Source organism: Eucyclogobius newberryi, unplaced genomic scaffold (genome assembly GCF_026437365.1).
Source record: "Eucyclogobius newberryi isolate DKJ021-1_F unplaced genomic scaffold, fEucNew1.0.hap1 SCAF_5, whole genome shotgun sequence".
Classification (NCBI taxonomy): Eukaryota; Metazoa; Chordata; class Actinopteri; order Gobiiformes; family Gobiidae; genus Eucyclogobius; species Eucyclogobius newberryi.
Window position 1 is genome coordinate 17,528,962 of NW_027316167.1, and position 116,864 is coordinate 17,645,825.

The window sequence follows — 116,864 nt, forward strand, 5'->3', positions numbered from 1 at the left end:
GTCAGGCTTAGTAACTACTTAATTAAGACCCTAACTCCTAACCATTACCCCTTTAATTAAGTAGTTAATAAGCCTGAATCATTGTTAATAATTATATTAAGTAAGTTTATGTTCATTATTTTGACTAATTCAGGTGTAGTTATTATAAAGTGGTACCAACGTTTGTATAATTCATAGAAAAATAAGTTCAAGAACAATAATAAAGGTTAATAAATAAAATAAATATTATTATTACTATACACTGGCTTTAATATGTGTTTTTTGTGTTTGAGTAGACGTCATGAATTGTCATAGTTTAAATTGAGCTGCAGGGTCAAAATTATGGACAAATCGGTTGTAGGCATCAGCTGAGAAAAAAATCATATTGGACAGTCCCCAAAATGGTCCCATACAACACCAAATACATTTAGAAATGACATGTGCAACATGGCTGTTTATGTGAAATGATCATTTGTCATTTATCATTCATTTGTAGCTAAACCGCAGTTTAATCCAGGGTCACAGACAATCAGCTTCTCTCTTCATTTTAAATAAATAAAAGAAAGCCCCACTTTAAATATGTTCTTTTTTTTAATAAATTCAGAGACAAATGCCATTAAAGACATAGTCAATACTGTTTATAGAATGCTAGCATGTCCTTCACATCTGACAGGTTTGTGCCCTTGACGAAATCCCTTGGATCACTTCTTTCTCTTTCTCTCTCCCTCTCTCTCTCTCTTTCTCTCTCCCTCTCATCACCCTCCACACATGAATCAATACCATCACCACGTTTTAAAGTTAGTTTTATCAATGACTCAGGATTTAGGAGACGACACTTATTCATGAAATCTGGACAGTGAGACGCAGGCCGGGCTGTACACTTTGGCCATGCCACTCCAGTCAGTGTGCCACTCTCTGACTCATAGCTCCTAATCGGGAGGGGGAGGAGGGGGGAGGAGAGAGAGCGGGGGGAGACGCAAATAGAAGAGACGAGAAGAAGACGAAGAAGCTTGGACAAAGACGGAGACATGAAGTGTTTTCTCCCCCTACTGACTGAACAATGTCTGATGTTGACAAGGAGATGCATTATAAGATGCGAGTCTAAATGGGTTTGACTCATTGAACTAAAAGGAACAGGGTCTGGACCAGAGACTGAATCTGGTTTATCACATGTGCTTTAAAGAGGGTTCAAACCAGGACAAAGCTAATATTTAACGGTGCATTTTTGTAAATGTTGTATTATGTGAGTGTTCATTTATATGTACCTCACTGTTGTTGTTGTTGTTGTTGTTGTTGTTGTTGTTGTTGTTGTTGTTGTTGTTGTTGTTGTTGTTGTTGTTGTTGTTCTTCTTCTTCTTCTTCTTCTTCTTCTTCTTCTTCTTCTTCTTCTTCTTCTTCTTCTTCTTCTTCTTCTTCTTCTTCTTCTTCTTCTTCTTCTTCTTCTCCTTCTTCTCCTTCTCCTCCTCCTCCTCCTCCTCCTCCTCCTCCTCCTCCTCCTCCTCCTCCTCCTCCTCCTCCTCCACCTTCTTCTTCTTCTTCTTCTTCTTGCTGTTATTGTTCTTCTTCTTCTTCTTCTCCTCCTCTTCCTCCTCCTCCTTCTTCTTTTTCTTCTTCTTCTTGCTGTTGTTGCTGTTGTTGTTGTTGTTGTTATTGTTGTTCTTCTTTTTCTTTTTCTTCTTCTTCTTGTTGGCGGTGGTGTTGTTGTTTGTTTGTTTATGAAGAAATATATTTGTGCACTTTTCTGTAGAGTCCTTCATCTCCATGGAGATGTTGGGCTTTACCCGATATGCTATTAAACATATTGATCTTGACTTTTATTGCAAAACCAAACAAACATGGAGATAAGTCAATAATGTCATACTGTGGGACGTCACAAGAACATTAAATGGAGATGAGTAGTTTGTTGAAAATAATGACTATGACAAAAACTTTAGATTTTGACATTTAAAGAATGCATGGATTGGACATTATATTTGTGCACCTGGAGATGTATGGATCTTTTCTCTAACAGTTTGTAAAAGTTTTTATGTCAAAGGCCTGGGTTTTCTGCAGAAATCCAAAAGAGGTGTCAAAACCGAGACCATTGCCAAGGATCTGATGTCTCCTTTGACAACTCTCATCCTCTAAAACTGCTGGTACATTTATTAGGTCCAGGCTGACATAGTTTAAGAGTTTAAACATTTCCACCAGTGTTATATGTTGACAACCTTAAGTTGGTTTGTTGTGTGCTTTTCTGTGAACAGCATAAATACAAATAACAAAAGAATCATAATAATTGCTCGGTTTTATATGACACTCTCCCAAAACCGCAGTCTCACTCACACCGGTGTACAGTAGTATTCATAGTGTATACTCTGACCTCACAGCAAGAAGGTCCTGCGTTTCATTCCTGGGGGGCCTGTCTCTGGATTCCCCCATCAAACCTGATAATCCTCCTGCTAAAGTAGTCCTGACAATCAGAGATTTAAAAAAAGTTGATTGCCATTGTACATTTTCAGGACACCCAAAGACTCTTCACATTGTATTACATATTCTCTGGTGCCACCCCTGGTCTCTCCTTTGGTGTCTGTGTTTTTGGCTGCAGGCGACGCTTCTCCTGGTGCAAACGGCTCCTCAGATGGTGCTTCTCCAACTGGTTCACAGGTACTCGGGGTGTGTGTGTGTGAGCGTGTGGTTGGGCGGGAGGGCATAGCATGTTGGAATGTTTTAATGCACTGTAAAGATGCATTAAAACATTAAGATCAGTGACATACAAGACACACTGATCTTAGAATTGAACTACACCTGTCCAAAACAGTTTTGATATAAATCATTTGTTAATGTGTCTGAACTGGAGTCAGATTGATACTGCAGTATTCACTCAATTGCCCTTCTGTTTAAGCTCAATCTCCCCTCTGTGAGTGCGCTGTCTCTTTAAAACCATTGGCTATAAACACACGCGCAAACAACAGAGCTGATCGGCAGGTGTGAGTTTGCCTAATGTCTTCACTCTCTCACACACATGTCCATGCACGTGTACTCCACAGTGTCTGCCATTTTTTTCCTGGTGTATTTTGAACATGAAAAGGCACTTGCACACCCATATATTACCTGCTAAAAATAGTCATGACGTCAAACAAGTTATTTCAGTTGGTCAGCTTGCATATAGCCCCATCCCTTTAGGGAAACTCACTTCATAACATTGCAACTTTAAAATATGTTTTGAAGTAAACAGCCATCTTTCTGTATGTATCTTTAAGTGTGGCTTGCTTACCTTTGCCTTCTGCATATATGATGGTTGGATTTAGACATCAATTGGCATCCATAAAAATAGTCAACTTGCGTGTCTGAGCATAGTGACATATAACATAAATTCCATACTACAGTTCCCAAGAGCAAGTGCGAGTTTGGGATCATTGTCTTGATAAGTATTCGCATCACATCTCTGCAGTCAAGCTTAGATATGAGTCATAGTCTCGAACCGTAGGAGGGCACATTAACAGAACGACTTTTTCTTACCACCTGCTACAAACAAATATTTCCAACAACTGGATCCGAGTGACTGTATGTGAAAATATACAATATGAATAATGGCTTTGAGTTAATTGTAAAAGCAATATTTATCCATTTATCCATAAGCTGTGAGTCATGTGAAAGTAATTCATTATGCAACTGTAATAATTATGTGTGGAAAACAGGCCTAAGGTTGTGAGCACTGCATGCGACAATGGCTGCAATATTATTTGAAAATAGGATCCAACAATAGTGTAGAGACTGTCAAATAGAGCTTAGTGGCAGAGGTCATAGTCCATGGGACCAAAAGTTCTAGTTTCGGAAATATGTAAAATTCAAATATCTAGTCTATCTAGTCTAGTATATTAATCCAGCCAAATTCTTATCAGCTTTTTTAAATTCAAACTTTCTGAATTAAATAATAATTTGGTGCATGTGTGTCTTTTAGCTAAAAAACATTTCACTATGATTGTTGAAAAATTCTTCTTATAGAATTATCATGATGTCCTATTTATGTGAAGAAACAGTCCACAAACAATGGAACAACTGCTTTTAAGACCCAAACCTTGATGCTTCCTTCATTTGGGCAATTACAGGCTCTAAATATTTCGGATACCAGTGTCCGCACCGAGATATTTTAGTGATGACCAAATGGTTCCGACTGGAAAACAAGGCTATGGTAGGTATTTAGACTGGAACAAAAATGTAAACGGTAAATGTAGGTATGCATTAGAGTCCAGTTAAGAGATTTCTGTTTACATACCTCAAGTGCGTGACTGATATTTCTGAATGAGACTTGTTTAAATACCTAACATCATCCTGGACAAGAAACATATCACAGTGGACGAAGGACTAGCTATAAAAATGCCTAAGACGAAAGTCCAGAAGGTCTCTCAGTAAGTCCGACTCTTTTCCCAGAAGTTATCACACAAATCTCCAAACTATGAGTGTCGTCATCGTCTAGTGAACTAGACAGTTCACTAGGGTCTGGAAAAACACATCTTATGTGTTCAAAACAAGCTCTGCTCTCAATTTCCTCTGTCCTTAAAAAGCCAAAGTTGCTCCCACTTTGTACTATAGCATTTACATATAAATCAGTACAACTGTGCCAAATGTTCCAACTGCAATAGTATGTTTTGGGATAAAACACTGAATTGTAAACAAATGTATGAGACTGGTAAGTTGTATCAGCTATTCCAAAATACATGTTTTTCTTAATACATGTTGTCCAGGTGCTTGTCCCGCAGTTATGGATTTGAGGCTGGTGGGCTCAGGGCTTGTAAAAAGTAGTGCCAGGTAAAAGATTGATGCTGTCAAAAGATTTTTTTAGAGGTCACTAGTAACATTGCTCTACATGGTAAATTGCCAGGATTTTGCTGATTTAAATTACAACACTTCTAAATTGATAGCATTTGTTATCCTAAGCTATGTATGTAAAGAAGGACTCTCAGGTATTTTATATTTATTCATATGAACAGGACAGTGCCTGTTAATGAACATAAATGAAACACATGATGTAAACACACCAGATTAGCCGTGGGCTAATTTTCATCCGTTGTCCCACATTCACTCTCACAACACACTCTCATTCATACACATGTTTTTAGTGTAATTCCCATATTTTCCCACATTTGTCAAAAGCATTAACTACACCTATGATCGTGCAATCAGACCAGTGCAGCGTGTCACCTCTTTCCTCTGTTTGATTGGAGCTGCTGGGCCCTGATGGCGGCTGCAGGGGCTCGGTGCTTATGGGTACAGCAGCAGGGAGGAAGTAATAACTCTTAATGTTTGGCACTTGGGAGATGCACGGGCCTCGTTATCCTCCACCTAAACGCCTCTGGCTCCCCATTGTACACGCTCACACTGTGTATGTGTGTCACACACTGACCTATGACTCACCAAGCCCTCTTCCTCCAGTCACCCATTATTACATTGTCTTAATAGTGAGTGTTGTGTCAAAGGGTCGAGGGGAGCGTTTATCATGTAACCTGTTTGCCAAGAATGTACCAGTACATACACTTGCTGCTTATGCAAGGAGCATTTTTCTCCCATGATGCATCAAGAGTCAGTACTGAAACACATGCGTAGTCTGGGGCAGGCCGCCGTCCCTGCGCCACACAAAGTGCTGATTGACGTCAGTGCATTCAGATGGAAGATGAATTGACTTTTCCCCCCTCTCATCTGATCATGTTTTTTTCATTGACATTGCCTTGACCTACAAGATTGTTGACAAAAAATCATGAAGCAAAATAATTTGACTGTGATGATTTGCATGATTAGGCCATTATGTTTATTCACTCTTCTTTATCATAACTGGGTACGTTAGGTGTGATCATTTACACTCCAATACACTGCCTCAGCCTTTTTGGGTGGCATCTTCTCCTTAGAAACACTCTTTTTTATGGCAGATGCTCTTACAAACACACCATTTGGATTGGACTAACAAATATACTAGATTAAAGGTGCTCTATCCAACTGGTTTTCTTAAAATGTGAATGACAAAACAATTTTCTTTTTAAACACTTGGCAGTGGTTTACATGTATCTATCACTACCTAATGCCGTCCAAGCATCATAATTATTCACCGCGAATAGTTTATAAGCGTTTTTCACAATTCTCTTGAGTGAGTTTTCCATCACAGAAAAACTAACAAACATCAGCATGCTAATGGCACAAAACAGAGTTTACCTTGTCACATGAATCAGGTTTAAGAACTCATTAACTGTAAGCTGGGCTGGAAAAAGGGACATCTATTTGTTGACTTTATTGTCTCTGAAGGGAAATTTCTCCTGTGCATTTGACCCACCCCTAACAACTGTCCCTAGGAAACCTGTTAGGAGTATTGGGTGACCAGCCAAGGTTTGTGCTGATCCAGTTACTGTCACTTATTTTGTGTCTCAAAGAAGAGACTTCAGAAGTCTCCTGTGCGCTCTTTGACTCTTTTCTTTGGAACCATTCACCAGAGGCATGTGTTCTCGCCTAAAATAGTAATCCTAAAATGCCACTGATTATTTTTCAACTTTCAAACCACATGAGATTTGAGGGCTGCCACTGTAAGTCTGGATGAATGGAAGGTGTTCTGTGAGGAAGTAAAGTTGTTGTAATATTTAACACAGTAGTTTGCATACAGTGCTAGAGTCAGAAAGTCTGTCCTGTACACTGTGAATCAGGGTTTGCATATAACCCTACTTTCCCCATCAACCTTAAACATATGTTGTATTGGCTAATTTCTTTGCATCTCTGGGCAAGACTGGAAAGCACCAGGATGGATGTCCAAAAACGAAAGTTACGACTGTAACTACGGTTCTATGAATCCTGGATGACCGCCAGAGGCGGTGCATAAAGCACTGGATGATCATCCTTGCGCATACACAGGTCGAGAATTAATAACAAAAAAGTCACCTTTGACCCCCCTGGTGGCTCACGTGAGTCTATATAGTCATGTGACACCGGGAGCTCAGTCCCTGGAAACCTTCTCGCAAAGCACGAGAATTCCGAGGGACCGGATGCTCTGGCGGTCATCCGGTATTCATAGAACCATAGTTACAGTCGTAACTTTCGTTCTATTTCATCCCTACTGACCGCCAGAGGCGGTGCATAAAGCACTGGATGACGAATACCAGCAGGGTCCCGAGGAATAGACAAAACCATACCTCAATGGGACGCAGAAGAGTGTTGCCGGAGAACCTCTTCCAGCGGTTGTGGAGAAACCACATTCACTCTGTAGAATCTTAATAATAATAATAATAATAACTTTTATTTATATAGCGCTTTTCAGTGACCCAAAGACGCTGAACATATATAAAAAAGGGGGGGTATTTACAGACAGGGGGGGACAACACGTACAATACACATTAATATACAGATAAAATGAACAAGACAGAAGAAGTAGAGAGAAAAAGATGGGGATGTAACAGGGGGTAGAAGAGTAGGCAATGGGGTAGAGGAGGCCAGGGGTAGGGGAGGTCATAGGCTTGGGTGAAGAGGTATGTTTTTAGGCGGGATTTGAATGTTGTGAGTGAGGGAGAGTGGCGGACAGGTTGGGGGAGGGAGTTCCAGAGTCGGGGTGCTGTTCGGGAGAATGCTCTGTCGCCAAAAGTTTTGAGTCGGGATGTTGGTGCAGTCAGGGTGAGAGAGGAGGAGGATCGGAGAGCTCGGGAGGGGCGGTGGGGGATGAGGAGGTCAGACAGGTAGGGGGGGGCAAGGTGGTGAAGAGCTTTGAAGGTGAGGAGTATTTTAAAGTTTATGCGCTGCTTGATGGGGAGCCAGTGGAGAGAGCGGAGAACGGGAGTGATGTGATCACGGGACCGGGTGTGGGTGAGGAGGCGGGCAGCGGAGTTTTGGACCATTTGGAGTCTATGGAGGGAATGGGAGGAGATGCCAGTGAGGAGGGAGTTGCAGTAGTCAAGGCGGGAGGAGATGAAGGCATGGATGAGGGATTCAGCAGCGGGGAGGGTGAGGCAGTGTCGGATTTTGGCGATGCGGCGGAGGTGGAAGTATGAGGTCTTGCAAATGTATTCGGGGATGTCCAAGAGGCCGCCGCACAGATCACGTCCAAGGACACCCCGTTCATAGCGGCCCACGAAGTTGAGAGCCCCCTTGTGGAGTGGCACCTCACCCCGGACGGCAACGGTCGCCCTTGTCAAGTATAGGCTTCCGTGATTACATCAACAATCCAGCGCGCAAGACGCTGTTTGGACAGAGCCTGGCCCTTGCGCGGGCCGGCAAAACAAACAAACAGGCTCTCAGATTTGCGTATCAACGCTGTAGCACGCACATATGCCTCAAGCGCACGGACAGGACACAGCTGTTCGGCGGCAGATCCCGCACAAAAACGTGCAAGTTGTAGCGGCCGGTTGTGCCCTTCCGACAAAATCACCTTTGGAACAAAATCTATATTCGGCCAAAGGGAAACCCCAGAGTTGTCGGGGTGCCAACGAAAACAGGAGTCTGCCACGGACAAAGCCTGGAGCTCACTCACCCGCTTCGCAGAGGCCATCGCCAGAAGGAATGCCGTCTTCATTGACAGCCATTTAAGGTCAACCTGCGACAGAGGCTCAAATGGAGAGGATCGCAACGCCTCCAGCACCAGGGACATGTCCCACGCCGGGGCCACAGACCGGGCCGGCGGATGCAAACGCCGAGCACCCTTTAGAAAAAGGGAAATATCTTGGTTACGGCCAACCGAGAAACCATTCCACCCCACATGCCCACAAGAAATTGCGGCAATGTATACCTTCAGGGTAGATGGAGAGCGCCCCTGGCCAAGTAGCTCCTGCAGGAATGCGAGCACCGTTGACACAGCACAATGCACTGGATCCTCCCCGCTTTTGCGACACCAGGCGTCAAACAGTTTCCACTTGCAGGAATACAGAAGACGGGTAGACCGGGCACAAGCATTGCTTATTGTGTTCCCAATCTCCCCGGCGTACCTCGAGAAGGTCAGGCCGGGCCCTGCAGCGGCCATACCCAGAGCTTCAGGCGCTCGGGATTGGAGTGCAGAATCTGACCCCCTAGTTGAGAGAGGAGATCCCGCCTGGGGGGGAGACGTCTCGCTGTGCCGCAGCAGAGCCTGCGCAGCAAAGGCAACCATGTCCTCCCTGGCCAAAACGGGGCCACAAGCAGGAGACTGTGGCCCTCCTGAAAGACCCTGAGAAGCGTCTGATGAATCAGGGGGAATGGGGGAAATGCATAAAGCATCGTCCTCGGCCAGTCGTGAGCCAGTGCGTCCTGACCCAGTGGGCTGGCCCTGTCCGCCAGCGAGAACCACTGAGGGCAGTGTGTCGTGTCGCGTCGCGGGAGGCAAAAATATCCACCTGTGCCCTGCCGAAGGTCTTCCAAATGTCCCTCACCACCTCCGGGTGAAGCTGCCAGTCCCCCGGCAGCGGCCGATGGCGAGACAGGAAGTCCGCGGACACATTCCAAACCCCCGGAATGTGAACAGCGCTCAGACTGGCAAGGCGCGGGGTAGCCCAAGTCAGGACCCGTTGTACAATCCTGAACAGGGTCATCGACCCAGTGCCGCCCTGGTGATTTATGTGAAAAACCACACTGGTGTTGTCGGACCGTACCATGACATGACGGCCGCGCAGGTGTGGCAAGAAATGGCGCAGCGCTAGCTCGACAGCCAAGAACTCCAGCACATTGATGTGCAGCCTGCTCTGCCTCTGGGACCATGACCCTTGCACCATCCGTGCCTGCCATGTCGCACCCCAGCGTAGGAGGGATGCGTCGGTGTACACAACCTCCCGTCTGGAAGGAAGAGGCCCCAGCGGAACGCCCTGTGTCATAAAGGCCTCGTTCCGCCACCTGCATAGAGACACCCGGCATTGGGGAGATACGGGTAGCCGCTGCCGCCTGTGATCCTGACGTGTGGGGTCCAGATGTAGGCTGTTGAGCCAAATCTGAAGGGGGCGGAAAGACAGCAGCCCCAGAGGAACCACCGTTGCGGCCGCAGTCAGCTTGCCCAAGAGGCTTAGGAACAAGACGTAGGGAAGAGAACTTCCCTGTCGAAAGTCCCGCAACATTCCAAAATATCGTCTACCCGCTTGGGCGAAGGGCGTGCAGTCGCTGTATGGGAGTCGAGGACCATGCCGAGGAAAGTTGCTACCTGTGACGGCACAAGGCAGCTCTTTGCCAAGTTCACCCGCAGCCCCAAGTTGGCCACGTGCCTGAGCACAGTCTCTGTATCTTGAAGCGCCTGCTCGTGGCTGGGCGAACAAATGAGCCAGTCGTCCAGATAGGGCAGAATCCGCAACCCCTGGGCCTGCAAGGGGGACAAGGCTGCAGCGACGCACCTTGTAAACACTCGAGGGGACAGAGATAACCCGAATGGCAGGACCCTGAACTGGAAGTGTTCTCCCCGGAAAGCAAAGCGGAGAAACTTCCAATGTGGCGGTGCAATGGGGACATGGAAATATGCATCCTTCAGGTCTACTGTTGTGAACCAGTCGCCTGGGGAGATCGCCTGGAGCACTTGTCTGACCGCCAACATTCTGAAAGAGAGTACCTTTAAAAACATATTTAGACCCCTGAGGTCCAGAACTGGGCGTAAATCGCCCGTCTTCTTGGGTACTAAAAAATAACGGGAATAAAAGCCCCCTGGATCCAGCAGGGGGTCCACAGGAACTATCGCCCCCTTGTCCAGCAAGGTGCGAATCTCCTGAGAGAGCGCCTGCGCCTTGGCCGAATCCTGAATAACTGTCATTCGGATCCGACCAGGAACAGGAGGCCGGCGGCGGAACTGCAGACGATACCCTTCGGACAGCGTGGCCAGCACCCAAATATCTGGGGAGTGAGCCGTCCAGTACTCCAGCTGTCCTGGGGAAAAATGTCCTACCGCCGGCCCTGTGGCCTCATCTGGAGGCCCCTCGACCCCGCCCGGGTTTGTGGGGGCCACGGCCGGGCTGTGAGGAACGGGATGCACGGGACGGACGAAATCCAAATCTTTGGGCCTGTTGCAAGTCTGAGTCATGATGGGGCGGTGGTGTGTATCTCCGTGAAGAAACGGGAGGGGCGGCCTGAGCCGGTCGATGAGACCCCCGCCTATGAAGCCCCGCCAACTGTTGCCGTGTACGGCAAGCCTGGGCCGTGCGCTCTAGAGCCTCCAGGGCGGCCGGGCCAAATAGTTCTCCGGGAAGAACTGGAACACCCCTCAAGGTCTTCCTACTGGCCTCAGAGAGCGGAGACTGTGCCAGCCATACTTGGCGGCGAGCTTGCACTAATGTAGAGAGCAGTCGCCCTAGTTCCCTTGACATGAGGGCAAAAGCCTGCAAGGAGGCATCAACCAGCCCATGTGTTGGTTGGTCCACTGGCACCGTCTCAAGGGAAACCGACAGGCCAAGCATTAAATGAGACAATGAGTTCCCAATGCGACCCATACGAGCTCCCATGTCGTACGCCTTACACAGAAGGTCGTCTGTAACCCGGCACTGTGGTCGTGGACACCGGGCATAAGTCCGTAAAGTCTCCTCCGGGCGGACGATGAGGGAGGCAATAGCCGGCTCCACTGCCGGCATATGCTCCTCCGAGGGAGGAACTGCAAAGTGGGACGCTGCAGCCTGGCGCCGAAAGAAGGTGCTCGAGGGTGCCGCCTCATCCCGCGGAACATCCAGCTTTAAGCGGGAAAGTGCCGTCCGCAAAGCCGCTGTGACAGTGTCATCACTGTCGGCCTGAGAGCCGGCAGAGGCCAGTGAGCCAGATTCTGAAACTCTGGAGCTCAGAAGGTCAGACTCCAGCTGAAACTGCGTGTCTGAAGCAGCCACAGATATGACGTCATCATATACTGAGGCTGTGCCATGCCCCTCATGCCGTTGTGCCACCACACGACTGGCATCAGTCTGGAGAGTCTGGATAACTGCCCGCATTTGGGCCAGTTCAGATGTCAGCGTACTCACTTGAGCCGCTAACTTCCAGGGGCACTGGATGGCACTGGATGATCATCAAGGATGATCATCCAGTGCTTTATGCATCCCTACTGACCGCCTCTGGCGGTCAGTAGGGATGCATGAAATAGAACAAATGTCCATTTGTTCAGATCATTCAACAAGGAAAATCTGCAAGGACCCAATTGGACTTTTCTTGAATCGTTTTAGAATCGTCTTGATATTAGGTCTAGATCTTTCAAATCATACTCAGTGGTCAGATAGATAGATGGATAGATACATAGATAGATACATACATAAATAGGTGAATAGATACATAGAGAGATGGATAGAGAGATAAAGGGATAGATAGTGGTGACAGAAATTCTTCATTGACACAAATTTACAAAAGGAATGTCGTTGGGGTTTATTATTGTTTTGTCCTACTAACACTACACATGAACTTTAAACATAAAATTCGAATCCCTGGCGCTCAGAGAAGTGCACAGATCCGGGTTGCAGCAGGTACACAGCTGTGCTCGCGGTCACTGGTGCGGAGCGTCTGTTTTGTCTTTCTCTCAGATCCAAAGGTTTTCTTCGCAGCCAGAGGCCAGCGGCGCCACATTCCTGATTTCCAAGGCTCTGTTGAGCTGATGAGTCATCTCCCAGCCTTATTACAGGAGCAGCTCAGCCTCGCGCCGGTCCAATCTGCGCACACCTCATAATGGAACAAGGGGCCTATGCACAAGACACAGAAAGGCGACAAATTGATTGCAAACAGTCCTTGAGGATCAAATAGAAATATAATGATTTTAATGGTGCAGTATGAAACAAATGTGTTCATCTTTGATTCACACCAGATACATCGGCTGCCACCAGATCAGTGACAAAAAGTCAGATCCCTAAAGGCACATAATAAGTTGAGTTCACGCAACATTCCAATATTCTATAATCCCTTTTTTAAAGTTTAAAATTGAGCTGGAGACAGGTTAGAATTCAACGGTGAAATGCTGTTTATCCGTCTGACTGGAGATATTTTGACCTGGTTCATGGTTCAAATTTCTGTAATTACTTGGCCAATCCGCATAAACATTACATACATTTCAGCATATTCTCTGTCAAAATATAAAATACTGTCATCACAATAGTTTCCAAAAGTGGTGCAACTACTCAACCCCAAAGATGTGATTGTTGTCAGTTGAAAGGACTTAACGCATGCATCACTGGTGGTGCAGTGGTTAAACGTGATGCAGATTTGTGGTTGCTGACACTGTGGCGTTGTGGGTTTGATTTTTGGCCTCAACCATTTGCTGAATATCTCTCCATTCTTTCTCCCCATTGCACACTACAACTGTCTTTTCAAAGAATGCCTTCAGGCCAGAAACATCTTAAACAAATTAACAGAAAGAACTTTAAGCCATAGATTGATATTGTGAGTTTGTGGAGCCAGTCCCAAACAAATAAATCTAAGGTTCAATATTTGTGAATCAATCAAAAAAATTGCTTTAAATTATTTTTTTCCGATTTGTTTTCCTTTTTTTGTTATTTGTCCTACTGCCATACTGATTGAAGTATTGAGAAGAAAAGAAACAGGTCAAGCTTGTTAATAATATTATCTTATAATGTTATCTTGTTCAGTGATATTTTAATTTCCACACAAATACGTTTCAGCATAGCCACAACAACAAAAGTAGCCAGTATTAACTCACCATCATCTGGTGCTTCAGTCTAAACAACATTACAGGCCAAACAAATGTAGATGCAGTTTTAATGATGTCCTCTTCACTGGGCCTCTGCTGGATGCCAACACTTCACTAACACACTTATTATTTTAAGGCTGTGTGTTCATCTGCTTGTTTTGTCCTCCTGCCCTCTAGTGGACAGCCATCAGATAATGCACTTTTCAATGTAAGGTTAAAGTATGCATTGTGCAAGGATGTAAATATATGCACATTAACTTTATTGATTTGTGATTCATTTTCTATGCTTTTGTAAGTTTCTCTCATTCAAATTTGAATGTAGAGTAAAACGTGTGACAGTTTTTGTCTAAACTAACATGTACAATCATGTTATTGATAACAATTATTCCCTGTTAACTGAGAAATTTATCAAATCCACTGTATCATTTAAACTCTGATATTTCCCTTTTTCTTCATGATTAAACCAGTGAAGGCTCGAGTTTAATGGCAAGGTCAGCGATGAGTCAGCCAAGCTGCAGTTAGGGAGGGACACAGCAAAACGCAGCAAATCGAGACAGTGAAGGAATAGCTGAGAGGATTTGTGATATCCTTAAAGAAAATGACCAGTAAGCTTTGGAAATGAAAGGATGTGGTGCATTCAAAAATCCTACACTGAGCAGATGTATTCACTTACTCAGAAGCAGAGGTCCAATGGGGTGGAATCTATGACATACTTTTATTACAAATATTGAAGCATTCTCAAACACTTTTGTTTTTATGCTGCAGGATTACCTCTATATATAATCTAGTTGTAGGAAATGTAAGGCCTGGGGGCCAAACCAAGCCCGCGTACTATATCTTCAAGACACAAGCTCCTCCTCACCTGTTTAAGTGTTACATATTATATACATATATATGTAGCGCAAATGTAAATGTTGAAATGTTTTACTCTATGAGCATTCATAAATCTTTCGCCAGAGACTAACCAGTCACCAGTGTGAGTGTGTTTTCTCCATACATTACACTGAATGTTAACCACACACGGATTTAATAGTTCTCTACAAACCCTTCATCAAAGGACACTGCAACCAGTTTGGACAGTAAGGTATTTCCATTCATAACATTGCTGCTCTTCTCATCTCTAAAAATGCAAAATATGTTCCAATAAATGTTGTTGATAAAAGGCATATTTGTTTCTTGTACATTTGAGGAATGAGAGACATTCTTCATCACTGAATCATGAAAGTCTATTAAGTTATTTGTACAAGATTCAATATCATAATCTTTTCCCTAGTGTCACTGAATATTGTTTTTCCTTTAAATTAGATCGAATGTGATCATAGACTAAAACAGTTGCTGACATCATCTGCCTAGACCCAGTGATTCATGTCATCTTTGTGTTGAAAATTAGATTTGATCAAAAACAATATCACCGTCTGCTTGAATGAGTGATGAGTTTTTTATTGAAGTTCATTGCTTTAATCCCAGTAATCTCCTTTCATTAATGATACATTAAAGTATTTCTTATCACTAAGATTTTTTTTTGTGTAAAGGCTACTCTATTTACAATATATTGACAGGAGATGTTGGAGAGAGAGAATTGAGAAATCTGATTCTGGACAACAACAACAACAACAACAACAACAACAACAATTTTAAGCCCAACTATTTTTAAAAATTCTGTTTTGAGTTATGGGTTTTTAGTGTGATTAAAATCATTGTTCAAAATAAGATCAATCATGACATTAGCTGTGACAATAGTTTCAAAACGGTTCTTCTGCTCCCTGTAAAGTGTTATATTCAGAGGTTACATTTATTTACATTTACTTTTTACTTTTATTTGAGCAAACATTTTGGTTCTTCTTCCCACTGTAAGTAATTGTGTAGTGACAAAAGCTTTGTGTTGACAACTGAATTAAATGATTTGAACATTTGCGCTTACCTTAAGATATTACTTTTGTGTCAATATCAAAATCTGTGCATTGTTACCTTTTGTGTCTCTGTTTGTTTTTATATATATATGTTTGTCCAAAATGTTGCTAAGTCCTCAAGTACCGTAGTTTCTCTTTCTTTCTCTCTCTCTCTCTCTCTCTCTCCCTCTGGTTATATTTGTGTGTTACATGAGCTCTACTTGAGTGACCGCACAGAGGAGAAGGCCTCTGGTCGAAGGGCGCAGCAGATAAGACCAGGCTAGACGTCCAAGGCTGAGGTCACCGTCAGCTGTCAGACTGGCACAAGGTTTGGGGCAGAGGCCAATGTACAGGGGCTTTTCATAATAGGATACAATCTGTGAAAATCTATGAAAGAACCGCCACAGTAGTAATTTGATGCAAATCGATTGTAACTTTTTGATAAAAAGTGTGGTAAATTATTTTGGTTTTGTGGGCAAAAAAAGATGAACTCTATCTTTCTTTCTGATTGTACACAATATATAATAACGAGGGACACAAACTGAGACCAAAGAAAAATAAAAATACAAATGAGAATAATAATAATGGCACAATGAGGTTACAGCATAAACATCCCATCTCGCCTCAAGATTTTTCAAATAAAAAAAAAAGATATTTTCTATATGTCTGTTATAATAACAATCCAGTCCTCGATTGTCGGCGGGATTTGTGTCCCGCTGCCAAAATTATATTCCAAAGGTATTCATCTATTGTGTCCATGGAAGGGGTTCTGAGGCCTAAGTGCATAGTTCTGAAGTCTAATGGGATGGTAACGTCAAATACAGTCTGTAACTCCTTGTTGATTTCACAACAATAGTTTTTGAGCAACAGGACAGTCCCAGAACATGTGGTAGTGGTTTGCCTCCTGCCACAGTTTCTCCAACAGTCAGCATTTTCCTGTGAGTGATGGGCAGTTTGACATGGTGTTATGAAGAAACGTGACACATTTTTCCAACAAAATTCCCTCCAGACGTGTGATTTTGTGGTCCTCCACTGGGATATACACATATTTTCCCACTCCTCGTCCGTCAGAACAAGATTACCTTCTCTTTCCAGTTTTTACCATTATAATGGTAATGAATCCTATCTGATCATTGTGGATTAAGTTTGGGAGTATTTGTTCGATTCTTTTGGACATAATTGAGGTGATATACAGTATGAAAGTCCACAAGCAGAATAGAAATAGGTTTATATAAGGCACAATCAAATCAGTCCTTCCCATCTTTTGGCATCAAGGATATGATGGCCTCTTTCCAATTAGGATGGATCTGAGCTTTCTTAAGTGCCCAGTTAAAAGTTGCCAATAGGAAAGGAGTAAGTGTGTCTTTTAAAGAGTTGTACCACTGAGGTGAACCCAACTGTTACACTTTACATTTCTTTAATTGTTATTTCAGCTCCTAATTTTTTGTTTTGTTCTTCGGTTATGGCAGGGAAATTGTATTTCTTCTTTTTTGTTTCCTTATATTTTGGTGAAAAGTTTTTTGTAAAAGGATTCACATGCTGATTGTATTTGGTTGTGTTTAGTTCAAATTGTGTTATTCTGCCTATCTCGTATTTCAAAAAATGTTTCTCTCTGCCTGTTGTTTTCTAAACTTCTAAGCTAATAGTTTTGTGAATTTTGAACCGCTTTCATAGAATCTTTGTTTGGTGAAGAGCTTTTTTTTTATTTCCTGTGAGGTCAGGTCACTAACCCCATAGGTTTACCAGTACTTTGAGTCATCCAATGTCGGGTGAACATGTAAGTTTTAGTTGCCACCACAAACAAGGGTTCCCTCAGAGTGGTTTGCCAATTAGATCCACAACTTCAGTATAGAAGGTGAGGTCACTTCCTGGTGGAGAATATACGTTCATCAAAGTAAATACACTTCCATTAATAGTTCCTTTGACCAGTGCGAATCTGCCTTCTTTATCTTTGTGTTCAAAACTCGCTATTCTGCTTGAAATCAATATGGCCACTCCCTCTTATGTTTGCCCCAGTATGAAGAATAGTAAAGTCTATTATAACCAAATGTAGTCAGTTTTTGATGTTTTTTACAAGTCATTTAAGTGTGTTTCTTGTAGGTATATCATATCAATGTTCTCTTTTCTCAATATCTTTGGCCATTTAATTGGTCTCAATATGCCATTAACATTAAAAATATGTTATTCGTAACATTTCAGATGCCATTGTGTTAAACATGTTGAGATCATTCTTGTATCCATGCTCATTTTCCTACAAAACAATATAGACATACAAAAAAAGCAGTCCCGTCCCACAACCATTCCATGCTTATTTATACAAAATGTGTACCACCCTAACATTGTCCCGCTGGCTATGCTGTCCAGTTGATCCTCCTTTTGAGGAGCAACATGATGTAAACGCTGACTCATTGTTTAACTTCCCTCCCCCCAGGGCTCCTCTCAACACGTAGTATTGACAACAGGCTTACTTCGTTAATTAATTAAGAAATTAGAGAGAAGACAGGAACAAAAAATAAGCCGCTTTGTGTTCTATACTCGAGGCAAAAGCCATAATATTGCATACTGAATGCAAACACTGAAATATTATTCAAGCATCATTTGTAGATCATCACGGTTGAGAAGAACTTGGCGCAGCTTGTATCCCTCGAAGAAACTCCTCCGCTTCTTGTGGGGTTTTAAAGATTTTCTGTTGGCCATTGTGTGTAACCAAAAGCTTAGCTGGATACAATATTCCATAGCGGTCCCCCAACGCACGGGGCGAGCTTTTACTCCGACAAGTTGACCTTGCTGTTCTCAGGTTTCTGAAGACAAATCCGGGTAGAAGCTGACTTGATGGGATTCATATTTGACCTCTTCGAATCTAAGCACAGTGTTTAATATCTTGACTTGATCTTGATAATGTAGAAACTTCATCACGATGGCCCTTGGCCTGATGCCCTTGTGTCCATTGCGGTCATGGATCTATTGCAGGGTGCGGTGCACTCTCTCAATGGCAGAGTGGGAAGGCTGACTCCAAGACAACCACTTCTGTAGGAGCCCGCACATATCCGCAGTCTTCAAGCTGGCCAACCATCCTCACGATGGAGCGCCTTTCTCGGTCCTCTTAATATCGAAGCTTTAACTGAAATAAATCCACTGAGCTCTGCAGTTTTTCCACTGGCTGGCTGCAGAGCCGCGGCGCGGTCAAATGGCCCAGCAGTTTCAGGAACCGCGGCATTGCCATATAGCCTCATGGCTAACCGTAACCCTAACCTTAACCCTAACCTTAACCCTAACCCTGACCCTGACCCTAACCTTAACCCTAACCCTAACCCTAACCTTAACCCTAACCCTAACCCTGACCCTAACCTTAACCCTAACCCTGACCCTAACCCTAACCCTAAACTTAACCTTAACCCTGACCCTAACCTTAACCTTAACCCTGACCCTAACCTTAACCTTAACCCTGACCCTAACCTTAACCCTAACCTTAACCCTAACCTTAACCCTAACCCTAACCCTAACCCTAACCCTAACCCTAATCCTAACCCTGACCCTAACCTTAACCCGGCACGGTCTAAAACAGCGTGGTCAAATAGCGCAGCAGTTTCAGGAGCCGCGGCACAAAATAAGATGGCAGTTTCGGCCGCACGCCGCGGCTCTGTAGACACTCCCTTTATTTTAAGAGTTAACACATCGTCTTCGGTTTTGCTTATTCTCGCTTCTGCCTCCTCCACTTGGTGCATTTAGGTCTGATTTTAGATGCTTAATTACCAGCAGTGTATCATTGGAGCGTGAGTTCATTTCTTGTTGTGACACTTTTAAAACTCCCATTAGATTCCTGTTGCAGGGCATTTCACTAGAAGTTGAGCGTTCCTCCTCGTGGCCTTCGTCAGTCCCATTATCAGCAGCTGCCGATGATCGTGTAGTCATGATGTCACTTTGAGTTTTAGTCTTCTTTTTTTTAAAGCTTTTATGTGGCATTGAGGCTAACTCTTTTATTTCAAAAATGAGAAATGCCTTACTTTATCTATCAGATCTTATGATAATCGTAGTTTCGATGGGATTTTTGGAGGAGCCCTCAGGAACAACCTCTCGTCAGCAGCACTGCATAACCTGAAGTCGCCACCTCATCATCAACATCTTCTATCTAATAGATAAGCCCACCTCGTATGTGCACTTGAAATGGAATATGATGCAAACTTGATATTGGCCTGAACTATGTACCATCACCATATTAAGCAGCTAAAACTCTGTTTGGCTCCTTGCTGCTCATTTTGAAGGTTGCTCTGCTCCTCTTTGTGCCTCTTGGAGCTCACGACTCCTTTATTAACAGCGTCTCATCAAACACACAAATGCCTGGAGGTCTGTGGGAAAGCCTGGCCTAACAGAGCTGGCAGCAGCCAGAGCTCCACTGAGACGCAGTGACGTGCTTCAGCGTCTGATGTCTCTCATGGAGGACATGGGCTGAGAAATTATTAATTAGTTTAGCTCAGAAGCAGTGCACTGAAGATACTGTCGGCTATACTTAGAGCTGTAAACTTCACAGAAAGACAACACACTGCACGTGTCCTTGGCATTCTGTTTAGTGGCAATCAGACAGATGTTCTTTATATAATTATCTTCTTTTCCATTTATTTGTTTGTGTCTCAACTAACTCTGGCTCATGGTAAGAGTACTCGTTCACAACCACATTTATACATTTCTCTTCTGTGGGAAATGTATTTGTAAAATGCATGTCTGTTTCACTCATACCCTAGGAAAGAGGAGTGAGACTCATTCAGTAATGTGTATCTAAGTCAAACTCTGATTGCACTTGTGTAATCCTGTTTTCTTTATTTCTGTGTGTAAATACATGTACTTCACTGTAATAAGAGTTAAAGAGCATCTGATAAGTTTCACTTTTTTTTAACCTATTTCCCCCAGTCCTTTTAATAATGTTACTTCCTGGTTGGACATGAGCAGTAGATTCCACAACTGTTACCAAGCAACCAGACTGTAAACAAGAGACAAAATCCATATAAATTACACAATAGTTATGATTTGACAAATACCGGTAATAATACCTAATAAAGGCTTTATTTTATTGGATTATGGATTGTCGCTTTTTGATGACATCACAGAAGGATTCTGTTTTAGAACTCAGCTTTACTGGCTGTAATTTAAATATTTTATTTTCAAAATTGTCTTTACAAACTACATCTTGATTTATATATAACTATGATAAATATTTACCACAGGTTCTATCCCACCAAGCAAAGCAGTAATTCGAAAAGCACGAATACTATACTATAAATGTATATGTAAACCGTGCATTTTATGTAACCAACTTATCACTATAACAGTTTTTGAATATTATGTCTGATCTTGAAATGTTTGATGAAATGTTTCCCACTGATCAAATTTCGGCACTATTTGGGTTTACTTCAAAAAAGCTTTGCATGTACTTTGCATGTTAGAGTAGATCATGCTGACGTAGACATATACTGTATGATACTTTTTTAAAGGTAGTTTTCACTGTTGAATAGTTGGTATATTTTTATTCACCTTTTTTCAGATAGCAGTCAATTTAGCTTGGAATAAGAGCGCCATGCAATAATTTCATTGTGGGACCTTGGTGCACGAAGTGAAAGAAACAAGATACGTACATTAAGACCTTGAATGACATCACTGTAACAAAATGACAAACTAATGCAAACACAACTTTCTGATGTAGAGGCATTGAGGCCGAGAGCTGACTATCATATGAAGCAGCAGTGACACATGCTTAGGAAGAAATGCAAATGAAGCCAGACTGGAAGCTTCGTCAACAGCGCAAATGCTATTATACAGTAACTGGTGAGCTATTAGCAGATGAATAATATCTAATTACGCACTTCAAACACAGTTAATGCTCTTGATTAAACCCAATTGAATTAGGCCTGGCCCATTATTGCCTCTTGCTTGTCGCTAGACGCTCAACAATGTGTACGCGCCACATTCAGATTGCAGTCTCACAATGCATAGTAGCATGTTTCACTGATTGTCTACACGTTTTCAGAGGGTGTGGTGACTCATATTGCGTTTGATATAGGGACCAAAATAGCAGGCAAATGGACGAGAACATTGAGTGTACCCTTGAGACTTAGCAGAAGAAAAAGGTAGAAAAAGAGCAAATGAAAGAAGTGACAGAAGGAGAGGAGCGTACGAAGGTGTGTGTTGTGTAAGCCATCGGTGAGTCACTCGCTCTGTTTGAATCTTGACAACGAATAGAAAATTGTTTGTTTTCTCTCACTAGGGAGTGGGTTAACTCTGCAAGGACAAAAAAGGAAGTAGGCCGATTTGGGAAACAAACAAGGATTGTTTTATGTAACACATGTCAGGGTCGACACGCTGTGACATTACGCAAAAGATGAACTTGCACTAGGTCAGGAGACATGATGAAAATACTACTCCAAAGTAGAATTTGCCACCGAATTTCACTCTCAGTTTCATCAACTATCAATATATGATGATCCTTCATGTCTTCCATAAGAGGCTGTGGATGCTTGAAGCCAACTATGGGCCTAAGAAGGGTTAACATCTTTCAAACAAGGTCCTGGGTTTTGATTCCCTGATCCCTTTCAACTAGGTTATCCTTGCTCAGATGAACACCATTAATCCAAAAATCGATATTGACATTGATATTTTTTGTAGTATAGCCAGAAAATTTGTTGAGGTTTGATAATAAGACAAATCTAAAATATTTGTAAAATGTATCACAAGTTCAAAAATGTCTACTTATGTCATATTTCAAAATTCTGATATATTGCCCATGTCTACTTGAGCAAAACATTAAGCCACAGCAAAGACTACTCCAGGGCTCAGCTTGGCCCTTGGCGTGTCGTTAATCGTTCCCTGCCGGGGTCTAAGTGCCAAGCCTAATATCTATATCACTATATATATATAATTCATCATTATTGTATATCTTTCATTATCCGCTAACACATGTTGTCTCTGTCTCAGTGTCGCCAGGTTGAACACAAACCTGGATCATGAGCTGGTGATGATGGGAATCTGATTAAAAGTGCCATAGTAACTTCTCTGGTGCAGCACCTACTTGTCTCCATGGAGATCTTGATTGTTCTACAGTATGGCATTAAGTGTATTATATTCAAACAAGAGCGTTTTTACGGCATTCATTCACTAGCAGGGACCACGCCACAACAGTGGAGTATGAAAGAATATTTATTGATAATAACGACGATGGATCGACGATGGAGATTGACGATGGAGCCACGATGGAGCCACGATGGAGCCACAATCAGCCCAGCCGATTCAGAACCCCCCCTCCGTAGATGGTGATGTATTAAGGTGAAATGATAGAGACATGGGGTGGGAGGGCAGAGACTACAAGATATGCTGTGAATAGGCCTTATAAATAGGGCTTCTGGGTAATTAGGGGTGTGGTTAAAGAGTGGGGCGTGTTTACTGGTGGAGTAGAGGTTGAGGCATGGTCCCGCTCCTAAACCCCCGTTGGCAATTAACATCTCCAACCCCACTTATTGTTTTGATCCTCTCCACATATCTGACTGTTCATTTTCCCTGATGTGAGACAGGTTTCTACTCTACACTGTCCAAATGCCACCAAAAACTTTTTATTAAATGAATGATGTTTTTATTTGTTTGTACATATTGTGCTCTACAAATAGATATTACCTTGTCTTGGTGTCACTTGCTTGTCTCCATGGTGAAGGTAAGTTTATGGCCATACTGTGGAACATTCCAGTCAAAGCTTAAGAAAGCGCAGACCCTCCACAGTGCACCTTTGAATAGCATAATTCTGTGATAAAACAAAACGTATTAACTCATTTCCTCTTCATGAACCACAACGCTGCCCAACGTTGACACTTCTTAGATACTTCTCAATCACCTTTCCCCCAAATGAAAGCAGTTGGACCCCAATTGAGGCTTCAGATTTGCAGAGACAGAGCCAGCAGAGCCATCAGAGACAGATAATTAATCTGACAAAGTTCATGTATTGATGGTGTCTCTGCAACATTTAGTTATCAGTTTGATAGTTTAAATGAAAAAGGCTTTGGTTCTGTGAAGGTGCAGGTGCTAACTTGTGCTACCTGGCCAAAATCTATTATAAGATAATCCTTTATTGTCCACACATGGGGAAATTTCATTTTTGCAACGCAGGTAGATACAGAGGAAAAGGACAGATAACTTATAGGAAGTTTAAAAAACACTCTTAATAGAAGAACTCTTATAAACAAAACTCTTATAAACAAAAACACCTATAGACAGAACCTCTCATTTCTTAATAAGGAATAGAGGGGGAAAATAAAGATAAAAATAAAATAATAATAATAATAACGGTCAAATAAACACTCTATTTACATCAGTTATATGCACATGAATGTGACATTATTGCGTGTGAGTACAACAGTAATTGCACATGAAAATGGTGGTTAAGTCAGTATTGATGTGTTCAGGACTAATAGTGTTTGTTATAAAGTCTGACAGCAGCAGGAAGGAAAGACCTGCAAAACCTCTCCTTCACACAGCGAGGGTGGATCAGTCTCTCACTGAAGCTGCTCTTCAGAGCGGACAGAGTGTCCTGCAGGGGGCGACACTCATGGTCCAGCATAGATGTGAATTTAGCCAGGACCCTTCTGTCCCCCACCTCCTGCACCGAGTCCAGAGCACAGCCCAGGACGGAGCTAGACTTCTTAAGGACTTTGTCCAGCTTCCTCCTCTCCCTCTCTGTGATCCTGCTGCTCCAGCAGGCCACACCGTACAGGAGGGCTGATGCCACCACAGAGTCGTAGAAGGTCTTCAGGAGTGGCCCTGTCACTCCAAAAGACCTGAGTCTCCTCAGGAGGTAGACAGTGCGTCTGTGTTGTGAGTCCAGTCCAGTTTGTGGTTCAGATGAACACCCAGGTACTTGTATGAGTCCACTCTCTCAATGTCCCTTCCCTGAATGTTCACTGGCGAGGGGGCAGTGGAGTGGCGTCTGCAGAAGTACACCACCATCTCCTTGGTCTTCCCCGCGTTGATGAGGAGGTGGTTCCTCTGACACCAGTCCACAAAGTCCTGCACCAGTCCTCTGTACTCCGCATCATCATCGTCCGTGATGAGTCCAATGATGGCAGAGTCGTCAGAGAACTTCTGCAGGACACAGCTGTCTGTGTCATGTCTGAAGTCTGCAGTGTAAAGGGTGAAGAGAAAGGGCCCGAGGACGGTGCTCTGGGGCGCCCCCACACTGCAGGTCCGAGTGTCAGACACACAGTCCCGGGCTCTCACAAACTGGGGTCGGTCTGTGAGGTAGTCCAGGATCCACTCTGCCAGGTCATACTCCACACCAGCCGTCTCCAGCTTGTCCCTCAGGAGCAGCGGCTGGATGGTGTTGAAGGCGCTGGAGAGATCAAAGAACAGGATCCTCACAGAGCTGCCAGGCTTTTCCAGGTGAGAGAGAGAGCGGTGCAGCAGGGAGATGACGGCGTCCTCCACTCCGATGCCAGGCCGGTATGCAAACTGCAGCGAGTCCATAGCTGAGCTCACGGTGGAGCGGAGATGGTCCAGGACCAGCCGCTCCGGTGTCTTCATCAGGTGGGACGTGAGAGCCACCGGCCTGAAACTGTTGAGGTCTTTGGCGCGCGGTGTCTTGGGCACAGGTACCAGACAGGAGGTCTTCCAGACCTGTGGTACCATCCTCAGCTTCAGGCTCATGTTGAAGACATGCTCCATAACTCCACACAGTTCATCTGTGCAGGACTTGAGGAGCCTCGGGCTGATGCCGTCAAGTCCTGCTGCCTTCCTCACTTTAATCCTCTTCAGCTCACTCCTCACCTGTGCTGCTGTGACAGTCAGTGGTTGGCAGGGGGACTGTGTGCTGGGGGGATGGGTGAGGCCAGGCAAAGTGGGGAGCTGATGGTCCGGGGCGCAGAAGTGAAGAGGAACGGATGCAGGGCATTGTCCAGCTGTGGAAGAGGGAGCATGCAGCTGTGCAGGGGGAGGGGTGGGCGATTGATCAAATCTCAGAAAGTGAAAATTAAGCTCATTCACCCACTGTAGGTCCCCCTCCGTCTGGGCAGGGGGGATTTTGATGCCCGAGAGATGGTTTTCAGGCTCCTCCACTCTCCCTGAATGTTCTTCTGGTGCAGCTGCTCCTCCATCTTCCTCTTGTAGCCGGCTTCCGCCTGCCTGATCTTCCTCCTTAGCTCCTTTTGCACAGTCCTCAGCTCCTCCTTATTCCCTGACCTGAAAGCTCTCTTCTTCTCCTTCAGCAGAGCCTTCGGTTTACGGTTAATCCATGGCTTGTTGTTTGGAAAACACCTCACCGTCCGGGAGGGAACAGTGTTCTCAACAGAAGTTGATGTAGTCCGTGATGCACTCAGTGATAGTGATGATGTCCTCCCCATGTGGATCATAGAGCTCAGTCCAGACAGTGGTGCTGAAGCAGTCCCTCAGAGCCTCCTCACTCTCAGCAGACCACATCCTCACCTCACGGGACACCACAGGCTGCCTGCGCACGATGGGTTCATACACAGGCCTCAGATGTACAAGGTTGTGGTCTGAGCTGCCCAGGGGAGGGAGGGGGGAAGAAGAATAAGCCTCTTTGGTGTTGGCAAAAAACAAGTCTAATGTTCTATTGTTTCTGGTGGGGCAGGTGACATACTGGGTGTATGTTGGTGGAACAGAAGAGGGAGAAGCGTGGTTAAAGTCACCCGAGACGAGGAAGAGAGCCTGTGGATGATGTGTTTGCAGCCTACAAGTGCAGGAGAGCAGTGCCTCACATGTATATTCAGCATTGGCAGACGGGGCCACATAGACTGCGATCAAATCACATGTGAGAACTCTCGGGGCAGATAATATGGCCTCATGCCAATAGCCAACAGTTCAATGTCTTTGTTACATAGCTGTTCCTTCGACATGCAATGTGTAGGTTTACACCAGCTCGTGTATACATACACAGCTACACCACCTCCTCTCTTCTTCCCGCATTCTCTCGTTCTGTCCGCCCGCAGCAGATGAAAATTGTCCGAACCGACAATAGAGTCCGGCATTTCTGCTGTTAACCAGGTCTCTGTGAAAAGCAAGACACTGCTGTCCCTATAAATCCTCTGGGACCGCATGAGGCTCGGTAGTTCCGTCATTTTATTTTGAAGGGTCCTCATGTCACCCATGATGATGGCGGGAACCTGTGGCACCCTCGCCTTTCCCGGAGTTTGCGTCCCGCTCTCCGGCTCCTCGATGTTTTCCTTAGAATGTCCGCTGGGATAACGTGACGATCACCGGGTAAGACGACAGCTTTCCGCAGCTTCATGAGTTCCTCCCTTATGTAAACACGCACCGGCCGTGGGGGCGCGGGGGGGCTCGGAGCAGAGCCAGCGCACATCACGACGACATGACAAAACACGCAATAATCCAGCCGAACAAAGTCGAAACAAGTTGAATTAAAGCGGTTCCAGCGCGTGTCTTGATCGTACAAGTAAAATAGAAAAAAATATTTACAAAAATACAATAGATAAAGCACAAAAAGTGTGAAAAAAGTGTGAGAAAAGAGCGAAGCGTTGCAGCAGGCTGCCAGCGGGGCCAGCACCTTAATGATGTAAAAAATGAAAAATGACAATAAAATAAAATGTATTATCTGCTGCAATAAAAGAATCCAATGTCAACACTAACATAATTTGAATTACTTAAATTACCCTGTGTAACTTTTCTGTTGGCTGGCTCCACCACCTGCTTGTCTTGACGACTTAGTTACTTTGTCTGGAATGTTCCGCTGTCAAGTTTTAAATACATGTAGTAGAGGGTATAAGGTGATTGATTTTACAGACATCTCACATTTGTCTGATAAATAAATCTCAACTAATACATTTAACTGTTGGATTGACAAAAAAACAGAGCCAGGCTTGACCAGAGAGAACACAAGATAAGTAAAGAATAAGTAAAGAAAATTAGAAAATAAGGGTGTGGCATCCAAAGAAAAGAAGGGTTAAAGCATATTAAATCCAAAATAAAAGTCCCATTTTGTCCATTATATTTAGATTTTTTTCTATTTTTCATATCGAGTCCAGATTTTTTTTTGCCATTGTGCGTTTCTCGGTTTAACATGATGTCGATCCGGTCCTTAATCGTCAGAGCAATTTGTGTCCAGAAGAATGTTCCAAAGATATCCTTCCATTATGGCCATGGCGGTTTTTCAAAATTGAGGGGGAATGGTGGTATCAAAACCTACCGCCCCTCCCTGTGAATAATGAGCTCCACTGTAAAGTACATATATTTTCCCATTCTTTGTCTGTCAAAACAAAATTGACAAAACAAACCCACTTTTCACATTTAATTGTAATATATTTAGTAGATTGGCTGTCCAAGTCATTAATGCATTCAGTTACTTAAGATATGATTTCCCTTGAAATTTCTGATTTAAATAGACATACTATTCTCATTTGAATATTGTTGATAAATTGTGCATTTATTCAATCACAAGTGCATTTATTGCTCAAACACCCCTTGAAAAAGAATTGTGGGTCATATTTCATTCAGCCAAAGGGCAGCAGATCTGTAATATTTTATTGCACTTTGAACATTTTATATCAGAGCCGATACAGAGCATAGTTTGTTCATCTGTCAAGAAGAAATTTGTCATCAACAACAGTGAACAGTGCGCTGATGTTGCTGCCTCTGCCACATGAAAAAGGCTGCAGGCAAATGTATCACAATGATCACTTATCCTGACGACAACATCGAGTGGGTCACACAAGTGCAGTGCGCAGACATGCATTTTTCATAATTTCAAAGGGTGACATCAGGATGTTTGGAAGATCATTTGTTCCATTGGACTTTGAATTTCAAATGCTGGAGAATTTCACAGTTTACATTTTCATTCTTCCATATGGATGTCGTTCAAGAGAAAGCAACAATGAAAATGTCTGAATACTTTTTTCTTCAATTTATTGATTTTATATTGAATCAAAGAGTTATTTTAAAGTCAAGTCTGTCCTCTGTAACTCGCCTTTTATTCTGGAAACTGTTCAATAGTTCTAGTTCTAGTCTCCACTGTCAGAGTCAGAACAATGTGACCTTAATCATTTAAATATAGCAATAATAAAATACAGTGGATTTTCTCTGTGCACATCTGGGATATATTAGCAGCGTGAGTCATACTTCTGAGTCACGTCTTGTTCATAGATTTTCCTGGTGCAAGATTTGTTTGAGAAATGAAGGATTTTCAGTTTGACGTTAAATTTATTGGAGTGAATTGTGGTTATTGACAGGTTAGTGACAGCAACAACTCTTGCTTTATGACAAAAGGGTTTGTTATTCAGCCCTTTCTGTGTTGAGTTTGCAAGTTCTGTGTGTCTGTGGGTCAGGTGTGGGTGGGTTGACTATCCCAATACTTTTTTGGGATCATATTGACAACTGTAATTCAACAATTTCGCATTCTGTCCAAATATTGGTTAATCTGCTTCTATTGACCAAAGACTGTTCTATTGTTTGAGTTCCTAACTTTCTGTTGGCAAGATTAATCCTTTTAGAAAGCCTTCCGAGGCGACTGGTGTTGTGATTTTGGGCTTTTCAAAAATAAATTGAATTGAAATGTGCTCAAATATTTTAAATGTGGTTGTTGAGGTTCAAGTATCAATCTTAAAGTGAATGAACCAGTTCAGACATATCGCTTCACAGCTTCACTTTGTTTGAAAAACGTCAGCCTTTTTTCAGTAGTATTATTATTATAATTATTTAATGTATTTATTTAATTTATTAATCGTTCATTTATAAAGGGAAAACCCAATGAGATAAACTTTTTTTCGTGGGTACCCTGTTAAAAACAAAATACATATAAAACAAACAAGCGGGATATCTACATACAATTCCAATAAAACATTCAATTAAACAATCAATAAAATTAACAAATACATAAGAAGACATAAACAAGAGCACAGGCATTGTGGGTAGTCCATGACCAGTTAAAATCTTTGATTGGCATAAAATAATTGAATTTACCGTCTCTGTGTTTTGTTCCACAGAAAGGGAGCAAAGTTGATGAAGGCCTTTTCCCCTGTCCCTGTGATGACTGTGTGGCTGTAAAATAAAAATGTCCAATGATCTCAATCTGTGAATATTTGATCTGATGCTCAGCAAACAAAGACAGTGTTGTTTTCTTATTGCATCCAGTGATTCCCGTCCTTAGTATAATTCACAGTGTTCTATATCCTTCTCCTGTAATAAACCTTAATGCTGAACAAAAAACTGAGTTCAGAGGTTTATCATTGTTATTATATGCTCAATATTAACCATTTGCAAAACAACCATATCCATGGGTTTCAGAGTGATAAGAAAAGTGATAACAATTCATAACAAAATATATCTATTAAATGGTGACGCTTGTATCTGTTTCTTTCATATCCAATACAAAGCATTTTTTGGCACTATAAATATTTAATTTTTTGGGGGTATTTTTTAAATGGCTGTTCAAATAAGGAGTGTCTACAGAGCCAAACTGCTAGATCATCTATTTGTAAAAAGATGATCAAAAGTAGGTTTTCAATTCATGAAAATGGTGCTTCTTAACAAGAGAAAACTGTTCTGTCAATTTGAGGTGAAAGGAGTAGCAAAGACAAAAACCCAAGGCACTCTGTCTTTGGGAATATTTAACATCAATGTTGTGACACATTTCCCCATTGTGGGACAAATGAACGTACTCTTATCTTTACTGATGAATGTGTTTTTATAGTTTTCTACTTATTGAGCAATGTTTTCCGACTCCAATGGCAACCATTTCCAGCGTTAAAGCTCCCTGAAAGCACAACAGCGTCCCAAGGTTGTATTCACATAATACTGTCTGCAGAAAATGACATGTGTTTCATTTACCTTCTGCTTCTTTCAACAGTTCATTTCACAGCCATCTCTGCCGCTCCGGACCTCAAATGCCGCCTTGTCCCTGTGGTGTGTGTAGTCACCGGACAAAAGGCGCTTTATTACAGCCTGGAAATGACAAATTCTGAGCAGAAGAAGATGATCATTGTGACCACGGATACCGCTATGAAGACAGATAAACAGTGGCATCTTGCGTCACGGTCACACTATCCCTTCAGCACTAATAACTGTCCAAGCCCCAGTATTGAGCCGGACTCACGACTGGCCTTTTCCTTTGAGTGTCAGGACTGCGGAGGAGACAGCTGATGCAGGCACTCACAAACACCACACTGACTAATACTTCTTACATCTACAGTAAAAGCATTTGGGCAAAAAAGAGCCACACGACCTCCAGAAACGAGAGGGGAAGGCAGGTCTGGAACAAGACATGTAAGAAACACACAAACGCAGTGGTGGGTAGAGTGGTCGAAATAATTAAGCGTACCGTTGCGTTACCGTTGCCTAAAAATAATGTGTCAAGTAAAAGTACAAAACAAAAAAGTATTTCAGTAAGCTACAACTCCAGTAATTGTAAGAGTAACATGGGATTCATAATTAGAAGTTAATGCAGTTGGATGGACACAAAATAATGCCTTTACAAATCATATCTGAAAGAGCGGGGTAAAAACGCAAATGTTCAAATCATTGCATGTTGTCCAAAAACAAAGCTTTTACTCAATCACTGTTACAATGTGAAATATATCACTCAAGTACTATATCATGTAAGCCTGTCATGATGCCAAATTTAATATTACAATTATAGTGAGAAGAAACCTCGCGTGTTTACACCTATGCACAATTATTAGCAGCATTAATGACCACAACAACAGTGACATTTTTAGTCACCATTAGCAAATGTGTTGGATTGTACATTTTAAAACATTTTGCAAAACAATCATGACATAAATAATCCCGATTGTCAATAAATTGATTCATTCTGACATTCCTTCTTGTAAAAATATGTCTTAAAACTAACGTGAAATGTAAAACTTGTCATTTCAACCATTAAGTAAATTCAACAAGTTTTCTTTTTATATACTTTTTTTCATTTTTAAGACAAAGTTGTTTCTGACTCTTCTCAGGAAGGAAGCTGCTCATCGAAACACGTCAAGGTAAAAACAAACTTTGTCTAAAAAACGAACAAACAAACAAACGTATTCTCATTTCAACAGTGTTTACTTGTTTCACTTTGGTGAGTAAACTGAAATATTGAATTTAAATGTATTTGTTGGCTGATCCCTGCTTTTGAGTGCCGTCTGTGCTGAGGACATTGTGCCCTCCGCAGGGACTGACGCATGAGTCTGCAGCACTGAGAAAGTCCAACCACTGTGGGGTACTGTTTCCCTTCTGAACATACTCTGTTCATGCAAGGAAAAGTGCGTCACTTAATCACAAAAGTACTTTTGTATGTCAAATAAATTGGACACAATCTATGTCAAAGCCACTCAAGGATATTCAGCGGAGCATTGCTTTATCTGGACTTCACCTGGTATTGCAGCACTTCTTTAGTTTGACGATCAATTGCCACAATAACTACTGCAAATGTAAAATCATGTGTGTCTACAGTCTACAGTGAGCTCCTCAGTACCCCTCGCTCTCCATGTCAGTACCAGTACTTTAGTTTTTATGTTCCTGAATCAATCATTATCTAAATATTAATGTTCATATACACTGAATTAATTATTATTGGGGAAAATAATACCAATGAAGATAAGTTCTTAAGTTAGGGCACAGGACCACACCTCATCTACGCTCCATAGGCTACACTATTTAATCACCCACGTCACACACGTCAGTGTTCTTTGTGCCCCTTCCAACCTTTTCTAATTATTCAGTTTCATCATTCACTGAGGTTGTAGTCTTCACTAGAGAATCGTGAGGGAAAAAAAAAAAAAATCACCATTCATTTTAATGAATTGAAAAAAGTTTCCAAGGTAAACGTTTCTATCCGGAATTCATTTTCAATCAGAAGTGACAGGGAATGGCAGTTGAAACGTTTCGATTAGAATAAATAAATTGTCCTTTGAGACAGGAAGAGGACCACTCCTGGACAAATGAGCATTTACACTGTATGGTATTCATTTTAACACTCCAAAATAATGTTATGATTCACTCTCAGGACACAATAGACATCAAAACTTTTTTAGTGGTACATTTTTAACAGTACACCCACTGAGGTTGCTCCAAAACATTATGAACCAAGCGAGTGAGCGAGACTCTATTAAGTTTGCTAACATTTTATGAAAAAAAAAAAAATAGAGAAGAAACATTTATTGTAATTTTAGCGATATGTTTAGTTATTTATAGTTATAATTTTTAAATAATATGAAAATCACTTGTATGATGCAGTTTATGTCTGATTTATTAGATTTGTTGAACTGTAGCTTTATTGGACTAGAACATAAACAGTTTAATATAAGTATGAAGAAGGGGGAGAGACATTAAGGTTTACTTTATTAATCAGAAGATTTTCGGTGCCGATAATCAATCTCACAGGTTTAGTTTTTTTAAAGAAATATTAAAAAAGAATAAATAGTAGAAAAAGAATAGTATTCTCTGTTTTAAAGTGTTAATGCCCCATGTTGATGCTTAACTGTACTGCCTAATAGACAGCGAAACAGTTACTGATGAGAGCAGAACACTTTATTTCACAATTGTACATAATCTCTTAAAACGTGTCTGTATAATTAAGAACAATAGTTAACGAAAGAGATTCTTGGTCGACTAAAAACATGCCCTTTGCATCGATTAGTCGACTAAAGGGAGCAAGACGTAGTCCAGGAAGAGCGCTTTTTTATTTTCATTTTTACAATTTAACACATAAAACACAAAACAAAGAAAACAAAAAAATACTCCAATCTAGTCCAGAGTCTGTCAAAAAGTTTTTTTTTGTTTTTTTTTTAAACAAATGTAATTTCTAATGTCAGTCCAGTCCTGTTGAGTCCATCCATTGTATTTGTAATTTCTGTATTTTCTGCTGCCAGGAGTATGCTCCAAAGGTATCTATTTATTGTGTCCATGGCAGGAGTTTTCAGACCCAAATGCATAGTTCTGAAATCAGGTGGAATGGTGGTGTCAAAGACAGTCTGTAGCTTTATTGATCTCTGTTAAATATTATTGATCAACAGGACAGTCCCAAAAAACATGGTAATGGTTTGCCTCCTGGCTGCCAGTTTCTCCAGCAGTTCAGTGTTCTCGCTGAGGGGTTTTGGCATGGCATCCCGCCATGCTGCGGCGGGCCCCCGCCATGCCCAAAATATGCCACCATGCTCCGGCGGGCCCACGCCATGCTGAAAAGATACCGCCAGGTATTAAGATAACTGCCTGTGAAAAGCACCACGGCACTGTCCGTGCGAGCGGCGTAGTACTTTTCGCTCGCGCCGCCTACGGCTCGATATGGAAAGCCATTATGATCACACTCTACCACTTAGGATTGGCTTTTGGCGTAAATTAAGAGAACGTCGAGCGCCGTCTGGCGTAAATTACGGCGCTCGTTTACGGCGCACGGCGTAACGTCAGACGGCGCATTGCGTTAAAAGCGCTGCTTTATTTTGTAAAAGCGTCGGAAAATACGCTGCGATTTGCCGCTCCTAAGTGGCGGAGTGTGATCATATTGGCTTTCCATATCGAGCAAAAAGTACTTTTTTCTAGCGCAGCCTACGGCCCCCCATCCTCCAACCTCAGCCCAGCGAGAACACTGCATTTTAAAATGGTGTTTTGAAGAAATGTTTTACATTTTTCAAACAAAATTCCCTCCAAACATGATTTTGTGGTTCTCCATTGACATGTACACACACTTTCCCACTCTTTGTTTGTCAAAACAAAATTACCTTCTCTTTCCTTTTTATATTTAGTACATAGTAGATTGGCTGCCCCTGTCTTTGATCTGTAGACTGTCACTGAATATACAGACTGTGTGTGGTCAGACGGTTTACTGGAGTAATGAGACAAAAATCAGAGTTCACTGTGAAAGTCACTATGTTTACATGCACAGATAAATCTGACAGCGCTAAAAAACAGACTCAAAAAGGCGAGCGCAACAACTCCTGGCCGAACACGGGTGGGGTGCGTTGAGCGGGGTGCCTTGAGCGGGTGCCTTGATGTGATAAAATGTGAATATATGATTATATTTCTGTGATGTATTTTATCTGCATAATAGTGATATTTTATCTGCATCATTAGTCTAAGAGAAGAACGGGTGTGTGACAAGCTGCATTTGTGAAGGGGTCGTAAAGATGGGCCAAAGGATGTTTACCCGAGGGGGGGTGACAGCCCAGAGGAGTTTGGGTAATGTTTACCCAAGGCTTGATCTCTACGGAAAAATACCAAGTGCCTTGATGTGAAGCTGACCAATGAGAAATGTGACCCGCCTATTCCAGAATATCTAATAAAACCAACCAGCATGGGAAAATACGGGGTGAGACGCAGGAGGATCACGCAGGCTGCGTACAACAGCTTGCGTGATCAGTCCCCGCGTTTTCTCCCAAGCTTGCCATACAAATGTCTGATATTTCTGTGTCGTTTCATATTCTAAGTTGAATTGTGTTCTCTATGTGTTAAGGAATAGCATCGGTGTATGTCTCCATCCAAGGACATTTTCTGGTCCTAATGAGCCGGACGACAAGCAGCCCCTTCGCGGAGATTGACGGGTGAATCAGTGAAGTCTGTGCACAGCTAAAGGAAGTCCACTTTTCCCATGGCCGCCCATCGCACCTCATTCTCCGCGAGGAGAGCGCGTCGTTTCGTAGCAGCAGGAGAACACAGGCGACAAAGAAGGTCAGACAAAACTTTGTGTGTGAAAAAGAGTTAGCCATAAAACGTTTTGTGCATTAGTTTGATATTTATTTATATATGCCCAGTTAGGTATTACTGAGGAAATTCCCAGTTTGATATTACTGAGGAAATATTATAGGCTTTTATGCCCATTTAGGTATTACTGAGGAAATGCCCAGTTAGGTATTACTGAGGAAATGCCCAGTTTGATGTTACTGAGTAAATATTTTGGGGGTTGGCTTTGTGTAGATAAGTTCTCACATAAAGGAGTTAAATTGCTCACCACGAGTTAAGTTTCTCACCGAAAGCAAGTCATGAAGCCTTATGCCGAGTTGTTACTGACATAAAGATGTGTGAATGTAAGCGCTGTGCACGAGCGAAGTAAGTAAGAGAGAAGTGTGAATGTGTGGATGAGGATTAATAGTGATTAACTAACAAGTGTGAATCACAATTAATCATACAAGGGTCACAAGGCGTTATTCTGAGAGATCTAAAATTTGCAGTCACGGGTGAATCTTAAACACCACGTTTATGTCCGGAGGAATCTAATAAGGAATTTTCTCTAGAAGCTTGACATTGACCGTGACTGTAAAGCAAGTAGCATTTCTCTCAGACGACCGAGACCACATAATGCCAAAATTATCACCCCAAACTGTAAAAAGACAAAGGAAAAGTCATTAAAGGATTTTGAGGGAGACTTCCAGCGTGCTCAGATGACGTGGCAGAGAGGGGGAGATAAGGGGGGTCAACAAGACAGGAGAGGAGAAAGCAGTTCAGAGGACGCTCTGAACTGATGAAATAAGTAAAACTAAACTCAGCTGGTTTTAAATTTTAGTATTTGAAAGCTCTGTAGACAAATGTTAAGGGTTTTGTTTTGATTGACAACAATCAATTATAATGATTTTATTAAACTTGATAAGAGATGAAGATTAATTCAGATTTTCATAGATGGCCAACATTTTGGGGAATGTGATCACAGACAGGACACTTCCTGTCCCCGACATAGAAGACAAAAGTCGTGTTTTTTGTGTGCACCAAACAAAGCTATGTTTTGTTTCGTTTTATTTTTGGACTTGACGAAAATTACCTTTTTGGACTTAATGCATGACTAGATGAAAGTACAGGACGAAAAGACAGAAGTGTTTTTAAATTTAGAATCAAATACAGGCACAGGCCTGGGAAGTGATAATATGGGTAAATGGGTGACTACTGATGTTTTTGGACATAGGAGTAGAACGGGCAGTAAGTAAAGTGATAGTAAAAGTTATATCAGTAACTTATTTATTTGTATTATCATGAGGAAACCTCGTATTGCGATGTAGACGTAAGTGAGGGAATAAGTTAAATAGTGACGTCCAATGCCCTCCCAGGAAAGACATGAATGGGTCATTAACTAGGGCAATTGACACAGAAGTGGGGGGACATGGGACATACATGTGTGTATTAACTAAAGACATCAGGACACCAAGTCATAAAAGATAGTCAGAGATAAGGGGCTATTGACTGGCAAAGAATCTGGAGGATTCTGGATGGAGCAGATGTTGTTATCTTTACGGATCACAGGGACACCAAGAGCAACACCTCAGGGGGGGTTGAATGATGAGTAATAGGAAAAGTTAACATTAACAGGGAAATAATTTGACATTCTAAAGTAAATACCTGAAGGATTGTTGAGATTCAATCAAGAATTGAATAGATTTAAATTAGACAATATCATCTAAATTTAGACGTTATAGAAGTTATGAAACCAGTGATAGCAGAATGACAGAGATATTTAAACAGTGGAATCCCAGGGGATACAGCGTCTGTTGTTATATCAGTAGCAATGAGAAAGGAAAAGCAGGTTACAAGTGAGGGTAAGAGTAAGTGAAAAGAGAGAAAGAAAAAGCAGGTTTAGAAATTTGGAAATGGGTGTTTCCTCCGTTACAAGAGGAAGACAGAGGGAAACAGAGGGGAAGACAGAGAGGAAGATGTGATGAGAGACAAAGGAAAGACAAAGAAAGTAGGCAACAAGGGGAAAACAGGTTAATACAAGAGATGTGCCTTATGGACAAGGGGAAGGTTTAGAATAATTTTGATTTTTAATACACATATAGACTTGTTAGAACAAACTAATACACAATGTTGTAAAGCATCACATGAGCAGGTGTGAGAGATTGAGTTTGAAACTCACCTGAAGCACATATAGAAGATTAGCACATATTACATTAGATGTGTGACGTTATTCAGGCCACACAAACAGAGGAGATGTGAAACTTGATGTTAATATTCTAAGTTGTGAACTGACCCTTATGGCCAGCTCAACAGGGAATTATTGAGATAATTATTATTGTTTGATGTATTTGTATTTCACTTGCACACACACACACACACACACACACATACACACACATACGCGCGCACACGTGGACACCAGACATTTAGAGTTTGAAACACGTAGAGTTTGAGACATTTATAGTTTGAAACATTTAGAGTTTGAAACATTTACAGTTTGAAACATTTGGAGTTTGAAACAAATGGTGGTAAAACAGATTTACAAGTTACAGATTTGGGCAGTGTAAGATTACACACAGACTGATAGACCCACACAGGGTGGGGGCCCAGCACTGTGGAAGGAGGGGCTCAGCCAGGGATGTGAGCACTGAACTGTGAAAGGTCAAGAGGTGACATTGCGGAGTTGGAGTGACAGACACAATTCCATCTCTTCCTTGATTACATCCTGGATTAGTGAATGTTGTAAACTATCTGGATTATTGAATTTTGTTTAAATGTAGAATTGTGTAGAAGTTTGAGAAATGGGCAAGGCCATATCTCAAAAAGGAGGGATATGTACGTGTAAACAAATATTCCGAATCAATAATTACAAAAAAAAAAAAAAAAAAAAAATTGTAAACAAGAAAACTGTTTGAAATACACTGAACTGTCGAAAAGACTTTGTTCATCACCGCAGCAAAACGTGTTGGAGATGTGGTGTTTACAGAGACGAGCCAAGTGGACGAGCCAAGTGGACGGAGCCACACCGTGTCGTCCTCACACCGACCATTGGAAGGACGAGAACATGGGTGCTCTCATGGGAAAGTGAGAGAAATGTCTGGACAACACAGCGGCAGATCCATAACATTGCAGACGCAGGACTTTGTTTGTATGAGTTTTGTCCAGAGTCTACGGTAGAGTACGATACTTTGCTACAATGGATGAGGAGACAGATTCTACAGTACGCAAAGTACCATACTCTGCTACGATGAACGAGAGCCAGAGGCTACGGTGCGCAGAGTACCATACTCTGTGAAAAGAATCAACAGTTATCATCATCACAGCGATGACGATAATATGGGTGCTGAACACCTGTATTATGCGCCGGACAATCGGTAACATGTGAAAAAAGAGACAGCAGAGAGGCGAAGGTAAACTCGCACAATCGGGACAATCGGGACAATCGATCAACATACACAACTGTGTATACCGGGAAATGAAACATACACAGACATGGAAAATAAAGGGAAGAACATAAGTGATCAACTTGATGGAAGGTTACGAAATGCATAATGTGTAATGTGAAATGTATAATGTACAATTGACATGACAGTAGCTGAAGAAACACAATGGCATATTACACCACAGCCACTGTTGTTTGCACTACCTAAGAGAGCGTTTTTTATCTGCTACAACATAACTACATGCAATGTTAATGAGATTATGAATTGAGATGGGAAATGTACCAGTTCATATGTGTCATAGGTGTGACCGAAGCGAGCAGCGGAAGAAGGTCTCTTAAGAAACCAAGCGAGGACGTATGGTGGTGTGGGGACACAGTGCTGAGAAGGCAAAGGGTGTAGGACGATGTGCCTATGTATCCCTTTTGTGGCCAGCCATGGTCATAACAAAGACCAGCATCACCCAGAACCATACCGCAGGGTCAAGATCGAGAGGTTAGTGGACAATCTGGTTCCAGTAGCACCTGATACTACGTATTTGATTCTATTGGGGTGTCCAGAGAGGTCCCTGACGAGTCAAACTGACTGACCAGAGAGCAGCGGGTTTAAGGGCTTTCCGCTTGTACTTCTATATTTCCCATCACACCACAAAATTATGGACAGTATAAATTGTCTGTTTGTCAAATTACAGAGAGTGACCAATCTGACTCAAAATGTAGGACAGTAATGAAGTAGACATGTAGACATGTTGTGGGCCAAGAGAAAAGGAGTGTGTTCAATGTTGAGAAATGTGCATTACTTTTTGAGTGTAAAAGTGTCATTTTAACACCTATATGAAAGACATGTTGAAAACTGAAAAGAGTAATGTGTTTGGCATATGAGACAGTAGACTAATGCTTTGATAAACAGGAGGGAAATGTGATAAAATGTGAATATATGATTATATTTCTGTGATGTATTTTATCTGCATAATAATGATATTTTATCTGCATCATTAGTCTAAGAGAAGAACGGGTGTGTGACAAACTGCATTTGTGAAGGGGTCGTAAAGATGGGCCAAAGGATGTTTACCCGAGGGGGGGTGACAGCCCAGAGGAGTTTGGGTAATGTTTACCCAAGGCTTGAGCTCTACGGAAAAATACCAAGTGCCTTGATGTGAAGCTGACCAATGAGAAATGTGACCCGCCTATTCCAGAATATCTAATAAAACCAACCAGCATGGGAAAGAACGAGGTGAGACGCAGGAGGATCACGCAGGGTGCGTACAACAGCTTGCGTGATCAGTCCCCGCGTTTTCTCCCAAGCTTGCCATAGAAATGTCTGATATTTCTGTGTCGTTTCATATTCTAAGTTGAATTGTGTTCTCTATGTGTTAAGGAATAGCATCAGTGTTTGTCTGATTCCATGACACTTGAGCGGGTGCGTTGAGCGGGTGCGTTGTGTACAATCCGTTCACTGTGGATGCAGTCAATGTGCGTCAATCCCATTTCCATTGTTTTGCACAGCTCACTGCACAGAATGCAGAGTTGTTTCTAACCAGTTCAGGGTTCACAAGTCAACTGTTCTACACTTCATGCGTGTGTTCTGCAATAGCATGTTGCCGTCGGTATAACACGAGCTGCAGGGGCCGTACGAGCACGCACAGACGTTTGTCCAGGTGCAGTACAACTGATCATTTACATGACATCTGAATACGAACTAGAAAAGGTTGGAGTCATTTGCACCCCGTGGATTTGGAAGACCTTCAATCGACGTGCCCAGTTAACATGCACTTTGAACATTCAAATTAAACCTTCTTTCCTGTGTTCATGTAAACGCAGCGACTAGTGACTGAAAGGTGCAGAGGGAGACTTTTTGCAATTGATAAGCCTATCCACAAGATTAAATAGAAAACCAGTATTCAGATTGAGTACAATCTGGTAAAATGTTTAAATTGGTGCATCTTTAGATATTCTTGGACAGCCTGAAATGGTCAGATATTTGTGTAATACAGTTTTCTGGTGCTTGTTTATGAAGCCACCTAAGGAACAGACACAGTGAGCAGTTTTAACACATTAGTCAGTCTGATATTGTCAATGATATGCTTGGGGTTTTGAATTGAGAGGTCCATGCCAATCCTCTAAAAGCATGTGGTTTGGAGCAGAGTTCACAGTTTGGAAGAAGAAATGCACTTATCTTTTGTGTGTTAAGTGTTTCACGGTTCAAAGGTGCAGCGACTAGCCATGGCTGCTGCAGCCACGGCTCACTGTGCTGAGTTTTGAATCGGATTCAAGGTTATTTTTCTTACCATATATCTTGAGATTGTTTTATTCCACTCATTGAACAGCCTGCTGGGGATAAAACAAGGAATAGTCTGGAAAAGATGGATGAATCTGGGCAAAAGCATTCATTTTTATAGTTTAAATCCTTTGACTTAGACTTAAGTATGGGATCAGAGTCAGTTTTTCAAGGTCTTTCTTTATAGTGGAAAAAGGATGGGCATAGTTTATGTCCAAGATTGTTGACAATTCTTTATGGAGGACTACACCTTAATATTTAAGGGATTCTGTTTGCTATTTAAATTGGAGAGAATTTTTGTACATTCAGTTTGTATCCAGACATTAGACCAATATCATGAAGGAAATGCATCACACTAGGTACGTACATTTCTGGTTTGGTCAAATATAATAGGATATCATCTGCGTAGCAGTTCATTTTATGCTCTGCACCATCAATTGTAACACCATAATAGTTTTTACTTGTCTAATATGTTGGGCAATAGTTCCAAGAACAAAGCAAACAAAAGGGGGGACTGACTCACCCCTCTTCCCAGAGTCAGTGGATGTGTCAGGTGACCATTGATTTTAATTCTTAATGTTAGACCATTGTAATTTTGTATTATTAAGTCATCTATTTGAAATGTGTTCAGCACTTTGAATAAATAAGACCTGCCAACAGACTCAAAAGCTTTCTCAGCGTCCAAAGTTATTATTACACATAATTTAGCTGTTTTTGTATTTGATTTATTATGTATGAGGATTGTCTTATGTTATCTTGTGTTTGTCTGATCTGTGTGAATTAAATTTGGGAGTATTTGTTCAATTCTTTTGGACATAGTTGAGGTGTAGACACGATAATCCACATTAAGAATAGAAATGGGTCTATATTGAGGCACAGTCAAATCTGCCCTTCCCTTCTATAGGTATTAGTGATACGATGGCTTCTTTCCAACTCAGAGGAATCTGAGGTTTTCTAAGTACCCAGTTAAAAGTAGTTAAAAGCAAAGATATAAGTGTTTCTTTTAAAGCTTTATACCACGCTGAGGTGAAACCATCTCTCCCCAGAAACGTATTGCTCTTTGAAATGGTGTAACATCTCATTCGTCCAGGAGTGTTCCATTATAGAAAAAAGATTTAGTTGTGGTCATCTGGACACTGGTCGTAAAATTATCATAACCCTTTGACTGAAATCTTTATCAAGGCATATCAATCAGTACTTTCAAGGAGAATAATATCTTAAGTATAGACAGTAAATGCCTTAAAGAACTGGACAACCAATCTACTAAATACATCAAAATTGAATTGGAAAAAGAGAGTCCTTTTGTTTTGACGGATGAGGAGTGGGAAAACGTGAATCACAAAGTCAGGTTTGGAGAAAGTTCTGTTGGAAGAATGTGACTCGCTTTTTTATAACCCAATGAAAAAGTGAATGTGAGTTGCCAGGAGCCTCACCACTATCATGTGTTCTGAGACTGTCCTGTTGCACTACAAATTTGGACAGAATTTAACAAGGCATTGCAGACTATTTTTGACATCACCATCCCACCCCACAATTTCAGAACAATGCACTTGAGCCTCAAGACCCCTGGCATGGACACAATAAATGTATGTGTTTTGAACATACTTTTGGCGGAAGGAAAAAAAAGCCATCACAAAAAAATGACTGACACCAACTGCACTGATTTAGGACTGGACCAACTATAATTGACGTATGGACTCAACTTGGAAATGGACAAATTTCACATAAATTGGACAAAATGGGACCTAGTAGGCCTTAAAACCCTTTAAAAAAATTTTTTTTGTGTCTCCAAAAAACGTTTTTAATGTCGGCTTGACTGGATGAATGTTTCCTGCACCTTTTTTCCCCCCACTGTATTTTAAAATGGCAAATAAACTCAAACTGAATAAAAATGTCAACTATACCATTGACCGTTTAATCAATGAAGCAACCAAACTCTTCCAGCCCTATAACTCACTGACTTGCACATAATGGCTTTCTGCTTATTACTGACGGACAAACTAGCAGCCACTTAACCTGGGCGGGACAGAGACAGTACTGTCCTTCCTAACTCTCACAAAAGATCAGTGATGAATAGACATCATGGGGACCTGTGATGTCCGATACCCCACGCACCCCTCCTCGAGTCATGGTTTGTAATCCAACTCCTGCTCCCTGGTCTCCATATGTGCTGCAGCTGCATTGTATGTCTGGCTAATATAGACTGGATGTACATTTGCATCTTGAGCCTGTTTGCCTCACTGCTCTTTCACCTGCCGCTCCACTGATCACCGCAGACAGCTGAAGACTCAAACATTAAAGCTAAGAGTGTTAGAAATGTGCGAGGAGGAATTTAATTAGGTTTTAGAGTCTCGCTCTAAAACCTACAAACCAAATTAGAAATCTGGGGGTAATAATGGACTCAGACTTGAACTTTAATAGCCACGTCAAATCAATAACATCAGCAGCTTTTTACCATCTAAAAAACATTGCCAAAATCAAAAATATAGTGTCAAAACCAGATTTAGAGAGACTTATCCATGCGTTTGTCTCCAGTAGATTAGACTACTGTAACGGCCTGCTCACTGGCCTCTCCAAACCAGCTGTAAAACAGCTGCAGTACATCCAGAACGCTGCTGCTCGGGTCCTGACTAGAACCAGGAAGTATGATCACATTAGTCCTGTTCTCAGGTCTCTGCACTGGCTCCTGTGGCTCAGAGAATAGACTTTAAAGCAGCTCTTCTTGTGTACAAGTCTCTCCATGGCCTAGCACCAAAGTACATCTTGGATATGTTAGTGCCATATGAACCATCTCGGACACTGAGGATCTCAGGGACCGACCTGCTGCTGGTGCCCAGAGTCAGGACAAAACATGGGGAATCTGCGTTTCAGTTTCATGCAGTTAAAATCTGGAACAGTCTTCCTGAAGATGTGAGACAGGCTTCTACTCTGACACTGTTCAAATCTAAGCTAAAAACAGTTTTGTTTAGCTGCGCATATGACTGAAAGGATTTTTTCTTTGCACTCTTCTCTTTTGTTTGTGATTTTATTAGTTTAAACAATCAGTTGGATTGATAATTTTTAATTTAGTCAATTTTATTGTATTTCTGTTTCTGTAATTTCTTTGTGATTTGAATGCATTTTTCCTGCTGTGTGAAGCACTTTGAATTGCCTTGTGTATGATATGTGCTCTACAAATAAACTTGCCTTGCCTTGCTTTAAAATGTCCAGAGCTCATGTGATTGATTTGACAGAGATGTGGAATGACTAAATAATTTGCATGTGTCAATCTTCTTTACATCAAAACATCTTCAAAGGAGCCAAACAGAAGGAGGATTATGAAGAGAAAAACAAGAGCGATGTTATTGCCTTGTTTGGGATGGTCCACAGTGTGGTATTAAACTGATTAAATCTCTGAGACAAATCAGGTTACAGGAACAGAAATATTTATATTATTGGAAATGTTGTTTGGAAGCTATGTAACATTTTAATAAAATTGTTTTGAATTAAATAATGCTGGAAAAAGAGCTGAAAGAAAATTAAAACACTTGTAAACTTTACATGCATAAAGTGATATTTCTGCACTTATTGAACTTTAAACCTCAACTAATAAATTTACAGACCTTTTTGCATATTTATTTTGTATTGACATATTATATTTTGATTAGAGATTAATTATTTTTTGTCAATTATTGCCCATGAACTGCTGTCTTAATGTTTTTCAATGTTTTTTTAGTCATACAAAACACTTGGAATTTAATAAATGCATGAACAGTAAGTGTCATGCTACACCGGAACTTTCTTGGCAAAACAGAAACGATGCTCAACAACCACATTTGATGTTTAGGGTATTTTGAGTTAAATGTGTTTTGTGTGATCCTGCAAGAATTCATTTTGTGAGAATAAATAAGCTATTATAATACAATAAAGCTACATGTATGTATACAGCTCACAGACAGTTACTACGTGTTATTACTATCCAATAATATTGCACTCTTCGTAGAAGTAGAACACAATTGGCTGCACTGGGAAAGGATAAAGATGTGCACATAATGGTTCCACTATGAGTTTTCTTTTTAGTAATTCAGCGAATTTCAGTAATTTGTGCTACTGTGAAGATCGTAATTGCATGTTTTGTTTATGACAAAAATAAAATAAAAAATATAGCCGCAAGCGGCAATGATCGGCCCTCGCCACGCCGCCGCCACGCCGCCGCCACACCGCCGCCACACCGCAAGAGGAGGGGGCGCTAACGCGCCCCAATTGTCCTTTTATTACGCCTACTGCTGAATCTGTGACGCTGTCACATCTTCTCCCCTTTGTTTTACCATCAAAAAGCTATTTTATTTTGAATTCTTGGCAAAATGTGCGGCTTTGCCGCACAGACACCGTGACTCTTTGAATGAAAATGTGGATAACTTTTGATGGTCCTGAAGATGAGTCTCACCAAATTTCAGGTTAATAGGGCTGACGCCCTGGGAGGAGTTTGTGAAAGTCTAAAGTGTAAACATGTTCTGGCGATTTCCCCATTGGAATAACATGAAAGGTTTCGGTCATCGTTACGGCAACGCCATAACAATTATGACATGGGTCTCATTGACTTTTTTGATGGGGATGCTAAAATTGAGTTGTGTGTCAAATTTCATATAATTTCGCAAAACTAAACATTTAACCTCCATATAAAATCTGTAGGGGGCGCTGTGGCGCCAAATGAATTTATTTCACTTCAAGTAGGTTTAGGGCAAAGAGTTTAACAACTGATTCTAATTTGACGCAATTCGGACTTTATCCGCGCAAACGGCAGAAATTTTAAATATGGGAGATTTCTGAAATTCTAGCTACAGTTTGCGGCTTCGCCGCACAGAGACCGTGAGAGGTATCAATGTAATTTGGATAACTTTTGATGTCCCACTCCTCAGTAGCATTTTTACCAAATTTCAGCTTTTTAGGGCTAACGCCCTGGGAGGAGTTCGTAAAAGTACGACGTTTGGAAAAACTCCGAAGTCATGTTTAGCCATTTTTGAAGCAATATGGCCGACATTTGGTTGGGCGGACGGCGTTGCCGTAATAATATTTTTTACTTCTCTTGTCACCATCTACCTCTGCGCCAAATTTCATGATTCTACGATCAGATTTTTTTTGGGTCATTTCCCATCTCTCAATGCATTTTTGGTACATTTGGGGGCGCTGACGCGCCAATTTTTTTTATTTTAGAAAAGGGAAATAGCCAGAATGTAGAGAGGCACGATTTTTAGAGGTGTGAACATTTTTGTGACTTTTCGTCAATGTTCACTGGGTGACAAATAGGGGGGTTGGTCCCGAGAAGAAGAAGAAGAAAGAAAGAATAATATTCCGATGCGAAAACAATGTTTCCCATTTTTCAAATATCATAAACTATACATTTTCGGAAAGCGCTCGCGCTTTCCTACCTCATGGTGTGGGTCCCTGGTCACTGACGGGTACTTTCGTTAATTTTGAGTGGGCTCCGCCCACTTTGTGTTTTTGGCCCTCTATACAGTAATAATGTTCAATTTTTGCATTACATGCTTATATGCACGGAACATGCAAGAGATGGGGAACGTATTTGTGAGCTACTTAGCGCAAATGAGTGCTTTATATGGGGATGACGACCGCTTCGCGGTCGTCATCTCAATGTAAAGTGCTCGTTTAGTGCGCACTTTTGCACGGGCTTCGCCCGTTTACAACGGTAATGTTCCATTTTCCTACTACTAATTAGTATGCACGGGACGTGCATGAGTGAAGGAGTGCGTTAGTGAGTGTTTGGAAGTGGGCGAGCGCTTCGCGCTCGATTTCGTGCGCACTACGTGCGCACTTTCGCAGCCGTGCTTCGCACGGCCTTACAAGATTAATAGGCCTCTCGCCAGCTTGTGGCGCTCGGGCCTAATAATAAACTACCCAACATTTAGCATACATGTGATATTAAACAATACACAATAGTCTACAATTAGGCTTATTAAAGGCTATAGTCATCAAGGGTATGAAACTACACGTCTCAGTCTTTGGCTTGTGGACTTTATGGAATCAGCCTATGACCGATAGACTACGAAAATATACAGAGGCCTGCCATGATCACTTAGTTTGTGTACTCATTGACACACAAATTAGGCCTTTAGGGTCAACTTTTTAATAAGTCAACGAGTGTCAACATTAGTTGGCCTGTAATGCACACACATTCACACTTAAGTACTTTCTATGAGGCTGAGTACAGTTGAACCAGTTAAGAAAGCGCCATCAGAGGAGCCATCTGCGCCAGGAGCAGAGTCATCCATAGTCACAGGACACAGGGCCCAGAGATGAGATGAGACACCAAACCTCCACCAGGGGCCCATGAGGGACAGACGCCTCTATAGTAATATGCTGGGTAAGAACCTTTGTGACGGTGTGGTCAGAGGAAACACAAGAGAGCTTAAAAATGATCAAATGAAAATAATTCTAAACTAACAATATATGTTAAAGCTAAGGCCTAGAATTTAAAATAAATACAAATAAACGACAGCATGAGAAGAGTAAACCGAAAATAAGTACATAGTAAGTAAGTAAGTCAATTTTATTTGTATAGCACCTTTCACAGACAGAGTCACAAAGTGCTTCACAAAACACAGAATAAAACAATAAAAACACAAAAAACTTACAGTGAGCAACAACAATATACAGTAAAACACATACAAAAACATACAATAAATCAATATAGTAAAACATGCTAAGATATACATAGGTGGGTTTTGGGCCTATACACACACACACACTTTTCAACAGAAAATAAAAACAGATAAGTGAATGGACTTGGAACGTCTCATGCATGTGTTTATGTCTGTGTTTACCTGCAGAGTGCTCGGTGCAGGCGCGGGTCGGGCGCTGCAGGCCGGGCCCATGCCGCACGTGTCCGGCAGGGTGCACGCTGCTCATGTCAGGCGCGAGGAGGGGGCGAGAGGAGGAATGGCTGAAAGCTGACGGCGCTCGCCCTCCTCCCGTGTAGGACACAGACCAGGACGAACCCCCTCCACGGGCGCTATCACCGCAGACTCCGCGGTGCACGGAGACTTTTTTAGCCTGTTACCGACTCCTCGTTAGCCGCGGCCGCCTTTGATGGGAAAGCGCCAAAAAAAAAAAAACCGCAAGGTATCGGCTCCTGTCGCACGCGCTGCTACTTTCTTTTCACGGACTAAACGGGGCTGAGAAATGTTCCCAAACGAGGTGACTCTGCATCGCGCCTGGAAACGGCTGTGACTTTCTAGCGGCCGCTCGTGGATCCGTTCCGTTGACGACCCCGCGTGAAGCAGAAGTGTGCATGCGTGTTTGTGAGACGAGTGTTGTGGAAAGCGGCGGCCGGGGCTTCACCTCTCCGTGCCCCGCACCGAGTCCTGAGTGTGGCTTCGACCGCGCACAAAGGCCCCCTCATTTCGCTGGCAGCTGATCAACCGCGCGCCGGGGGTGAAACAAAACAATGCGTGTGGATTTGTTCTGGTTGTGTTTCTGCGGGTTTCTCCGGTTGGGGGCCACCGGTCAGGGACAGCCGAGCGCCGCCGTGTGCTCGCCCGCGTGCAGCTGCGATGAAGATGGGGGCGCAGACTGCTCCGGTAAAGGGCTGACCGCCGTGCCCACCGGACTCCGCGCGTTCACCTACTACCTGTAAGTAGTGCACACGTCCCGGACACACCGCGGGGCTACACGGGGCGGGGGGGGTCTCTCCGCGCGCGGCACGTGGATGGGACGGATGGGTCACCGCGCGTTGGGGGGCCACACACTTTACGCACATGGCTCCAGTGTTTGGACTTTAATGAAGATGTCAGAGAGGAGACTGTCCACTTTGTTCACGTTGGGACGCTAAAAAAAAGGACTGTTACCGTGGGATAATGTGCTTTTCTCCCACAGATAGAGGCTATTTGAGTTTAATGGAGTTAGTCTAATAACTTGAGTAAAGCGTGGTCATTGTGTTACCCGGGGCCACATGGGGCCAGTGACTGCTCCTGTCCTAAGAAACTCAGAGGAAATGAAGATTTAAATGCAGAATGTTATAGACAAAGTGCTTTATGTTCATATTGTGCAGAGAGTTTATATTATGACAACAAATAGCCTTTACACTTAAGTCTCCTGGATGTAACCGAGCTGTTTACAATGTTGGGACGTTAACAAGCCTCTAACTGACCATGTAATTGTTAACTTTCACTTTGGGGACACTGAATGAGCACTGAGAGAGTGCCTTATAACAAGTGTACTACATGTTTTTCGAGAGTTTTGAAGTACTAAGCTTGTAATAAAGTTTTTTTCTGAACAATTAGCAAATGGAGCCCATACATTATGTCTACCAAAGGGCCATCATGCAAGTTTTGAGAAGGTTTAGTGTAAGATTAAGTTTATTTAAGACATTTAGCTTCATTCAAATCTTGCTTTTAGCCACCATGTCACTCTGTTCACTGTCTTTCGATATTGTTTATACTTTTTCAATAGTACGATTTAATTCGGGTTCAATATTTTTCATACTTAATAATCAAAGTTCACACTTGGTCCTGGTTTGAGTCCAGTTTAGCCCTGATGTAGACTTGGTTTGGTCCTGTTCTTGTTCGGGTTTAGTTCTTGTCCAATCCAGGCCCAGTTCCCCATTTAGTCCCATTTTAATCCCAGTTTGTAAATCCCAGTTTGTGAAAATGTGAACAGCACAGTCTAAATAACAATTGAACCACATTATTTTTCCATATGCTTTTATTGAATGCAAAGAAGTGACGCCATCAATATCATTATGTCACCAAATATTGCATTATACACTGACAAAGTTTCAAAATTATAGGCAACACATTGTTTTGACTTTGTGTGAATGTTCTGTCATTTTTTCAGCCAAGCGCTTCATAAATGTGACAAGTTTTCACATACCCTCACTAATACTAATCACACTAACTAGTTTATTATAATCTTATTCATAATCCTTCCTTAGACCTGAAAAAGACGTATTTTTAACGATTCGAGAAATCCACAAATGCACTTGTGATCCCTCCAAATCATTTAGTAACTTAGTCTTGTCTGTCTTTGCCATTACAAAGGTCTATTTCACCACAGCTTCAATCGTACAGCCAATACTCAGTGTGTGTAGAAAGTTGGCACATGTTACACTACAGGAGTGGTACCGAGTTGATGATTGCCCCGGGAAGAAACTATTCAGGTGGATTTCACAACTCTCAGGTTAATCATAAACCACACATGCCAGTCACCTCACAGTGAGCAAAGAACCAAAATATATCGAGGTCTATTGTAATTACTGTTTCTCTGTGTGTTTGAGCAAACAGATAAGTGAGACTGTAATGCATGTTTGTGAAGTTACATTTGAGAAGGTTTAAGCTCAAACTATTTTCCTCGTGACATATTGTGGTTTATTGTTTTGTTACAGTTTTAAAGCTTGCATATACACCACATCAAAATTGGGACTTTACTGGGACTAAATCCAGAAGTAAAGACTTGAACTGGACTTCAGAACTAAACTGTGATAAAAATCAGAACCAAACTGAACCCAGTGAGGAAAAGGAAAGGACATTGATTGAACATTTTTTGTTTTCATAGAAGTCTATAAAATATTATTATAATAATAATCTTTGTTGCTCTTGTTTTATGGCTAAACTCACATGCCTGTTTTGCAATACCGCCCTTGGTAATTATGTTTTTTTAAGAAATCATTACACTGAATTAGGTCTACAAAGGGAAAATATAAAGGAACATAGAACATTATAAACAATACTGTTCCATTTTTATTTTGTTTGGAACTTCAAATCCTTTATCCTGCTCCAGTCAATTTATCACATGTACAGTTTATGAAGTGCAAATACCCCTCCTTAGTTCGTGTTATTAGAGATCTCCATTGTTAATAAAGTGTTAGGTAATGTAAACAGAGGAAGTAGATGCACTTTGTCACGACATGCCTTGCCAGGCTAAACTGCTCACGCAATCCTTTACTCAGAAACTGAATCGATACATTATGGGCTCCGTGACATTTTCACTTAAGCAATGTTTTGACAAAGTGATAGTGTGTGCCCCTCGATGCCACAAACAATGTGTTGTTTTTTTCTAGATTGTATCTCGCTCTGTGCTTCGTTATTCAAAGACTGTAGCATGTTTTAAGGCCGTGAATGCCACCAGTGTTTTCCAGCTTATACGACTGCAGAATTAGAAAAAAAGGGTATAATTAGAGCTGTGGACTCAGATTTGATTGAGTCAGGTCTTAACCAGGCGAGCTCTAAACTGGGACTAAAGATACGTTCATATTTGCACAGATTATATCAAAATTGGGACCTAACTGGGACAAAAACTGGAGCCAAACCTGGACAAGAACAGGATTTAACGAGACTGCAACGATACCAAACTGGGCATGAACCAGGATGCCCACCTCAAGACTAGTTTATCAACCCTTTTATGCACAATTACTCTTAATTAGACTTAATTAGACTCACTTATCTCAACTGTTTTCCAATACGGCAGCTACATTTGTCAATTCTCAATAAAACTCTCAACAGTAACTTGGCGCCATATTGTGCAGTCGTAATTTGAAGTATGCGAAGTGTCTTGACCCTGTTGTCTCATTTGTCCCTCTGGCCTCTTGCACTGTGGTTGTCCCTGGGTGTTTTGTGTGTGGTGCCGGGGTTAGGGATCAGGATGGATTAGTGAGACGTTCTGCAGCTGCACAGGCTCCTGCTCCTAAGCCACACTCGAGTTAGATGTAAACACTTCAGTCTTATCAGAGGGTTTGTCGCTATTTTTATGGTTTATTTTATATGGACTCAGATGCCACTCATAGATACACTGATAACTGACGGCCAATAGTGTTTTCGTTGGTTTATGGCATAATTAAGTCCAACAACACTCTTAAGTCATCAAGATGAAATTCTAACTATAATTGAGGCATAGTTATTCTTTCGTAACATTATTTCCACTGTGCATTTAGAGTTATAGTGGATTACCTGTTATGCATTTTCCCTATACTCTGTAAGTAGGCTATAATATATCCTACCTTTTGTTCATTCTAAACTGCAAAACTGATCTAAAACAGCTTGGTAAAAGAAATGATAAGCCCCGCCTCTTCATAGTGTCATTTGACTGTAGCAAGCAGCGGATTTTCATTTTCTTGGTTTTATTGTTTAAAACAATGTCTACCCGGGGGTTCCTCAACCTTATGTGTTTGACCCTGAGTCTAAATTTTGTAAATTAACGCTAGTTAGCAAACTGAAATGGGCGGGGATAAGGGGTCGGTGAAAACAGATTTTCGGAGCAACTCATGCAGGTGCAGGACATTACAGGTTTACTCAAATATGCAGGAATCAATCAAATTACAACTCTGAGTCCAATAATGACAAAGGAACACGTTATAACATGTCTAAATTTAGTTTAGCTCATAAATGTTGATTTAGCAAAATATGTCCCCTTTAATAACCAACGAGTTGTAATTCTCCATTTTGTTTGTTTGAGATTTTATTTTAGTTCCTCTTTAGAAGTGTGTGAAGGTTCTTCCAAATGTATTTTATGATGTAATAGTTGCTCAAACATCCCTCTGGCTTATTCCAAGAAACACTACATGTATAAAGTCTAAAAGACATATTGATTATGTGGCTGTATATTTCAGGGCAAATGTTACAGAGGTTAAACACATCCTCTCTATCGACTTGGCTCCGGGCAGCTGTACTTTTGCTCCATTATTCACGGCTTGATGACTTTTTCTTCAGGAAGGACTCTTGGAAGTGGAGGAGCTGACATGTCTCTATAAATCAGATGACATTGTTGGAGTGGACTCTTACCTACAGCCCACAGGGGCCTGGGCTTTGGCCTGTGTTTTGGAAACAGACCTGTCATAGGAAAGCAGATGAGAACCTGAGAGGCCCTTGGTAACAACGCAAACACTCCTAAGAAAGTATGAGCATAATATCTGCAACTGTCGCTTCTGCAGACCAGGGATTTCTCCCCTACAGTTTGAACAAAAACATGAGAACACATCTGCACTGTACACATACAAAACCACAAGGCAGAATAATTTACACTTAAGTCTATATCAAATTAGATATTTGTTCATAGTAGAAAACAAAACATGTTCTGTGCATCCATTAATCAATTGTAAATGGCAATAGCTCTCAAACTGATTAAGATCCTGTGCAAAAACAACCATATACAGACAAGTACTTGTAGAAAACATCCTTGTAAGTGAAAAGGCTGATGAAATTCCCTTTCACATTTCTGTATTTCATAATAGCTTTAAATACTAATACAATTTTTGGTTGACTAAAAAAACTTGTGTTTGAATTTGACAGCTTTGATCACCTGAAACATGAGCTATAAAAGCCCAAAGTTGTTTTATAATCAGTATCACATCTTTTCCTTAGTAACAAAGTCACTAAAAGATTATTCCTGTTGGTTATATATAATGTAATATTTGAAGAGCTTAAACCAGGAAAAAGACTTTGGGTAAACAAAGTCAAAACCAGACCTTTTTTGGATACAGTAAAGTGAAACTACAAGAATGAACCATCAACTGTCGGCTCTGAGGAGCTGCGGCTTCACCGCTGGAGCCCTCACTCCATTTTAAACTCAATGATACTTTTGTTCTCGGTCAGCAGAGGTGAAAGGAGCCAGTCAGAACTTCCCGCTCTAAACAGGACAACTTGTGGCCAGAGAATACTTATGGGACTGCAGTGCGATGCCTAATCAAAAATCATTCTGAATTTAGCCCATTTTTACTGAGAGGACTGATATTTAGTGAATATAACATACACATTAAACAGAGTTTCCTATCAACTACATTTGATATTTTTGTTGATTGAATATATTTGTATCCGGACCAGTGCTAATACAATACAAAAGTTCCAACTCAGTTTTGATACTGAGGCTCAATACAAATTTCGATAATGATCCAGGGAATGGTGCATTGTTGACTTGTTGGTCACATGAATGTTTGATATTTTACACAAATAAATCTACTCTAGCATGTTTTAGGAGCAAGATTTTTCCCTCGTTCTCCATTTAAACCAACGAAGTTCCCGCTGGACCGAAAGTGCGATTACAACAAAAGTGCTGATACTGGGAGAAAGAGGAAAAAGTGTGCGGGACAGAACAAGGTCGATAGATAATATATGACTAAAATTTGCCTCCACACTTTTCCATTGTGTAAATTCCCTGTTTTATTTAGATCATTTCTCAGACCAAAGTGTCTCTTTGAACCTCATCACTGCTGCTGCTGCGGTTACTGCAGCTCCTCCTCAGTTTCTTGTCCTCCGTTTCTCCTCGGTCTCTCCTCCTCAGTCTCTCCTCCTTGGTCTCTTCTCCTCAGTCTCTCCTCCTCTGTCTCTCCTCCACAGTCTTTCCTCCACAGTCTCTCCTCCTCGGTCTCTCCTCCTCGGTCTCTTCTCCACAGTCTCTCCTTTTCGGTCTCTCCTCCTCGGTCTCTTCTCCACAGTCTCTCCTCCTCTGTCTCTCCTCCTCGGTCTCTTCTCCACGGTCTCTCCACCTCGGTCTCTTCTCCACAGTCTCTCCTCCTCAGTCTCTCCTCCTCGGTCTCTTCTCAGTCTCTCCTCGGTCTCTTCTCCACAGTCTCTCCTCCACAGTCTCTTCTCCACAGTCTCTCCTCCTCAGTCTCTCCTCCTCCGTTTCTCCTCCTCAGTCTCTCCTCCTCCGTCTCTCCTCCTCAGTCTCTCCTCCTCAGTCTCTCCTCCTCGGTTTTTCTCCACAGTCTTTCCTCCACAGTCTCTCCTCCACAGTCTTTCCTCCACAGTCTCTCCTCAGTCTCTCCTCCTCAGTCTATCCTCCTCGGTCTCTTCTCCACAGTCTCTTCTCCACAGTCTTTTCTCCACAGTCTCTCCTCCTCAGTCTCTCGTCCTCGGTCTCTCCTCCTCAGTCTCTCCTCCTCGGTCTCTTCTCCATAGTCTCTTCTCCACAGTCTTTTCTCCACAGTCTCTCCTCCTCAGTCTCTCCTCCTCAGTCTATCCTCCTCGGTCTCTTCTCCACAGTCTCTTCTCCACAGTCTTTTCTCCACAGTCTCTCCTCCTCAGTCTCTCGTCCTCGGTCTCTCCTCCTCAGTCTCTCCTCCTCGGTCTCTTCTCCATAGTCTCTTCTCCACAGTCTTTTCTCCACAGTCTCTCCTCCTCAGTCTCTCCTCCTCAGTCTCTCCTCCTTGGTTTCTTCTGCTCAGACTCTGTCTCTCACACTAAAATTATCTGTGTGAGAAGTTTTACTCCTAAACTGATTGTTTAGGAGTAAAACTAGTCAAACGATGTCTGAAAAAAACATTGTGTTTTTCGTGAATTTGTGGCACATTTATTTACCGGTAATGAGAAGTTTAGTCTAAAGCTTTTCTAGAACTTTTAAAAGTCTGTAACTTTGTCACTTTTGTCTTTTTGGCTCAGAATAAAGACTTGAATAAAATGTATATTCGTTGCATACTATGGCATAAACTAAATATTCTTGTCTATGATGATTATTGCACCAGTTGTCTAACATGGCACTGTCATGACTGGATTTCTCCCACAGTAAGTCTGTAGGTCTCTGATTTTGCAACAGGAAGCTATTATTATCATTACCTCAACATTAAACGGGTTGGTCCTGTGTGTATTGTCCTAGACACTCAAAGTTGTTTTTAAGGAATTAGTCACGCACTGCTGGTCAAACTCAATGGGGCTTATAACCTCCGCCAAGGAGAGTATGTTCTCAACAACACTGGACAGTTACATTGTTTGGCATTTCTGTTTTCTTTGCTCAAACTCAAAATCTGACTCAGATCCTCATGTTATTCCCCAAACTATATTGCCATAAAATTATATCAGAGATCACAACTTTATCCCAGCATTTTATCAATTACGGTACTCTTGTGCCACTGCAAGATCAAGTCCAGTTTGAAACATTTTGAAACTGCAGAGAAGCATGAGATGGCAGAGATAAGAGCGGGACATTATAGCATGCACAAATATGCAGACTGATAAGAGCCGTTGTGGTAGGAAGTTATGGACTTTCAATGTTTACTATTTATTGCTTGATACAATGTTAAGAGTTGTCATGGTTGCGAAATAGTTTTTTGTATTTAAAAAATAAATACAAATGGCTCTCAGTATAAATTCCTCATTTTAGGCTGACCTGAACATCAACAAACAAATGATTTCATTCATTGACATTCGACCTCACCCAAAAATCTAATTATAACATTTCTGAATTCTGCTCCAAAACCCATGTTTTTTGATGGGTGATTGTGAACCTCTCGATTTAAAATTAAACATTACATTGATGATTAGAAATGACTGAATCTTAAGCTTGATTCATTTTTTTTTACTGATTGCCGCCCTACCTTTCTGTGTGGGAGGGCATGGACTGTGAAGACATAGTTCCTTGTGTGGATAGAAGTAATCAAAAACTACAATGTCTTAAATTACAGTAACATTAGTAGACAGAGGTTAAAACTGTCAATTTTATTTTAGTTAGTCAAACATGCAGTGGCATTGTGGGTAAATAGGAAAGTCTCTTTTGGGCTGTGCAATAAATCAAATTGAAAATTGTGCTTGAAATTATTGTGCTGTTTATTCAGTTGCAAAATGCAAAGCAAAAGCAAAGCAAAATGCTGTAATTGAAAATACAGTGTCAAAAAACATCACTAATTTAACAAAATGTTAATTTTGATAGTATAGAAGTGATTGTGTGGAAATAACTTTAGATTATGTGATGAAAAAGGTACTATTACTGTGCAGCCCTAGTCCTGGATGCGCACCACACTACATCCAATAAGAGACACAAAATAATATTCACAACCTTTTGTCAAATCAATCAAGTCTCTGAAATGATCACACTTTAGTTGAATTTAATTGTATCAGCGGTAAGTCCCTAGAGTTGTCAGTTTTAGATCTTTATTCAAAGCGGGAAACACAATACTGGAAATGCGTTCGTTTACAGTTTATTTTATTAGTTTTGTCAGATGTTTTTACTCTTATTTCTGTTCTTCTTAATGCAGACAAGCAGGAAACATTGTACTATTGCCTGTTGGCACTTTATAAAGGGCAATTTTCAATTTTAATAGTTTTATTGTGCAGGGAACGAGCACTGCGATGTGTGTTATCAGTTAAAATGGTTGATTGTTTCTGTATTCACTATTCTTATCAGGTCGTCCAGTCATTAGTTTGTGTAAGGTGGGGCTCTCCAATGAATCAAATCTATAATTGTTATTTTAATTTAGAGGCCAATGCATCGGTTGGCTGATTTATGGGACTGATACTCTTTTAGCTTTCACACTGAAGGCCCTAAATCTCTAGCACAGGCCCATATGTAGTTTGGGCCACTAATTTCTTAAAGGAAAGACTTTATTTTAATACTTTATTGCAAAGAGAGCACTTCACAAAATGTGATTACACTGCTCCATTATGAGTTAGTAGTAAAACAAGGTTGTGGATGTCTGAAGCAGTTTGCAGTGATTTCCAAATCATATATTTTTGGGAAAACTGAAAAAAAATCTACCCTACAGATTTGATTAATCAGTCGACCAAATCTTTATTAGTCTACAAATAGTTTTTGCTGGGATTATGAGGATTTGGGAGTAAATTGGGAGTTTTAACTGCCTCTTTTGCACATGAATGAATTCCTGTGATCTTGTGAGTACAGTTTAGGTCAGATATTTGGTCAGATCATAGAGATACTTTATAGTTATAATGGTTCTGCCCCTCAAAACCTGAAGCCAAGACACTGCACAGGCTTCTATCCAAACAAAAGTGTCACAAAACATTACTAATACAATGTATTAGTTCTTTCGCTACAGTCTGATTTTGACACTAGATGTAATCGTTGGAAATCATCGCATTTTGAACAACGAACCAAATAACCGTGACTATAATGTCTTCAGTCAAGCTAGTGCAAGGTGTGCTGCCATGTTTTTCTTGTTTCAACAGCACAGCCAACGAAGGCACCTGGAATAGACATTTTGCGATACCCGTTTGTCGAAGTGCTTAGACCTGTCACCATTTATCACCTCTGCATTTTTAGCATCCTGTGTAATCTGTCATAGCGTGAACAGACCGAGCCCGTAATGAGTCTAGCAGCCAGATTCACAGGAAGGCGAAAAACATGACCCCCCCCTCAAAAAGAAAAAAAACTTCTGTATGTGGTTTAGCCCGGGGAAGATTTAGTCAAATGTTTCAAAATGTGGTCTGCGATGTACGCGTCTGACCACCTGCGGTTGTCCTACGTCGCCACGGATGTTGAAAAAAAGCCAAAAAATAAAAAGCACCATAGTGTGGGTGCGTGTTGATGGAAGGTGGATGGTGCAGTCTGTAAGGTAATTGGATAAGCAGGTAAGTGGAGATGGGACAGGGTCATTGGGATGGGAAGGGTCTGTCAGGGCCCGCCTTTTAGGGGGTTAGGCCTGCGTGTGTGTGTGTGTGTGTGCGTTCATGCGTGTGTGTGTTTGTGTGTGTGAGGGGGACTGCAGAGGAAGGGCAATATGATCCCGACTGGATTCAGGGGCCCACACTTTAGGTCCTAGAGCGATCTGGCAGTGAAACTCAAGATGCGGCGTTCAGTGGGGTGCAGGGCGGCGGACGACTTATTTGTGATGTTTGTTCAGGCCTGAAGTTGCCATTGCTTTAGGTAGATGTAAAAACTGCTTATGGCTAGAGGTGGGTTATATATGAAAAAATTGCAATATAATTACAATTAGAAGTTTGAGTGGATCGTCTATAATTCAAACTATTAAAACGGCCACAAAAAGGGTTAGGGTTAACGAGTATAAAGTGATATTTCTGCGCTTGTGTGGTTCATTTTATGGTCCATTAGTGTTTTGTGCGACACTTGAACCCGAACCAAGATTTACATGCACATTTCAGCACATTTCTGATGCATTGTTAAGCTATTGTTGTAATTAAAACTAGTAAAATAACCTCGGAAAGAGACAGAAAAGTGATATTTCTGCAGTTTTGTGGATCATTTTATGGTTTATTAATTTTTTTGTGCGATACATTAATCTCAAGCAAGGCATTTACAGGCACATTTTATTTCTGATTCATTTTTTTTCTGATTTTTATGATTATCATCGAAATAATGCAAAAAATCTGGAGGTATTCATTTTTGTCAGTATCGCCCACCCCTACATGTGACAGGTTTTTCACGTATTTGTAATTATTTGATGGAACAGAATCTGTGGTAGATATTTATCATAGTTTTGCACCAGTCAATTGTCCTTTGTGAAGAAAAATCTAAAGAAAAAAGTTTCAGGAAGTAGTAATGAATCCTCCTCCTGGAGAAAAGTCAATAAGTAATAGGTTACAACTATTGTATATATTGGTTGTTTTCAGATGTTAGAATGCACTTATGTCCCTGTTTTAAATAAGAACTAAAGCCATTGTTAGCCTTGATTAAATAAAACCTTCAGATATTGAACTGGACCGTCTTTATCCTGTCCCAATGTCCACGATCCTGCTGTGTTTAACCTGTCCTGTATTACCTTCTCCCAGGGCCAGAGTGGTATTGTCCTTATTCAGTGGAGAGTTTTGGACGAAAGGCTGAATGTTATTTAAGTTTCGTAAGTTGAACCAGCAGACTATAAAATCTACACTCCTATTAGCTGCGGTGGGGAAGCAGATCAAGTCCTGTGAGCATATTTTTCATGCTGCTACACGCCTATCTTTACTTCAAGTTGAAAAATGAAGATCCCTTGGGCTAAACAAGGCCTTTTAGAGGGTTCTTGTTGAGGTTACAGTTATGCAGGCACAATCAAAGTGTCTGATACGAAGCATGGGTGACACGACAACTGTCCCTTTTGCAAGCACAATGTAGATGTTTCATGCATTACGGCTTGAGATTCTGACTTTAAACATACCTACCAGTATTTTCATTCAATTAACAGATGTTACTGCTGAAAAATACCTTGAAAAACATGTATGCTTACTGTGAGCCAGGTCGCCTCTCCACAGATCAGACCTGTAACTCTGGCCCGGTGGTTCCACGTGCAATTGTCAGCAAAAAAGTTACATTTCAAGTCCTTTTAGTAATAGTATGTTTGTTAAGTGCTGATTATGACCATGCATTGTTGAAGAAACTGTGTCAATAAGTGTGTTTGTGTGTTTCTTTCCACAGTGACCTGAGCATGAACAACATCACTGAACTGCCAGCCTTCGTCTTCAAGAACCTGCCCTATTTAGAGGAACTGTGAGTACATGTCCCCCGGGTTAATGCCCCCCCAGGTTAATGGTGTATTTATTCCGTCCCCGTGTTGAGATAAGAGTTTTAGCTGCGAGATATGCACCTGGCAGCTTGAGTTATTCCTAAATCAACACATACACAAGGCACAGAGTCTGCCCTTCCTCTGCGCTGTAGGTCGCTTACTGAGAACTGCATTTGGCAACAGTCACTCACCATTCATGAAATCAGGCAGTTATAAAGACGCACTTAAGCTCCATCAAAAAAGGTGAGACAACGTGCTTTTTCTGTCACGTGACATCCTGATGTGTGCTTTTAAGGGATTAAAGGTGGCAACAGCACTGTGGGGCCTTGGAGAGCGGCACCCATCTAATCTCGCTGTGTGGTTGTTATTTCTCTTTAAATGATCCGCTGTCTGGCGCAGAGGGCATGATAAAATCAGTCTGCCTGATATCAGGTAACACACGCAGCCCTGTCTGTGAATGACCAGCAGCTCGTTGTGCCAGGGGTTTTCAAAGCCCATGTGCATCTTTCAGTCTCCGAGTCTTCCCCCTCTTCGTGTTCATGCGCAATCTGCTTTGTCAAAAGGCAATTTACTTTTCAGCGCATTGTGTGGAGGAATGCAGGGCAGGAAGGAAGAAGGCAAAACAATGGTTACTGTGGCAACAGGGCAAAAAGACTAAACCCACCCAGTTTCTCCCAGGCCTTTTAGCGCACACATGTCCAACTGAGGCTCAGGGCACAAAAATATACCCATGACTCACTATTTTTTGGCCCCATTGAAATTTGAGACATATTTTTGCAGCTAATACTTGCCAAAGTAAACAAAGGTGTGATATACAGCATCCCTGCCTTTCTGGTCTTTATGTGTCCAAAATAGTGGGTACTATATTATAAAACAGATCTGTATCTTTAATTTGATGTTGGGTGTTACTCTTAATACTGATCTTTATCCAATCCTTTATCATGAGCACAATAAACTTATTATAGCAGTAACAAGTGGGGTGCAGTTAATGTTATTTGAATGAGAATGAGATCCAGATTTTGAATCGACAGGTTTACAGTCAATCCTGTGGCTGTAGAAGAGTTTGGAGTAGTGTTTGGACTTTGTTTTTAGTGAAATTTCCCGTTTTATGTTATGTTTATGTTCATGAAATAACTGTATTTATGGCAGGACAAAATCAACCCGCATGAACACAATAAAAACAATATTAAAAAAGTACATAAATTATATTGACAATAATAGCATGAGCAACAAACATGAGTAAATGTTACTGGCAAACTAAAAATTGCATCCGTAACACTGCACGGTAGTCTTAGTTGAAGCTCTGTTGTCTTTGATCTCGATTATCACTTAACTGTCACTGGAAATTGTTGATTGACAGACCATTTCTGATCCTCTTTCTCTTTTTTCTGTGAATTGCACATTGGTCTTTGTGAACTCTGGTAGATGAGTTTTTTTGCTCCAGAGCTACAGCAGTGTCAGTGAACTGGAGCACGAGGCCTCGGGGCAGAAGGAGACGAGAGAGATGACAGAGATAGATCAGGCGGCTAAGAGCGAGCGGACGTTTTTCTTATAAGACACAACTCAAGCAGGAATAATATCGCCTGCTTCGTAGTCACGCAACTCCCCTCTGGCCTCAGTAATCCCAGCCAAAGGCACAACAAAGCTCTGCAGACGTGATGACAGCTCCTCAGCAGTTTGTTGATATTCCTGAAACTTACCTGTGACCAATAAATCAGTCGACTGAAAGCGTGACATCTGGGCTATGGCTTTGGCTTTAGAGTTGGGAGGCGCCGAGCGTTTGCAGTCGTTTATATATAATGCAGTGGAAATAACTCAATGGTTTGATTCCCACTTGATTGGGGAACAGATATGGGACAAGAGCTCGTGCCACAAGATCTGGCAAGATGAAATTGTCAAAAGATTGTGCACACATGAAATGAAGGAAAATTATTATTGTTATATTATTATCTTTTATGTTTTTTGGGGGTGGGTTTTCATCTGTTTACATTGCTTTGGACAAAATTGTGAACCGGACAATGCAATTTATGTCAGAATCTTGTCTTGTCTCGTTCTCGTGGACCAGTCTCGCATTTGTTATTGTTTTGTTGAATTAGCTTATGATCTGTAGTGTGTTAAGTTTGAGCTTGATCTATAATTTTACTCCTCGACGTTGTAATAATGCACCAGGCGACATTAACTTTAACTAATTTGACATATAGTACAACTTTTTGAGTTTTGTGTGTCAGGAAATGGTTCAGTGATACAAACTGAGTGACTCTTCTATTTCCTTTTTGCTCATTTTACCTCATACTTTCTTGAGTGTTTTGTAATGTACTTTTTTTTTTATACTAGTTTTTTTCATTTAAAGCGCTTTTCAAAGGGGCACTGGTTAACTTTTCTGGTGGAAGTTACACTACCTTCTTTCCTCCATAGTCATGTGGCATTAAACTCACCTGTCATCATGGAAAGGGGCAGGTGGCATCATCACGCCAAGTTACAGGTCAGATCTATGAAGAGGCGACCCTGCTGACAGTATGATTGATTGATTTTCAAGATAATTTTGAAGAATAAAAAAGACCTGTCATGGAATAAATGATGGATATGTTTAATGCGATACTGTGGAGCATTCTAGGCAAAGCAATATCATCGCCACGGAGACTTGCAGGTGGCAAATTCCCCGACAGGAAAGTTATGCAGTGAGTGCACCTTTAAGCAGTTTGAGTCTGCATTAGGAGGTTCTTTGTGCGTTGCCTCCTGACAAAGGTAGACGTGTGGGAGTGATGTTGCACAAGGAGAGGATTTAGCCTTTTCTCCTTCCTGAGATTTAGCACATTCTTGCGTCTCGTCGGTCCCTGAGGCGACACGTCCTGAGTGTGCTGAAAGATGCATGAGGTGAGAGCATCTTTACGCGGGGAAACTTACAGGCCTGATCATGATTTAAATCACAACCTCTATCAATGAAAACAATGCAAACCAATTAAACATTTTGTTCACAGAATTAACATTTGTACCCAATTTGTGCCATAATTTCCAGTTAATTTTCTGGATCTGAAGTGGGGATGTCACGGTATCAAATTTGAGAGTCACGAATATCGACGGGAGAAATATCGTGATTTTACAATTAATCACAATTATCGGCAAAAAGAAAGGAAACATTTATATAGTATTTTTTTTATAGTATAACTTTTTTTTTATAACAATTAACCTGCTATATAGCCCCTTTAATACAGCAGATCAAATATAATGGCCTCAAATTGATGAACAGCTTATTGGCACCTCATTGTAGCTCTTTAAGTATTATATCATTTATTAGTGAGATAAGCTCCATGGTAATGCTCAGGGGGCGGGACTTGAAACTTTGAGAAAGTCACACACGTGTGCACACACCGCCCGTGACTCGCACTCGAGTAGACCTCCGTGTGTAACGGACCGGTCATTCAGCGCCTTTGTCCAGTCTTGTTGACACGCTGGACTTTGTCCGACCCACACACAAACATACATGCTTGAATCGATCAATCTGAATTTGCAATTTTATTCTTCGTATGGCTTTCAACCTAAATAAAAGGCCTAAAAAAAACATATTGTGTTAATCAGTGCCAGTTCATGTGCAATCCATGTGCCATCGTGACACATATTCATGTGCAATTACTGTCGTGATCACATGCAATGGTATTTATGTATTTATTTTTATCTTTATTATTTTTCCCCTCCATCCCTTGTTGGGAAATGGGAGGTTTTGTCTATGGGAGTTTTTGTTTATAGGTCTTCTACTGAAAGTGTTTTTCAAACTTCCTATAAGTGATCTGTTCTTTTCTTCTGTATCTACCTCTGTATCTACCTGCGTTGCATCAATGAAATTTCCCCATGTGGGATGATAAAGGAATGTCTTATCTTATCTTATCTTCACACAAAATAATTCAGTTCATTCTTCCAAAGCTTAAACTCTGCTTTAATCACATGCTTTTACTGGCACAGGTTTAAAAGCTGATCATTGAAAAAGATTGTATCTTCAGGGAGGGCATCTGGCGCTATAAAAAAACCTTGCTCGTCCGACTGCTTCGACCTATTGAATTGTGGTGTTGCTTCGTTGGTAGCGTGTGACAGCGGCTTCGGTCTGTGGGTTATTTAAGTTCTCAAACTCTGAGGTCATATCAACAGTGCGACGTTATTGGCTGCTGAAAAACAAACATGATTCAACAGCTCCAGGCAAGATTTATGTCACTCTGGACTCGACAGTATGATTTATGCCTCTTATTTAGATGTCACTATAGAACTACTCCTAGAGAGGCCTCATGCAGCAACAACAGCAGCAACAGCAATCACACATTAATCATGTTTTATATATTGTTTAAATGTTGTAAGATATTGTTTTATTTGATAGTTTTGCACAGTTGTTTTTGCATATTTTTCTCATGCAAATACAATGGCAACAGGTATCTAATGAGGTTAGGCACATACTAACGCTGTTCCCTTCACGGATTAGTAAGTAATGATGAAGAACGACATATTTACAAACAGTATTACGGGCGTGTCAGTCTGCATCGCTGCATCGCTGCATCACATACCAATGTCGAGGTTTGTCTTTAAATGTAAAATCCTTAAGTATCTTAGAATATCTTTCTATAACATGCTATGTTTTATCTGTAGTTGTCGGCTTTCAGTAGGGCTGTATGTTGAGTTGATTCATTGGTCGATGGAGTCTTGGTGGACTAGTTTTAATAGGCAATTAATAATTTTATTAGTATAATTAGAATTTATACTGACTGCAGCAAAAATGAGAAAGCATAGAGCGAGTTAGCTGGAGTTTTAGGAGTGACTGAATAGTTTAGTCTGCCATTTCTCTTATGAAGATGCTGTTTACCAGTTCTTTTCAACTCTTTTACATAGTTGTTTTTGCGTGCGATCAAACAATTTTAAAAGCTTTAGCCAGCGCCATGTCACGCCCCCTTTTAGTCATATTTAGATTTATATGCACAGCAGTATAAAGGAGAGGTTATGGAGTGAGCTATATAAAGGATATGATTTATCTATAATTACACTGTTTCTTAATACTTTTTTGTATTTATAATGTTTTTTGCATGACCTCCTGCGCGGTAAAGTCTTGTGAGTGCAGTTTTGTTCAGCTCAAAGAGATGCTGAAAAGTTTTGAAAGCTTTCATGTTGCTAATTGATCTCAAGAAGCAGGGCATGTCTGTAGTCGACCAATCATTTCTTAAGTCGATTAGAACCAGTAGAGATTACGGAGCGCGATATTCAGACTGTATCAAAACTAAATGGAACGAGAAAAAAATATGTTTATCTGCGCTAAATAAACAACGTTTGGCTCTGCCCTTGAATAAAAAACAGCAGAGTCTGATCTCTGCAGTAAGAATGAACAGACCACTGCCTGACCACTGCCTGAACAGCATACAGCGTGAAATCAACGACTCTGGAAACAGTCTGTAGTTTTGGAGAGAGAAGTTCTACATCCTATAAGCATTCAGCCTATTTTGGGTCAATCCGTCTTTTATTCACGGCGTTACGAGCACAAACAGCTGATGAACTAATTACCGTGGCATATTTCACTCCACATTTCTGTTGAATTATTTTAGAAGCAACATAAAACATGAGGCCAGATGTTTGCCAGACAAATGTTTCAGGCTTTAGTTTTTGTCCACAGTCTAGTGTCCAGTACAACTCACAGACAGGGGGCGCTGGAGAACAGAACTGAGAGCACTGAGAGGCTCCAGTGACAAACACGCAGGCTTTTAGACCCGTCTTCCCGTATTTTGGACGGGGTATTTTAAAATGTGGACGGGCATTTTCCAGTGCAGTGACGGCCATTTTATTAATACATCTTAGAAAAAAAGGGAATATTATCATTAAATCAGGCCGGGAAGCATTTGACAATAGTCCGCCATTACAGTTTAATGCCGCGTGCTGATTGGTCTACAAAATTTGTGTGCTTGGCTCTGATTGGCTGTGGTCCGGACAATGCTGAAGCTACTCGTTTTTTCGCCTAGTCGCCCCCCCCGTACCCTCGGACAAAATGATTTGCGGGGTGTTTTCAAATCCTATCTAAAAGGCTGCAAACACGGCCACAGGATTTGGACCTAAGTCATCAGCAGCATGTGAACAACAGGTTAAACACAACTGTGACATGAACGTAAAGTTGCACATTGTAACTTTAGTGTGGAGGGTGGAGGCTGGACAGACTAGTGTACTACATATCTGCCCCAACATACAGTAACGGTTACAGTAAGCTGTATTGTTATTATGGCATTGGAAAATAATTGTTTATGCCCATATTATACAAAATCAATAATAGTAAGTAGGATATATAAAAAATGCCTGCAAAACTCACCAAAATCCAGGATATTACTACTGTTTCATAGGAAAACGTCCCCCAAACCGCCCTCTCAACCCCTCATCCACCTTGTCAAAGAAAAAAATGCCCACTGACTACAAGCCTACATAACTGTACCATCATTGTAGTGCACGCTAAGGAGAACTATTACCTGACAAACTGCAGCGACCAGGCTTTTCTTAACTGACTGACGTACTTCTTAACTTATACTGACTCGATCTTGATATCAGTTCATCTTTACTGCTGAATATTCTTGTAGTGACACTTGGCAATACAGCTAACCTGTATTTGTAAGTGTGAGTGCATGAGTGACGTATTTGGAGGGGCCATGGCGCTTCTGTCATTTTTAACTCATGTTATGCAGTTTTGTAGTTTATGAATGACACGTTTATTTACTTACAGTACTTTGTGCTCTATACCTGCACAGACCAACCCCCCTCTTTGCTTGTCTGCTTGAGGGGCATCTGGACTCCAAATGCTGTGGGTCCTGGTTCACACCCAGAGGCTCTCGTTGCAGGGAATTCAGCCTGGACTCAAGTTGCAGAGTGATAAATCTGCTGCTAATCTCCCAGGCCAGATAATATACTGGGGATATGTGCTCCGCTCAGCCTGGCCCTCCTTATTTACAGCCCTGTTTCCTTTGCACTTCCTCTGCACCCTCCAGGAAAGGGCGGGGTGCACCTCCTTTAAACGTCCACTGTGCTGACTGAGTAGATGCATTGTCGGTATTAGAAAACGTTATTAAAATAATATCCGCTATAGACACGTGGTTTATGTGGCCCCTGGGATCTGAATTGTGAGTGTGAGAAGGTCAGAAGGCGATACGAGCAAGGGATATCCAGGACCAGCCTAATCTGCCAGAGGTGACTGACGAAGTGACAACAGGCCGTGGCAAACACACATGTCTTTGACGTCTCACACCTGTGCAGCCGAGAGAAGCAAACAGAGTCTCTAGTGATGGGACAAACTTGACTTCAACCATTGATGACCTAGTAATTACAAGTAATGACAAATATGCCATTTCAATCAATAAACCTTTATTTATTTAGCTAGGTCAATATGGATTAAAATAAAACTATTGGTTGCATGGTTGCACAATTTTTATTTTTACTCATAAGATTGCACACATACACACACTCACACACATGCACACACACGCACACATGCACGCGCACATGCACGTGCACTTGCATGCGCACACACACACATACACACACTCACACATGCACACACATGCACGCACGCGCACATGCACGCGCGCACACACACACACACTCACACATGCACACACATGCACGCGCACATGCACACACACACGCGCGCACACATGCACACACATACACACACTCGCACATGCACACACACACACGTTCACACACACACACACACTCACTTTAAGGTTATTGTATCAGTGGAATGTAGTAGTTTCAATATGATAATTTATCATGACATTTTCCTCTTGTAATATATTACAGTCTGAAGTTTGTTATGGTGACGCGGCCTATATAAAGTCCTTTACAACACTCATGGAGGGCAAAGTGCTTTCCAATAAAAAGCAATACAAAACAAAAGCATAAAACCATAACACATTTACATTGCACACCCAATATAACAAACAGTACAACATAAAGTGTCACTACACTACTGAGCCTGTCTGAATAAATATTACATTTGAGCCTAAATAATAAATGCCAGGAATAGTGGAATTACCAAAATGTAAAGATATACGTCTACTTGAAGTAAATGAATACATGTATTTAGACAAATCATACTGTCTAAACGTTGTCAATTTTTACAAGTTGTTTTCTGTGTCAAAGTACATTTTGGGGCAAATTTCTTCTATCTGCCTGTACGTAAACATCCTAAGTGTATCTTATAATTTGATGTTTGTCTTCCAGGCGTTTGGCGGGAAACGACTTGTCATTCATCCACCCTGACGCTCTGTCTGGACTCCATCAGCTCAAAGTCCTGTGAGTGTCGCCTCCTTCGCCTTAAACCTGCACAAAGACCCTCACTTACACCAGGCCTGTGAAATGTTCCACTCGGATCAGAGAGCAAATATTAGCTTTTGACTGAGTAACGCTTGGGGCCTTTGGGTAGACGGCTACACAACTATATCTACCAATGACTGATTGTTAAATTATTCTTCTTTACGTTCTTGGTTGTTAATGTTAGTTAATAAAATTTTTGGGCTTATGATTGACACTAAAAATACAAAGCTTCATGTTGACTTGGTGTGATTGTGTGCTGTGTGCTATTGACGTGCAGTTTAAACATTTTGCAAGAAGCACAATCACTTTTTCATAACCAAATCTTGCAACTACATAAGTGAGAACAATTGCAACTAATGATAAGCAAAGCTGGAACAAGCATTTTGTAACTTCCGAGGTCCAGATACAAGGAATCCATTGTATTTTGTTTCTCGGATGACGTCTTTCAACAACATTTATTCATACAAATTAATAATACCTTTATCTTTGAAGGACACAAATCATGCAAAATGTTCTTGTTTAACCATATTATAACATTGTTTCATTCCAGCTTGTTTGTTTTATCTCATTCCGTAAACCCTCTCCCCTTTGAACATCACAAAAATACTTTGTTCAATATTTTCCAGGTTTGTGACGTCAAAGGTTGAGCTCAGAGATCTCCCACGCTTTTTTAAAGGCCATAAATCCTCGTCAGACTCGTTCTGAGCATTTCTACAGTCAAACGGCGCTCATTAAAACTCCATGCTTCCATTAGCATTAGCCTGCTTTAGTTTAATTCCCCATGGTAATTCTTCTGCTGCCAGTAGATGGAGTGTTAATTCTTATGAAGGAACACCTCATAGATATGTAGGGTAAGATAAGATATTCCTTTATTGTCCACACATGGGGAAATTTATTGTTGCAACGCAGGTAGATACAGAGGAAAAGGACAGATAACTTATAGGAAGTTTAAAAATTAAAAAAAAAAATATATAGTCATACATAGGAAGGATTTCAGTAGATATTATTTTAAGTTCTAAAACTTGAGATGCCAGAGCAGAGGTTCTCAAGAGCATGTTAACGGACAATAACAGTACAAATAGTGCATATTGAGGTGTCCTTGGCCTGATAATAATAATGCATAATAAATAATACATAAATATACTATGTGTCCTTGTCATGAAAAAACGCATGTTTAGTTGTGCTGTTTTTGTTTGTGGTCCTCATTGATGTTCGTCTGAAGGATGCTTCAAAACAACCAGTTGAGGACCGTCCCGAGTGCGTCCCTGAAGAACCTCCACTCGCTCCAGTCTCTGTGAGTCATGTGATAAGCCACTATTGCACATTTTACACACAAAAGTTGTTTTCAAAGTGCTGTCTTTGGTGAATTTAAAAATATACTAATCGACTACAAAAAATAATTCAATAAGTCATATTTTGATAATTTATAGTTTTCTGGACAGTACAGACTATAAAACACATACAAAAACAGCTTTGTGACAAAGACAGTGATATTATTATATCAAAACAGCCAAAAGGATGAACAGAAAAAACTGATCCGAGACACTTATTATGTGAAAACAGGGAAAATAAATGAGTCGCCTAAAAGCTAAACAAATTAGTTGCAGTCACAGGTGAATAAAATCAATTAAAACAAATCTATAAAAGATGCAGTGTGGTCGTTTGGTTTTAGTGGCTTTTCCTTCATGGCGCCAATGTAGCCAACACTCTTAATATTAGTAGTGCTTATTTTTATAGGTGTTTTTTTCTTTTGCTCAAAAATACCTGATCCTCTCCACAGACATGACCTGTAACTTGGCCTGGTGGTGTCACCTACTTGTCTCCATAGAAATAGATATGTTTAATGCCATACAGTGGAACATTCCAGACAAAGCAATGACATCTCTTTGGAGTAAACCCAGTGGCAGGAACTCCACCAAACAAATTTGTCATTTCACTAAAAGAAGGGTCAGCACTAGATCATATATGGAAGTTACTAAATCCAACATGGCAGCGACAAGATGGCGGCGATCGAGACCGGTCCCGCTGATACAGCTCAGGCAATAATTTTCTCTCTTGGGTCTGGGTGGCCACGAGGGCCGCCATATTTGATTCTGTAACTTCCGATAACTTCCATCCTGATTCCGTATATGATCTAGTACTGACCCTAAAAGAAGCGTCACGTTCTGATTTGCATATAGCGTTATTAAAAACAAATATGCCTTCAGGGATCGAGTATTTCCTTAACAAATGTATGCAAACAAGCATTAAGTAAAACTGGTTTTAGAGTAAAGTCAATAGAGACGTTTTGAAAGACAGTGTTTTTAGATCTGTCGACATGAGTGAAAAGTATGTATCCTGAAGGTCATCTCCCCCGCCCAACATTAGAGCAAGTGCGGAATGATGCGGAATGACTAACACGAAGTAAAAACGCACACTTTTGTCTTAAGTCACTGTGGTGATGTCATAGTGAAATTGCAGTATTCCAAAAGAGTTGGGTTATCTAAAGAAAAAAAAACAATACCCAGATACTCATCGACACTGGAAAATAACATAAATAGGACTACATTTGAGCTTTTCTTAAAACTTTCAGGCTTTCCTCTTTAGCAGAACTAGCAAAAGAAAACATGGTCATATTAAAAAAATAAAAGCATTATTCTGTATTTAAAATTGTGTTTGAAATATCTATCGAGTATTATTCTTAAGATAAGACAAGCCTTTATTTGTTCACACAATGGGGAAATGTTGGTGTTGCAACGCAAGTAGGTACAGAAGTAAACGAACAGATACCTTATAGAAAGCTTTAAGAAAAAACACTCTTAATAGAAACGCTCTCTAAGTTTTGTCTGTAACAAAATCTCTTATATTCTTAATAATAGGAAAATGAAAAAATAAATAAAAATAAATAAATAATAATAGTAGCAAAAGTAACCCTCTTATTTACAGCAGTTATATGGACGGAGAATATTGCACCAATATGATTGACATTATGTCAGAGTATTCTTAATATCAAGTTTGAAAATATGTAAAAAATATGAAATCCTCAGCTGACCGTGATAAAGCAGTTCAAATAATATTTTACAAAAAACCCAAGGGAGTTCCAAAAGAGTAGCAGATTGAAAACAAATAATTTAATACGATGCAAAGGTTTTTGGATTCTCACACAAGAGCACAAAATAATTATAAAAAAAATAAGGACAATGTTGGTGTTGCTGGGTTTGTTTAGTGCCATACTTGTTTATTTATTCTGGATTTCCATTCGTTATTACCATAGCAATAACTAAATTAATCTACATTAGTCTATTTCTATTCACTATTAAACTCATAATAACAGCAACTGGAGAAACTCTCTGGGCCATTACACAGAACATAGATATCGCTTTAACTTCCTCTGCGTTTAACAGATGGCTGAAGTAATATTCATCGGAAAAATGTTTATAAAAAAGTAAAAGTGAAGGCTTCATGTCAATCAAGAGTGTTTTTCTTCCAGCCCAGACACTTGTGGAATTTTGAGGGAGTGTGAGAAGAAGAATTTGAACTAATGCTACCGCGGTGAATAGTTCAAAAACAGTGAAAATGTTGTTACATTTTGAAGTTACATGTGGTAGTGTGGTAGACACGGGAGTGTAATGGACCATTGTGAGCACAGTGAAAAGAGCTTTCACCACTAAACAAAAAGATATCTTCACTTTGCAGAGATTGACCCTCTCAAATACAAAACAAATACAGTACATAAAGATACGCATAATAATTGGTGTAATTCCTTGTCCAGAGGGCTACATTTCAAACTTGTTATATGATACAATCTTACGATAATAGATACTAATACTGATACTAGATACTCTACAAAAAAATCCAATTATGACAAAAATCTGACCTTTCTTGAATGGTTTTAGAATTGTTTTGATCTGACAATAACTATTATGATATAATGTAATATATTGTAGAGACTACTATTATTTTATGTTGTAAATGATCATTGTTTCGTCCCAAAAAAAAAAAAAACTAGGGTTACTCGATGCACCTTTCTTTATTATAAGTCTTTGTAGACTCTTGCTCTGCACACAATGCAGAAAATATTAAAATACTGTAAGTTCCTGCACAGTGTTTACTGTGGGAATCCAAGGACAAACACGAGACAGCTCCATTGTAATTATACGTATTACAGACTACTGGAAATGGGCCAACTATGTGAACCAGTGTCCTGAGCTCATAATTGTATGTAACTATTCAACTAGTTTTCTCATAAATGTGGCTAACAATAGACATTACAGTTAACAACTTTTGCAACTTTATAATAAAGTTTTATCATCTTAAGAGTGTAAAATCAGCCATAACTACAGTATGTTGACAATGATAATGAGTAACCCCCCATCAAAAAATAAATAAAAAGACGATTGTGTATATTAATTATTTGATAATATTACTGCACATTATGTACTTTGGTTGAATGTATAAATATATAAAATCTCATACAGACAGAAGGCATCATTACAGGTAGAAGTGGGCACTATATAAACATGTTAATGTGGAGTCTATTGTTTGTAGTAAAAATGCTACAAATGTTATGTATTTCAAATAAAGATATATGGTGACATTTCTACATTTTGTGATTTATTTAACATACGTTTCACATTTGTTTGATATTTAAACCTCATCTAAAACATTTAAAGACATGTTTGAACATGTTTCTGTTGGATTGACATAATATTGTCTGAATTGTTATTGGGGCACGCAAAAAAACTATTGAGACATTGATTTTTGTCCCCCACCCCTAAATGACACTGCGTTTAGTTTTACAGACTCTGCATTCACATTTGCCCTCCTTTGTCGCACAGGCGTCTGGATGCCAACCACATCACCACTGTCCCGGGCGACAGCTTCGAAGGGCTGCAGCAGCTCCGCCATCTTTGGTTGGACGACAATAATCTGACGGAGGTCCCGGCCGGCTCGCTCAGACACCAGGCCAATCTGCAGGCTCTGACGCTGGCGCTGAACCGCATCTTGCACATACCAGACAACGCCTTCGCCAACCTGACCAGTCTCGTTGTGCTGTAAGTCTCATCCAGCTCCTGTTTTTATGGCTCTGGTGGAATGAGCGTTTGAGTCACAACTGTCAGTGCCGTGTAACATCATTTCTGAATCAGAGGCATCCACCATTAATCACTTGTGGCGTTTCCAAATACGCTGCTGCTTGTCTGCACGAGCTATGCTAATGTTTTCTGTGATTATTGTCAATCAGACAAGCTTTGATAGAGAGCACACTTAAATTATATTGTAACATTGCTCCTTATAACAAGGAGCAATATTACAACAATAATATTAAAAACAAGATATTAGACCTAAAATAACCTTTTGAATTTAAACAAAATAGTACTATATATATATATAATAATAATTTAATTTCATGTAATTTGTGAAGAGTACCGTAAATGGGACTTGCTGCCTTTTTGCTTACTTACTTTTATAGTTTTAGAATTTTGTTTTGCCAGCGTATAGTCCAGGTTATTTTTATGGGAGTGTCTACAGAGCCGCGGTGCGCGGCCAAAACTGCATGGTTTTTTTGTGCCGCGGCTCCTGAAACTGCTGGGCTATTTGACCGCGCCGGGTTAGGGTTAAGGTTAGGGTTAAGGTTAAGGTTAAGGTTAAGGTTAGGGTTAAGGTTAAGGTTAGGGTTAAGGTTAGGGTTAGCCATGAGGCTATATGGCCGTGCCGCAGCTCCTGAAACTGCTGGGTTATTTGACCGCGCCGCGGCTCTGCAGCCACGGCCTATTTTTATACTATAGGGGACCACCCTTGTCTCCTGTAGTAATTGTAAAAACTTTAGTCTGAGATTAGTACTAGTTAAATACTGGTATTTAGACATTGCATTGTATCATACTTTTCATATCTGGTTTAATCCCGCTCCTGGTTTAAAGTCCCATTTCCACCCAATTTGTAAACTTTCCATAATTAACATTTAGGTAATTCAGTTTTTACAAAATACCTGAAAAGCCAAATCCATTCAGAGATGGAAAATGGGTTGAACAGTTTCAGAATCACATCTGTTTTGTGTTTTCTTTTAGATTTGTGCTGAGGAGTTATCAGTTGAGATATGTAGTTTTTAAACAGAGTCACGTGCACCGTCTTTCAGCATTTCAGTGTCTTATCAGCACAGTGTCGGTGCCAGTCCTTGGACATGAGCAGTTATTCTTTTTCAATGTCATGGAGGGATTTTAAACATGTTTGGTTTTACTTGATTATTTTGGATCCCCATTAGTTATTAACGCAGCAGTAACTATTCTTCCTGGGGTCCACAGTTGCAGTTGTGCTACATTTTATCATAAATGCCACAGCCAATTTGAACTGTTGCCTTCCCCTTTGCAGCATTCACAGTCATGTTACTTTGTGAGGTTTAGCCTGGTTGACATAAAGGTCAACTACATCATATTTTGTCATTGGCATATGCAAATTTTAGGTAAAAATGAACAACAAACAGTGTTGAAATGTGTGTATGTCCTGGTCCTCTTGAAGTACAGGCTTTTAGTAGAACGCTGGGTGATTAATTAAAGTGAACATCTTCCACAACAGCTAAGATAGTGCCCCTTATAACCAATATCCTACATAACTCAGCAGGACTAACCTGCTGCTAGTGTTTCTAGGCTTAATTAAAGAGGCGCACTGTTAGAACATTTCATGTTTACAAAAATGACTTAAGGGAGAAGTTGGAGTTGAAGTCATCGAGCACTAAGTATTTCTCCAGTTAAGACCTACATAAACTCCACCACAGCTGTGTTATCACAGAGAGAATTTGTGTGTGTCGGATTTACGGGCATTTCTGGTATAAACTTTGACCCACTTTAGGATATTTATAACATCACATTTAAGACACAAGAGTCACCAGTACCTGTTGAGTCTGTCCAAGTCCCATGTCTGGATAAAAGGAGAGGCAGTGTCCGGGAGGTCATCTGGTGTACAGCAGATGACATATCAATATTATTTAATAAACTGCAAGTCAGGACCGGACAAGGATCCAGTTGATTTGACGTTGCAACTTAGAAAGCCAAAATACCTTGCTACTTATTGACTTGCTCTTTTCAATAGGATCATATAATTTCCCCAAATAGCATCCAATGATACATTCAATTAGTCCAGTCATATGTTGCATACTGCCACGGAAAATACCACAAGCACTAATATTCACAGGCACTTCATGCTTCTGACACAATAATAATCCTAAAGCAGGATAATCACAATAAACCCTTACAAATGAACCATTGTAAATACAAATCTCTGCTAACTGCAGCATGGTGACGATAAGTAAATAAATAAATGAGTATTTTACATGTAGTTATCTGTTGTCTTAAAATCGTGTTGGATAATGGCACAAGTTCTTCTTTATACATCCACGTAAACAGAGGTGGTTTTGCCAGAGGCGCAGTGTAAACTCATCAGGATAAACAGGAAGAAAAGCCGTGGATCTATTAGACTCTGCGCTCTGTTCAAGTACACACTCAGACACACCTGAGTCACAAACCACTGCTCCTCTGAAATGAACTTTGTCCTGTAAGCACCAAACCACAACTGATCTTTACTTTGTATGTATATCATTTTACTTGACACTCGTAATTATAATTGCAATGATTTTGTTGAGTTACTTTTTGAAGGATTTTGTTCTTCTATAAGAGTTTTATCAGAACATATTCTTGAACTTTTTTTTTTCTTTTCTTTTTTCAAATATACTACTAGTACTACTACTACTACTACTGTTATTTCCTCTCACGAAAAATATAATAATATGCACATTAGGCAGGCAGACTAGGGTAGTTGTCGACTAAAGAAATTCTTGGTTGACCAATACATGCGATGAAGTGTAAAACTTTATCTGACAAGAAACACTTGCAAAACAACTATTTATACAGAAAAGTAAATTGTGTATTAACCAGAAACTCACTCCATGTCTTCAAGTGTCTTTCTGCTGTTGTCCCATATAAATCCAAATAAAACATGTAGTAGACTATACATATTTTGGATGACTAAAACACCATTGGCCAACTGTGTGGCTAAACGACTAAAAAGATACAGCACTCAGATACAAACTGAAGGATAAAGTATACATTAAAACATGTTTATATGACCAAATCTAGATATAGAATATATAGTACAATAGATGACCTAATGCTCTGTGCTTGAGTCAATTCTGATGCTTTGAATCTTTCTGTGTTTTTCCAGGCATCTTCATAACAACCGTATTAAAGCCATAGGGGAGAATTGTTTTGCTGGTCTGGTGAATTTGGAGACTCTGTAAGTAATGTTTGTAATAGCAGTGTGTTTGTGTACATTAACAGCTCCCTGCCCTCCGCTGCTCCACTCCTCCAGACATCATTGTGTCCACTTCCGTCTTTAATTGCTCCAGGATAAATAGAGCAAAGTACACGATGCTTATCGACTCTGCCCTCCCACTGTTCACTTCCTCCGGCTGGAAAAAGTCTGTTGCGCCTCAACCAATGTCACTCTTCCTCAAAAAAGGACATTTCAGTCATTTTAGGAGGTATTATATTGGTCGGTGTAATCAGAGTCCAAACGTCTCAAACAACTATACTACAAGTATGAATTAACTGTCTCCATCAATGATCACTGTAGTAATAATGATACTGCCGTGTAGAAATAAAGAATACAAAATGACAGAATCTTCCTCTGCCGACTCCAGCTTTTTCTGTTTGACTTATAAAAAGTTTAATAAGTTGATGAGTCCCAATGAACATGAGAGCAAATCAAATCAAATCAATTTATTTTTGTAAGGCCCAAAATCACAACAACAGTTGCCTCTGAGGGCCACAGGGAGAAATGAATCAACAATGTCTGTGGTGGCGATGAAGTCAGACAATGTCTGTGGTGGCGAGGGACGATGTCCCAGGGTCCTCTGTCCTTAGACTCTCCTTCTCGGCCAGGAAAAACTACAAAAAAAAACCTCTTTGGGAAAAAAGCGTAGAAACCTGGAGGAGTTCCAGTGAAGGAGAGATCCGACTCTCACAGACGGACAGACGGACACGAGGGAGACTGGAGCTGGACCCACTCTTCAGGCAGATGAGGGACCGACTGAGGCGAGCTGGACCCACTCTTCAGGCAGATGAGGGACCGTCTGAGGCGAGCTGGACCCACTCTTCAGGCAGATGAGGGACCGTCGGAGGCAAACTGGACCCACTCTTCAGGCAGATGAGGGACCGTCTGAGTCGAGCTGGACCCACTCTTCAGGCAGATGAGGGACCGTCAGAGGCGAACTGGACCCACTCTTCAGGCAGATGAGGGACCGTCCACACAGGGCAGGGACCACTTCACCAGGAGAGGGACATCTGGGTCCACAGGTCCTCAGGAGTGAGCGAAAGAAAAAGAAGGCGGTGAACAGTTTGCAAGTGCAATTAAAAAATAAATATTGTTTGATAGCATAAGTAGTCAGAAGAAGAGGATAGTGCTCAAGCTGTCATACTTCCCCCAGCATAGTTACTCCTAGGGCAGCGTAGCTGAAGCTGTGGGTTTATGTTTCTGTTCCTAACTAGTCTGACCATAAGCGATTTCGAAGAGGAACGTTTTAAGCCTGGACTTAGATGAAGAGACTGTGTCAGCGTATTTAACATGGGTCGGGAGCTGATTCCATAACACAGGAGCTTGGGAGCTAAACGCTCTACCTCCTACAGTACTTTTAGAGACTCTTGGCACCACCAGAAGGCCAGCATTCTGAGAGCGAAGAGCTCTGTTTGGATGATATGGTTCTATAGCATCTTTGAGGTAGGATGGGGCCATGTCATTTATGGCTTTGTAGGTCAAGAGTAGAATTTTAAATTTGATTCTAAACTCGACCGGAGCCAGTGAAGAGACTTCAGCACTGGCGTAATGTGCTCTCTTCTTTTTGTTCCTGTTAGTAATCTTGCTGCTGCATTTTGAACCAGTTGAAAGCTTTTTCTGGAGCTTTTAGGACACGCTGCAAGCTGGAGTTACAGTAGTCTAATCTAGTCGTTACAAATGCATGGATAAGTTTTTCAGCATCGCTTTTAGGCAGGATTCTTCTGATTTTGGCTTTATTGTGCAAATGGAAATAGGCTGTTTTACAGACTTGATTTATATGAGCTTTAAATGAGAGCTCCTGGTCGAATAAGACTCCAAGGTTTCTTACAGTAGAACTGGAGGCTACACTGACATTGTCCAGTGTGGCTATCTGCTCAGATAGAGAGTCTCGTAGATGCTTAGGGCCAAGCACAATGACCTCGGTTTTTTCAGGGTTAAGAAGCAGGTAGTTTAGTGTCATCCAGGTTTTTATCTCCTTCACACAAGTACTAAGTCTGTCTACTTGATCGCTCTGATTTCATTGATAAATACAGCTGAGTGTCGTCTGCATAGCAGTGGAAGTTAATGCCATGCTTTCTGATAATGTTGCCTAATAGGAGATCTTCTACTGAAAGTGTTTTTCAGACTTCCTATAAGTGATCTGTTCTTCTGTATCTACCTCTGTATCTACCTGCGTTGGACCAATGAAATTCCCCCATGTGGGACAATAAAGGAATATCTTATCTTATCTTATCTAATGGCAGCATATAAAGAGTAAACAGAATTGGACCGAGTACCGAACCCTGTGGCACACCGTAAATTACTTTAGAGCTTGGTGAGGAGCTCTGGTTTACATTAACAAATTGGAACCTATCAGATAAATAGGATTTAAACCAGCTGAGGGCTGTTCCTCCAACACCTACATCACATTCTAACCTCTGCAGTAGAATGTTGTGGTCAATGGTGTCAAACGCTGCGCTCAGGTCCAACAGAACCAGGATTGAGACCAGTCCATCGTCAGCGGCTAATAACAAATCATTTGTGACTTTAACTAGTGCAGTTTCAGTGCTGTGGTGGGCTCTGAACCCTGACTGGAAAACTTCAAATAAGTTATTGTCCTGCAGGTGGTGAAAAAGCTGTTTTACTACAACTTTTTCAAGGATTTTAGAGACGAAGGGAAGATTTGAAATAGGTCTGTAGTTTACCAATAGGTCGGGATCTAGATTAGGCTTTTTCAGAAGAGGTTTAATGACTGCATGTTTGAAGGACTGTGGAACATAGCCACTTTGGAGTGAAGTATTTATTATATTAAGAATAGGGTCTATAATTAGGGGGAGAATGTCTTTGAGGAGTCTGCTTGAGATTTTAGAGGACATAATGGCTGAAGTTATCTCTGCTTGATCAACAGCTGTGAACCTTTCTAAGTTTAGCAAATGTTTGTTAAGTGCTGGGGTGGGTGATATTTACACAAATCAATATCATTTTTAGATTATAACAATGATATCGATACAATATTATGGCAGTCACTCTGATATGTGCTAAAAAGTGTCTGTTAATGTCCGTTAATGCTCAAATATGATACAAAATGTGAATGGACTGTAAAATTGACTCCTAATCTGCTAAACTAAATTAGTTTGGAAGATTACTCTGCAGATGATTTACTCAATATTCGATTTAGCTCAGCTCCAAAACAACTGTTGCAATGTATTATTATTTTTAAATATATCGTCCACATCTAGTCTTTGTCAACGTTGCAAAAAACTGCGTGGAACCACATAGAAGAAAACTCTGAATTATTTACTTCCAGCAATTAGACTGCATAAATTGTAAATATGCTACAATTTTGTGACTTCCTGTTCCTATCATTTGTGTTGCAGAGATCTTAACTTCAATAACTTGATGACTTTTCCCAAAGCGATTGAGGCCCTGCCCAAACTTAAAGAGCTGTGAGTATGTGGTCCTGGTGGAGCTGCCTGAGGGGGATGAGGGGCATCGCCTCCACATAAAGAGTCCTGTCACAGCATCAAGGGACTCAGACTTAGTGGCGAACTGGAGCATGCAGTCAAATTAGCCAAACAATTCTTTCATTATGTGGAACTGAGTCTCATTCTAGATGTCCTCGCTTAAATGTGACACAGTAAAAATATTTCATATAATTTAATGTCGTATGACGCAAAGCAAGACAAGTGACACATATGTTTATAGACGTTTACACATTATTTAAGGTATTGCATTTTCACATGACCCACATGACGTTTTGTCTAGAGTTTCTGCGTTCCAGTTGGAAAGTTGGAAAAACTATAAGCAATTAATTACAGTTTATGTGCTGTAATCACTTAAATGAAATAATATAAACCAGGAAAGTGCTCCAATCAGCCAAAATGTCGATCCAATTAAGGAAATGTATCAACCAGGACAGTTTTATTACATTTGTAATAGTTATAGATCAATATTTGAAAGGCAATTTTGGACATTAGTTCAGTGTAGACATTAGCAAAATTAGCACAACAGTGAATTCCTAACTACAGAAGCTCAACGATAGCACAGGAGCAGGTTCACAGACAGTAGGGGGTGGTAGCAATATTTCTTATGTTTGGTAAATTAGCTTCAGAACACTGGAAGTGGTGATATATCAGTAGTTATAATTAAATTAGTCTTTGACCTGCTCCTGTTACTTTCACATCTTTTTGCCTGTCATTTGTCCCGTTGTCAGTCTCACACCGGAGTTTGTTTTGATCTTGAGCCTCACGTGTGGCCCACTTCATGGCTTCGTGGCTCACTTCATGGTCATTTCTTGGTTTTATTGTGCTCTCTGGTTCATTTGTGTTCAGATGAATCGCACCAGAGTTCAATTCAGTCAGACCGACCCTTTGAGTCAGAGTTCGATTGCACGTTCACAATTACCCAAACAAACCAAACCAGCCAGAAAAACGAATCCTGACTCAAATCAAAAGTGTATTATGAATGCACCTTAAATGTTGCCAGAACTGCCTGTTTTTCCAAAATATTGTACAGCAGTTAGCACAAGAATTCTCACTGTTTGAGGTGTAAATGTATGTGATAACGTTTACTGCCGTATGTTCAGGTTCTGCCAAAAGTCTTGACTGTCTCTTTGACCTTCTTTCTGCAGTGGCTTTCACAGTAACGACATTGCTTCCATACCTGAAGGGGCCTTCCATAACAACCCCCTGCTACGAACCATGTAAGGTCACTCTCTGATCCCATAATACTGCACTCAAATACACGTCGAGGCACTAATGAATGGGACAAATACCAGCACCATCTCAGTGTGGGCCTCATGTAGGACACTGCGTTTAAGAGTTTGGTACAACAATAAAACACAGACCATTCTTTTTAATATATCTTCAGAGACTAAATATGTCTTGCCACAACGCAACAAGACTCACTGATAATCAAAGTACATTGAGTGGAAGTGCCTGACACATGATTATCCTTCTAACACATGACCTGCTTCTTCATCAAATATTTATTATTCATCATCAGTCATGATTTTGTGTGGAAAAGAATATATTTGCCTGTCAGCAGATGTTCTTGTGAAGTTCACTCATTCTCCAAAAGTTACTGCTTCAGACTTGTTCAAACAGAAGCGTGGCCAGTGTCCAGAAGATGGTGCCATTTTTGCATTGTAACGACAGCAGTTTGACCTTTCATTCTCGTTGTGTGACAGACATTTGTACGACAACCCTCTGTCCTCTGTCGGGGCCTCTGCATTTCAGAACCTCTCCGACCTGCACTCGCTGTAAGTCCCACTGCGCTGACACCCCAAAACAAGCTTACACAAAACACACCGAGCTGAAATGAACAATATACAACTTTTAAAAGGTTTGGTTCGTCTAGAAATGACTTATGTCCAAATTTCACATGAAGAGCAGGGGACAATATTAATCTATGGAGGAAATACTGCTGAATATTGCTAGTTATTGATGCTGTATTGTCAAAAATCTCTGTGTGAACTCTGCAACGAGCTGTCCAGGGTGTATGTGGACAAGCAAGTAAATACCAGTAAGTTTTAGGGCTGCAACTAACAATTATTTTTGGTTTATCTGTGGGTTTTAGTGAATGAAGTGTAGTGAATATGAGACTTACTAAATTTGACTGAGATGAAGCTAGAGAGATGCCTCTTTAGAATATCTTAGAGTTTATTTGCTGATATATATATACATACATATATACATATATATATACATATACATATATATATATATATATATACATATATACATATATATATATATATATATATATATATACATATATATATATATATATATATATACATATATATATATATATATATATATATATATATATATATATATATATATATATGTATATATATATATGTATATAATTAAAACACACATTTTACTTATTTCATTCTTTCATATATCTGTCAATTTGGGGTTTATTGTTTGTCTGAGTCACAAAACCTATTATAGTTATAGTTCAGAAAGCAATGATCGATTACCAAATTATTTCAATATTCAATTAGTTGCGGTTTATCAATTAACTTCTGAAACAATTTAACTTCGAGAAAACAAGTTAATCGAAGTTCTACCACAGAATAGTTTTCCCCATCACAATCTGAACCTCACATTAACGTGTTGATAATTCAGTTTGACTCTTTTCTTCAGGATGCTTCGTGGTGCCGGCAAAATGGAGAACTTTCCCATTCTCACGAACACTAACAACCTGGAGAGTCTGTGAGTATCAGACACACAAGTTTGTTTTTTTTGTTCATTTATTAAAGAATGACTCATTGTGTGTTTGTATTCTCAGGACGCTGTCAGGTACAAAAATATCCACACTCCCCGCGGATCTGTGTGATGACCTCAAGCTTCTGAGGACGCTGTAAGAAACAGTTCCCCGTGCATTAGTTTAGATGTACACAATAGGCCTATACTTCTCATAACAGTAATTCATCGATCGATTGATAGTTGATTTTGTGTCCACATGTTTTCAATTCTTGCTTGTGAACATAATAAATTGTTAGCTTCAGTCGAAAAACAAAAGCAAACTTCTTTTTTAATTTCAAAGGCATCGCATAATATTTGTAATCCCATTATATAAAGTCAGGTCACTTCAAGCTATTAACCACCATTCGAGATTAGTTTGTACTTTGCTCCCAGTGTAGGACATTAAACATAATTTACAGGTCAGATCTGTGGAGGGTAATAATATTTATTGTGAGAAAAAAACACCACCACAATAATAATAAGATGGTTATTCAGTGACACATTGAATTCTTTCATTCCTACTGTTTGACACATTCCTTAAGTTTGTGACCACTTTTTAAATAGTTTTAACTCAAAATAAAATAATAGTGATCTAATAAAATAAAGTTAATGTGATAAAAACAGCCTGACAAAAAGTCTTTTAAATGTTTAGATGTATTTTTTGGACAATAGATTTAACTGAAAAGACTCGATTTTGCTTTCACACTTGTCACGAATAATGGTTTTTAGTTGTTACGTTTATATTGTGACCAGAATAACCACGATTATTGATAAAAAACAGGCGACACACACACACACACACACACAGTAAAGCATGAACAATTTGCAAGCAATTTTTGAGCAATTAAAACACCTGCAATTGCAAATAGATATATTTAATGCCGGTCTCTGGAACATTCTGGTGCGTATCCTTCTCCATATAAGGTTAAATGTTTAATTGCAGGCTTAATATGGACACACAATGTTTCTTCATGTAAATCCATTGACCTGAACCATGCTGGGCACAATTATAAAATAAACAATACACTTTATATTTTGTTCAACAGAGACCTCTCCTACAACAACATCGAGGAGCTGCCTTCTCTCCAGGGCTGTGTCCGCCTCCAGGAAATGTAAGAAATTATAATAATAACTAAAGATACAACAAAATAAAACTTAGAAATACTTTATTGGTTTCGCTTTCCAATTTGCAGAAGCTTTCAGCACAACTCCATCCATCAGATCAACCGCGACACTTTCCGGGGCCTGACTTCTCTGCGTTTGCTGTGAGTCGACTGTCACACAACGCACACCGTCCCCAATGTGTACAAGTCGCAGTCTAAACCGCATCGTGTCGTTGTTGTTTTTACAGAGACCTGAGTAGAAATGAAATCCAAGTCATTCACAAAGACGCGTTCCTCACACTGCCCGCGCTCACCAACCTGTGAGTATTACAGATAAATAACAACCGTACGGACGGGCTAAATGTGCGGAAGCTGTTGTTTTTGTTTTTCTTTTGGAGCAGTAGTAGTAGTAGTAGTAGAGTAGTAGTTTAGTAGTAGTAGTGTAGAGTAGTAGTAGTAGTAGTAGTAGTAGTAGTAGTAGTAGTAGTAGTAGTAGTAGTAGTAGTAGTTTAGTAGTAGTAGGAGTAGGAGTAGTAGTAGTAGTTTAGTAGTAGTAGTAGTAGTTTAGTAGTAGTGGTAGTAGTAGTAGTTTAGTAGTAGTAGTAGTAGTAGTAGTAGTAGTTTAGTAGTAGTAGTAGTAGTAGTTTAGTAGTAGTAGTAGTAGTTTAGTAGTAGTAGTAGTAATATTAGTAGTAGTAGTTTAGTAGGAGTAGGAGTAGTAGTAGTAGTTTAGTAGTAGTAGTAGTAGTTTAGTAGTAGTGGTAGTAGTAGTAGTTTAGTAGTAGTAGTAGTAGTAGTAGTAGTAGTTTAGTAGTAGTGGTAGTAGTAGTAGTGTAGTAGTAGTAGTAGTTTAGTAGTAGTAGTAGTAGTTTAGTAGTAGTAGTAGTAGTAGTAGTTTAGTAGTAGTAGTAGTAGTTTAGTAGTAGTGTAGTAGTAGTAGTAGTAGTAGTTTAGTAGTAGTAGTAGTAGTAGTAGTAGTTTAGTAGTAGTTTAGTAGTAGTAGTGTAGTAGTAGTAGTAGTAGTAGTAGTAGTAGTAGTAGTTTAGTAGTAGTAGGAGTAGTAGTAGTAGTTTAGTAGTAGTAGTAGTAGTTTAGTAGTAGTGGTAGTAGTAGTAGTTTAGTAGTAGTAGTAGTAGTAGTTTAGTAGTAGTAGTAGTTTAGTAGTAGTAGTAGTAGTTTAGTAGTAGTAGTAGTAGTAGTAGTAGTAGTAGTAGTTTAGTAGTAGTAGTAGTAATATTAGTAGTAGTAGTTTAGTAGGAGTAGGAGTAGTAGTAGTAGTAGTAGTTTAGTAGTAGTGGTAGTAGTAGTAGTTTAGTAGTAGTAGTAGTAGTAGTAGTAGTAGTTTAGTAGTAGTGGTAGTAGTAGTAGTGTAGTAGTAGTAGTAGTAGTAGTAGTTTAGTAGTAGTAGTAGTAGTTTAGTAGTAGTAGTAGTAGTTTAGTAGTAGTAGTAGTAGTTTAGTAGTAGTGGTAGTAGTAGTAGTGTAGTAGTAGTAGTAGTAGTAGTTTAGTAGTAGTAGTAGTAGTAGTAGTAGTTTAGTAGTAGTAGTAGTAGTTTAGTAGTAGTAGTAGTAATATTAGTAGTAGCAGCAGCAGAAGTATTTCCTTATATAATTGGCAATGTGCATAGTAAATGTTGTATGTAATGTGGTAGTGATGAAATAATTGTAAATAGCTGTGTATATAGTAGTAGTTGTATATTAATGTACTACAGAAAATACTTTTGTACCGTTATTTTCAGTAGTACAAATTTTAGTACACAATCGAGCTGTACAATTTGGATCTAATCTAATTGTGATTTCTCCGCAGTTGCGTTTAAATTTGCGATTTATGTTTCGATAATAGGATTCTGTGGAACATTTCAAACGTGTTTAAATGAAGTAAAGAATCACATGTATTTCAGAAGATGTTTGTACAGAAACTACAGGGTAAGAGTTTTTATGCGGAGTCAGAAAGGATATTTTGTTGTTTTTGGAGGAAATTACGGCACTTCAACAATTGTAGTCTTTCCAATTTCAATTCAGTTGTGATTAATCTTGCTTTCTACTCATTAACTTCATTCAAAACACTATAAATGTGCATAATTCCTCCACGTCCTTCAGCATGTTGAATTAATCTGTCATTTGGAAGAATGAAGTAACTAGCTGAGCAGTTAAATTGTATTATTTTTGAGTGGACAGTAAAATAGCTTGTGTGTGTGTGTTTTTTTAATTAATTTTGCAGAGATCTGAGCATGAACTCCCTGACCCTGATTCCCACGAGTGGACTGAGTTCACTGAGTCAACTCAAACTCTCCGGAAACCCACAGATGAAAAATGTGCTGCCTGCAAAAACACTGCCCAAACTCAGGTGGGGGACAAGTGCGCCTTCTATATAATTGTAATGTGTAACCATACTAGGGCTCCTTTAGTCCTGTAGTTCATTTCATGTCTTAGTTGACTGCATTTTTTTTACTAATATTATACATTTTTTAGGATTAAATGTATAATAGCAGAAAGAAGAAAGCATATAATGACTTATCTGTAGTTTTGGGAGTAACTGGACAGTTTAATCTGCCTTTTCACCCATGAAGATGCTTTTTACTCGTACTTTGTTTACTCGTATTTCTTTTATCGTTTTTACAAGATACCACACATGTTGAGAGTTTTAGTTGATCAGTAGTTGTACAGGGCCAAGAATGTATTATATCAAAACCAATATGTGAAATATCCTAAACCAATATATGTGAAATAAAGTTGTAATATTAATAACTAGGTTGTAATTGTAAAGGGTGTAATTCCACAATGTACAATTCACACTGTCACATTTTGAGTGCATGACGTCCTGAACATTTATGAAAAGGCAAATAATCATCATATTTGATTTCTTCACATATGCGTCACTGAAATGGAGCAAAATAAAAAAAATATATTTTTATATATAATTTTGATATATAAAAATATATAATTTAATTGAAGTAATTGTAACTTGTATTTTTAATGAGAATTACAGGTTAATGACTTAAGCTCCTCCACCAACGGAAACATTCAAATGACTAAATGTCTGTGGCAAACTCATTATTTTCATGTTTCCTTGATGATGGACACTCTGAAATGTGGACTCTGTTGCACAGTAGGAAGTTTGTGCTCTGTTGAATAATCACTGTGTTTGTGTAGGTCCATCTCGGTGCCCTACGCCTATCAATGCTGCGCCTTTGTCGGATGTGACCAGCCCAGTGTAGATGAGAACGATGCAAGGAAATCAGGTGGCAAAGTCGAACACACTTGTGCATTTTTATTTTTTATTTGAATATAATGATAATTTAAACAATTTCTCTGTTGTTTGAGTATTGTGAGTAATCCATAAATAAACTGAATATTTATTGCAGGTGGAGAAGAGGTAGAAAGAATCTCGATGTTAATGCATTGCTCCCCTTCGCCAGGTAAACATTTCAAGTCTATGATTATTTATTTTTCATTTTTTTGTCTTCAATAAGTGTTTTGCTCATTTTAGGTGCATTTAAACCCTGTGAGCACTTGTTGGGAAACTGGATGATTCGTCTGACAGTGTGGTTCATTTGTCTGGTGGCTCTGGTCTTCAACTGTCTTGTTCTTGTTGCAACATTTGGGCCCACTCACCAAACAGTGAGAAACCCCTACTCTCTAGCCGGCAGCCTGCCCCCGGCCCAGCTGCTCATGGGGCTGCTGGCGCTGGCGAACCTCCTGACCGGTCTGTACGTGGGGGTCCTGACCGGGCTGGACCTTGCCACCTGGGGCTCATTTGCTGAGTTTGGTGTGTGGTGGGAGATGGGCCCTGGCTGTCAGATCACTGGGGTGCTGGCAGTGTTCTCCTCAGAGTGGTCCATTCTGTTGCTAGCGCTGGCTGCAGTGGAGCGGAGTGTGGCTGTTCGTGTGATCCTGGGGAAGGTCATGCTGTCCCCCCGCAGGAGCAGCTCTCATGGGGGGTGTTGGAGAGGCAGTCGGCGCTTCAGTGTGGCCGCGGGGCTCCTGGCTGTGCTGGCTGCTGCTGGGGCCTGCCTGCCGCTCCTGACCTCCAGCGACCAGGCCTCGCCCCTCTGTCTGCCCTTCGCTGGGATCGACAGCCCGGCTCTGAGCGTCACCGTGGTGCTGGTGCTGCTTAACGCTCTGGCGTACCTCTTCACGGCTGCGGTCTACACGCAGCTGTACTGCCACCTTGGCCGAGTGGAGCTGGCCGACCAGGAGCAGTCTGGGGCCCTGCGGCACGTGGCCTGGCTCATCTTTACCAACTGTATCTTCTTCTGCCCTGTCGCCGCCTTCTCGTTCGCCCCTCTCCTCACAGGATCTGCTGGGGGTCCGGAGATTGCCAAGTCTGTCACACTGATTTTCTTCCCTCTGCCCGCCTGTTTGAACCCTGTGCTGTACGTGTTCTTCAGCCCAGCCTTCAGGGAGGACTGGTCCAGGCTGCGTGGCCTCAGAGGGGCGTCCCGAGAGGTCAAAGGTGAGGGTCAGTGTGACGATGGGGGCGGGAGCTCAGAGCTGACGGACAGAGGATCGTCTACACTGGGCTCAGAGTGTGGCCTGTACTCTGAGCTCTGTGCAGAGGTGTGTGAGCGCTGTGAGGCGGCGCTGCACGCCCGGACCTGCCCCTCAAGCGATTCTGTGTGCAGACACTTTGTGAAGGCGCACAGCTGTCCCACCCTCTCGGGAGCGGCTGTGTGCACAGAGGGCTTTTGGGCCGACAGCGACACGCCTCTAGCCCAGTCAGAGTACGCAGACGAGGGCGACTCTTTTGTGTCGGACAGTTCAGACCAGGTGCAGGCCTGTGGCAGGGCCTGCTTCTGTCAGAGCAGAGGACTGCCGCTGGTACACTACTCATACAACATACCTTGAGTCAAGGACTGACAGGTCCTGAGCACTATCACAACAGAGACGCTTACAAACTCAATGTGCCAACTACCGTTCAAAAAGACTGCAAAAGCACTTAGGTATGTACTTACTGTGTCAACAGAAATGCAACCATTTATTTAAAGGGAACTCAAAGAGTAGCAGTTCTGAGACATGTTTTTGACACACACTGAGCACATCACGTTACAGACTTTTCGAATAGCAGTGAATCTGTTGCCACCGTGCCTGCCTCTGGATCTCATGTCATCAGTCTTTGTCAAAGACTAAGCTTTTAAAACGTTTTATTTGTATGCTTCTTGTTGATTCCTAAGCTTCTTCACCCAAAAATACATTTTATTTGGATGTGTGATTTTTGTAGGCGAAATGTAGCACATGTATCATGTTCCTTGGTTTCTGTGTGAATGTAATTCGAGGTGGTCTCCTTTGCCCTTTGGTGAAGGATACTGTAACTTCAGCAATAACTTCTGTATGTCTGTGATCGTAATCAGCAAAAGAATGATTTATCTCTCACCTTGCCCATGAATAAACACTTTAAGTTTGGTGTAGACAAGACTAAGAATGTGATTAAAGTAGCAGATTTCACTGTTTGGGCCACAGCTCCTTTTCTCCACAGGATATTATTTATTGTTGCAACAGCAGAAATCCTGGGAGTTTTCAGCTCTGGAAAGGTGGCCTTTACAACTCTAGTACACACTATCCAAAGGCTTTATTATAGCTGATTACATGCAAAATATACTTTTGTCCAATCCAATAAATACTATTTGTAATATATATAGATCAAGAATTACACAGCACATAAATCAATTTAAAAATAAAACATAAATTAGAAATTACAGGTAACCTTTTATTGAGTGTACACAACCAGGAATGTTACAGTTTCACATGTAATCCAGTCCCAGTTTTCCCAGTTTGTTTTTGCTTGATTTACATCAGACAGGCAGCTGAGTCAACACTAAACATTATCTAATGAACTTAAACAACCAAAATGTCAATCTTCAATCACGGATAAAAGTACAACCAGTATGAGAAAGTGAAAGATGCATTAGTTTGCAAAAGGCTTTCGTTTTCTCAGCTGTAATTTGAATCTTCTCTTGATTGGGCCTGGCTGCAGGTTTAATGCAGAGCTGGGCTGCAGCGTGACAGGGTTTGGCTGGTGTTTGGAGCATGACTGTACACATAAAGCTGGGTCCGCCCTTGGAGCATGTATCCACAAGTGAACGTCATGTGAACGCTCAGGAATTTAGGCAATGTGCATTTGTAGTTCCTTCAATTCAAACTTTTTACAATCTGTTTAGGCCTTGCATAATGTTTCCTGTTTTCCTGCGGGTCTAAATTCAAATGGATGTGTGATGACAATAACATGTGGAGTGCTTGTAAATCGAGTAAAAACTTTTGACAGAATAAATGTAATCAAGAATGGGATGCTAAGTTACAGAAGCTACCTCCATAAATGCATAGGCTGCGCTTTGTTTCATGGCCGGTTTGCTTTATGTTGATACATGTGTTTGTTCCATATTGTTTTTGATTAAAAATGTGGCTGTGTACTGTATACTGTGATCATTTTGTTAGCCAATACATAAACTATGAATTATATTTTTTTCTTTTGTAGATGGGATTGAACGTTTCACAGAAATTCAGTCTAAATGAATGTTTTCTTCATTGGCCCCAGTTTGTTTTAATACAATGATTTGTTCTAATTGTGAATAAAAATAATTGCATCATTTGTGTATTTTATATGTACTATTGTTGTACTCTAGCCATTGGCTCATGTGGAAAAACAAATATCTGGTTGGCTCTGATAAGACCACAGAGACCACCCTCTGCTCACGCATCACATCTCGGTCCTGTTCTTACACAGGCCACAGCAGGAACAGAAGACCCTCAGCTTTGGGGACCTGCTTTCCCTCTGTAAAGGTTTTACTGCTATTTAATTTAGCAGGGACAATGCACATGAATGAAGATCTGGATTGAACGAGACAGATATAGATGCCGGGTTATAACTACAAAACTAATTTACAAGCAAAACAATACAACACACAAAGAGTAGAGTAGAACAATACAAGGGAGTGTTAAAAAGGCCTTTGTTTAAATCATTTAATCAAGTTGATTCAAGACTTTGAAGACATTATCAAGTGGACTATGTTACGTTTCTGATGAAGGGTCCTCCACCTGCTTGTTTCTATGGAGCTGTTACTGCTCTGGCTGGTTTTTCCTCAATATGGTATTACATTATCTATCTTTATTCAGTTACAGCTGTTTTATTGCTAAAATTTTACATTTAAAAACATGCATTCTTACAGTGAGCAGGGTCACCTCTCCACAGATCTGGTCCGTAATCTGCAACCATGGAGGGGCATCCGTGTATTGTCTTACTGGGGACAATACTACCAGAAATGTCCACTGTTATTACCAACTTTATAATGACATCACTGGCTACAACATAGACAGTGCAGTGGCTATTATCACTTTTTTGTTGTTGACCTAATTATCTTTTTTCTGAAATATTTCACCACTTAGTATGTGTTTGGAGTGCATAAAGGAGCACTGAGACACTTGATGAGGCAATGAACCTTGTAGTCTTGTAGATTTCTGCAATAGTCTGTTTCAAAACACCTGTAAACATAGACACGGTGGCTATGTGTGTTACTAACAGCCGTCTGACATGTCCAAGGCCCAAGCACGGATCCTTTGCAGCTGCATGTGGAGCAGCTATGGGAAATATTTACATTTGCGCCATCAAAGGAGGCCGTGCTGAGTGATAGCGAAGCTTCTGCTTGATGAAACGCATGTGGTTCTCCTCCCGGCTATTTAGACCCCTGTTCTCACATCACACATTCCTCACACATTGGGCTCTGTTCAGGCTTTGTTCAATAAAACTAAAGTCCTCGGCAAATCCATCAGACTTCTGAGTATCAGGAATATGCACTGGGAGGTTTCTGTCTACCCTGTGTGAAGTAGGTATTTTAGTGACATGAAAACAGTATCATAACCTTATCAGTCTTACATTTAGTGCTGAGTGAAAGCAAAAGTACTTTTATAATAAAGGTGCACTATGTCACTTTACTGGTGAGGGTCCAGCATGTGTTTGTTTTCATAGTGATGCTTTGGCTGGAACATTCCACAGTATGATATTCTAGCAGTTAGCAGGCTCATCTCTCCATATCTGACCCATAAGACCTCACCTGGCTAAATACCATACTGGTTTGCAGCCGCAGTGTTGTGATTTCGAATCCAGACTCCGACAATTTACTGCATGTCCTCCCTCGCTCTCATCCCCCATTTCACACTCTCCTCTCCTGTCTAATAAAGCCTACGGGCCACAAAAATCTTTTAAGAAATAACAAGCAATAACGACTTCACCAAAAAAGTAATAGTGTGCATGTTGAAACAAAACTGTTTAGTAGTTAGCACATAGCAGCTTCCATTATTAAACCCATTTATAAAGAATGTTAAGACAAATAACAAAATCACTTTTTTTGTGCTGAAGATATTACATCCCCATTTATTACACATGCTGAGAGCAAAAACATTTTCCATTTTATACGTTATAACATTGTACAAGCTTCCTTTACAGAGTGATGTGATTGATGACGAATCACAGAAAAGCAGCAGAATATTGCACTCAAATCTCAAGCTGAAGAAATCACAGAAGAGTCCATATTGACGGCATGCAGAGGACGGCTCTCTTACTTCTGAGTCTTACTCTCTTCTTTGACGATTTGAGCTGTAAACAGTCAACAAAGAATGTGGTTAATTTTAGATTTAAACTTTGAGAATAATGTTGTCCATTAATGTGTGTGAGAACAGGAGGGGCTGATATGCTCTTGATGGATTGTAATCACATTTTTACACATTTTGCCTATTTTTCGGCACTTTGGGCTGTAGTGACTTTTAAGTGCTCAATAAATAAGATGTGAATAGATTGCTTCCATGTTTGATGAAGATGGACTGGAGTGTAACTCAGGAAGGCCAAATTCAACACATTTAAACCAACAACATTTTATTTGTTTGTTTTAGCAGTTTTGCAGTTGTATTGATTTACTTTTTACTTTCATTTGATATAAAACATTTATCATAGTTTGACATCAGTCAAGTCAAGTTACTGCCTGTGAAAGGAGTTGAGAAAAAAGTTTAAATCTCTGCATCTATGTCATCAAAATACAAAATTTTATCTAAAAGTGCAGGGAAAATGTACTTGCAAAGAACACGAGTTAAAGGTTGAATGGACGATTTTTTGGCCCAAATCCGAGTCTTATTTCCTCGTGGCGTGGACTGCCGATTAGTCCTGCCACGTATCAATCATAAAACACTCCTATCGCTCACCTGCAGCCGCGTGTGGCTCGTCCCACGTTTCCGCGTGTCTAAGCGCATTGATCTATCATAATATAGTTCCCTCAGTGTACGGGACAAAATGAAGACGGAGAAAGACTGTTCGAGCTGACGCAGAAGAAGAGGGAAATCTACATGAGACGAGAGATGCGATGCGATCCCTTGTGCTAATAAACAAACGCACGTGTGTGTTGTATCAGTCCGCACGGGGGAGTGCGCACTTCCACCTGCGTTCTCAAATCGCCGAAAAATCGTCCATTGCGCCTTTAATGTTGAACAAAAATGTCAAACTAGGGAAACCTAAATACAATCATGTTAACTACATTTGAGTGAAATTAAGTGTAACCTGTCATTTTGCTTTACTCACAGCGCACTTCCAGTTTGCACTCCACAATGTCCTCCCCACACTCGTTGACTGCTTTGCACATGTAAACTCCTCCGTCGAAGGTGCAGGGCTTTCGGATCTCCAGAGTTAACACGCCTTGTCTACTGAGCATCCTGTATTTGGCTTCATGCGAGATGTCCATCTTGTTCTTGTACCAGGTGACTTTAGGCTGACAAGGGAGGACACACACGTCAAAGATAATAGGCTGGACCTAAAGCAAAACCTTTTGGTATTTACAATCCTTCAAGGCCCAGTTTAAGTACTCGATAATGCTTTGTGTTAATGAGAGCATAGACAGTTGATTTACAAACCCTTAAGTGGTGACAACAATCTAAACTTGTAATGTGGCTCTAAAGCATTGGAAGTGTAAATCATTATTTCAAATCCCTAATCCTTAACAAATATTGTGGTTACCTTTTACACACTGTTGACACCCCTATGATGTCAATAAAGTGGGGATTGTTGAGTTCTATAACATTGCAATACTCAAGGTTCTGGATGTGGAGCTCATTCGGGTAATGGATGATTATGTCACTATAACTGTAACTTTACTTTATAACTCATAAAAGTGGTCACATTCCATAGCAATAGTAATAATAAAGAAATAAAGTAATAATAAAGATTTCACTGTTTAGTTTTGGTGTCAATAACCATGAATATCTTTCTTTTTGTAACACTTAACATTTTATATAGTGACATCCTGCTAAAGGCCTCGGATGTTGATTGAGATAAGGAAATACTAAGAACATGGCCCAAAGTACTCATATAAAGGGTCTGTTTTTACAGAGGGTCATTTTGTTCTGTCTGGTGAAGAATGGGAAAGTATGTACATCTCTGTGGCGAACCTCAGGATCACATATTTGGAGGGATTTTCTGTTGGAAAAGTGTGTCTCAATTCTTTATAAGCCCATGTCAAAGTGCCCATTATGCACAGGGAAATGCAGACTGTTGGAGAGTATGTGGCAGCCAGGAGGAAAAGCACTATCATGTGTTTTGGGATTGTCCTGTTGTTCACAGATACTGGACTGAGATCAACAAAGTCTTACAGACAATTTATGACATCACCATCTCAATGGATTTCAGGACTCTGTGGACACAACCAGCAGCTCTCTCTGGAGCATCCTCCCGACTGCAGCAAAAAAGGCCCTCACAAAAAATGGATGACACAAAATGCTCCTATGATCAAGGACTGGACTAACATTATACTGGACATTTGACAGATGGAAAAAAATCACATTTGGACTCAAATTAAGACACATTTGACCGACTGTGGGCAAAGTGGGACATTTGTTTGGGTTCAGTTGTTTTAGTTGTTATTGATTTGTGGGATGTCTTTTGATTTATGTTTGTTTTTCTTTCTGTTTTGTTTGTGTTTTCATGTTTGTATATATTTTAGGAGTTGAAAAATAAAAAAATCTTCTCAGGTGAAGGGTCCTGCCCCTCTCACAGTAAGAAAGCAGAGTTTCACTGTCTGTCCCCCCAAAAAAGTAGCTACCAAAAAAGGGTCACACCCACTAATATTTCACAGGACCGCTTTTAGCTTTGATTACACCACACATTCACTGTGGCACTGTTTCAATAAGCCTCTGTTGCAATATTTCCATCCAGTGTTGCATTGACTTTCACACTGATCTTGTATTGATGCTGTGAGAGAGTGACCGCTGCACAAAGCCTCCTCCAGCTCGTCCAAACACTCTCACCGGGGTTCAAATCTGGACTTTCTGCTTCTCCTTAGATTTGTTTGTTGCTTGATGCTAATGACTTGACCCTTCTCAAACATACTGTCATCTTTTCCATGACCACGGGATTTGTCTTTCCACATTGGGTGTTTCAGAAATGAGAATCCACTCACTGCATCAGTTGGGTTTGAATACAGTGTTGCAGCTGAAAGATAACCACCCATGCAGCAGTTATCCAGCAGGAGGAGAGGACCTACTGTATTTGCTTAGTTGAATCCAAAGGTGACTTTTTCTTGGATAGGCAACGTATTTCTTAGCAATTAAAAAAATCCTATAATTGAGTAAATGAAATATACTGTAGCAAGGTTTATTAATGCCACGCAAAGCAATTTACATTTATTTTTAAATTTTTTTGCTAACTGCATGTACTCAGCCAGTCAGGTGAAAAAATAGTGACAATCATAAATGCAAGACTATTTAGAGTAGCACCTGACCCACCTTTGGTATCCCTCTTACTGCGCAGCTGAGCGTGGTGTTGTATCCCGCAATCACAGACCGGTTCACTAAAGGACGAGTGAACTTCGGGGCCTCAGAGAAGTCATGGTCCTTGTAGCTGGGCGGCTTGTACTCAATACCTGAGGAGACAGAGAGTCGGGGTCAAGCTGACATTAAAGTGGGATTAAACTTCCGAAACTCAAGCCACAACCCCAGTCAAAATAAGCTGTTAAAGCGGGCAATGCCTCGAGGACAAAAGGGGTGTAATTTGGACCAGAACAGCTCGACTTGTACTTCAAACTCATTCAGATCAGATCTTAAAATGCTCCGGCAAAGTTTAACACTATTTGGCAGTTGCCTGTTTTAGACCAGAAAGCTGCAAAGTAACCTGGATTGCACTACAATTGTGGTATGATAGCAAAAAGTTGATTTAGTGCTTAGTCCCACTTTAAATGCCTTGAAAAAACTCATTTCAAACCTGTTTTCTGGATGTAAGCGCTGTCCTTTGTGTTGCAGGGTTCAGGACTGAGGCCCACGAGGTTTGCGGCATAAACACGGAAGATGTATTCATTTCCCATTATAAGGTCTGACGCCACACAGTGAGTCCGTCTGTACTGCTCGTACACAGTGAACCACTCCTGCAGAAGGACATTGTTTCAAATAATAACCTTTTTAACTTTTGTATTCATAGGATGTATTCGACAAAACATAACACAAAGCCACAAGGTCAGATACAAACTTTAAATGAAATAAATACATGCTGCTGCACGGCCTATTTACTGTTCTTGTCCAGAGAATATGTTGATATAAATGTTTGGCACTAGTGTTGTATAATGATGCTAAAGTTTCTCAATTAACTTAAAAACCATTATACTGATTTTTACACCATAGTTAGGGTAAACCCGGAAGGCAATTTTTAAACACAAAATAATCATTGTTTCTTAATATCTGGTCTTACACTAGTTCTGATGTAGATTAGGACCAGTCTAAAACAATCCAGGAAAGATAACAAAGGCCTGTCGTGTCAGTAGAAGTAAAAGAATGAGCTGAGAAGATGGACAGGCTTCCACACACACTGACATCTCCTTTTAAATTGGTAACTTGATCGTATTTGTGCGTGTGAAATTAATGGGCTGTAATGACGAGCCCGGTGGAACATGAGCAGGAGTCGTGCTGGGCGGTGGAACAATGGCCGACGTCAAAGTGCTCTAAGTCGGGACGCGGCCAAGGCCCAGGATAAGATTAGCACATTCTTGGCGGCTTCGGCCCTGGCAGCTCGAGGTGCTGCATAGTGTCACTGCTGCACATGTGATAAAAGGACGCCAAGCGGCCATTGTCAATGTGAGAAACGGTCTTACTTTCCTTTTGCATTTTGATACACTAATATGTAACTTGTCTAGAGGGGGTTTGCCGCCTGAGTCGCCAAGTTCATTTCTTTACTGCAACTTTGGGCATCTATTTTTGCGTTATAAAAACATGTTTTTATAATTCATGTTTGTTTCATAATAATACCTCCAGTAATGACTGAAGTACAAGCTGTTAATGTATTAAAGTCCTTGTTGATGTACAATATTCCATACAAAAATATGTGCATCTCATTAGCGCTCATTCAGAGGCGACACAACATTGAACATTTTTGGGCTGGGGTCGCATATTTTGTTCTCCTCCTAAAGTCTGGCATTATCGTATTAGTATAGCATTAAAGTTCCAGGCAATAACAAAAAGGTTAAAAAAGAAGGACTGTACATTGCACTTAATTAAATACAATAATCGTTGCAGGTACACAATGCGCTATATTGCACTTAATGAGGTACAAATGCAGTATTAAATCGTTTGAAAGAAAGACGGTGTTCTTTATGTGGATATTCATACATGATCATTCATTGTAAGTACATATAATTCTCACTAACGTACCATTGTCTTTTTGTCTGCTTTCTGAATGGTGTAGCCGGTTATATCACAGTTGCCGTCATCTTTTGGCGGCTTCCACTCCAGAGCCACGTTAAAACCCCAGACGTCCAGAATCTTCAGGGCAACAGGAGGTCCAGGAAGATCTATAGAGAGGACCAAATAATATATTAGTCAAATAAACAGCTTTTGTACGTGTATACTGTATATATAGAACTGTAGTGTTTCGTACCCACTATCTGCAGAGTGATGTTGGCTGTGTCCTGCACATTTTCGATCTGCACTTGGAGTTGGTATTTGCCTGAGTGTTTCATCTCTGTTTTACGGATGAAGAAGATTGTGTCTGTGTCACTGTTTCTGACGCTGGCCATTGATGAAGTCAGTGGCTCTCCGTCTTTTGACCATGAGACCACTGGCCTGGGTTTGCCCTGTGCGGCGGGAAATATACTTTGACAATCACAGTACAAAGACCATATACTGTAATGAAAACAACATGTTACTTACTATAACTTAAATATATACTAAGTTATAGGTGCCTGAAATGTATATATTTTTTATTTGTTTTAGTAAAAACATATACTCATATATCCTGTTGATATGTGTCACACTTGCACATTACAACCTGGACGAGACCAAGAAATAAACCAGAACTAGAACAGGACCAAACTAAGTCCACATCAGGACTAAAATGGGTTTGGTTAAGGACTAAATAATGAGTGTAAATGCACCCTTAGACTGAAGTAAATAACTGTTTTGGTGACCGCTCCATTACAGTCTTTTGTAGTTTTACGTCACCTGAAATGGTATCACAAGATTGACACATTCATCAACTTTCTTGACTATAATTTGGCGGAGATTTCTGGGAAGCCAAATCTTCGGTCGCTCTACAAATGTAGAAACACATAATAAAGTCGAGCAGAACCATGGAGCTTAGAAATGTGACGACTGCACTGACGCATTATCTCCCTGATGGTGACGGGTTGAGCCAGAGTGGCAGCGGCGCTGGGGCCGGCCATGTTGTACGCCCGGACTCGAAACTGAAGCTTGTCCCCAGTGGTTAGGCCCCTGACGATGAGGGACGTCTTGTCTGTCAGACCTTCACAGGCCGGGATCCACTCGTCAGCTGCGGCACAAACATGTACAGTGACAAGAACAAGCGTGGACAACGGATGTGTTTTGTTTAATCTGTTTTTCACTGCCGAGGCAACAACTGTTGTTATTTTGGGCGTTACAAAAATAAATTTGAATTGAATTGACTGTGCCTTTTTTCACAGATTTGATTATTTATTGTCATTGAAAGCAATAAATACCACACATATAAAATGTGCACTGAATAAATCACCAGAGCATTAACTATAAGAGACTTTCTGTGGATTTACAAGACCACAGAGCATCAGAAACGGAAGCAACTACTCGACCTTTTTTTGTGTGACTGCTGTTATTACAGAAAACAGTCTCTGTTTCATTTGCAATGTCTCAGATGTGTTGTTATGTTATGTGCATGTTGTCTTTTAGGTTTAATGTTTAATGTCATGTAATGCCAAGTTACAGTTTGTATCTGTTGTTATTTAATTTAATGTTTTAAGTTTTTACCTCCCTTAGGACAATGGCTGAAATGTAGCTATGAGTGAAGCTGCTGCTGACACAATGATTAATATGTATCGTCCTAATTCAAATAAAGAAATACAATGAATAATAAAAATCAATTAAAAGTAAAATGACATGACATTGAAAAGGAGAACAGGATTGTTCTATTAAGGGATTGTATTGCTTTAAGTAAACCACTCTTCAGGCTTCAAAAGTAATTCTTGATTGAAAGCAGGCAGAGGCTGTCTGCAGCACTTACTGCCCTCCTTGCAGTACTCGACCCTGTATCCCTCCAGTTCAGCTGCTCCAATCCTCTCAGGTGGACGCCACTTGAGAGCGATGGAGGTGTCATTGATATCATCCACACACAGGCCCACGGGCTCACTGGTCGGCGCTGGAAAGATATTTACAGTATGTTACTACAACTAAAATATCCTGAACTAGTCCAGAAGCCATGAACTGTATGAGTGAGGATTCCAAAGAGCTGCTAAATGTGGATCTGTTACAACTGAGCCTTCAACTAGAAATGCACATTTTCTTGTAAATTAAATTCAATGTTTATTCAATTTTCATGTTGATAAATAATATCAGTGTGTAGTACTTTATATAATGCAATAAGAAGATGCTATCTGGTGTCTGGATCACCACAACAAATTATATACAGCTATTTCAACTACCGGTACATTGTATTGTATATTTCAACTACAAAAAAACAAATCTGCTATCCACACTGACACTGACTGATGTCAAGCCAAAAACTATAATTGGAGACGAAACCTTTATGTGGTTTGATTATGTTCCCTCCAAATAACAACACAACTCAAAACAGTCAGGACCATCCATCATTACACGAAGACAGCAGCAGCCCACAATCACCAACAGTCCACCGTTTATCATTTGAACAGTTTGCTGACAACGTGAAACTTTGACCTTGTAAAAGTGGGGTCAGGACGTGTCAAAGAAAACCACCTCAACATGAATCACACGCACCTGTCAGAGGAAAGACTTTGTTTCTCTTTGTGTCGAACAATAAAGCATGCAATACGTTCTCGTAAAATACAGTGTATACACATCTAAAACTATGTCTGATCTGCAACGGTGCATAAAAGGTGAAAAATAAATAATAAGAGAAAATGTGTTGCTGATGCCGTCTCAGTGTTACAGTAACACAAATTATATGTTGAACAGTGGGAAAATGTCCTTGGCATTGTTCCACCATAGTATCAACCACATTTAGTAAGATTTGTTTATTTCTATCACAGGTATATTTGGATATTACTGCAGAAACAGTACCACTGACATAAAGAAAGACTGAAAAGGTGTAGACTGAACCACTTTCTACTCCCCTGACCGGCCAGTCCTTCCTACACTCTGTTAATGTGACGGAGCAGGATGTCTTGGCTGGTCAGATAACTCTTCTGCCTGTGCGTTCCTGGTTGAACTCGTTCCTCAGGTGAGCCCGAGCGGAGACTGGGTGCCGACTATTCTCACACATACTGCTCCAGTAATATTTATAGAGATGCCAGAGATACTTTCCTAATCTGCCAACTCAATGTGGACAAATCATGTTCCATTCAGTATCTACAAGTGCTGATAGGAAAGTCACGCCATCACATTTTACGATTATTGTGAGAAAAACACACCACAATTTAACTATTATTCACAATTAGAGCAAACAATGACATATTTTAAGTTTGTTCCCATTCCCCCCCGTCTCACATGCTACTATTACTAAAGTTTGTAATCAGTTTAAAAAAAATAAACTTTCTGGATGACAAAATAAAGTTAATAATTTAGATGTATTTTTTTGGACTATAGATCTTTTTTTTTTGGCTCTAAAACGATTCTAATATTTAGTTCATGAGATTATATTGTAACCAGAATAATCACAATTATCGATTAACGAAATAATCTTGACATCCCTATTATACCTCAAAATGTGTGTGTGATGAAAATTATGAAAATGTTTTTTATACTCGAGTATGTGAATTTGAGCCTGTTCAGTAGTGACCACAAGTCACCTGAACCCGTGACCTGTAGAAACCTTATACCGTGAACACAACAGAGACCTCAATCCATCTTTAAGTGACCTATATTATGTAAATGTGTCTTTTCCCCTGAATTCTTTATTTTTTTTATTTAACAAAAACAATAAAAACAATTAACATAACAATACAGTTGCAGAAACTAAAACACACAAAATGACAACAAAAACAAAAAACAATTAAAAAACAAACAAACAAATTAAGTAACATTAATACATAAAAATAAAGTAAACCGAAAACACCAGTATTTTAATGCGTTTTAGTAGGCCATATATTTCTTTCTCTCTATTTATTTTTATTTGATATATTTATGATACCATGTATTACTATTATTTATTATTATTATTTATTTATTTTCTTAGATTAATTATTTAGGAATTACATTTTTATAAATATATATTTTTTTTAATATTTGATATATTGTTATATATATATATTTTCAATCGTATTTTGTCCATCACAATTGTTTTTATTTTATTTTAATTTGTATTAGTTTATGGTATTGTTGTTTATTATAATTTTTTTGTTTGAATTATTGCCATAATTATTCATAAGTGTATTTATATATTGCTACCCTTTTACTTATTTCATAGCAGATACATACCTGCATTCCAAATAGAAGATGTTCAACCATGTACAATGTTAATTTTGTTCCAACCGTTTTAGAATGAACTCTGAACTCTTTGTACTATTTATTAAAAAGCGTCCATTTTGTTTCGCTGGGAAACTCACCCACAGGTACAAACGGTTGTGAAGCCGGGCTGTGGCGGGACATGCCGATGCTGTTGACCGCGTACACTCTCATCTCGTACATCACCCCTTCAATCATCCGCTTAGCCTCGTACGTCAAGTCTGGGTAAGGGTCAAAGTTCAGTCTCATCCACCTGTAGCTCTTGGTCTTCTTTCTCTCCAACACATAACCTGTGAAACATTCAGGGTGGATTTCAGTGGCAAGAGAGAAAAATGTCATGAAAACAGTCTATGTCCTGTAATGAACAATGTTTTACCAATGACAGGCTGGCCGCCGTCATATGCAGGAGGATCCCACTGAACCACACAAGAGTCTTCTCCAACGCTAAGGATTCTGGGAGCCTGAGGTGGATCAGGTACATCTGTAGAAAACAATCTAAAAGTGAATATAGGATTTGCTACTGCATCTACGATAGTTACCGTACTATGTCATGTCTTGTTTATCACACCATATCAAATATATGCAGATGTATTGGCTGAACGACATAGGAAATGATTGCAAATTACGATATATCTATTCATTATTCCGTTCAGTTATATGAAAACATATAACTGAACTGAATAGCTGCCTCTAATGCATAAGTCAAACTCTGTCAAAATAAGACCAGCGACAAAATCGAGACAAAAACAAGGCAAATTTAGATTGAAAAATGAAAAGTGTTGATAACATCCACGTATTTCGACATTTTCATATTCAAAAACAGTACATTTCTCTTAGATGTAGAATCTTGGTATTATTGTTATTGTGATGATTGCGTTAGCTACATCAACACTTTTGCAATATAGTGTAGTGTAGCCCTAGTAAATGTTATGATCTTATTGTTGCCTCACCAACCACTTTGACGTGTACATCGGCAGTGTCCTCTCCCACTGGGTTTCGGACCACCACAGAGTACATGCCCTCGTCCTGCCTCTCGGCTCCTTCAATGGTGAAGATACAGTGGCCTTTGGTGGTTTCAACATGAACCCTGCCGTCTTCTTCAGTGAGAACCTGAAACAATTCAAGATTTTAGTACGCTGTATTCGTCTTCTGAATACTAGTCAAATAAATGCAATTACCACACTGGCACTGGGGCAATTTACATCAGTTTTGATGTAAAGATTATTAACAAATACAGTCGTTGAGGAAAATGGCATTATGCAAGCAGAAATGTTATGTTCCTACTCTCAAAAATGTTGTTTATCATTTGGAATTGTATACATTTTTGGGAATGTCTGACAGTTGAAATATGCTGGACTTAGATGAATAAAGCCCTGCAGATTGTTTTCAGCATTGGCCTCCCACTTCACTTCAGAACTATGTACTTGGGCCTCAAAACTCCTGCCATGGACACAATAAATGGATACCTTTGGAGCATACCTTTGGCTGCAGTGACGAAAGCCATAACAAAGAAAAGGTGGCTCAAACAGTGGCTCAACAATCAAGGACTGAACAGACTTGTTTCTGACAGACTCTGGCCCAGATGTGACTCACACGCTTACAGTACTTCTTTGCTATATTTAACTGTGTCCTGTTTTTTGTGTTATATGTTTTTAAAACGAATAAAACTTTGGAAAGGCATTGAATACGTTATTTCGTTTTGAATAATTTTATACTAGTAGTGCATGAATAATTCAAGATCAGTACAAAAAAGAAACTTACAGCGTAGTTTCCTTTGATGTGCGTGACTCAGGACACGCTGCTACCTCTCACTGAGCAACATGCAGACACTACTTTGAGGTGTTGTTACTGTGTAAAACATGCACAATCTGTCAAAATGCTGGAGTTCTTTATCAAAACGTTGTGTTAAAGGCGTACGGTGCCAAGGATATTTCCACATATAGGATTTTCTGGTAGATATTTATGAAGAAAGAAAAATATAAACTGTACTATTAAATGTGAACAAGGAAGCGCTTATCTAACGGCCGTGCACACTTACTTTCCCGTCCTGCATGGTCCAAGAGGAGGTCCGGCCTGCTGTGTCTTCTCCATCACGTTTTACAGAGCTAGCCTACATTTGAGCAAAGCAGCAGAAGCAGAGAGGATTTGAACCCTCTCCTCCGACTCGCCGAGCACTGAAGCAGTTAGTTGCATTGCATTGGCCGGTTGTCATGCAGATAAACCAACACGAGGACGCCACACGGCTCCGGTGGTAGAGCAGACATTTAAGGGCGAAAGATTGGCCGTTTGACCCCTGCACTAATCGGTTCACTCTGCTCTTGTGTTCTTGGGCAAGACACTTCATCCAGTTTTCTGTGTGAGTGTGTTCTGTGTAAGTGTGTGTGCGTGTGCGTTTGTGGAGCGGATCATCACGGCTGTAAAACGTCACAAAATGTCACAAAAATGTCACAAAAATGTAAACCATTTAGTTTTTTATTATAACTATAACTTAAAAGTATATCAAGCCTTCTGCTTCTTCATGAAGATCTTCTTGCTTTGCCTGGAATGTTCCACACTATGTCATAAAATGTATCTTATCTTATCTGCATTTATCACAATTACAGGTTATATTGCTATGTGGTATTGCTCAAAAACCATGGACTCTTACTGTGAGCGGGGTGGACCTTTCCGCAGATCTGACCTGCTTGTCTCCATGGTGATAGATAAGCTAAGTGCCATACTGTGGAACGTTCCAGACGACGCTATAACTACATTTAAATTCAACACTACTTGAGGGACTAGAGTGGACAGAGCACATACATAAACACATTTGAAAGAGTTAAACGAGTCAAATGACCAGAAAAAAAATACAAATTGGTCCTTTAAAAATAAATAAATTAGTATAAATTAGATTAAATCAAATAAAAACAATACAGTTGATGCCCTATGTTGTCAGCATGGCCTGGACATCGGGAAGTGTCAGTGTTTTACCTTTTCTCCCTTGGTCCAGATGACTGTAGGCGCAGGGTCTCCTGTGATGGGCACGTCCAGTCGCAGTTTGTTTCCCGCCACGACGATGATGGTGGACTCGGCGGTGCGTCCCATTGTGTCTAAGTGGATCTTGGGAGGATCTGAAAAAGGACAAAATAATGCAGCCAATGACAGAAACATATCACTCTTGACAGGACTTCTTTTTAATCCTGAGTGTAGTCTGTTTACCTTGACGTGGCACAAAATCAATCTTCACCTCTGAGAAAGTAAATAGGTCACAATGTTTCATCGTACACGGCGAAAATGGAAAGATGAATGATTTTGTGTGAAAATGTTATCTAAATTACCAAGGAAGTTCAGTTTGGCTGATAGGTTGAAGGCGTGGCCGTCTGGCACAAAGGTGTAGTCTCCTTCGTCCTCAGGCTTCACATCATCAATGGTGAGTTTGTGGATTCTTTCAAATAAAAGCTAATATTTTACATTATAGATTCATGTTATTTCAACTGATTAACATTCAAATTAAACTGTTTTGGAAGGTAAATATGGAGAATGAATTGGAGGTTTGAAACTGTAATAGAAATTGTCTAAATGTGTAATGTGTCTTATGTAAATTTGATGGATTTACACGTAACTGTTTTTGTTATTTTGTGTTTGATAAGAATTTCACTACATATTTGAATTGAAAAATTCAATGTAAGAAATATTAAATCAAATAAATACACAGTACACTACTCAGGTGCTAAAGGAATGAACATGATGGGATCTATTATATTCTATGAAAATACATTATATTTTTATAAATGAAAACAATTAAAAACAATTAATAAAAATAAATCTTCCATAAATGCATACCAGCTCACTGTAGTCCTCCGCATTTGTGAAAAATGTAATGTTGTATCATATAAGCGGCACATAATATGCTTGGTTATATACTGAGTGAATATATTGTGTGAATATTGATGAAAGATGAACCGTTACCTGCCGATATGAGATATATTAATTCTTGAATCTGCTTTGACCTCCACTCCATTTTTGAACCAGGTTCCTCTGACGTTCTCATCCGAAACTTCACATTTAAAAACAGCCTGGTCTTTTGCCTTCACCGTCAGATCGGCAATGCTCTGGTAAACCTCCAGCTCCTTTTCTGAAAAAAACACACTAACAATTACGATGAGGCCTCAGTGCTCTTCAATCTTCTGACGTCTGACACTTGTGTGACAGCTGGTAGTAATATATTTACCACCACTATCTCGCATGACATTTATAATTCTCTGGCTAATAAGTGATAAAAACACTATCTTGTTTATTTGAAGTAGTATTTCAATGATGGCGCTACCTAAAATATGGGATGAAATCGGATGGCGGGCCATTTTGATTTATCATGTTGGGAATATGGCGATCCTGTATGTACGTAGCGAGATCCCTGGGCCTTTTCCATAGACTGCAGACGCACATACGGTAATATTATGTGTGATCTATATGTAGAGATAAATGTAGATTATTGTATGTGGTGAGGAAATGGCAGTAATATGTTCTGTTGAGACATGTTCATTGTCCCGCCGCACCTTTGTGTGTTGTCTCTTAGCAACTAACACAATGGGTGTTTAAGGTAATTGGATTTATGGCAGAAAATAAAGTCGGAGGATATGAATGGCAGATGCAGCAAGAGCCTTGAGCTGATACTGTACACATTATTGCAGGAAATAAAATACCTAGAGTTATTAAAGTTACAACAGATAAACTGCAATCCAAGCAAAGATGGGCCTCTGCATACCACTTTAAAGGTTACAGGAGTTTTTACGTCTGCTTTCACAAATCACACTCATCAAATGACATGGGACAGGGTTTTAACAGCTCGGCTGTGAGCTGTTGATCCCCGCAGTGCAGTGACAAATACTTCTGCCAGCACTTGAGATCTTTTGTACAGGTACATTTTTAACTGGGCCCACAAAGGGAAAAAAAAGAAAAAAAAACACAATTGCAAATTGCTTTGCATAATTGCAAATCTAACAGTCAAAGAGAACATGCTGCTCCATTTGTTGTTCATGGTGAGATCTGTTTACGGCCATGATTACATCCAGATGAAATGTAAAATAAGATGAACGGCCGTGTCCTGCAGGCGCAGCATGCCTCCAGTGCCATTGCTGGTGCAAGAGATCGGAGAGGGCTCCATGCTGAGCGTATGTGCGTGTCGTGTGTGTATGTGACCACATGACTGACACTCACCCTGAACTATGAGCTCAGCAACAGACTCGCCGCCATTCGTCTTAACCTTATAAAGGCCACAGTCTTCTTTTGAAGCTTCATTTATAATCAGGACGTGTTTACAGCCGTCTTTCTTGAAGCGATACTTGAACGACTCATCTCGGGTCAGCTCCACTCCATCCTTCTCCCTGCACAAATTAGACACAAATACTGATAATTCAAAGGTCAATGGTAGAACTTCATAACACACATTTTAGCAAAGCACCCACCAAAAACTTTATGTTCAAAAAAAGGTTAAAATGTTGACCTTTTCATTGAAGTAATAAGTTAAGAGTTGACCTTACGGGTTTGAGAGTGCTCTGAGCACAAATGCCATCTCAGGATACTCCTGAACAGACACCTGCAGCTGTTCATGCTGATTAGACTTATTCTGTCGTGACATCGACACTGTGAGTCTGTTAAGCAGCACCTGTGATTTTCTACTGCACTAACTACCGTATGTGGCATTTTCATTTATGATCTTGTTTTCTACATGGACAAATGTGATTGTTTTAACTGTTCAAATTCAGTTATTTATTGTATATCTTTTTTGATTGGTCATTAATATTCACAGTGCAGATATCTGAGGGCATTATTTTTTTTGTGTAGTTCAGAATAATGAAAAAAGGACAACTTCTGACCATTTGACATTGGCTCCTTCCTCTGAGACGACGCACTCCAGCTCCACTCGCTCACCATTCATCACCATCTGATCCTCCAGGTTCTTCACTATTGTGACGGGAGGCTCTGGGCAAACAAACGTGGCACATAAATGACACGTCCTTAAATCCAGATAGGATAAACCCTTACCTTTGACAAAGAGCTCTGTGGTGCACTTGTCCTCTCCCACCACACAGCTGTAGGCGGCATCGTCGGCCAGCGAGCAGTGGTTGATGGTGAGGTAGCGCATGTTGCCCACGCTCTCAAAAATGTACCTCAAGAAAGAAGATGATTTCACACACAGTAGAAAGCTTTTTGGAGACAACCTTGGAAACTATAGCAAGGAATTTATCAAGAAGACATACTTTGGGCTATTGTATGTTTGTTTTTTCACTTACTTGCTGATGAAAGGTCAAGGGAGTCATTTCAGTCACCGTTGAAAGCAGGAACACAATGAACAGAAAAGTGTTATTGGCCATGATGAATCACTATTGTCTGACTCTGTGTCTCACAAACACAACGCAAACTCTTCCAGAGATTTATTTTTTTTATTTGTACCTTCCAGTGGGATGGATTTCTTGCCCGTTTTTCAGCCATTTCACTTCTACATCTGAATCTGCAACCTCCACAGCAAGTTTCATTTTGTGTCCCTTTGTTACTTGGTAAGCCGGGTCCAACCTCTTGAGAAATGCTTTTGAAGGAGCAAACCAGGCGTAAGCTTACAGCACATTCTAAATATTCACTTAACTTTCTGTACTAACCCTCGCTTTTCTTTTCCTCCTTCTTCTTCATCATCTTCAGTCTCTTGAGCATCCCGCGGAGATCTGTAATGCCGTGCTGAAAAGCGACCTTCTCGTACTCGGAGGCAGGAGAGTTTTTGAGGATGTCCCAAATGTCCACATCTGGGTCTGCGTTCACCTGCACAGCGCTGGACAAAACAGATTTGATGTTTAACTAGTCAAAACAATAAAACTGTATCAAATTGTCTACGTATTAAAAGTAAAACAAGCAAACAATTCAATTTAATTTGTCTGTAATCTTTGATAGGGTGAAGTAGAACATTTAAAGGTGCACAATGTAACTGTTCTGCTCGTCGCCGTGGTTAAGATGTTACTGCTTTGCCAGCGGATAAATATCTGCTGAAGATAAGGTAAATCATCTTTTTGGGAGTTTGGCTTGGTTTAAAACGAGTATAACACTTCTGTAGTTCTTATAGACCTCTCTTTTAGCCACAGTTTAAACCTAGAATAGTCCTGTTTTAGACCCGGTTTAGATCTGGTGGTATTCTTAGGGCCAAATACTGTATATTCTTAGGTTGTACTTGGTGTGAAAAGTTTGAGAAACACTGCACTAGATGCACACGATTAGGTCATCAACAAAATAAACGCCACTAATAGGCAAGTCAAGATTAACGTTTCTAAAACTGTGGTTTCTGTCCATCCAAAATTTCTATTTAACATGTTTGTATCAGATTCTTACCGATGTTTTAAGAAACTGCTGCTCATTCAGGAGTAGAATCCAAGATGCAAAACAAACCAAATGCATTAAACAAAAAAAAAAATGCAGTAAACCACAGCAAATTAAAACAATGACAAAGAATGTTAAAATATTAAAATAATTCACACAGCACAAATATCCATCAAAACGAGTCATTTTACATGGAATATCTATTCAAATGTTTTTGACAGATTATGGAAAACTTATGTTGTGAACAGTAGAATAACTAGCAAGATGTGAGTGATTATATGAAAAAGTAATAGTAGAAAAAGCTTCAGTTGTAGTCATCTGGACTCAGTTTGAAAAAATAGACGTTTCGACTCTCATCCAAGAGTCATTGTCAATAAAAGAATTTAGATCGAGAACTCCGATATTAATACTGTTCTGTGGTAAGACCTGTTCTGTGGTAAGTGGGTGGGTCTTACCACAGAACAGTATTAATATCGGAGTTCTCGATCTAAATTCTTTTATTGACAATGACTCTTGGATGAGAGTCCAGATGACTACAACTGAAGCTTTTTCTACTATGGAACACGCCTGGACGAATGAGGGATTACACCGACATGAAAAAGTAATGTTAACATGTTAATTTGGTTCAGTGTAATCTCGTCACACACATTGCCACAAATAATATATCAATCTGATTTGTGTTGAATAAAAGGCGCTTACTCTCTGAGTCCAGGAGAATCAAAAGGAAACAACAGACATAAACATAGATGAGCACATTCCTGTTCTTATATAGCTAATAACAGATTAATGTTTGATATTTTTGTTCATTCACCTCTTTTTTAACAAAGCGCTGAAGTCCAGCTCTCCTGAGTCTTCTTTCCCATCTGCGCTACTGCAAAAACATCAACATTAAACACGTGACCCAGCGTTAGCATCCTAGCCTCTGTTAGCTTACACCATGGATCTATTATATTATGGCTTACACAGATGATTGTTAGCATGAAGCTAGTTTTAGGCATGGATGTATTATATTGACGGTTTTATTTAAGTTTGGTTAGTTTTAAAGCCCATGAAGCAAGCATAGCTTTGTGAGGATGTTTAGCTCTTTCTTCTGATTTGCTATCATACTAAACTAGTGTATCATCTACATTTTCAGCCAAAATGTTAATGTTTTTAGCACAAAATAGCCTAAAAACATATGTAAAAAGGAAAGCATGCTGTAAATCAAAATATTACTGCAGCATTATCAACTAACAATACACCGAAGCATCATATTCAGATCCAAATGCTTCTAAGTTACTGTAAAGGTAAGTTTGGCTCATTTGGACAAGTGACATCACACAACATTGATGCATTTCCTCTGGTGCAATCTTGTGGAAGAGTGTCTTGAAAACATTGTGTGACTTCTGTGACCAGGTACACACCAAATACATCCATGGTACACACTGACATATTTTGTGTGCTACTACTTTGCTCTTTAAATTGAGATTTTGAAGTCGATCACAGCAGAGTAATTGATAAATAATCAACATTGTTAAACCCACTGTGATCTCACTTCACTCAAATTTAAAAGGGACTAAAACGATGTGTCTCAGTTTGACGTGGCGGCAGAGAAGAAACAGGTTGCATTAAAGTAATCCAGATTTCTTTGCTCTTTCGACAGTCACATTTATCATCACTACCTTGTTGTGGCTCCACTTCTCTTCTTGCCGCCCTCATTCCTGACAGGTCAGCATTTTACAATTATTCTTCACACATTCACACTGTTAAGAGCCCTTTGTTGGAGTTTGTGCCATCAATCCTCAATCGGGATGGCAAGATCATTTGGTTAACCGATAATCGTGGGTATTTATGTAATAATATGATTGTAAAGACTAAGAAATGATAATCCTGACACTTTTTAGAAGAAAAATAAGATAGTTTTATTTAAATTAGTTGAAAAGGGACAATATTTGAACTAAAGTTGGTATTTCTTTGTTAAATTCAAAGAAATGTGGCGAGTTTAGAATCAAAATTTACTTAATTAACTTAAATTAGTTCAGCCTTTCCTCAGAAAAGTAAAAAAGTTTATGTAAAATGTATTATTCAGTTGTAACGTGTTGTTTTATCCAAGCATATTTTGTGTTTTAACTGAAATTACTCTTAATCAGAGTCTGTAACCAGAACTTTTCGAGTGGGACTGCATGATTTTTAGATTTTTCTGACCAGTCCATTGATAAAACTCTTATTATTAAAAGTTAACAATTTCAACATTTTGACAAAAAGACTGAAATAGTCCTATGAATTGACAAACTAATAAAGGAATCACGTGTATTTCAGAACATGTTTGTACAGATCTAATCTATACAATTAGCAGTATTTTAAATGCAGAATAAGACAGGATATTTCTTGTGTGTGTCCTTTGAGATTTTCTAATTGCGCCGATTCAAATAGCGATTTCAATTCGATTGTGATTCATCTTGCTGGCCTATATCGGAGTAATTTCAGAAAAAAGCTCTGCCTTTTCAAACAAAATGGCAACCTGGGCCAGGGCTTCTCACAGTTTAAACCTTAAGGCTGGGAGAGACTTACGTTCGTCTAAAAGCTGCTCTTATGTCCAAACCCTCGGATGATCTGGCCTCTACAAAGAAAACAAAGTAAAGCCCTTAAAGGCAAACTGAGATTGTATTGTATTGTGTAAAAATGAGAGCGCCCACCGTGCACAGTCAGCTCAAAGTTACAGCTGTCAAACTTGTCTCGGGATGACACTTCACATCTGTATCCTCCGGCATAGTTGGCCTTGGCTGCGATAATGTGCATCTCAAATGTGTAGATCTGTCAAATCAATAGTTTAAAACCATTGCATGTTATTAAAAACCACTTAGTAAAAGATAGGCACATTTGACGCACCTTTGTGTTGCGATCGTAAATCTCCTTCAGCTGCAGATGTTTTCCTGATTTGCTGGCGAGGTCCATCCACTTTCCTTTAAACCATTTGACTGTGGGTTTCTTCAGCAGAGATGTTGCATTCACTTTGGCCACAAACGTGATATTTTCTCCTGTAGCACATTTTATGAAGGTCTAATCATTCATAAACTACTGACACTTGGGAAATTTTGATATTATTGTGAATGTTTTGATAGATTTGAACATTTGAATATACAAAAGAGCTGATTAGAAATAATAATGTAAAAGGTTATGTCATGAACTTTCAAATAAGATGATATTTCTGCACGTTTGTGATTCATTTTCCTGACATTTCACAATTGTCTTATAATTAAACCTCAACTAATACTTGCCCACCGCTACTTCAAGTATCTATTTTTTAACTTTGATTGTTCCTGTTGATTCTGATATTTTGTCTACTCACCCACAGTGACTTCTCCGGTCTGCGGTTTCTCAGTGAAGAGGCCAGTCAAGTCCTGTCGTGTGTCGGGAGCCTGTACATCTGGGGGAAACACAGCAGGTAACACACACACACACACACACACACACAGACACACACACACAAACACACACACACACACACACAGAGTGAACTCAATGCAACTGTTGACTGAATTTTTCAATGTTAGTAAAACCACATTTATACAGCATTAAAATTGTCTTTTTCGTTTTCAGGTTAATCGGCCGCCCACCCTCAGCTTGCGGCAAATCGGTTGTTGGAGCCGCGCTCTCATCGTCCTGGGGTCCATCTGCGGGGGCAGCAGTGGGATCTGGCTCTCGGGGTCCATCTGCGGGGGTAGCAGTGGGATCTGGCTCTGCGCTCGGCTGCAAAGGCGAGTCGGCAGGCGTCTCTGCAGTTGCGTCTATGGGGGGTTTCCCTTCAGCAGGGACATCAGCAGGGACTTCAGCAAGCGCTTTAATAAACCAAAAACAAAAGAATGAGCTTCTGTTCAAAGAAGGAATGGGACTGTATGAGAGTACGATAACCGTGACCATTAATACCATTGTATGACCGTATACAGAGTAGGGCTGTAGTTTAGTTCATTCATCTGCTGCAGATTTGGGAGTGACTGAGCAGTTTAATCTGCCCTAACAAGAGCTACTTTTAGTATATATTTAATTCAATGTAGTGTTTATTTGTTACAGTTTATGATGTGGATCTTTGCATTCTGTATAAATGGATTGATCTACAAATAATGTTTGAAATGACATATTCTTCTTGATAGATGCTCCCGTTACTGTGAAAAACCCACTTTTATGTGTGTTATCTGGTGTGAGCGGCTTGTTGACTGGTTTTCCGTGCGTTATCGGCAGCCTCTCGTGGCTGTCCTGAACACCAGTTTGAGTGCTGGTTACTCAGGAGGAAATAATGTGCTGGTGTGAGTCCCAAGGTCGGCCCGCAGACAGAAGGTGGCGGTGATAGGAGCCACGGACAGCTGCGGGTCGTCGCCTCTGCTCTCCGGGCCGCTCGTCTGGAGACTTTCTGGGACATTTGCTTCCACCTTATCAAATCCGAACAGCACAAGTGTTCTCAGCGACTCACAGTGGAGAAGAAGTGAGCTATTGTTAAGTCCATGAGCCATGAGTCATTAAAGGGAGTGAGAAAGCAATGACATTTTGGTTATTTGTTTATTGTGACTAGGGATGTCAAGATTATTAGATTAATCAATAATTGTCATTATTCAGGTAGCGATATAATCTTAAGAATCAAAAAATAATAATCGTGACAATTTTAGAAGGAAAATAAGTCTTTAATTCAATCTATAGACCACTTTTAATCTGGCTGTTTTTGTCACATAACCTTAATTTTGTCAATTCCCTAAAGCGTGTCACAAAATGGAGTAATAGTAATGTGTTAGACAGTGGTAGTGAAAGAAAATTTTTTTCAGGTGTTTCTCCTCACAATAAACGTAACGCTAAACTCTGATATCTTGACATCCCTACTTGTGACTTTAAAAATCGACATTGTGAGCAAGCAGAGGTGGCAAAGCGAAGTTGGTGCTTATTGAATCCATTTCTTTTGTGATTTTCGTGCTCTGTGCTGTCAACACGCCGTGAGCGATCATCAAAATAGCCAACCTGGCTTCGTGACGAGTTTCAGCTCGAACTTGACCTTTGAACCACCGGTGATCACCGCGTAGACACTGGCGTCGTCCTTGGTGAGATCTGTGATGGTCAGGGAGTGTTTGTTCCCATTTACTGTGATGGCGTATTTGTCGCTGGCCACAATTTCCTTGGCGTTGCACTGCCATTTTACTTTAGCATCGGCCTTTTCTGTCTCTGCTTCAAACACCACCGAGGAGCCCTCCGCTGCCTCCTGGGGCTTTGGTTTCTTGGTGAACGCTGAAACTGAGTCATGGATTCAGCAACAAATATATTATTATTTTTAAGGACGTAAATTACTTATGACATGGAATCAGTGGCTGCGTTTACATGCACACTCAGTATCCAACCATTTAGGTTAGGGGGGCCGAGGATTTAGAAAAGAAAAACATGTCCATTCTGCAAAAATAGAATAATACTCTAGGGAATAATAAAAAAATAATAATGGCACTCGAAACACATGTTACCACGAACACTTCCAACAGCAGCTTTCTTAAAACAGTGACAACATTTGAAAACTATTTATTGCTTTTAAACAAGCCCCTTGTTTTACACCAGCTGTTTGCATACCATTTGCCCCTGAGTTGGCTTTAAAAACAAGCTATTTGTCAAAAAAGTAACAGAACCATAATCGTATAATTTGCCTTTATCAGAAATCATTTGCCTAATTAAAAATGTGAAACAAATAGTCTGTGTTTCATGTTTAAACGTAGCTTCTATATGTACAGGCCTAACACAGCTAACTCAGGTATCCTCGCTCAGGGATTATGTTGGCTCTATTTTAGCTCCTCTGGAGACACATAAGAATGATGTCTGCCTGCACTCACCACTTTCTACTGTTTCACCTCCAGCTGTCAATCAATCACGCCATTTCACCTTCACAGCTCCTAAATCTGCTCTGGCTTTAAAATAAGTTTGTAACAAAAACAATACTACTTCTTTAACCACAGAAAAGAAAAAAACAACAACCCAGAAGTTAATACTTTTCAATGGTTTTCCTAAAATGACTAATGATTATTGTATTGTAATCGCGTTTACAAAATATGAAGTCCACTTTGGTTCTAACCTTATTCCTTAATATCTCACATAAATATCAATGCTTTATTATGTTTTCCCTTCTGTGGATTGTTACTTTAGGCTAGACTTAGGGAGTCAATACTTAACAGTAAACATGAATCTATTCTATTGCTCTATTTCTGTGTTTTATTGTGCAATGCTATGCGGACAACTATAATCTAATTTGATGCTTTTAATTGAACCTCTACCACACATTTTCCATATGCATTAAGGATAATCTAGGCTTAGGTCGAGATATTCTTGACAAATCCTTGACACTGGCCTTCGACAGACGTTAGATACCTGAACTGTTGTGTTACCCGATAGGCTCCATAGAATCCATTATTACTGCTGGCTGAGAGAGAAAAAAAAACTATTAAAACTCATTGTCACGTTCTTTAGATCAGCGTTTGGTCATTGTCGTTATGCTTCAAATGCTCCAGGCTCAAACACACGTCAGACAACGTTTCCAAATGGGACACACGAGCCTGTCCCTCGCTGCCAAAAGGATTTACATAAACTTTCACACCAACCCAAAACTATCTGGACATTACATTTACCACATATGTTTGGACTCGATGTACTGGACATTTAAACACGGGACACCTGCTGCCCACAATACATTTCATATCAAACAGTAGCAGCTCCATTCAGAATCTATATTATCTAGATATCTTTTAAAGCAACAAAATAAAACCTTAGAATGAGGATAATTCAAAAGATGACTATTTTAATAAGCCTGAATACTTTTTAATTTGATAATCTTCTCTTCATAGCAGCGGTATTAGGTCTAAAGTACTTCAAAATACAAGGAATATGCAGAGATAAAACACACAGTTTCAGAAGAAGCTCTGTGACAGTGCCTAAAGGTGATGGCCGGCGCTTACCTGTTTTCTTCACTGGCTCCGGCATCCTGAGCTGTCTCCGCTCCTCCACAACGGGACGTCCTAAACAGATCTGTCAGACTCAGCCCTCAGCCTTTAATAGTAGCTCTTCCAAACAACACTCCCACCTTCAGCAAACCATCCCACCTTCTCTCCTTTTTGTATCCCCCCGACACACACACACACACACACTCACTTATGTGCATACTTTTTGGGAACATGACATTGACGTATATTTTATATAGTAGTACACTTTTGTGATTCATTTTACAGACGTGTCACATTTGATAAAACCTCACCTAATACGTTTAAAGACATGTTTTAACACATTTCTGTTGGATTTACATCATATCTTCTGACTATTGTTATCCAAAACGCCTGTCTCCATCCACACGCATAAACGCACACAGCGCCCGTCGTGCTCCTGATGTCCTCCCAGCAGCAGCGACACAGTGGCCCTGACCCCACCCCCCGTCCCGCCTGACCTCGGCCTGATTTCCCCCCCTCTCCTCCGACACCTCGCCTCAACGACAGCCCAGAAGGGTGAGTCGATGGGAAGGGTTAAATTTAGAGTCTTTAGAGTCCCTTTGCAATGGCCACATCTGTGCTGCAGCCTGGATCACCACGTGTCACCCTTTAAATACAGCTATACCACAAGTGTTGGCTTTTATTTGAATTCAGGCGCATTGTATATAATAAATGTCATAAATAGTCAGTGCTTTACATGATTTATCTTCAGTAAAAATGATACATCAGAATCGAATC

At 40.4% G+C, this 116,864-nt stretch overlaps 2 protein-coding genes and 1 pseudogene across 2 annotated transcripts; 1 reads left to right on the top strand and 2 right to left on the bottom strand.

The window, feature by feature from the left end:
• Positions 1-8,116: 8,116 nt before the first annotated feature.
• LOC140380709 (uncharacterized) lies at positions 8,117-11,840 on the bottom strand (annotated as a pseudogene).
• Positions 11,841-48,197: 36,357 nt separating this feature from the next.
• Positions 48,198-89,462, top strand: lgr4 (leucine-rich repeat containing G protein-coupled receptor 4). The gene is made up of 18 exons (XM_072464500.1): positions 48,198-48,407; positions 59,844-59,915; positions 68,158-68,229; positions 69,473-69,544; positions 73,068-73,283; positions 76,441-76,512; positions 79,908-79,976; positions 81,161-81,232; positions 81,719-81,790; positions 82,686-82,754; positions 82,831-82,902; positions 83,834-83,899; positions 83,981-84,052; positions 84,139-84,210; positions 86,111-86,236; positions 87,043-87,131; positions 87,255-87,308; positions 87,380-89,462. The coding sequence occupies exons 1-18, from the start codon at positions 48,223-48,225 to the stop codon at positions 88,735-88,737; spliced, it is 2,880 nt and encodes a 959-aa protein (XP_072320601.1). The 5' UTR covers positions 48,198-48,222; the 3' UTR covers positions 88,738-89,462.
• Positions 89,463-92,223: 2,761 nt separating this feature from the next.
• On the bottom strand, positions 92,224-116,219 carry mybpc3 (myosin binding protein C3). The gene is made up of 33 exons (XM_072464905.1): positions 116,103-116,219; positions 114,136-114,405; positions 112,749-112,970; positions 112,481-112,558; positions 112,021-112,169; positions 111,828-111,945; positions 111,703-111,751; positions 110,814-110,852; positions 109,964-110,023; positions 109,165-109,185; positions 108,447-108,613; positions 108,244-108,376; positions 108,084-108,086; positions 107,836-107,960; positions 107,667-107,772; positions 107,008-107,174; positions 105,760-105,925; positions 105,129-105,235; positions 105,010-105,039; positions 104,782-104,921; positions 103,850-103,921; positions 102,762-102,921; positions 102,188-102,292; positions 101,913-102,101; positions 99,395-99,529; positions 98,504-98,671; positions 98,344-98,432; positions 97,781-97,976; positions 97,555-97,694; positions 96,119-96,278; positions 95,644-95,780; positions 93,449-93,635; positions 92,224-92,476 (listed from the first exon to the last, which is right to left on the bottom strand). Exons 1-33 carry the CDS (start codon positions 116,125-116,127, stop codon positions 92,439-92,441), a joined length of 3,951 nt encoding a protein of 1,316 aa, XP_072321006.1. The 5' UTR covers positions 116,128-116,219; the 3' UTR covers positions 92,224-92,438.
• Positions 116,220-116,864: the final 645 nt, after the last annotated feature.

What these genes read in the sequence shown, in the direction of transcription:
- lgr4 (XM_072464500.1), top strand. Translation starts at nt 48,223, where the DNA reads ATGCGTGTGGATTTGTTCTGGTTGTGTTTCTGCGGGTTTCTCCGGTTG. An exon ending in CTGACCAGTCTCGTTGTGCT is followed by an intron (nt 73,284 to 76,440) that starts GTAAGTCTCATC and finishes GTGTTTTTCCAG; the next exon opens with GCATCTTCATAACAACCGTA. An exon ending in CTGCCCAAACTTAAAGAGCT is followed by an intron (nt 79,977 to 81,160) that starts GTGAGTATGTGG and finishes TTCTTTCTGCAG; the next exon opens with TGGCTTTCACAGTAACGACA.
- mybpc3 (XM_072464905.1), bottom strand. Translation starts at nt 116,127, where the DNA reads ATGCCGGAGCCAGTGAAGAAAACAG. An exon ending in AGAAGTGGAGCCACAACAAG is followed by an intron (nt 110,024 to 110,813) that starts GTAGTGATGATA and finishes ATGTTTTTGCAG; the next exon opens with TAGCGCAGATGGGAAAGAAG. An exon ending in GGAGGAAAAGAAAAGCGAGG is followed by an intron (nt 108,377 to 108,446) that starts GTTAGTACAGAA and finishes CTCCTTCAAAAG; the next exon opens with CATTTCTCAAGAGGTTGGAC.